Genomic DNA, 144,179 nt, shown 5'->3' on the forward strand with positions numbered 1-144,179 from the left:
ATAAGAAACTCATTCAATGAGTAAATGGTTTGATGGTGATAACTAATTGTGAGCCCCAATGCATCTAGGCGTGTGGGAAAAGAAACCCCCAAACACTTGTCTTCTCTTCTCCTTTCTACTTTTCAAAAATTCTCGCACTCTTCCTTTATCTTGTAATAGATATTCGTAGCATGGCACTTAGGTGATTCCAAGTATTCCATGTGTAGGACATATGAATTTAGGGATGGCTGGAAATAAGTGTTAGATTTAATGCTTATGTGCTGCTGTGTAATTTTAGCAGTTGTTGCTAATGTGTAATATGTTTGAGTGGACAACCTATAGATTGGTGAGATTGACGAGCTTTGTGCTTGTAAGTTGGTATGGTTGGGACATGATGGCAATGATTTGGCATGACCAATTACCAGGAAGGTTTTCCCTTCAGTATTTTGGCTTTGGCGGGAAAGCCAATGATTTTGGTATTTCGGTCGTGATATTTACTATAAGATATTTTATATTTTGTTAGCCACCCACTTTTGTTATACATGGGTGTGAACCTATTAATTTGGCTATACGTGAATTTTTCCTTAGTGATTTGGATAGGAAGGATTTATTTAAGCTTTTGGTAAAAGCAACTCCTATTTTATGTATTGCCGCCCATGTAAGAGCATGCAACTATTTTTGGCATGTGGGCTATTTTTGTGAATGAAGACATAAATACCCAAGAAGTGGGAGTATGTCGACATTTCTTGGGGGGAGATTGCACCCAATAGTGTGTGGAAGGTGATGTCTATTTTTGTGAATAAAGACATAAATACCCAAGAAGTGGGAGTATGCCGACATTTCGTGGGGGGGGGATTGCACCCAATACTGTGTTGAAGGTGATATCTCATGTTTAATATTTTATTTTATGATCAATCTTGTTAATTTAGTTCAATTTTATGGTTTGGTTCTTGATGTTTATGGGAGTCTTCAAAAAGTATTTGAGGTCGAGTGTCAATGGTATCAGAGCATAGGGATACTTGGAGGGGGAAGCTCACAAAAATCCAAAGGGTAAAGAAGACAAAAGCTTAGGGATACTTGGAGGGGGAAGCTCACAAAAATCCAAAGGGTAAAGAAGACAAAAGCTTAGGGACCCAACATGGACAAAAGCTTGGAAGGGTTATGGGAGATTTCTAAGCCATTGGATGAAAATATAGATGAAGGACTATGGTTTAATGTCAACTTTTGATCAATTATCATGTTCTCTTTATGTACATGTGAGTTCACATGGAACTCCACTAACACAAGTACATGATGACAACTATTTCTTTGAAAGATTGTAGAAACCCCAAGTCCTATTTAGTTTAGAGACCTTCTTTATGACCTTAAGCAATCACATATGAACTTTCCCTAGTAATGTCTTTTCGTTTATGACTTGAACCTTTTATTTTGATTCCTAAGAAAGAGTTATCATGAAATAGTTAAATTCATGTTTTTGTTTTATCAATCAAGGTTGATAGAATTGATACTAGTCATTCACTATATTCATGTTTATATTGTGCTTAGATTTTGGATGTATTGAAAAGTCAATTAGTCTATTGTTTACTTACAACCTAACATCCAATCAAAGACCTCCCAAATGAAACCAATAATAGTTATAAAACACTACGCCGACAAAAAATGTAGATCCCCATGGATTCTCTTTTCTAAAAATTAGGAAGTTCTGATTGCCAAAATTCAAAAATTTTATGTCTATAGCATTATGACTTGGGCATCTCCTCATGACCCTTATCCACCTTTGGAACTCCTATGACTCATATGGCAGAGTGTAGCCATATAGCCTATCTATCTGAACAAAATAGTGCTTTTTTTTCACGTGAGACCCTTGCCCCCTCCGCGCACCGGAATCCAAGGAACTAGCAGCGGAAGTAGCAACCTTACGTGCAGGGCAGAGTTTCCCACTCAGGGCCTTGCCCACCACGAATGTCCGGACAAGAGACTAATCCCTCGGTTCATCCAAAACCGAACCCGAAAAAAAACTTCCCTCGCCCAAAAAGTATAGGCGATTCCTCCACGAGAATTATTCTAATGTAGTCAAGGCTCTTAACTTCCCTTTTTTATTCCGACTAAACCCGCGGATCACATGGCCGGATCAAGGGAGGAACTTGCACTTGGATCATAGAGACCAACGCTTTTTTCCTCATCAAAGAGGCACAGTCGTTGATTCTTCTCCATAGAACAAGGATTATCCATGATTTACTTTAATTATCGTAACTTGAACAGAATTGAATTTTAATTATAGGGATCCATCAGTCTAGCCTAACCCTATTCAGTCCCATGGGTTAGCCAACAGCCCAACCATTGTATTGATAGGATCCATTATGAAAATTTGGTTATGTTTTGTCCCGGGTACCAGGGGAAAGAGTTCCCAGGCCCCCTAGCCAGCACTCATGCAAAATACAATTTAGACACACCACTTATGCACCCCCAATATGAAATTGCCTTTTACAGATTCAGGTGTCTTTAAAGCGTACTTGAAATGAAACCATAGTATTTCGAATCATAATCCTCCAAAATATCCAGATCCAATTTCCAACTTTTCCACTTTCCAACCATAAAATCCAATTTCAGTCATTCCGTCCTCAGCGTACCTATGGCATCATCGAGCAACCAGAACGCTCACCACTTGCTCACTCTCAGGGGCCTTTTTAATAGTTCCTAGCCCATAGTACCTAGGAGTTTAATCACATATACACCATATGGACTCTTAGTTGGAGATCAGCAAGATCAACCAACAAGATCCATGTAAAGAGCCATGAACTCATTCGTTGAAGACCAGCAAGGCCAATCAACCAGATCCCTGCCTGTGTTCAGAAAACAGCTCCAACTCATTTTCTTCCTAGATGCACGTGTGGGTATCCTGGGCAACCCAAAGCCCGAGCACCGTATGGTCAGCACCCTCTAGGTTCCTTAGCAGGTGACCTAGCACTTCACTCATAGGCCACTTCCTTGGTCCCTCATCCATCGTACCAGAAAAGCTCACCATTTTAATAGAACTGAGGCTGGTCTCAAGACCTTGGCCGACCTTGCCACACGAGACGTCCTTCACTGACTCTCCGTCAGTTGTGTTGTAACTTTTTCACTTAGGTCCGCATGATCTCATTCACAAGATGGTCAAAATGCTTCCCCAGCATTCTTGACATAAAACAATCTTTAAAAAAACAGGTTTTATCTACAAATACAATTCCAAACAAAATTTCCATCTTTTCTCATCATCCCACATCCTGTCACATTATTCCTTATCATATCTCGCCATTCCACATCATTTCTCATCGTCCCATTCCACGTCATTTCTCATTATTCCACATTTTCTACATTTACTCACATCTAATCACATCATTCATATATCAACTCACATCCATTCACACCGTTCCTACATCTACTCACATCCATTCTCATCCATTCACATCATTCCTACATCCACTCACATCCATTCTCATTCATTCTTACATTCATTCACATCCACTCATATCTATTCACATCATTCCTACATCTGTTCACATCATTCCTTTATCCATTCACATTCATTCATATCATTCCTATATCCATTCACATCCACTTTCATCATTCCTATATCCATTCACATCCATTCATATCCATTCATATCCATTCTCATTATTCCTACATTCATTCACATCCATTCTCATCATTCCTACATTCATTCACATCCATTCTCATCATTCCTACATTCATTCACATCCGTTCATATTATTCCTACATTCATTCACCTCCGTTCTCATCATTCCTACATTCATTCATATTTATTCTCATTATTCTTACATTCATAGCATTCCTCACCAGGGTATCCAAGGGTTCGTTCATTCCCCAAATGAACCTAGCCACCCATCACCTGTTCTTCATATCCAGTAGTGGGGCGAGTATTTGAGGAGGAGAGCGAACGCCTAGTCATATTCCTCCATGGTTCGGCTTCCGTGGGTTAGCTCCAAGAACTCATTCATCTTAGTTTCTAGGAAGCTGGGAGGACAGAATCTCTTCCTAAGGTAAGGTTTGAGATCATTCCATGTTTGGGTGTTCCGATCCAAACAGTTTGTCTCATAGTGGTTCCTCCACGCTACCCTGGCTATTTCTACGATCTTCAACCTGGCAAGAGCCACCTTACTTTTCTCATTGTAACCAGTGACATCAAAGTACTCGATCCACTTCTCTACTGTTTCTCCCAAGTGCTCCCCTTCACCTTTGAAAAGTCCAGGCTGAGATCTATGAAGAGCTTTACGAACATCCGGGTTGAGCTCTTCCTCATCGCGTTGGGGGCTAACATTTCTACCACAACGACCTTGATCCATGATCCTATGGATACGAAAATTCCATATTAAGTCCCTTTTTCCAGCTTAACCAAAAACGCTCAGGTGAAAAGATCACTTCAAATCTGAAAGGTGTTAAACTTTAGATCCAACTGATTCTGGGGTTCCTTAAAGTTTGGTCAACCCTCACAGAATCCTGGGATAAAGATTCCTTCTACAAGAAGAAACATACAAAACTCATCATCAGAAAATAGTTCAATTATATCCTTAACACAAAAATGGTCCATCAGACGAGTAATTTCATCTGAACACTTCCCACAGAAATTTCAGTTATTTAGGTTCTGAATTTGTCATTCATCAATTTGGGTCTATTGGATCAAAGGTCAAACTGCGAATAATATGTTAGCATAATCCACTAATCTCATATAGTGATCTGCTGAAAGTCATAATCGTCTTCCAAGTTACTAACATCATCACTGGGATTCTCTTCATTCATCCTCATTGTGGCTTTATTCAACTTATCTTCTTTCAACCAGAATTTAAAAATCATCATCTTTCAATCAGAATCCAAATCAATTCATGAAATCTCAACCAGAATTCTAAAATCATATGAGCCAACATTTGAATTCATTATCTGGGATAGCATTTTTGCATATAACTTCAAGGTCTTAGATTCACTCATATATATTGTCAGTAAAGAGCTGTAGTTATACCCACGGTATATACGGTAGTCATCACTGTCCTTGGAGCTCTAAGGTAAATACCATCATATCTAGGCCTCAAGCAGGTCAGGGACTCCACACAATTGCGGTACTTCTATCTAAAAACCCAATTCATCGATTAAAAGTCTTCATTAATGAAGCTTAAGGAATGAGAATACAATATGTAAATGCTCTTTCCGAGTTTTTATTGTAAATTTATGATAACATTCATTTTTCCTTCTTAAGCTCTCAACAAAGCTCTGATACCAGCTGTGAGACCCCTGCCCCCTCCGTACACCGAAATCCGGGGAACTGGCAGCGGAAGTAGCAACCTTACGTGCAGGGCAGAGTTTCCCACTCGGGGCCTCACCCACGAATGTCCGGACAAGAGACTAATCTCTCGGTTCATGAACCCGAAAAAAAACTTCCCTCACCCAGAAAGCATAGGCAATTCCTCCAGGAGAATTATTCTAATGTAGTCAAGGGCCTTAACTTCCCTTTTTTATTCCGACCGAAACCGCAAATCACATGGCCGGATCAAGGGAGGAACTTGCACTTGGATCATAGAGACCAAGGCTTTTTTCCTCGTCAATGAGGCATAGTCGTTGATTCTTCTCCATAGAACAAGGATTATCCGTGATGTACTTCAACTATCGTAACTTGAACAGAATTGAATTTTAGTTATAGGGATCCATCAGTCCAACCTAACCCCATCCAGTCCCATGGGTTAGCCAACCGCCCAACCACTGTATTGATTGGATCCATTATGAAAATTTGGTTATGTTTTGTCTCGGGTACCAGGGGAAAGAGTTCATAGGCCCCCTAGCTGACACTCATGCAAAATACAATTTAGACACACCACTTACGCACCCAATATGAAATTGTCTTTTACAGATTCAGGTGTCTTTAAAGCAGACTTGAAATGAAACCATAGTATTTCGAATCATAATCCTCCAAAATATCCAGATCCAATTTCCAACTTTTCCACTTTCCAACCATAAAATCCAATTTCAGTTATTTCGTCCCCTCAGTGTACCTATGGCATCATCGGCAACTAGAATGCTCACCACCTGCTCACTCAGGGGCCTTTTCAATAGTTCCTAGCCCATAGTACCTAGGAGTTTAATCACATAAAAACCATATGGACTCTCACTTGGAGATCAGCAAGATCAAAGATCCATGTAAAGAGCCATGAACTCATTCATTGAAGACCAGCAAGGCCAATCTTTGATCAGCAAGATCAAAGATCCATGTAAAGAGCCATGAACTCATTCATTGAAGACCAGCAAGGCCAATCAACCAGATCCATGCCTGTGTTCAGAAAATAACTCCAAATCATTTTCTTTCTAGACCCACGCGTGGGTATCCTGGATGACCTAAAGCCCGAGCACCGTATGGTCAGCACCCTCTAGGTTCCACCGAGGTTTTAAGACCTCGGTTGACCTTGCCATGGTGAGACATCCTTCATTGACTCTCCGTCACAGCTGTTGCAATTTTTTCACTTAGGTCCGTACGACCTCATTCACGAGATGGTCAAAATACTTCCCCAACATTCTTGACATAAAACAATCTTAAAAAAATAGGTTTTATTTACGATTATAGTTCCAAACAAAATTCCTATCTTTTCTCATCATCCCACATCCTTTCACATTATTCCTTATCATATCTCGCCATTCCACATCATTTCTCATTGTCCCATTCCACGTCATTTCTCATTATTCCAGATTTTCTACATTTACTCACATCTACTCACATCATTCATATATAACCTCACATCCATTCACACCGTTTCTACATTTACTCACATCCATTCTCATCCATTCACATCATTCCTACATCCACTCACGTCCATTCTCATTCATTCATATCATTCTTACATCCATTCACATCCACTCATATCTATTCACATCATTCCTACATCCGTTCACATCATTCCTATATCCATTCACATTTATTCCTATATCCATTCACATCCATTCTCATCATTCCTACATCCGTTCACATCATTCCTATATCCATTCACATCCATTCATATCCATTCTTATCATTCCTATATCCATTCATATCCATTCTCATCATTCCTTCATTTATTCACATCCATTATCATCATTCCTACATTTATTCACATCCATTCACATTATTTCTACATTCATTCACATCCATTCTCATCATTTCTAGTATCTACATTCATTCACATCTATTCCCATCATTTCTACATTCATTCACATCCATTCACATCATTCCTACATTCATTCACATCCGTTCTTATCATTCCTACATTCATTCACATCCATTCCCATCATTCCTACATTCATTCACATCCATTGAATGATTCTATAAAATTTGTGCATAACCTTCTTTATTTTTCTGACTATTGAATAATGCTCAAAACTCCACTTGTAGTATAAAAATATCTATACCTAGAATATGATAGGAATTCCTCTGTTTTCTTTATTGAAATTATGCATAAAAATAAGATTTTTCTTTTTTCTAGAAAATTATACCATCGCTTCACTGCAATTACTGAGAATGTTCAATTTTCTATTTAAAAATGAAAACTTGTAATAGAAATATGATAGGAACTCTTCTTTTAGACTAAAATTAAATTATGCATACATAACATAATTATGAATAAATCTCTTGATTATTATAAAATAACCATTCCTCATTTCTAAAAATGTTAGCATAACCCTCTTTCAATTTAGAATGAGTTAATATGCTTTTTCTTACTCATAATCAAGCTAAAAAGAATTAACCATCATTTTTACTATATTAAAAATCATGAAAATATCTAATCTCTTTCTCTAGCTTATCAAGCCTAGAGTTTTGATTAAAATAAAGATATTATCATTGAGAATCATCCTTCTAACAAGGATCTAATCATAAAGATGATTAATCTTTCCAAAAGAGAGATTTTCTTAAAGAAAACATTATAATTAAGCATAAAGACTAGCATTAATCTAATTAAACATTATGAGTCATTGGAAAACTTGATTTCAAGAGAAAACCATTCCATTGAAAGCTTCTCAAGCTTTAGAGGGGTTGAGAAGAAGAAAACCATTGAGAGGAATAGATAAAACCATTAAATTAGAGCTTACCCTTGATTTTGGCTTGATTGTTTGGATAGAAGTGAAGCCCACGAGCAAGTCCTTTGAATAGAAGTGAAGCCCACGAGCAAGTCTTTGGCCACCAAGAGGGGGAGGGTAATCTTCAAGAGAGGATGGAGAATAGAGAAGCTCCAAAGCTCTCAAAAGAAGGGGCAAAATAGAGGGATAATAGAAATTACACTAAAATGAAGATAATATTGGCATGTAATTACTCAAAGATGAAAATACAAAGGAAAGAGGGTCTATTTATAGGTGAGGGAGGCCACTAACCAAGGCCAATTGGGTTCTAGAGGCTTCCATCTTCAATTTGACTCAATTTGGACAAGATTTGGATTAGTTTGGCTCCCTTTTCGATCTAGTTTGCATCGGGAGAGAGGAGAGATAAAAATATCTCATTTTTTTGAATTAAAAAAGCCAAGTAATGATGATAAAAAAGGTGCCTACTTGATGGGGCTCTCCCTCTTTATTGAGGTGTCAAAAATTCATCATTTTACTAAAATATTTCTTTTTTTAAACTAATAAACCTTAATTTTTAACTAATGAACCCTGTACTCAGTCAACTCTTCATCTTATGTGAGCATTTACTCATTTTTGGGGGGATTTTCTTTTATTCTTTGTATTTTTCTCATCCCAACACTTGGATTAATCCAATTGGCCCTTTGGAACCTTATTTGGACCTTAATCAAAAAATTTCTGAAAATGTGGACCCTTAGGCTAAGGTCTCTAATACACATATTTAATTAATTCCTAATGCACATTGGAAAATTCATTTTGAACTTATGTTTTAGGGGAATTTATCTTAGATATTAGGGAAATTTTTGTATCCAAAGATATCTCAATTTTGAATTATCTCTCTCTAGATATTTTCTCTCTCAAGGACCAAAACAGGATAAAACAATATCTTTTTCCATTTCTGAGGGGGGGATGATTACAAGAGACTGAAGGGGCGGTTCTTACACCTTTACATCTCAAAAGCTGGAGGGAGGAATCTTACATCCTACCCCACTTAAAAAACAGGAGATGTCCTCATCTCTCACAGGCTGGAGGATGTCCTCATCTCTCATAGCTAGAGGATAATCTCTTTCATCTCTTTCTTCTTCGATTATTTCTAACGTTACTGCCTTGGAAGTGGATGGCCGATTTGGGAATATCTCTCTTTGACTTCCCCTATTCTGAGGCAGAGGTCTTGCATTACTTTGCATTGAGGCTGAGGGTTGGTTAGGGGGTTTACCTCTGGGGTTTCCTTGATTTTGACGGGAAGGACCTTGATTACTCTCTGGAAGGAAGGAGCTGGCATTTGGAATCTTGGTCCTTGACTTCCTTGTCCTGAAAACCTTGATCCAAAAGGAGTTGGACAATCCATACTACGATGATCGTATCCTTGGTAGTTAAAGCATTTAACTTCTTTGTTCAAGGGTGGAACTTCTGAAGTTGAATTCCAGGGGATTGTGTTCTGGAAAAAAGACCTTTCTTCCATTTTGGAGTTTCCCGTATCCTGAGTTTGACCTTGTTGTCTCTTAGGAGGTGAAAAGTTAGAATCACCTTCCGAAGTTAGGAATCTTTTGAAAGATAATTGTGTTGGCTTTGACGGGACCTTGACATCAAAGGCCTTGGCGAAGTCCTGTGCCATCCACACTACTTCAGCCATAGAAACTGACTTAGCATTCCTCACCAGGGTATCCAAGGGTTCGTTCATTCCCCAAATGAACCTAGCCATCAGCTGTTCTTCATATCCAACAGTGGGGCGAGTATTTGAGGAGGAGAGTGAACGCTTGGTCATATTCCTTCGTGGTTCGGCTTCTCTGGGTTAGCTCCGGGAACTCATTCATCTTAGTTTCTAGGAAGCTGGGAGGACAGAATCTCTTCCTGAGGTAAGGTTTGAGATCATTCCACGTTTGGGTGTTTCGATCCAAATGGTTTGTCTCAGAGTGGTTCCTCCATGCTACCTTGGCTATTTCTATGATCTTCAACCTGGCAAGAGCCACCTTACTTTTCTCATTGTAACCAGTGATATCGAAGTACTCTTCCATAGCTTCGATCCACTTCTCTAGTGTTTCTCCCAAGTGCTCCCCTTCACCTTTGAAAGGTCTAGGCTGAGATCTATGAAGAGCTTTACAAACATCCGGGTGGAGCTCTTCCTCATCATGTCGGGGGCTAATATTTCTACCATGAAGACCTTGATCCATGATCCTATCAATACGAAAATTCCCTGTTAAGTCCCTTTTTCCAGCTTAACCAAAAACACTGAGGTGAAAAGATCACTTCAAATCTGAAAGGCGTTAAACTTTAGATCCAATTGATTCTGGGGTTCCTTAAAGTTTGGTCAACCCTCACAGAATCCTGGGATAAAGATCCCTTCTACAAGAAGAAACATACAAAACTCATCCATTAGAAAATAGTTCATTGATATCCTTAACACAAAAATGGTCCACCAGACTGGTAATTTTATCTGAACACTTCCCACGGAAATTTCAGTTATATAGGTTTTCAAATTGTCCTTCCTTAATTTGGGTCTACTGGGTCAAAGGTCAATTTGCAAACAATATGTAAGCATAATCACTAATCTCAAGTGATCTGCTGAAAGTCATAATCGTCTTCCAAGTTACTAACATCATTCTCTTCATTCATCCTCATTGTGGCTTTATTCAACTTATCTTCTTTCAACCAGAATTTAGAAATCATCACCTTTCAATCAGAATCCAAATCAATTCATCAATTCTCAACCAAAATTCTAAAATCATATCAACCAGCATTCGAATTCATCATCTGGGATAGCATTTTTGCATATAACTTCAAGATCTTAGATTCACTCGCATATATTGTCAGTAAAGAGCTGCAGTTATACCCACGGTATATTCGGGTATTCACTGTCCTTAGAGCTATAAGGTAAATACCATCATATCTAGGCGTCAAGCAGGTCAGGGATTCCTTACAATTGCGATACTTCTATCTAAAAACCTAATTCATCGCTTAAAAGTCTTCATTAATGAAGCTTAAGGAATGAGAATACAATATGTAAATGCTCTTTCCAAGTTTTTATTATAAAATTTTGATAAATTTCATTTTTTCTTCTTAAGCTTTCAACAAAGCTCTGATACCAGCTCTGAGATCCCTGCCCCCTCCGCACACCTGGAATCCGGGGAACTAGCAGCGGAAGTAGCAACCTTACGTGCAGGGTAGAGTTTTCCACTCGGGGCCTCACCCACGAATGTCCGGACAAGAGACTAATCCCTCGGTTCATCTAAAATCGAACCCGAAAAAAAACTTCCCTCGCCCAGAAAGCATAGGCAATTCCTCCAGGAGAATTATTCTAACGTAGTCAAGGGCCTTAACTTCCCTTTTTTATTCCGACCGAACCCGCAGATCACATGGCCGGATCAAGGGAGGAACTTGCACTTGGATCATAGAGACCAAGGCTTTTTTCCTCGTCAAAGAGGCATAGCCGTTGATTCTTCTCCATAGAACAAGGATTATCTGTGATTTACTTCAACTATCGTAACTTGAACAGAATTGAATTTTAATTATAGGGATCCATCAGTCCAGCCTAACCCATCTAGTCCCATGGGTTAGCCAACCGCCCAACCACTGTATTGATAGGATCCATTATGAAAATTTGGTTATGTTTTGTCCCGGGTACCAGGGGAAAGAGTTCATAGGCCCCCTAGCCGACACTCATGCAAAATACAATTTAGACACACCACTTACGCACCCAATATGAAATTGTCTTTTACAGATTTAGGTGTCTTTAAAGCACGCTTGAAATGAAACCATAGTATTTCGAATCATAATCCTCCAAAATACCCAGATCCAATTTCCAACTTTTTCACTTTCCAACCATAAAATCCAATTTCAGTTATTCCGTCCTCCTCAGCGTACCTATGGCATCATCGGTAACTAGAACGCTCACTTGCTCACTCAGGGGCCTTTTCAATAGTTCCTAGCCCATAGTACTTAGGAGTTTAATCACATAAAAACCATATGGACTCTCAGTTGGAGATCAGCAAGATCAAAGATCCATGTAAAGAGCCATGAACTCATTCGTTGAAGACCAGCAAGGCCAATCAACCAGATCCATGCCCATGTTCAGAAAACAGCTCCAAATCATTTTCTTTCTAGACGCACGCGTGGGTATCTTGGGCGACCCGAGCACCGTTTGGTCAGCACCCTCTAGGTTCCTTGGCAGGTGACCTAGCGCTTCACTCCATAGGCCGCTTACTTGGTCGCTCATCCACCGTACCGGAAGCTCTCCATTTTAATCGAACAGAGGCTGGTTAAGAGACCTTGCCACGTGAGACATCCTTCATTGACTCTTTGTCAGCTGGCAAATTTTTCACTTAGGTCCGCACGACCTCAATCACGAGATGGTCAAAATGCTTCCCCAACATTGTTGACATAAAACAATCTTTAAAAAAACAGGTTTTAGCTATGATTACAGTTCCAAACAGAATTCCTATCTTTTCTCATCATCCCACATCCTTTCTTATTATTCCTTATCATATCTTGCCATTCCACATCATTTCTCATCATCCCATTCCACGTCATTTCTCATCATCCCATTCCACGTCATTTCTCATTATTCCAGATTTTCTACATCTACTCACATCTACTCACATCATTCATATATAACCTCACATCCATTCACACCGTTCCTACATTTACTCACATTCATTCTCATCCATTCACATCATTCCTATATCCACTTACGTCCATTCTCATTCATTCATATCATTCTTACATCCATTCACATCCACTCATATCTATTCCTATATCCATTCATATCCATTCTCATCATTCCTACATTCATTCACATCCATTCTCATCATTCCTACATTTATTCATATCCGTTCACGTTATTCCTACATTCATTTACATCCGTTCTTATCATTCCTACATTCATTCACATTTATTCCTATCATTCCTACATTCATTCACATCATTCCTACATTCATTCACATCCGTTCTCATCATTCCTACAGTCATTCACATCCATTCCCATCATTCCTACATTTATTCACATCCATTGAATGATTCTATAAAATTTATGCATAACCTTCCTTATTTTTCTGACCTCAAAACTCCACTTGTAGTATAAAAATATATATGCCTAGAATATGATAGGAATTCCTCTTTTTGCTTTATTAAAATTATGCATAAAAATAAGATTTATCTTTTTTTAAAGAAAATTTTACCATCGCTTCGCTGCAATTATTGAGAATGTTCAATTTTCTATTTTAAAATGAAAACTTGTAATAGAAATATGATAGGAACTCTTCTTTTAGACTAAAATTAAATTATGCATACATAACATAATTATGATGAATAAATCTCTTGATTATTATAAAATAACCATTCCTCATTTCTAAAAATGTTAGCATAACCCTCTTTCAATTTAGAATGAGTTAATATGCTTTTTCTTACTCATAATCAAGCTAAAAAGAATTAACCATCATTTTTACTCATATTCAAGCTTTTTCTTACTCATAATCAAGCTAAAAAGAATTAATCATCATTTTTACTAGATTAAAAATCATGAAAATATCTAATCTCTTTCTCTAGCTTATCAAGCCTAGAGTTTTGATTAAAATAAAGATATTATCATTGAGAATCATCCTTCTAACAAGGATCTAATCATAAAGATGATTAATATTTCTAAAAGAGAGATTTTCTTAAAGAAAACATTATAATTAAGCATAAAGACTAGCATTAATCTAATTAACTATTATGAATCATTGAAAAACTTGATTTCAAGAGAAAACCATTCCATTGAAAGCTTCTCAAGCTTTAGAGGGGTTGAGAGGAAGAAAATCATTGAGAGGAATAAAAAAAACCATTAAATTAGAGCTTACCCTTGATTTTGGCATGATTCTTTGGATAGAAGTGAAGCCCACGAGCAAGTCCTTGTTGGCCATCAAGAGGGGGAGGGTAATCTTCAAGAGAGGATGGAGAATAGAGAAGCTCCAAAGCTCTCAAAAGAAGAGGCAAAATAGAGGGATAATAGAAATTACACTAAAATGAAGATAATATTGGCATGTAATTACTCAAAGATGAAAATACAAAGGAATGAGGGTATATTTATAGGTGAGGGAGTCCACTAACCAAGGCCAATTGGGTTGTAGAGGCTTCTAGCTTCAGTTTGACTCAATTTGGACAAGATTGGAAGAGACTGAAGGGGCGATTCTTACACCTTTACATCTCAAAAGTTGGAGGGAGGAATCTTACATCCTAGCCCACTTAAAAAACACGAGATGTCCTCATCTCTCTTTCATCTCTTTCTTCTTCGATTATTTCCAGCATTACTGCCTTGGAAGTAGATGGCCGATTTAGGAATATCTCTCTTTTTGACTTCCCCTAGGAGGTCTTGCATTACTTTGCATTGAAGCTGGGTTGGTTAGGGGGTTTACCTCTCTGGGATTTCCTTGATTTTGACGGGAAGGACCTTGATTACTCTCTGGAAGGAAGGAGCTAGCATCTGGAATCTTGGTCCTTGACTTCCTTGTCCTGAAAACCTTGATCTGAAAGGAGTTGGGCAATCCATACTATGATGACCGTATCCTTGGTAGTTAGAGCATTTAACTTCTTTCTTCAAGGGTGGAACTTCTGAAGTTGAATTCCAGGGGATTGTGTTCTGAAAAAAAGACCTTTCTTCCATTCTGGAATTTCCCGTATCCTGAGTTTGACCTTGTTGTCTCTTAGGAGGTGGAAAGTTAGAATCACCTTTTCGAAGTAATAAATCTTTTGAAAGATGATGGTGTTGGCTTCGAGACGGGACCTTGATATCAAAGGCCTTGGCGAAATCCTTTGCCATCCACACTGTTTCAGCCATAGTAACTGGCTTAGCATTCTTCACCAGGGTATCCAAGGGTTCGTTCATTCCTGGAATGAACCTAGCCATCAGCTGTTCTTCATATCCAGCAGTGGGGCGAGTATTTGAGGAGGAGAGCAAACGCCTGGTCATATTCCTCCATGGTTCGGCTTCCTTGGGTTAGCTCCAGGAACTCATTCATCTTAGTTTCTAGGAAGCCGAGAGGACACAATCTCTTCCTGAGGTAAGGTTTGAGATCATTCCACGTTTGGGTGTTCCAATCCAAACGGTTTGTCTCACAGTGGTTCCTCCACGCTACCCTGGCTGTTTCTACGATCTTCAACCTGGCAAGAGCCACCTTACTTTTCTCATTGTAACCAGTGACATTGAAGTACTCTTCCATAGATTCGATCCACTTCTCTACTGTTTCTCCCAAGTGCTCCCCTTCACCTTTGAAAGGTCTAGGCTGAGATCTATGAAGAGCTTTACGAACATTCGGGTGTTGAGCTCTTTCTCATCGCGTCAGGGGCTAACATTTCTACCACGACGACCTTGATCCATGATCCTATCAATACGAAAATTCCCTATTAAGTCCCTTTTTCCAGCTTAACCAAAAATGCTCAAGTGAAAAGATCACTTCAAATCTGAAAAGGCGTTAAACTTTACATCAATATGATTCTGGGGTTCCTTAAAGTTTGGTCAACCCTCATAGAATCTTGGGATAAAGATCCCTTCTACAAGAAGAAACATACAAAACTCATCATCAAAAAATAGTTCATTCATATCCTTAACACAAAAATGGTCCATCAGACCAATAATTTCATCTGAACACTTCCCACGAAAATTTTAGTTATTTAGGTTCTCAATTTGTTATTCCTCAATTTGGGTCTACTGGGTTAAAGGTCAAACTGCGAACAATATGTCAGCATAATCCACTAATTTCATAGTGATTTGCTGAAAGTCATAATCGTCTTCCAAGTTACTAACATCATCATTGGGATTCTCTTCATTCATCCTCATTGTGGCTTTATTCAACTTATCTTCTTTCAACAAGAATTTAGAAATCATCATCTTTCAATCAGAATCCAAATCAATTCATCAATTCTCAACCAGAATTCTAAAATCATATCAACCAGCATTCGAATTCATTATATGGGATAGCATTTTTGCTTATAACTTCAAGGTCTTAGATTCACTCGTATATATTGTCAGTAAAGAGCTGCAGTTATACCCACGGTATATACGGGTAGTCACTGTGCTTGGAGCTTTAAGGTAAGTACCATCATATCTAGGCCTCAAGCAAGTTAGGGATTCCACACAATTGCGGTACTTCTATCTAAAAACCCAATTAATCGATTAAAAGTCTTCATTAATGAAGCTTAAGGAATGAGAATACAATATGTAAATGCTCTTTACGAGTTTTTTTTATAAATTTCTGATAAAATTCATTTTTCCTTTGTAAGCTTTCAACAAAGCTCTGATACCAGCTGTGAGACCCCTGCCCCCTCCGCACACCGGAATCCAGGGAACTAGCAGCGGAAGTAGCCACCTTACATGCAGGGTAGAGTTTCCCACTCGGGGCCTCACCCAACGAATGTCTGGACAAGAGACTTATCCCTCGGTTCATCTAAAACCGAATCCGAAAAAAAACTTCCCTCGCCCAGAAAGCATAGGCAACTCCTTCAGGAGAATTATTCTAACGTAGTCAAGGGCCTTAACTTCCCTTTTTTATTCCGACCGAACTCGCAGATCACATGGCCGAATCAAGGGAGGAACTTGCACTTGGATCATAGAGACCAAGGCTGTTTTCCTCGTCAAAGAGGCACAGTCATTGATTCTTCTCCATAGAATAAGGATTATCCGTGATTTACTTCATCTATCGTAACTTGAACAGAAATGAATTTTAATTATAGGGATCCATCAGTCCAGCCTAACGCCATCCAGTCCCATGGGTTAGCCAACCGCCCAACCACTGTATTGATAGGATCCATTATGAAAATTTGGTTATGTTTTGTCCGGGTCCTAGGGGAAAGAGTTCATAGTCTCCCTAGTCGACACTCATAAAAAATACAATTTAGACACACCACTTACGCACCCAATATGAAATTGTCTTTTACAGATTCAGGTGTCTTTAAAACAGACTTGAAATGAAACCATAGTATTTCGAATCATAATCCTCCAAAATATCCAGATCCAATTTCCAACTTTTCCACTTTTTCCAACCATAAAATCCAATTTCAGTTATTCTGCCCTCAGTATACCTATGGCATCATCGCGGCAACTAGAACGCTCACCACCTGCTCACTCAAGGGCCTTTTCAATAGTTCCTAGCCCATAGTACCTAGGAGTTTAATCACATAAAAACCATATGGACTCTCAGTTGGAGATCAGCAAGATCAAAGATCCATGTAAAGAGCCATGAACTCATTCGTTGAAGACCAGCAAGGCCAATCAACCAGATCAATGCCCGTGTTCAGAAAACAGCTCCAAATCATTTTCTTTCTAGATACACGTGTGGGTATCCTGGGCGATCTAAAGCCCGAGCACCGTATGGGCACCCTCTAGGTTCCTTATTAGCATGTGACCTAGCGCTTCACTCCATAGGCTGCTTTCTTGGTCGCTCATCCACCGTACCGGAAGCTCTCCATTTTAATCAAACCGAAGCTCTGGTTAAGACCTCGACCGACCTTGCCACGCGAGACATCCTTCATTGACTCTTCGTCAGCTGTTGTAATTTTTTCACTTAGGTCCGCACGACCTCATTCACGAGATGTTCAAAATGCTTCCGCAACATTCTTGACATAAAACAATCTTTTTAAAAAAATAGGGTTTATCTACGATTACAGTTCCAAACAGAATTCCTATCTTTTCTTATCATCCCACATCCTTTCACATTATTCCTTATCATATCTCTCCATTCCACATCATTTCTCATCTCTCCATTCCACATCATTTCTCATCGTCCCATTCCACGTCATTTCTCATTATTCCACATTTTCTACATTTACTCACATCTACTCACATCATTCATATATAACCTCACATCCATTCACACCGTTCCTACATTTACTCACATCCATTCTCATCCATTCACATCATTTCGACATCCACTCACGTCCATTCTCATTCATTCATATCATTCTTACATCCATTCACATCCACTCATATCTATTCACATCATTCCTACATCCATTCACATCATTCCTATATCCATTCACTTTCATCCTATATCTATTCGCATCCATTCATATCCATTCTCATCATTCCTATATCCATTTATATCCATTCTCATCATTCCTACATTCATTCACATCCATTCTCATCGTTCCTACATTTATTCACATCTGTTCACATTATTTCTACATTCATTCACATCCGTTCTCATCATTCTTACATTCATTCACATCTATTCCCATCATTCTTACATCCATTCACATCATTCCTACATCCATTCACATCATTCCTACATTCATTCACATCCATTCCCATCATTCCTACATTCATTCACATCCATTGAATGATTCTATAAAATTTATGCATAACCTTCTTTATTTTTCTAACTATTGAATAATGCTCAAAACTCCACTTGTAGCATAAAAATATATATGCCTAGAATATGATAGGAATTCCTCTTTTTGCTTTATTAAAATTATGCATAAAAATAAGATTTATCTTTTTTTTGGGAAAAATTTTACCATCGCTTCGTTGCAATTATTGAGATGTTCAATTTTCTATTTTAAAATGAAAACTTGTAATAGAAATATGATAGGAACTCTTCTTTTAGACTAAAATTAAATTATGCATACATAACATAATTATGAATAAATCTCTTGATTATTATAAAATAACCACTCCTCATTTCTAAAAATGTTAGCATAATCCTCTTTCAATTTAGAATGAGGTAATATGCTTTTTCTTACTCATAAATCAAGCTAAAAAGAAGTAACCATCATTTTTACTAGATTAAAAATCATGAAAATATCTAATCTCTTTCTCTAGCTTATCAAGCCTAGAGTTTTGATTAAAATAAAGATATTATCATTGAGAATCATCCTTCTAACAAGGATCTAATCATAAAGATGATTAATCTTTCCAAAAGAGAGATTTTCTTAAAGAAAACATTATAATTAAGCATAAAGACTAGCATTAATCTAATTAACCATTATGAATCATTGGAAAACTTGATTTCAAGAGAAAACCATTCCATTGAAAGCTTCTCAAGCTTTAGAGGGGTTGAAAAGAAGAAAATCATTGAGAGGAATAGAAAAAACCATTAAATTAGAGCTTACCCTTGATTTTGGCTTGATTCTTTGGATAGAAGTGAAGCCCACGAGCAAGTCCTTGGCCACCAAGAGGGGGAGGGTAATCTTCAAGAGAGGATGGAGAATAGAGAACCTCCAAAGCTCTCAAAAGAAGAGGCAAAATAGAGGGATAATAGAAATTACACTAAAATGAAGATAATATTGGCATGTAATTACTTAAAGATGAAAATACAAAGGAATGAGGGTCTATTTATAGGTGAGGGACGCCACTAACCAAGGCCAACTGGGTTCTAGAGGCTTCCAGCTTCAGTTTGACTCATTTTGGACAAGATTTGGATCAGTTGGCTCCCTTTTTGATCTAGTTTGCATCGGGAGAGAGGAGAGATAAAAATATCTCATTTTTTGAATTAAAAAAGCCAAGTAATGATGATAGAAAAGGCGCCTACTTTATGGGGCTCTCCCTCCTTATTGAGATGTCAAAAATTCATCATTTTACTAAAATATCCCTTAAAAAAAAAAAACCTAATAAACCTTAATTTTTAACTAATAAACCCTGTACTCAGTCAACTCTTCATCTTATGTGAGCATTTACTCATTTTTGGGGGATTTTCTTTTATTATTTGTATTTTTCTCATCCCAACACTTGGATTAATCCAATTGGCCCTTTGGAACCTTATTTGGACCTTAATCCAAAAATTTCTAAAAATGTGGACCCTAATACACATATTTAATTAATTCCTAATGCACATTGGAAAACTCATTTTGAACTTCTGTTTTAGGGAAATTTATCTTAGATATTAGGGAAATTTTTGTATCCAAAGATATCTCAATTTTGAATTCTCTCTCTCTAGACATTTTCTTTCTCAAGGCCAAAAATAGAGTAAAACAATATCTTTTTCCATTTCTGAGGGGGGGATGATTACAAGAGACTGAAGGGGCGGTTCTTAAACCTTTACATCTCAAAAGCTCGAGGGAGGAATCTTACATCCTACCCCACTTAAAAAACGCGAGATGTCCTCATCTCTCGTAGCTGGAGGATAATCTCTTTCTTCTATGATTATTTCCAGCGTTACTGCCTTCGAAGTAGATGGCCGATTTGAGAATATCTCTCTTTGACTTCCCCTATTCTGAGGTGGAGGTCTTGCATTACTTTGCATTGAAGGTGAGGGTTGGTTAGGGGGTTTACCTCTGGGGTTTCCTTGATTTTGATGGGAAGGACCTTGATTACTCTCTGGAAGGAAGGAGCTGGCATCTGGAATCTTGGTCCTTGACTTCCTTGTCGTGAAAACCTTGATCCAAAAGGAGTTGGAACAATCCATACTACGATGACCGTATCCTTGGTAGTTAGAGCATTTAACTTCTTTGTTCAAGGGTGGAACTTGTTGGAATTAGGGTTGCAGGAATGCACACACAACTTCAAGAAGATGAGGAAGCTTGAGCACAACACAGTAGTGTATTATGAGTGCCAAAAATGAAAGATAACAAGCCCTAGAAGATAATGGGCGTATATACAATGCACGGGGGAAAAAACCTCCTAGTGAGGGAAAAAGTGCCCCGGCGGTCCTAAGTGTGTTCACACACATCACTACTATAATATGGTAACAAATCCCCCCTGGAGTGATGCGGTGAACAAGAGCTAGCACTCATGTATAGGGAAGTGTCTAGCTATGTGGACGAATCCACAAAAGGGAGTAAGCCCAAAGCTTTGCGAAAAGCTTCGAACTTCTCACGAGGCAGAGCCTTTGTGAAAAGGTCTGCAAGGTTATCCTGTGTTGGCACATAAGCCAAACTGATCTCTCCTGCAGAGAGTCTCTCCCTGACATAATGGTAGTGCACCTCAATGTGCTTCGTACGAGCATGGAACACTGGGTTCCGCGCAACTGCCAATGCGCTCTGACTGTCAGTGAAGATGGTGGTGGCAGATGGCTGCCCAACACCCAAATCAGCCATAAGGCGTCTGAGCCACACACACTCAACCGTAGCTGTGAAAGCTGCCCTGTACTCAGCTTCACAACTAGAAGTGGCCACAGTAGGCTGCTTCTTGCTCAACCATGATATGCATGAGCTTCCAAGCATGAAGCAAAAACCACTCGTGGACACGCGTGTGTCATAACAACCAGCCCAGTCAGAATCTGAAAAAGCATGTAAATTTGGCGGCAATGATCCCCCCTTGGGATAAAACAACCCAAGATGCCGAGTACCACTCAAATAGCGAAAGATACGCTTCACTGCCTGCCAATGCTTAATGCCTGGGCTATGCATAAATCTGCTCACCTGTGAGACTGCAAACTGAATGTCTGGCCTCGTAATGCATACATAAATGAGGCAACCAACAGCTGTCTGATAGAGTGTGACATCAAAGTGATCTCCAGCATCATGAAGACTCAACTTCAAACCTGTCTCCATTGGAGTAGCAATAGGCTTGCAGTCTTCAAGGCCAAATCTCCGCAACAATGTTTCAATATACTTTGTCTAACACAAAGCAATACCTCCATCACACTGCTTAAATTGTATCCCCAAATAATGATGCAAATGCCCCAAATCTGACATCTCAAAAGAGGCATTCAAATCAGCCTTAAAATCAGCAATATGACTCTCATTTGGTCCTGTGAGCAGCATGTCATCGACATAGAGAGCAATGATTAGATGTACACCATCCACACGTTTAGCATACAAAGTGCTTTCTGTTGGACTATTCTGAAACCCATGTGCAGTCAAATATGCATGTATTTTTTCATACCAAGCTCGTGGAGCTTGCTTTAAACCATATAAAGCCTTTTTTAACCTGCACACTTTGTTTTCCTGCCCTCTTTGAACAAAACCACGAGGCTGCGATACATACACCTCCTCATGCAAATCTCCATTTAAGAACGCAGTCTTTATGTCCAGCTGATGTACATTCCAACCATTATGAGCTGCTAATGCACAGATGCTACGAACAGTGGTCATACGACATGTGGGAGCAAAAGTCTCATCAAAATCAATGCCCTTCTCTTGAGCATAACCTTTTGCAACAAGCCTAGCCTTATGGCGATCCACTGTGCCATCAGGCTTACGCTTCAATTTGTATACCCACTTAGTGCCAATGGCCTTCTTGCCAGGGGGCAAGTCACATAAAGACCATGTACCATTCTTCATAATAGCATCGTATTCTGCTTGCATAGCAGCCATCCAATTTTCTGAACTTTGTGCCTCATCAAATGAAACAGGCTCACTTTCATCGCACATACTAGAAACAGCCAATGCATAACAATCTGACGCATAAGAGGCACCATGAGAGCCAGAACGAGTGCGACTAGACAAAGGGGCATCCAACTTGCTGTCACGCAAAGTCTGCACCAGCCATCTAGGCATATTCCTAGAGCCCTCAATCTCTTGTCTCTCATCCTCAAGTGCATCATGCACATCTGCATCAGATATAGGCTGATCTGTGCCATCATTTAAAACCTGCATAGGCTGAAAAACTGCCTCATGAGGTATTGCACTTGACTGTGCACCACTGAAAAGAGGCAACAATGTATCATAGACATCACGTGAGCTGATATCTGTCTCCTTAGTACATGAAACCAAGGGCTGAACTGCATCTTCCACAAATACAACATCACGGCTAACCAAAATGCTCTTTGTCTGTGGATGATACAAACGATAGCCTTTGCTCTCAGCACTATATCCAACAAAAATACATTTGACAGCTTTGTCATCCAATTTTCTGCGATGTTGCACAGGCACTAATGCATATGCCAGGCAACCAAAAACACGTAAATGGCCAACAGATGGCTTGCGGCCATGCCAAGCCTCATATGGAGTGACAACCTGTAATGCTTTGGTGGGACACCTGTTTAGTACATAAGTGGCACACATGACAGCCTCAAGCCAAAAACCATGTGGTAGACTTTGACTCTTAACCATACATCTTGCCATTTCCATGAGAGACCTGTTTTTTCTCTCAGCCACACCATTTTGCTGTGGTGTATACGGCACTGTACATTGGTGTTTTATCCCACGCTCAGCCAGAAATGCATTAAATTCTGAAGACATATACTCCCCCCCTCGATCTGAACGGAGGGTGCCCATCTTGCTTTCTGACACATTTTCAGCCATAACCAAAAACTGTTTGAAGCACAAAAACACTTCGGACTTTGCCTTCAAAGGATATACCCATGCATGCCTGGTAAAATCATCAATGAAAGTCACGAAGTAAAGGTAGTTTCCAAATGATGGAGTTTGCATGGGACCACAAACATCACTGTGAACAAGCTGCAATCTGCGTTCAGCTCTCACTGATCCATCTTTGGGAAAGGAAGCACGCTGCATTTTACCCAATATGCAGCCCTCACAAACATGCTTGACAGGTGCCTCAAGCTTAGGCAAAGAAGACACCATTTCAGATTTCTGCAGGCGCAGCAAACTTGCAAAATTCAGATGACCAAAACGTGCATGCCACAGTTTTGCATTTGAAATAGCCTGCGTATCCATAATAGCACATGCTGAATCCTCTACACATTTGCCGTCCATATTGAGCTTATACAGCCCTCGACATAGTGAACCAGATGCTACAATGATGTCACCACAAGAGAGATCATGAACAGTACATCTGTCATCCACAAATTTTACAACCAAACCTGTTTTGGCAAATGCGGAGACTGACAGCAGATTCTTTTTGATCCCTGGCACATACAATGCATCAAAAAGTGTAAAGGTGTTGCCATTTGCAACATTCAGCACAATCTGTCCAACTCCTTTAACGGGATAAGAGGAGTTATTGGCACAAGTGACAGTATTCCCTGTGGGAGCAGACTCAAGGAAAGTGAATAAACTGCGCTGCGAGGTGATATGCTTAGTGGCACCACTGTCAAAGTACCATACATCTGAATCTACTGCAGACATACATGTGTCATGCAAAGATGGGTCATAACTGCACTGCGCATTGAATGCCCATTCTGTATCTAGCACAACATTAGCAGATTCATTGTTAGAAGGAGAGGCATCTGCAACAGCCATACCAGCCTCTTTCTTCTTAGCCTCTTTCGCAGCCAGCTTAGGACACGCTTTGATGACATGATCATTTCCCTTACAGTACTTGCAAAATGTTTTCTGTTTGTCACCCTTCTTCTCATCTTTGTCTTCCTTCTTTGGTTGCGCAGCATTTGCAGATTTCTGCTTACTAGAAGAAAAGCCAGCTTTACCTTTCCCGCTTCTCTGACCAGCAACGAAAGCTTGATCTGCGACACGCATAATATTCCTGTTTTGCCTTGACTGGTCTTCTTGCAGCAAAACAGAAACTAACTCCTGAAATGATAAGGCATTGGGATTGCCTTTCATCATCAAGCGAAGAGTGGAAGCAAAACCCTGATAAGAATCTGGTAGACCATTCAAAACAGTCTGCACAAGTGAACTGTCTGACAGGATTTCATCTGCAGAAATGAGCTGCTCTTTGAAATCCTTGATCTTTGTCAAAAAGCTATCCATAGAATCACCTTCGTTCATATGCTCACTCTCCAACTGTTTTCGGAGGTAAGCAACACGAGCCTCATTTCTTGCCTGATACAATGTGGCAAGTACATCCCAAGCATCCTTAGAAGTCCTGCAGGAGCGAATATGTGGGATAATGGTACGTTTGACAGACAGCGCAATCAAGGCATGAGCCTGCGCATCTCTACCATCCCAACGAATCTGCTCTGCTGAAAGTGGTGGTTCTCGAACAGCTGCTACAGCACTTGTGCCTGCACCATCATCAACAGTACCTGTTTCTGATGTGTTTGCAGCATTCCCAGCCACAATAGGACGTGCATCAATACCCTGCACAATGTTCCATAACCCCTTTGCTACCAATACATGTCGCATCATATATGCCCACAATGGATAGTTGGTGCCATCCAACTTATCCTCAGCAGCCAACATGCGGAATACATCATTGTTGTCAGCCATGGCCAATGACTGTACTACTAGATGTAAATGCTGTCTGTAAGAGGAAAACCTGTATAAAATCGACCTGTGCTATGTAGCACAGCCCAAAACAGACGAATGGGTACCTGTCCTGCAGATTTTAATCCTGACAGAAAATCTGCACAGTAGGACGATTTTGCCTGCGCAGTACTTGGAATGCAAAAACGGAGGGTGAAATGACCTCAGATCAAAATTCTGAAATGACCGAGCCCTACGGGCTCGCCCACGGCATATACTAACCTGCAGACGCTCGTGAAACCTCGTCCCAATCGGAGGAGATGAAGCGGCAGGTGCCGGTGATGCTGCCCGGGAGGAGGAAGCCTGCTCTGATACCAATTGTTGGAATTAGGGTTGCAGGAATGCACACACAACTTCAAGAAGATGAGGAAGCTTGAGCACAACACAGTAGTGTATTATGAGTGCCAAAAATGAAAGATAACAAGCCCTAGAAGATAATGGGCGTATATACAATGCACGGGGGAAAAAACCTCCTAGTGAGGGAAAAAGTGCCCCGGCGGTCCTAAGTGTGTTCACACACATCACTACTATAATATGGTAACAGAACTTCTGAAGTTGAATTCCAGGGGATTATGTTCCGGAAAAAAGACCTTTCTTCCATTCTGGAATTTCCCGTATCCTGAGTTTGACCTTGTTGTCTCTTAGGAGGTGGAAAATTAGAATCACATTCCGAAGTTAGGAATCTTTTGAAAGAAGATGATGGTGCTGGCTTCCACGGGACCTTGACATCAAAGGCCTTGGCGAAATCCTTTGCCATCCGCACTACTTCAGCCATAGAAACTGGCTTAGCATTCCTCATCACACCAGGGTATCCAAGGGTTTGATAATTCCCATAATGAACCTAGCCACCATCAGCTGTTCTTTATATCCAGTAGTGGGGTGAGTATTTGAGGAGGAGAATGAACGCCTGGTCATATTCCTTTGTGGTTCGACTTCCCTGGGTTAGGTCCGGGGACTCATTCATCTTAGTTTCTAGGAAGCCGGGAGGACAGAATCTCTTCCTAAGGTAAGGTTTGAGATCATTCCACGTTTGTGTTCCGATCCAAACGGTTTGTCTCACAGTGGTTCCTCCACGCTACCTTGGTTGTTTCTACGATCTTTAACCTGGCAAGAGCCACCTTACTTTTCTCATTGTAATAACCAGTGACATCAAAGTACTCTTCCATAGCTTCGATCCACTTCTCTACTGTTTCTCCCAAGTGCTCCACTTCACCTTTGAAAGGTCCAAGCTGAGATCTATGAAGAGCTTTACGAACATCCGGGTCAAGCTCTTCCTCATCGCGTCGTCGGGGCTAACATTTCTACCACAACGACCTTGATCCATGATCCTATCAATACGAAAATTCCCTGTTAAGTCCCTTTTTCCAGCTTAACCAAAAAATGCTCAGGTGCAAAGATCACTTCAAATCTGAAAGGAGTTAAACTTTAGATCCAACTGATTCTGGGGTTCCTTAAAGTTTGGTCAACCCTCCCAGAATCTTGGGATAAAGATCCCTTCTACAAGAAGAAACATACAAATCTCATCATCAGAAAATAGTTCATTCATATCCTTAACACAAAAATGGTCCATCAGACCAGTAATTTCATCTGAACACTTCCCACAAAAATTTTAGTTATTTAGGTTCTCAATTTGTCATTCCTCAATTTGGGTCTACTGGGTCAAAGGTCAAACTGTGAACAATATGTCAGCATAATCCACTAATTTCATAGTGATCTACTGAAAGTCATAATCGTCTTCCAAGTTACTAACATCATCACTGGGATTCTCTTCATTCATCCTCATTGTGGCTTTATTCAATTTATCTTCTTTCAACCAGAATCTAGAAATCATCATCTTTCAATCAGAATCCAAATCAATTCATCAATTCTCAACCAGAATTCTAAAATCAATTCAACAGCATTCGAATTCATCATCTGGGATAGCATTTTTGCATATAACTTCAAGGTCTTAGATTCACTTGTATATATTGTCAGTAAAGAGCTGTAGTTATACCCACGGTATATACAGCTAGTCACTGTGCTTGGAGCTATAAGGTAAATACCATCATATCTAGGCCTCAAGCAGGTCAAGGATTCCACACAATTGCGATACTTCTATCTAAAAACCTAATTCATCGATTAAAAGTCTTCATTAATGAAGCTTAAGGAATGAGAATACAATATGTAAATGCTCTTTTTGAGTTTTTATTATAAATTTCAGATAAAATTCATTTTTCCTTCTTAAGCTTTCAACAAAGCTCTGATACTAGCTACGAGACCCCTGCCCCCTTCACACACCGAAATCTGGGGAACTAGCAGCGGAAGTAGCAACCTTATGTGAGTGCAGGGCAGAGTTTCCCACTTGGGGCCTCACCCACCATGAATGTCCGGATAAGAGACTAATCCCTCGGTTCATCTAAAACCGAACCCGAAAAAAAACTTCGCTCACCCAGAAAGCATAGGCAATTCCTCCAGGAGAATTATTCAATTCCTCCAGGAGAATTATTCTAACGTAGTCAAGGGCCTTAACTTCCCTTTTTTATTCCGACCGAACCCGCAGATCACATGGCCGAATGAAGGGAGGAACTTGCACTTGGATCATAGAGACCAAGGCTTTTTTCCTCGTCAAAGAGGCACAACCGTTGATTCTTCTCCATAGAACAAGGATTATTCGTGATTTACTTCAACTATCGTAACTTGAACAACAGAATTGAATTTTAATTATAGGGATCAATCAGTCCAGCCTAACCCCATCGAGTCCCATGGGTTAGCCAACCGCCCAACCACTGTATTGATAGGATCCATTATGAAAATTTGGTTATATTTTGTCTCGGGTACCAAGGGAAAGAGTTCATAGGCCCCCTAGCTGACACTCATGCAAAAAATACAATTTAGACACACCACTTATGCACCCAATATGAAATTGTCTTTCACAGATTCAGGAGACTTGAAATGAAACCATAGTATTTCGAATCATAATCCTCCAAAATATCCAGATCCAATTTCCAACTTTTCCACTTTCCAACCATAAAATCCAATTCAGTTATTCCATCCTCAGCGTACCTATGGCATCATCGGCAACTAGAATGCTCACCACCTGCTCACTCAGGGGCCTTTTCAATAGTTCCTAGCCCATAAAAAGCCCATAAAACCTAGGAGTTTAATCACATAAAAACTATATGGACTCTTAGTTGGAGATCAGCAAGATCAAAGATCCATGTAAAGAGCCATGAACTCATTCATTGAAGACCAGCAAGGCCAATCAACCAGATCCATGCCCGTGTTCAGAAAACAGCTCCAAATCATTTTCTTTCTAGATGCACGCGTGAGTATCCTAGGCGACCTAAGCCCGAGCACCGTATGGTAAGTACCCTTTAGGTTCCTTATTAGGAGGTGACCTAGTGCTTCACTCCATAGGCCGCTTCCTTGGTTGCTCATCCACCGTACCGGAAGCTCACCATTTTAATCGAACCGAGGCTGGTTAAGACCTCGGCCAACCTTGCCACGCGAGACATCCTTCATTGACTCTCCGTCAGCTGTTGCAATTTTTTCACTTAGGTCCGCGTAGCATGACCTCATTCACGAGATGGTCAAAATGCTTCCCCAACATTCTTGACATAAAATAATCTTAAAATGAATAGGTTTTATCTACGATTACACTTCCAAACAGAATTCCTATCTTTTCTCATCATCCCACATCCTTTCACATTATTCCTTATCATATCTCGCCATTCCACATCATTTCTCATCGTCCCATTCCATGTCATTTCTCATTATTCCACATTTTCTACATTTACTCACATCATTCATATATAACCTCACATCCATTCACACCGTTCCTACATTTACTCACATCCATTCTCATCCATTCACATCACTCCTACATCCACTCACGTCCATTCTCATTCATTCATATCATTCTTATATCCATTCACATCCACTCATATCTATTCACATCATTCCTACATCCGTTCACATCATTCCTATATCCATTCACATTCATTCCTAAATCCATTCACATCCATTCATATCCATTCTTATCATTCCTATATCCATTCATATCCATTCTCATCATTCCTACATTTATTCACATCCATTCTCATCATTCCTACATTTATTCTCACATCCGTTCACATTATTCCTACATTCATTCACATCCGTTCTCATCATTCCTACATTCATTCACATCTATTCCCATTATTCCTACATTCGTTCACATCCATTCACATCATTCCTACATTCTTTCACATCTGTTCTCATCATTCCTACATTCATTCACATCCATTCCCATCATTCCTACATTCATTCACATCCATTGAATGATTCTATAAAATTTATGCATAACTTTCTTTATTTTTTTGACTATTGAATAATGCTCAAAACTCCACTTGTAGCATAAAAATATCTATGCATAGAATATGATAGGAATTTCTCTTTTTGCTTTATTAAAATTATGCATAAAAATAAGATTTATCTTTTTTTTGGAAAATCATACCATCGCTTCACTGTAATTCCTGAGAATGTTCAATTTTCTATTTTAAAATGAAAACTTGTAATAGAAATATGATAGGAACTCTTCTTTTAGACTAAAATTAAATTATGCATACATAACATAATTATGAATAAATCTCTTGATTATTATAGAATAATCATTCCTCATTTCTAAAAATGTTAGCATAACCCTCTTTCAATTTAGAATGAGGTAATATGCTTTTTCTTACTCATAATCAAGCTAAAAAGAATTAACCATCAATTTTACTAGATTAAAAATCATGAAAATATCTAATCTCTTTCTCTAGCTTATCAAGCCTAGAGTTTTGATTAAAATAAAGATATTATCATTGAGAATCATCCTTCTAACAAGGATCTAATCATAAAGATGATTAATCTTTCCAAAAGAGAGATTTTCTTAAAGAAAACATTATAATTAAGCATAAAGACTAGCATTAATCTAATTAAACATTATGAATCATTGGAAAACTTGATTTCAAGAGAAAACCATTCCATTGAAAGCTTCTCAAGCTTTAGAGGGGTTGAGAAGAAGAAAATCATTGAGAGGAATAGAAAAAACCATTAAATTAGAGCTTACCCTTGATTTTGGCTTGATTCTTTGGATAGAAATGAAGCCCACGAGCAAGTCCTTGGCCACCAAGAGGGGGAGGGTAATCTTCAAGAGAGGATGGAGAAAAGAGAAGCTCCAAAGCTCTCAAAAGAAGAGGCAAAATAGAGGGATAATAGAAATTACACTAAAATGACGAAGGCCAACTGGGTTGTAGAGGGTTCCAGTTTCAGTTTGACTCAATTTGGACAAGATTGGATCAGTTTGGCTCCCTTTTTGATCTAGTTTGCATCGGGAGAGAGGAGAGATAAAAATATCTAATTTTTTTGAATTAGAAAAGCTAAGTAATGATGATAAAAAAGGCGCCTACTTGATGGGGCTCTCCCTCCTTATTGAGGTGTCAAAAATTCATCATTTTACTAAAATATCCCTTTTAAAAAAACTAATAAACCTTAATTTTTAACTAATAAACCCTGTACTGAGTCAACTCTTCATCTTATGTGAGCATTTACTCATTTTTGGGGGATTTTATTTTATTCTTTGTATTTTTTTCATCCCAACACTTGGATTAATCCAATTGGCCCTTTGAAACCTTATTTGGACCTTAATCCAAAAACTTTTGAAAATGTGGACCCTTAGGTTAAGGTCTCTAATACACATATTTAATTAATTCCTAATGCACATTGGAAAATTCATTTTGAACTTCTGTTTTAGGAAAATTTATCTTAGATATTAGGGGAATTTTTGTATCCAAAGATATCTCAATTTTGAATTATCTCTCTCTAGACATTTTCTCTCTCAAGGCCAAAAACAGGGTAAAACAATATCTTTTTCTATTTTTGAGGGGGGGATGATTACAAGAGATTGAAGGGGCGGTTCTTACACCTTTAGATCTCAAAAGCTGGAGGGAGGAATCTTACATCCTACCCCACTTAAAAAATGTGAGATGTCCTCATCTCTTGCAGTTGGAGGATAATCTCTTTCATCTCTTTCTTCTTCAAATACAGCGTTACTGCCTTGGAAGTAGATGGCCGATTTGGGAATATCTCTCTTTGACTTCCCCTATTCTGAGGCGGAGGTCTTACATTACTTTGCATTGAAGCTGAGGGTTGGTTAGGGGGTTTACCTCTGGGGTTTCCTTGATTTTGACGGGAAGGACCTTGATTACTCTCTTGAAGGAAGGAGCTGGCATCTGGAATCTTGGTCCTTGACTTCCTTGTCCTGAAAACCTTGATCTAAAAGGAGTTGGGCAATCCATACTATAATGACCGTATCCTTGGTAGTTAGAGCATTTAACTTCTTTGTTCAAGGGTGGAACATCTGAAGTTGAATTCCAGGGGATTGTGTTCCGAAAAAAAGACCTCTCTTCCATTCTGGAATTTCCCGTATCTAGAGTTTGACCTTGTTGTCTCTTAGGAGGTGGAAAGTTAGAATCACCTTTCGAGGTTAGGAATCGGCTAAAGCATCTAGGCATCTAGGCATCTTGATTATGATAGCATGTGTTGCATGCATAGTAATTTTAAACAAAAGTTGCGTTTTCATGGATCAAGAGTCTTTAATTGCCATGTCCTCCTAGTGTCCAACTGAGTCAAGTCTTGCCTGATAAGTCTGGTAATCTCTGCCCGTGTGAGAGAGAGGGAGGGTGCATCCATGTCCTCCTAGTGTCCGGTTGAGTCAAGTATTGCCTGATAAGTCTGGTAATCTCTGCGCGTGTGAGAGAGAGGGAGGGTGCATCCAGGGAGTACTGAAATGGAGGTAGCCTATCCATACTAAAGCCATGCAGCTAGAACCAAGCTGTCATCTATGCATACCAACATGATCCGTCTCCCTGTGATGCCAACTGTCGTGAAGACTCCAAGGCTAAGCGAGCATATGTGTCTCTAGGGAGAGCCCAAGTGCTATGTATAAAGGAGACTGATTGAGTGAGTGCCTCTACTACCAATGGGGGGCAGCCATCTCTGCACGGATAATATCATGTGGTATGGAGGCCTTGGCCCTAATCATCTGGGAAATGATAGAAACCAAGGGCCTCTCCATACATCTCCATCCATCAGTGCTACCAGCTCTCGGTTGTGGTGATCCACTGAGGGTCCCCATATCTCCACTCCATACAGCATGGCTGAAGTGACCAAAGTGTCAAAGTCCTTGGCAAAATCCTTTGCCATCTACTCTGCCATAGCTTCGATCCACTTCTCTACTGTTTCTCCCAAGTGCTCCCCTAACCTTCACCTTTGAAAGGTCCAGGCTGAGATCTATGAAGAGCTTTAGGAACATCCGGGTCGAGGTCTTCCTCATCACGTCGGGGGCTAACATTTCTACCACGACGACCTTGATCCATGATCCTATCAATACGCAAATTCCCTATAAGTCCCTTTTTCCAGCTTAACCAAAAACGCTCAGGTGAAAAGATCACTTCAAATCTGAAAGGAGTTAAACTTTAGATCCAACTGATTGTGGGGTTCCTTAAAGTTTGGTCAACCCTCAGAGAATCCTGGTATAAAGATCCCTTCTACAAGAAGAAACATACAAAACTCATCATCAAAAAATAGTTCATTCATATCCTTAACACAAAAATGGTCCATTAGACCAGTAATTTCATCTGAACACTTCCCACGAAAATTTTAGTTATTTAGGTTCTCAATTTGTCATTCCTCAATTTGGGTCTACTGGGTCAAAGGTTAAACTGCGAACAATATGTCAGCATCCACTAATCTCATAGTGATCTGAAGAAAGTCATAATCGTCTTCCAAGTTACTAACATCATCACTGGGATTCTCTTCATTCATCCTCATTGTTGCTTTATTAAACTTATCTTCTTTCAAAACCAGAATTTAGAAATCATCATCTTTCAATCAGAATCCAAATCAATTCATCAATTCTCAACCAGAATTCTAAAATCATATCAACCAGCATTCGAATTCATCATCTGGGATAGCATTCTTGCTTATAACTTCAAGGTCTTAGATTCACTCATATATGTTGTCAGTAATTTTAAAGAGCTGCAGTTATACACCCATGGTATATACGGGTAGTCACTGTGCTTGGAGCTATAAGGTAAATACCATCAAGGTCAGGGATTCCACACAATTGCGGTACTTCTATCTAAAAACCTAATTCATTGATTAAAAGTCTTCATTAATAAAGCTTAAGGAATGAGAATACAATATGTAAATGCTCTTTCCGAGTTTTTATTATAAATTTTTGATAAAATTCATTTTTCCTTCTTAAGCTTTCAACAAAGCTTTGATACTAGCTGTGAGACCCCTGCCCCCTCCACACACCAGAATCCGGGGAACTAGCAGTGGAAGTAGCAACCTTACGTGCAGGGCAGAGTTTCCCACTCGGGGCCTCACCCACGAACAAGAGACTAATCCCTTGGTTCATCTAAAACCGAACCCAAAAAAAAACTTCCCTTGCCCAGAAAGCATAGACAATTCCTCCATTCTAACATAGTCAAGGGCCTTAACTTCCCTTTTTTATTCCGACCGAACCCGCACATCACATGGCTGGATCAAGGGAGGAACTTGCACTTGGATCATAGAGACCAAGGCTTTTTTCCTCGTCAAAGAGGCACAACCGTTGATTCTTCTCCATAGAACAAGGATTATTCGTGATTTACTTCAACTATCCTAACTTGAAGAGAATTGAATTTTATTTATAGGGATCAATCAGTCCAGCCTAACCCCATCCAGCCCCATGGGTTAGCCAACCGCCCAACCACTGTATTGATAGGATCCATTATGAAAATTTGGTTTTGTTTTGTCCCTACATTCCTGCATTCATTCAGATCTATTCCCATCATTCCTACATTCATTCACAATTATTCACATCATTCCTATATTCATTCACATCTGTTCTCATCATTCCTACATTCATTCACACCCATTCCCATCATTCCTACATTCATTCACATCCATTTCATTCATTCCTACATTCATTCACATCCATTTCCATCATTCCTACATTCATTCATATCCATTCCCATCATTCCTACATTCATTCACATCCATTGAATGATTCTATAAAATTTGTGCATAACCTTCTTTAATTTTTTGACTATTGAATAATGGTCAAAACTCCACTTGTAGCATAAAAATATCTATGCCTAGAATATGATAGGAATTTCTCTTTTTGCTTTATTAAAATTATGCATAAAAATAAGATTTATCTTTTTTCTAAAAATTTTTACCATCGCTTTGTTGTAATTACTGAGAATGTTCAATTTTCTATTTTAAAATGAAAACTTGTAAAAGAAATATGATAGGAACTCTTCTTTTAGACTAAAATAAAATTATGCATACATAACATAATTATGAATAAATCTCTTGATTATTCTATAATAACCATTCCTCATTTCTAAAAATGTTAGCATAACCCTCTTTCAATTTAGAATGAGGTAATATGCTTTTTCTTACTCATAATCAAGCTAAAAAGAATTAACCATCATTTTTACTAGATTAAAAATCATGAAACTATCTAATCTCTTTCTCTAGCTTATCAAGCCTAGAGTTTTGATTAAAATAAAGAGATTATCATTGAGAATCATCATTCTAACAAGGATCTAATCATAAAGATGATTAATCTTTCCAAAAGAGAGATTTTCTTAAAGAAAATATTATAATTAAGCATAAAGACTAGCATTAATCTAATTAAAAATTATGAATCATTGGAAAACTTGATTTCAAGAGAAAACCATTCCATTGAAAGCTTCTCAAGCTTTAGAGGGGTTGAGAAGAAGAAAATCATTGAGAGGTATAGAAAAAACAATTAAATTAGAGCTTACCCTTGATTTTGGCTTGATTCTTTGGATAGAAGTGAAGCCCATAAGCAAGTCCTTGGCCACCAATAGGGGGAGGGTAATCTTCAAGAGAGGATGGAGAATAGAGAAGCTCAGAAACTCTCAAAAGAAGAGGCAAAATAGAGGGATAATAGAAATTACACTTAAATGAAGATAATAATATTGGCATGTAATTACTTAAAGATGAAAATACAAGGGAATGAGGGTCTATTTATAGGTGAGGGAGGCCACTAACCAAGTCCAACTAGGTTCTAGAGGCTTCCAGCTTCAGTTTGACTCAATTTGGAGGACAAGATTTGGATCGGTTTGGCTCCCTTTTTGATCTAGTTTGCATCAAGAGAGAGGAGAGATAAAAATAGCTCATTTTTTTGAATTAAAAAAGCCAAGTAATGATGATAAAAAAGGTGCCTACTTGATGGGGCTCTCCCTCCTTATTGAGGTGTCAAAAATTCATCATTTTACTAAAATATCCCTTTTTTAAACTAATAAACCTTAATTTTTAACTAATAAACCGTGTACTCAATCAACTCTTCATCCTATTTGAGCATTTACTCATTTTTGGGGGATTTTCTTTTATTCTTTGTATTTTTCTCATCCCAACACTTGGATTATTCCAATTGGCCCTTTGGAACCTTATTTGGACCTTAATCCAAAAATTTCTCAAAATGTGGACCCTTAGGCTTAGGTCTCTAATACACATAGTTAATTAATTCCTAATGCACATTTGAAAATCCATTTTGAACTTCTGTTTTAGGGGAATTTATCTTAGATATTAGGGAAATTTTTCGATCCAAAGATATCTCAATTTTGAATTATCTCTCTCTAGACATTTTCTCTCTCAAGGCCAAAAACAGGGTAAAACAATATCTTTTTCCATTTTTGAGGGGGGATGATTACAAGAGACTGAAGGGGCAGTTCTTACACCTTTACATCTCAAAAGTTGGAGGGAGGAATCTCACATCCTACCCCACTTAAAAAACACGAGATGTCCTCATCTCTCGCAGCTAGAGGATAATCTCTTTCATCTGTTTCTTCTTCGATTATTTCCAGTGTTACTGCCTTGGAAGTAGATGGCCGATTTGGGAATATCTCTCTTTGACTTCCCCTATTCTGAGGAAGAGGTTTTGCATTACTTTGCATTAAAGGTGAGGGTTGGTTAGGGGGTTTACCTCTGGGGTTTCCTTGATTTGGACGGGAAGGACCTTGATTACGCTCTGGAAGGAAGGAGCTGGCATCTGGAATCTTGGTCCTTGACTTCCTTGTCGTCCCGACTTCCTTGTCCTGAAAACCTTGATCCAAAAGGAGTTGGGCAATCCATATTATGACGACCGTATCCTTGGTAGTTAGAGCATTTAACTTCTTTGTTCAAGGGTGGAACTTCTGAAGTTTAATTCCAGGGGATTGTGTTCCAGAAAAAAGACCTTTCTTCCATTCTACAATTTCCCGTATCCTGAGTTTGACCTTGTTGTCTCTTAGGAGGTGGAAAGTTAGAATCGCCTTTCAAAGTTAGGAATCTTTTGAAAGATGATGGTGTTGGATTCGACGGGACCTTGACATCAAAGGCCTTGGCGAAATCCTTTGCCATCAGCACTGCTTCAACCATAGAAACTGGCTTAGCATTCCTCACCAGGGTATCCAAGGGTTCGTTCATTCCCCGAATGAACCTAGCCATCAGCTGCTCTTCATATCCAGCAGTGGGGCGAGTATTTGAGGAGGAGAGCAAATGCCTGGTCATATTCCTCCGTGGTTTGGCTTCCCTGGGTTAGCTCCAGGAACTCATTCATCTTAGTTTCTAGTAGGAAGCCAGGAGGACAAAATCTCTTCCTGAGGTAAGGTTTGAGATCATTCCATGTTTGTGTGTTCCAATCCAAACGATTTGTCTCAGGCTCCTCCATGCTACCCTGGCTCTTTCTACAATCTTCAACCTGGCAAGAGCCACCTTACTTTTCTCATTGTAAACCAGTGACATCGAAGTACTCTTCCATAGCTTCGATCCACTTCTCTACTGTTTCTCCCAAGTGCTCCCCTTCACCTTTGAAAGGTCCATGCTGATCTCTATGAAGAGCTTTATGAACATCCGGGTCGAGCTCTTCCTCATCACGTCGGGGGCTAAAGTTTCTACCACGACGACCTTGATCCATGATCCTATCAATACGAAAATTCCCTGTTAAGTCCCTTTTTCCAGCTTAACCAAAAATGCTCAGGTGAAAAGATCACTTCAAATCTGAAAGGAGTTAAACTTTATATCCTGGGGTTCCTTAAAGTTTGGTCAACCCTCACAGAATCCTGGGATAAAGATCCCTTCTACAAGAAGAAACATACAAAACTCATCATCAAAAAATAGTTCATTCATATCCTCAACACAAAAATGGTCCATCAGACCAGTAACTTCATCTGAATACTTCCCACAAAAATTTTAGTTATTTAGGTTCTCAATTTGTCATTCCTCAATTTGGGTCTACTGGGTCAAAGGTCACAATCTGTCAACATAATCCACTAATCTCATAGTGATCTGTTGAAAGTCATAATCGTCTTCCAAGTTACTAACATCATCACTGGGATTCTCTTCATTCATCCTAATTGTGGCTTTATTCAACTTATCTTCTTTCAACCAGAATTTAGAAATCATCATCTTTCAATCAGAATCCAAATCAATTCAAGGTCTCAGATTCACTTGTATATATTGTCAGTAAAGAGCTGCAGTTATACCATCTAAAAACCTAATTATTGATTAAAAGTCTTCTCATGAATAAAACTTAAGTAATGAGAATACAATATGTAAATGCTCTTTCTGAGTTTTTTTTTGATAAATTTTTGATATTATTCATTTTTCCGTCTTAAGCTTTCAACAAAGCTCTGATACCAGTTGTGAGACCCCTGCCCCCTCCGCACACCGGAATCCAGAGAACTAGGAGCGGAAGTAGCAACCTTACGTGCAGGGCAGAGTTTCCCACTCGGGGCCTCACCCACGAATGTTCGGACAAGAGACTAATCCCTCGGTTCATCTAAAACCGAACCCAAAAAAAAACTTCCCTCGCCCAGAAAGCATAGGCAATTCCTCCAAGAGATTTATTCTAACGTAGTCAAGGGCCTTAACTTCCCTTTTTTATTCTGACCAAACCCAGAGATCACATGGCCGGATCAAGGGTCCTAGGAACTTGCACTTGGATCATAGAGACCAAGGCTTTTTTCCTCGTCAAAGAGGCATAGCCGTTGATTCTTCTCCATAGAACAAGGATTATCCTTGATTTACTTCAACTATCGTAACTTGAACAACAGAATTGAATTTTAATTATAGGGATCCATTAGTCCAGCCTTAACCCCATCCAGTCCCATGGGTTAGCCAACCGCCCAACCACTGTATTGATAGGATCCATTATGAAAATTTGGTTATGTTTTGTCCCGGGTACCAGGGAAAAGAGTTCATAGGCCCCCTAGCCGACACTCATGCAAAATACAATTTAGACACACCACTTACACACCCAATATAAAATTGTCTTTTACACATTCAGGTGTCTTTAAAGCAGACTTGAAATGAAACCATAGTATTTTGAATCATAATCCTCCAAAATATCCAGATCCAATTTCCAACTTTTCCACTTTCCAACCATAAAATCCAATTTCAATTATTCCGTCCTCAGCGTACCTATGGCATCATCGGCAACTAGAACGCTCACAGCAAGGCCAATTAAATAGATCCATGCCCGTGTTCACAAAACAGCTCCAAATCATTTTCTTTCTAGATGCACGCGTGGGTATCCTGGGCGACCTAAAGCCCGAGCATCGTATGGTCAGCACCCTCTAGGTTCTAGCGCTTCACTCCATAGGCCGCTTCCTTGGTCGCTCATCCACCGTACCGGAAGCTCACCATTTTAATCGAACTAAGGCTGGTTAAGACCTCGGCCAACCTTGCCACGCGAGACATCATCGACTCTCCGTTAGCTGTTGCAATTTTTTCACTTAGGTCCGCGCAACACGACCTCATTCATAAGATGGTCAAAATGCTTCCCCAATATTCTTGACATAAAACAATCTTTAAAAAAATAGGTTTTATCTACGATTACAGTTCCAAACAGAATTCCTATCTTTTCTCATCATCCCACATCCTTTCACATTATTCCTTATCATATCTCGCCATTCCACATCATTTCTCATCGTCCCATTCCACGTCATTTCTCATTATTCCACATTTTCTACATTTACTCTCATCTACTCACATTATTCATATATAACCTCACATCGTTCCTACATCTACTCACATCCATTCTCATCCATTCACATCATTCCTACATCCACTCACGTCCATTCTCATTCATTTATATCATTCTTGAAAGATCCATGTCCCCATTGCGCAACGAATTCTGGGGTGCTAGTAGTGGAAGTAGCACTTCTTGTGCGGGGCAGGGTCCTTCACTTGGGGCCTCGCCCACATATATCCGGACAAGAGACTAATCCCTCGGTTCTTCCGGAAAAAACTTCCCTCGCCCGGAAAACACGGCTGATTCCTCCATGGATATTTTTACCTTAACGTAGTCAAGAGCCTTAACTAACTGAACTGATCTGACCGAACCCGTAAGTCCCATAGTCAGATCAAGGAAAAGATTACTCTTGGATCATAGAGACCAACACTTTTTTCATCATTGAGAGACACAGCCGTTGATTCTTTTCCATATCCATATTCATCACATATACATCCACATCCATTTTCACATACACATTCACATCCATTTTCACATACACATTCACATCCATATTCATCACATACACATCCACATCCATTCTTCACATACACAGTCACATCCATATTCATCACATACACATCCACATCCATTCTTCACATACACAGTCACATCCATATTCATCACATACACATCCACATCCATTTTCACATACACACTCATCCATATTCATCACATACACATCCACATCCATCTTCTATGCAAGTTTTCGGTTTGATTTTCTTTTGAATACAAGGAGTATTTCTTGAATAAATATCCCCAAAACTTCTTGATCGGAATTATGAATTTCATACCAGAATTCCTCGAATTCTATAACCTTGATCCATAGATCAATTCGAAGGGTCTTAAGCTTAGTTTCAAATTTGGCGAGAGTTTTGGGTCACACCTTCTTTCCTTGAAACTGACGAAAGAGTTTGGTCTTGGTCATAGTCTAATTCAAGGTTCGAGTCGGATAAGATTTTTCTTGAACTATCTTTCTCGAAAAGGTTTGGTAATTCAGTTACTATTTTATTGAATTTCTTTCTTTGAATATTCACTTAACTGATTTCTAAAATAGTTACGAATTCCAATGAGGAATAATTAATCATTTATCTGAATATTTCGATCTCGATAGATTTCTTGAATTTTCTTTTTACAATTCATGTGAATATAAAACAATAGAAATTTCTCTCTTAGAGTATTTAATTATTTATTTATCAAATATTCATAGAATTAGAATTTAAGAGAGTTCTAATCTTGATATAAAATTTCTTTATGCATCTATTTATTCATAAAAATCAACTTAAATGGGAATAACACTTTTATAAAAGAAATCCTTTTATGCATCTATTTATGCATAAAATCAAATTTGATAGGAATAACACTTCTAAAATAAAAAGAATTTCTTTATGCATCTATTTATGCATAAAAATCAATTTTTATAAGAATAACACTTTTATAATAAAAAATTTCTTTATGCATCTTTCTATGCATAAAAATCAAATTTAATAAGAATAACACTTTTGTAAGAAAAAAAATTCCTTTATGTATCTTTCTATGCATAAAAATCAAATTTAATAAGAATAACACTTTTGTAATAAAAAAATTCCTTTATGCATCTTTCTATGCATAAAAATCAAATTTAATAAGAATAACACTTTTGTAATAAAAATTCCATTATGCATCTTTCTATGCATAAAAATCAAATTTAATAAGAATAACACTTTTATAATAAAAAAAATCCTTTATGCATCTTTCTATGCATAAAAATCAAATTTAATAAGAATAACACTTTTATAATAAAAAAAATCCTTTATGTATCTTTCTATGCATAAAAATCAATTTTAATAAGAATAACACTTTTGTAATAAAAAATTCCATTATGCTTCTTTCTATGCATAGAAATCAAATTTAATAAGAATAACACTTTTATAATAAAAAAAATCCTTTATGCATCTTTCTATGCATAAAAATGAAATTTAATAAGAATAACACTTTTGTAAAAAAAATTCCTTTATGCATCTTTCTATGCATAAAAATTAAATTTAATAAGAATAACACTTTTGTAAAATAAAAAATTCCTTTATGCATCTTTCTATGCATAAAAATCAAATTTAATAAGAATAACACTTTTGTAATAAAAAATTCCATTATGCATCTTTCTATGCATAGAAATTAAATTTAATAAGAATAACACTTTTGTAATAAAAAATATTCCATTATGCATCTTTCTATGCATAGAAATCAAATTTAATAAGAATAACACTTTTATAATAAAAAAATTTCTTTATGCATCTTTCTATGCATAAAAATCAATTTTAATAATTAATATCAGTGATATCCATGCATATTCATAGATGAATATGTACATGGAGTAATCAGAATATTTCTTTTAGATGCAAAAATTCTTTTATGCATCTTTCTATGCATAAAAATCAATTTTAATAATTAATATCAGTGATATCCATGCATATTCATAGATGAATATGTACATGGAGTAATCAGAATATTTCTTTTAGATGCAAAAATGGTGGGAATTACTCTTTTGGAATAACATAAAAACAAACTTTCTTTTTCACAAAATTTTGGAAAATTTTGCCATAACCTCCTTTGTATGGCTGACCATTTCTCATTTTTATCTTCTTCATTTAACTTAAATTAATCCAAATTAGATTTATAGAACTCTAATCTATATAATTTTCTAAATTCAAGAGAGTAAACAATAAGAAGAGTTTAATTAATCTCTTAATTAATCTTTCTAGGATTAAGAAAGGTTGGAATGTAAAGAAGAGAAGGGGGTGGCCTTTTTATCAAGGCATAGCATTTGAATTTAATTCAAACATTTGCAAAACATAAAAATCAAGAAAAAATTACCTCCCTCTAGATATTTTCTCTCTCCAGGCCAAAACAGGGTAAAATAGGATCTTTCTTTTATTTCAGAGAGGGGAATAATTATAAGATCAGAAGGGAAGGTTCTTACACCTGCACACCTCAGAAGCTGGAGGGAGGAATCTTACAATTCTTACATCCATTCACATCCATTCATATCTATTCACATCATTCCTACATCCGTTCACATCATTCCTACATCCATTCACATTCATTCCTATATCCATTCTCATCATTCCTATATCCATTCATATCCATTCTCATCATTCCTACATTCATTCACATCCATTCTCATCATTCCTACATTTATTCACATCTGTTCACATCATTCCTACATTCATTCACCTCTGTTCACATCCGTTCTCATCATTCCTACATTCATTCACATCTATTCCCATCATTTCTACATTCATTCACATCATTCCTACATTCATTCACATCCGTTCTCATTATTCCTACATTCATTCACATCTATTCCCATCATTTCCATCATTCCTACATTCATTCATATCCATTGAATGGTTCTATAAAATTTGTGCATAACTTTCTTTATTTTTCTGACTATTGAATAATGCTCAAAACTCCACTTGTAGCATAAAAATATCTATGCCTAGAATATGATAGGAATTCCTCTTTTTGCTTTATTAAAATTATGCATAAAAATAAGATTTATCTTTTTTCTAAAAATTTTACCATCGCTTCACTGTAATTACTGAGAATGTTCAATTTTCTATTTTAAAATGAAAACTTGTAAAAGAAATATGATAGGAACTCTTCTTTTAGACTAAAATTAAATTATGCATACATAACATAATTATGAATAAATCTCTTGATTATTATAAAATAACCATTCCTCATTTTTAAAAATGTTAGCATAACCCTCTTTCAATTTAGAATGAGTTAATATGATTTTTCTTACTCATAATCAAGCTAAAAAGAATTAACCATCAATTTTACTAGATTAAAAATCATGAAAATATCTAATCTCTTTCTCTAGCTTTTCAAGCCTAGAGTTTTGATTAAAATAAAGAGATTATCATTGAGAATCATCCTTCTAACAAGGATCTAATCATAAAGATGATTAATCTTTCCAAAAGAGAGATTTTCTTAAAGAAAATATAATAATTAAGCATAAAGACTAGCATTAATCTAATTAAACATTATGAATCATTGGAAAACTTGATTTCAAGAGAAAACCATTCCATTGCTAGTGAGGCGGTGGACACAGATGATCTGCCTGGGGGATAGGCCCCACACTTACACCACTGGCATGGTTGGTGAGATCATGGGTGATATGCGGCCGTGATATGCGGCCAGTGGGATGACAGGCTGTGTGATAGCCATTCTAGAGACTGGCATAGTTATAGCGCCTGCTCATTTAGTTGGGTTCACACTATAGAGAACCCTAGTATGTATTTGGTTGAGTACCTTTTCATATTGTGTGTACTCTTATCTTTGTATATGGTGTGTTGAGTGTTGTGTGAAGAAGAAGAAGATTTTCAGCCTCTCACCTTGTGTGTTCTCTTTTAGGGTTTTGTGAGTGTGTGTGTGCTTGCAAGAGCTCAAGATCTCTTCTCCCCTGCATCTTTTCATGGTATTAGAGCTTGGTTCATGCTAAGGGCTGAGCTGCAAGCAAGAGAAGCACAGGAAGCGGTACGAGGGTAAGAGCTTCATCTACTCTTCCCTATTTGTGTTGGCGACGACTACACCCTTGTTGGGAGCTCTACGGGAGGCACCGGCAAACGATCTCTGATTGAGGAGCTTTCTTCGTGGGAGTAAAGCTATAGGCCAACTATATTGTCCTATTGGACGACATTTTTCAGGCTGAAAATGCATTTCGGGCGCGGTAGGACCTCCGTTGTTCAGAAAGCAGGCGATTTCGAGCACTGCGGGTAAGTCATCGATTCTCTGCAGAACTTTGTTTTAAGATCTGCAGAAAGACAGATTGGTTGTGCAGACATTGTGTGTGTTGCAAGGAGGTCAACAGTTGTTTGCCATTGGGTGTATGTATGCACATTGAGGTCACTGGTTTGTGACATTTGAGTGTAGTACAGTATCGCTGCAGAAAATACAACAGTTTATGCAAGACAAAACCAAAGTGCTATTTTTGGTAAATTTGTGTCTGGCAAGATGTCAAATGATGGCATAAACCAGATTGTTGCTGAGAAGCTTGATAAGAACAACTTCCATGCTTGGATGTTCAAGTTGACAAATTTCCTGATGGGAAAGGGTTACTGGGATTACATAGAAGGCGAGCATGAAGAGGCACGGGAGATACCAGAGATCAATCCGACTGCTGCAAATGTGAAAGACGATTGGAACCAAGGAGCCAGAAAAGTTATGTATTGGCTCTCTATCAGTATACAGGACACCATGATTGGGCACATACAGGATGCCAAGTCCCCCAAGGAGACGTGGGACACCTTGATAAAACTCTATGAAACGAATACCAAGGCACGAAAGACACACTTGAAGAATGAACATACTGTGGAGAAAAAGAGTGTCTGTGAATGACTATGCATTGAAGATCAAGGGTATCGTGGAATCCCTTGCATCTATTGGTGTTTCAGTAGATGATGATGATAAGGTGGAAGTCTGTCTACGTGGTCTCGGGCCACAATACAAGGCATTCAAGACGTCTATTCAGACTCGGGAAAACATTTTCAATTTCACAGATTTGGTGTCTATGTTGGTTATAGAAGAGGAGCTTGGGTGAAGATCAACCATCTTCACAAAACAAAAACAGTTCAGAGCAACAGGCCTTCACACAAGTTCAGGAAGAGGACGAGGTAGAGTGGATGCGGCCAAGGAGGTGGCCGAATAGGTAATCAGAATTATGGCCAGCAGTAGTAGCAGCAATAACAACAGTCCCAGAATTCACAACAACAACAACATGCAGGTGGAAGAGGCCAATTCAGAGACAGGGGGAGTCAGAGAGGTCGTGGAAATTGGCATAGTATAATGATACACGTGGATGCTTTTATTGTGGTAAGCCTGGACATGTGCAGGCAGATTGTTATAAGAAGCAGGCTGACATGCAAAATGGGAAATTGCAGCAGCAAAACAACTATGCATCCTTGAGCAAAAACAATGAGGATAATGAAAGGTTGTTTGTTATGCAGCATGTCATTAATGCCATGTCTGAAAATGTTGAAGCGGCACATAAAGATGATGTATGGTACGTTGACTCAGGTGCTTCGAACCACATGACAAGTCATGGGGAGTGGTTCAAGGAGATGAAAAACCTTGAAAGACCAGGTTTTGTGGAAACAAGGGATGACACTGCTCATCCAATTGCCCATGTTGGAGATGTGCCATTGTCTATGCAGGATGGCAAAGTGAAGTACTTTGCAGATGTACTTCATGTTCCGAACATAACAAAGAATCTAGTTTCAGTTCGCCAGATGATTGAGCAGGGTTTGCAGGTTCGATTTAACCCTGATGGTTGTTATGTTGAAGATTTTAAAGACAAGTGCAGGTTGGTTGCAAAAGGCAACAGGGTGAGAAGAATGTTTACATTGAATGTAAACATGCATGAAGTGAGTGCTGCGATGTTTGAAAATGGTTCAAGAATTGTTGCAAACACAGACATTTTGCATAAAAGAATTGGACATGTGAATGTGCAGAGAATGAAGTCTATGCAGACTAAAGGAATTGTGACAGGGCTGTCAAAGTTTAAAGTTGAAGGTATGCAAAAAATATGTGAAGCATGCCAATTTTGGAAAGCAAACAAAGCATGTATTTCCATGTGACAGAAATGTGAGCAGAAATGCACTAGATGTTGTGCATTCAAATGTATGGGATCCTACAAAGACCATGTCTATGGGAGGCTGCTATGTGACATTTATTGATGACCACACAAGGAAAGTGTGGGTATACTTCATGAAGGAGAAGGGTGAGGTGTTCACTCATTTTCAAAATTTCAGAGTTATGGTTGAAAAGCAAACAAGGAAATATGTAAAGTGCCTAAGGTCAGATGGAGGGGGAGGAGAGTACTTCTCTAATGAGTTCTCTGAATTTTTGAAGAAGAATTGTATTCGGAGATAGTTTACATGCAGATACACTCCGTAGCAAAATGGAGTTGCTGAGCGGAAAAACAGGCACATTGCTGAGATTGTGCGAGCATTGATGGGAGAGAAGAGTATGCCGCATAGCTATTGGGCTAAGGCTGTTTCTACAGCAGTTTACATCATGAATAGGACTCCAACTATAGCCATACATGATGTAACTCTAGAGGAGAGGTTTACTGGGGCAGAAAACCTGATTTGTCTCATCTGAAAGTCTTTGGATGCATTGCATATGTGCATGTGCCAGATGAGTTGAGAATTAAGTTAGATCCAAAAGCTGAAAAATGTGTGTTTATTGGGTATTCCCTTAAGCAAAAGGGATACAGGTGTTATAACCCTGCTACATGTGAGTTGAGGGTAAGCAAGGATGTTGTTTTTGATGAGATGAGCAGCTGGTATGCTGCTGAAAAAGAAGCTGTTGGGGCTGATGTGAATGGAAATGTGGTTGCACAGAATGCAAGCCAGCAATCACAGTCTTTGAGTGGACCAAGAGAGTCCTCATCTAGTGGTTCAGTTGATAGACCATGGAGTGGCAGGCTGCATCATAATACTAGTCTTGCAAATGTGATTAGTACATCACATAAAGGCAAAGAGAAAGTGGTTGAGCCCCTTAGTATGCCTGACATTTCTGCAAGGCATTCTCATGTTGATGGAGAGTCTAGTGGCTCAGAGATGAGCCTTGATGAGGATCTTGGGATACCAGCTAATGAGAACACCTGGTGTAAAGAAGGCTATGGAAGCCATGAATGCAAAGCTGCGAAGATCTGGGAGAGTGAAGAATCCTGTGCAGAGGTTTACCTATGATGGTTATGTGGCACATCACTATGCATACATGGCAAAAGTTGTACAGGTTGTAGAGCCCACATGCATTGATGAGGCTATTGGAAATGTGTGTCGGGAGAAAGCTATGGATGAGGAGATGGATGCACTATATGGCAATGAGACTTGGGATTTAGTGCAATTACCTGAAGGGCAAGAAAGCCATTGGATGCAAGTGGGTGTACAAAGTAAAACATAGCAGTGATGGAAGCATAAGCAGGTACAAGGCTAGATTTGTAGCCAAAGGATATGCGCAGACATATGGCATTGATTATGAGGAAACTTTCAGCCCAGTTGCCAAGATGGCAACAATGAGAGTTGTGATAGCAGTGGCTGCGTCAAAGAAATGGTCTTTACATTAGATGGATGTAAAGAATGCATTCTTGCATGGGGATTTGTAGGAAGAGGTGTATATGTTGCATCCACCTGGTTATGAGGATGTGAGTCACCCCGAGCATGTTTGCAGGAGGAAGAGGTGTATATGTTGCATCCACCTGGTTATGAGGATGTGAGTCACCCCGAGCATGTTTGCAGGTTGAAGGTTGCAGGTTGAAGAAAGCCTTGTATGGCTTAAAACAAGCACCAAGAGCATGGTCTAATAAGATTTTTGAATATCTTGTCACTTGGCTTTCATGTAGCCAATGTAGATTTCTTGCTGTATGATGTGAGACACAGTGATAGAGGGGTTGTGCTTGTTGTCATCTATGTAGATGACCTGATAATTACGGGGGACCATGATGCAGAGATCTTTGATGTAAAGATCTTACTTAGACAGAAGTTTGAGATGAAGGATATGGGGGAGCTCACATATTTCTTGGGCATTGAGGTGATTAGGTCACCACATTGTATTGGATTACTGCAGAGACAGTATGGCTTGGACATGTTGTCCAAGTATGGTATTACAGGCTGTAAGCCTATCTCAGTGCCATTGGATCAGAATGGCAAGTTGAGTGCAGATTCAGGAGAGATTTTGGAGGATCCTACTATGTATAGGCGCATAGTAGGAAGCTTGATTTACATGACGATCACCAGGCCAGATTTGAGCTATGCTGTTGGGTTGGTGAGTCAGTTTATGCAGGTTCCTTGGAAGCCGCATTTGGATGGATTGAGACGCATACTGAGGTATGTGAGGTCTACTTTGCATTGTGGACTATTTTATGAAACTGGGACGACAGAGATATGTGTACATGGGTACACAGATGCTAATTGGGCTGGTAGTATCTCATATAGAAGATCTACTAGTGGCTTCATGTTTTCTTTAGGGAGTGCTGCTGTGACTTGGAGCAGCAAGAAGCAGCCTACGGTTGCTCTATCGAGTACAAAGGCCGAGTACAGAGGTGCTGCTATGGCAGCATGTGAGGTAGCTTGGTTGAGAAAGCTACTTGCAGATTTGGATCTATCAGTGGTGGATAGACAAGTTGTCATTTTCTGTGACAACATTAGTAGTATACAAATGGCCACAAACCTAGTTTTTCATGCTCACACGAAGCATATAGAGGTCCACTACCATTTTCTCAGAGAGAGGTTTTGGCAGTAGTAGGAGACGTTGACCTTGTTTATGTCAGCACCACACAAGATCAGGTCGCTGACATCTTCACCAAAGCATTGGGTACAGAGAAGCTCCACAAATTCAGGGCTTCGCTTGGTGTACATGAGATGGAGTTAAGCTTGAGGGGGAGTGTTGAGATATCGAGCTCATCTAGTGAGGCGGTGGACACTGATGACCTGCATGGGGGATAGGCCCCACACTTACACCACTGGCATGGTTGGTGATATGCGGCCAGTGGGATGACAGGCTGTGTGACAGCCATTCTAGAGACTTAGAGAACCCTAGTATGTATTTGGTTGAGTACCTTTTCATATTGTGTGTACTCTTATCTTTGTATATAGTGTGTTGAGTGTTGTGTGAAGAAGAAGAAGATTTTCAGCCTCTCACCTTTGTATATAGTGTGTTGAGTGTTGTGTGAAGAAGAAGAAGATTTTCAGCCTCTCACCTTGTGTGTTCTCTTTTAGGGTTTTGTAAGTGTTCTCTTTTAGGGTTTTGTAAGTGTGTGTGTGCTTGCAAGAGCTCAAGCTCTCTTCTCCCCTGCATCTTTTCAGAGAAGAAGAAAATCATTGAGAGGAATAGAAAAAACCATTAAATTAGAGATTACCCTTGATTTTGGCTTGATTCTTTGGATATAGAAGTGAAGCCCACAAGCAAGTCCTTGGCCACCAAGTGGGGGAGGGTAATCTTCAAGAGAGGATGGAGAATAGAGAAGCTCCAAAGCTCTCAAAAGAAGAGGCAAAATAGAGGGATAATAGAAATTACACTAAAATGAAGATAATATTGGCATGTAATTATTCAAAGATGAAAATACAAAGGAAATGAGGGTCTATTTATAGGTGAGGGAGGCCACTAACCAAGTCCAACTGGGTTCAAGAGGCTTCCAGCTTCAGTTTGACTCAATTTGGACAAGATTTGGATCAGTTTGGCTCCCTTTTTGATCTAGTTTGCATCAGGAGAGAGGAGAGATAAAAATATCTCCTTTTTTTGAATAAAAAAAGCTAAGTAATGATGATAAAAAAGGTGCCTACTTGATGGGGCTCTCCCTCCTTGTTGAGGTGTCAAAAATCCATCATTTTACTAAAATATTGCTTTTTTAAAAACTAATAAACCTTAATTTTTAACTAATAAACCCTGTACTCATTTTGAACTTCTGTTTCAGGGGAATTTATCTTAGATATTAGGGAAATTTTTGTATCCAAAGATATCTCAATTTTGAATTATCTCTCTCTAGACATTTTCTCTCTCAAGGCAAAAATAGGGTAAAACAATATCTTCTTCCATTTCTGAGGGGGGGATGATTACAAGAGACTAAAGGGGCGGTTCTTACACCTTTACATCTCAAAAGCTGGAGGGAGGAATCTTACATCCTACCCCACTTAAAAAACGCGAGATGTCCTGATCTCTCGCAGCAGCTAGAGGATAATCTCTTTCATCTGTTTCTTCTCCGATTATTTCCAGCGTTACTACCTTGGAAGTAGATGGCCGATTTGGGAATATCTCTCTTTGACTTCCCCTATTCTGAGGAAGAGGTTTTGCATTACTTTGCATTAAAGGTGAGGGTTGGTTAGGGGGTTTACCTCTGGGGTTTCCTTGATTTGGACGGGAAGGACCTTGATTACTCTCTGGAAGGAAGGAGCTGGCATCTGGAATCTTGGTCCTTGACTTCCTTGTCCTAAAAACCTTGATCCAAAAGGAGTTGGGTAATCCCTACTACGATGACCGTATCCTTGGTAGTTAGAGCATTTAGCTTCTTTGTTCAAGGGTGGAACTTCTGAAGTTGAATTCCAGGGGATTGTGTTCCGAAAAAAGACCTTTCTTCCATTCTGGAATTTCCTGTATCCTGAGTTTGACCTTGTTGTCTCTTAGGAGGTGGAAAGTTAGAATCACCTTCCGAAGTTAGGAATCTTTTGAAAGATGAGGGTGTTGGCTTCGATGGGACCTTGACATCAAATGCCTTGGCGAAATCCTTTGCCATCCGCACTGCTTCAGCCATAGAAACTCGCTTAGAATTCCTCACCAGGGTATCCAAGGGTTCGTTCATTCCCCGAATGAACCTAGCCATCGACTGTTCTTCATATCCAGCAGTGGGGCGAAGTATTTGAGGAGGAGAGCGAACGCTTGGTGATATTCCTCCATGGTTCCGCTTCACTGGGTTAGCTCTAGGAACTCATTCATCTTAGTTTCTAGGAAGCCAGGAGGACATAATCTCTTCCTGAGGTAAGGTTTGAGATCATTCCATGTTTGGGTGTTCCGATCCAAATGGTTTGTCTCACAGTGGTTCCTCCACGCTACCCTGGCTGTTTCTATGATCTTCAACCTAGCTAGAGCCACCTTACTTTTCTCATTGTAACCAGTGACATTGGAGTACTCTTCCATAGCTTCAATCCACTTCTCTACTGTTGCTCCCAAGTGCTCCCCTTCACCTTTGAAAGGTCCAGGCTGAGATCTATGAAGAGCTTTATGAACATCCGGGTCGCGCTCTTCCTCATCATCGCATCGGCCGGGGGCTAACATTTCTACCACGACAACCTTGATCCATGATCCTATCAATATGAAAATTCCATGTTAAGTCCCTTTTTCCAGCTTAACCAAAAACGCTCAGGTGAAAAGATCACTTCAAATCTGAAAGGAGTTAATTTTAGATCCAACTAATTCTGGGGTTCCTCAAAGTTTGGTCAACCCTCACAGAATCCTGGGATAAAGATCCCTTCTACAAGAAGAAACATACAAATCTCATCATCAGAAAATAGTTCATTCATATCCTTAACACAAAAATGGTCCATTAGACTAGTAATTTCATATGAACACTTCACACAAAAAATTCAGTTATTTAGGTCCTCAATTTGTCATTCCTCAATTTGGGTCTATTGGGTCAAAGGTCAAACTGCGGACAATCTGTCAACATTATCAACTAATCTCATAGTCATCTGCTGAAAGTCATAATCGTCTTCCAAGTTACTAACATCATCACTAGGATTCTCTTCATTCATCCTCATTATGGCTTTATTCAACTTATCTTCTTTCAACTAGAAATTAGAAATCATCATCTTTCAATCAGAATCCAAATCAATTCATCAATTCTCAACCAGAATTCTAAAATCATATCAACCAACATTCGAATTCATAATCTAGGATAGCATTTTTGCTTATAATTTCAAGGTCTTAGATTCACTCGTATATATTGTCAGTAAAGAGCTGCATTTATACCCACGGTATATACGGGAGTCACTATCCTTGGAGCTATAAGGTAAATACCATCATATCTAGGCCTCAAGCAGGTCAGGGATGCCACACAATTACAGTACTTCTATCTAAAAACCCGATTCATCGATTAAAAGTCTTCATTAATGAAGCTTAAGGAATGAGAATACAATATGTAAATACTCTTTTTGAGTTTTTATTATAAATTTATGATGAAATTTATTTTTTCTTCTTAAGCTTTCAACGAAGCTCTGATACTAGCTATGAGACCCCTGCCCCCTCCGCACACCGGAATATGGGGAAGTAGCAACCTTACGTGCAGGGCAGAGTTTCCCACTCGGGGCCTCACCCATGAATGTCCAGACAAGAGACTAATCCCTTGATTCATCCAAAACCGAACCCGGAAAAAAACTTTCCTCGCCTAGAAAGCATAGGCAATTCCTCCAGGAGAATTATTCTAATGTAGTCAAGGGCCTTAACTTTCCTTTTTTATTCTGACCAAACCTGCAGATCACATGGCCGGATCAAGGGAGGAACTTGCACTTGGATCATAGAGACCAAGGTTTTTTTCTCGTCAAAGAGGCATAGCCATTGATTCTTCTCCATAGAACAAGGATGATCCGTGATTTACTTCAACTGTCATAACTTGAACAGAATTGAATTTCAATTATAGGGATCCATCAGTCCAGTCTACAGTCCCATAAGTTAACCAACCGCAACCACTGTATTAATAGGATCCATTATGAAAATTTAGTTATGTTTTGTCATGCGGGTACCAGGGGAAAGAGTTCATAGGCCCCCTAGCCGACACTCATGCAAAATACAATTTAGACACACCACTTACGCACCCAATATGAAATTGCCTTTTACAGATTCAGGTGTCTTTAAAGCAGACTTGAAATGAAACCATAGTACTTCGAATCGTAATCCTCCAAAATATCCAGATCCAATTTCCAACTTTTCCATTTTCCAACCATAAAGTCCAATTTCAGTTATTCCGCCTCAGCGTACCTATGGCATCATCGACAACTAGAACGCTCACCACTTGCTCACTCAGGGGCCTTTTCAATAGTTTCTAGCCCATAGTACCTAGGAGTTTAATCACATAAAAACCATATGGACTCTCAGTTAGAGATGAGCAAGATCAAAGATCCATGTAAAGAGCCATGAACTCATTTGTTGAAGACCAGCAAGGCCAATCAACCAGATCCATGCTCGTGTTCAGAAAATAGCTCGCAATCATTTTCTTTCTAGATCCACGTGTGGGTATCCTGGGCGACCTAAAGGCTGGTTAGCACCCTCTAGGTTCGTTAGTAGGCGACCTAGCGCTTCACTCCATACGCCGCTCCTTGGTCACTCATCCACCGTACCGGCTCACCATTTAAATCGAACCTAGGCTAGTCAAGACCTCGGCCGACCTTGCCACATGAGACGTCCTTCATTGACTCTCTGTCAGCTGTTGCAATTTTTTCACTTAGGTCCGCACGACCTCATTCACACGATGGTCAAAATGCTTCCCCAACATTCTTGACATAAAACAATCTTAAAAAAAATAGGTTTTATCTACGATTACAGTTCCAAACAAAATTTCAATCTTTTCTCATCATCATCCAACATCCTTTCACATTATTCCTTATCATATCTCGCCATTCCACATCATTTCTTATCGTCCCATTCCATGTCATTTCTTATTATTCCACATTTTCTACATTTACTTACATTTACTCACATCATTCATATATAACCTCACATCCATTCACGCCATTCCTACATCTACTCACATCCATTCTCATCCATTCACATCATTCCTACATCCACTCACGTTCATTCTCATTCATTCATATCATTCTTACATCCATTCACATCCACTCATATCTATTCACATCATTCCTACATCCATTCACATCATTCCTATATCCATTCACATTCATTCCTATATCCATTCACATCCATTCTCATCATTTCGATATCCATTCATATCCATTCTCATCATTCCTACATTCATTCACATCCATTCTCATCATTCCTACATTTATTCACATCCGTTCACATCATTCCTACATTCACTCACCTCTATTCACATCCGTTCTCATCATTCCTACATTCATTCACATCTATTCCCATCATTCCTACATTCATTCACATCCATTCCCATCATTCCTACATTCATTCACATTCGTTCTCATCATTCCTACATTAATTCACATCCATTCCCATCATTGCTACATTCATTCACATCCATTGAATGATTCTATAAAATTTGTGCATAATCTTCTTTGTTTTTCTAACTATTGAATAATGCTCAAAACTCCACTTGTAGCATAAAAATATCTATGCCTAGAATATGATAGGAATTCCTCTTTTTGCTTTATTAAAATTATGCATAAAAATAAGATTTATCTTTTTTCTAGAAAATTTTACCATCGCTTTGCTGTAATTATTGAGAATGTTCAATTTTCTATTTTAAAATGAAAACTTATAATAGAAATATGATAGGAACTCTTCTTTTAGACTAAAATTAAATTATGCATACATAACATAATTATGAATAAATCTCTTGATTATTCTAAAATAACCATTCCTCATTTCTAAAAATGTTAGCATAACCCTCTTTCAATTTAGAATGAGTTGATATGCTTTTTCTTACTCATAATCAAGCTAAAAAGAATTAACCATCATTTTTACTAGATTAAAAATCATGAAAATATCTAATCTCTTTCTCTAGCTTATCAAGCCTAGAGTTTTGATTAAAATAAAGAGATTATCATTGAGAATCATCCTTCTAACAAGGATCTAATCATAAAGATGATTAATCTTTCCAAAAGAGAGATTTTCTTAAAGAAAACATAATAATTAAGCATAAAGACTAGCATTAATCTAATTAGACATTATGAATCATTGGAAAACTTGATTTCAAGAGAAAACCATTCCATTGAAAGCTTCTCAAGCTTTAGAGAGGTTGAGAAGAAGAAAATCATTGAGAGGTATAGAAAAAACCATTAAATTAGAGCTTACCCTTGACTTTGGCTTGATTCTTTGGATAGAAGTGAAGCCCACAAGCACGTCCTTGGCCACCAAGAGGGGGAGGGTAATCTTCAAGAGAGGATGGAGAATAAGAGGCAAAATAGAGGGATAATAGAAATTACACTAAAATGAAGATAATATTGGCATGTAATTACTTAAAGATGAAAAGACAAAGGAATGAGGGTCTATTCATAGGTGAGGGAGGCCACTAATCAAGTCCAACTAGGTTCTAGAGGCTTCCAGCTTTGGACAAGATTTGGATCAGTTTGGCTCCCTTTTTGATCTAGTTTGCATCAGGAGAGAGGAGAGATAAAAATATCTCATTTTTTTGAATTAAAAAAGCCAAGTAATGATGATAAAAAAGGTGTCTACTTGATGGGGCTCTCCCTCCTTATTGAGGTGTCAAAAATTCATCATTTTACTAAAATATCTCCTTTTTAAACTACTAAATCTTAATTTTTAACTAATAAACCGTGTACTCAGTCAACTCTTCATCTTATGTGAGCATTTACTCATTTTTGGGGGATTTGCTTTTATTCTTTGTATTTTTCTCATCCCAACACTTTGATTATTCCAATTGGCCCTTTGGAACCTTATGTGGACCTTAATCCAAAAATTTCTGAAAATGTGGACCCTTAGGCTAAGGTCTCTAATACACATATTTAATTAATTTCTAATGCACATTGGAAAATTCATTTTGAACTTCTGTTTCAGGGGAATTTATCTTAGGTATTAGGAAAATTTTTGTATCCAAAGATATCTCAATTTTGAATTATCTCTCTCTAGACATTTTCTCTCTCAAGGCCAAAACGGGGTAAAACAATATCCTTTTCCATTTATGAGGGGGGGATTATTACAAGAGACTGAAGGGGCAGTTCTTATACCTTTACATCTCAAAAGTTGGAGAGAGGAATCTTACATCCTACCCCACTTAAAAAACGCGAGATGTCCTCATCTCTTGCAGCAGCAGCTCTGCACGTAAGGTTGCTACTTCCTCGGATTCCGGTGTGCGGAGGGGGCAGGGGTCTCACAGCTGGTATCAGAGCTTTGTTGAATGCTTAAGAAGGAAAAATGAATTTTATCAAAAATTTATAATAAAAACTCGGAAAGAGCATTTACATATCGTATTCTCATTCCTTAAGCTTCATTAATGAATTCTTTTAATCGATGAATCGGGTTTTCAGATAGAAGTATCGCAATTGTGTGGAATCCCTGACCTGCTTGAGGCCTAGATATGATGGTATTTACCTTATAGCTCCAAGGAGAGTGACTACCCATATATACCATGGGTATAACTGCAGCTCTTTATTGACAATATATACGAGTGAATCTAAGACCTTGAAGTTATAAGCAAAAATGCTATCCCAGATGATTAATTCGAATGCTGGTTGATATGATTTTAGAATTCTGGTTGAGAATTGATGAATTAATTTGGATTCTAATTGAAAGATGATGATTTCTAAATTCTGGTTGAAAGAAGATAAGTTGAATAAAGCCACAATGAGGATGAATGAAGAGAATCCCAGTGATGATGCTAGTAACTTGGAAGACGATTATGACTTTCAGCAGATCACTATGAGATTAGTGGATTATGCTGACAGATTGTTCGCAGTTTGACCTTTGACCCAGTAGACCCAAATTGAGGAATGAAATATTGAGAACCTAAATGACTGAAATTTTCGTGGGAAGTGTTCAGATGAAATTACTGGTCTGATGGACCATTTTTGTGTTAAGGATATGAATGAACTATTTTCTGATGATGAGCTTTGTATGTTTCTTCTTGTAGAAGGAATCTTTATCCCAAGATTCTAGGAACCCCAGAATCAGTTGAATTTAAAGTTAAACTCCTTTCAAATTTGAAGTGATCTTTTCACCTGAGCGTTTTTGGTTAAGCTGGAAAAAGGGACTTAACAGGGAATTTTCGTATTGAGATAGGATCATGGATCAAGGTCGTCGTGGTAGAAATGTTAGCCCTAACCAACGCGATGAGGAAGAGCTCGACCCGGATGTTCGTAAAGCCCTTCGTAGATCTCAACCTGGACCTTTCAAAGGTGAAGGGGGGCACTTGGGAGAAACACTAGAGAAGTGGATCGAAGCTATGGAAGAGTACTTCAATGTCACTGGTTTACAATGAGAAAAGTAAGGTGGCTCTTGCCAGGTTGAAGATCGTAGAAACAGCCAGAAACTAAGATGAATGAGTTCCTGGAGCTAACCGAGGGAAGCCGAACCACGGAGGAATATGACCAGGCGTTCGCTCTCCTCCTCAAATACTCGTCCCACTGCTGGATATGAAGAACAGCTGACGGCTAGGTTCATTCGGGGAATGAACGAAGGACCCTTGGATACCATGGTGAGGAATGCTAAGCCAGTTTCTATGGGCTGAAGCAGTGTGGATGGCAAAGGATTTTGCCAAGGCCTTTGATGTCAAGGTCCCGTCGAAGCCAACACCATCAACTTTCAAAAGATTCCTAACTTCGGAAGTTGATTCTAACTTTCCACCTCCTAAGAGACAACAAGGTCAAACTTAGGATACGGGAAATTCCAGAATGGAAGAAAGGTCTTTTTTCCAGTTTCCCACTTGGGGCCTCACCCACACGAATGTATGGACAAGAGACTAATCCCTTGGTTCATCCAAAACCGAACTTGGAAAAAATTTCCCTCGCCCAGAAAGCATAGGCAAATCCTCCAGGAGAATTATTCTAACGTAGTCAAGGGCCATAACTTCCCTTTTTTATTCTGACTGAACCCGCAGATCACATGGCCGGATCAAGGGAGGAACTTGCACTTGGATCATAGAGACGAAGCTTTTTTCCTCGTCAAAGAGGCACAGCCGTTGATTCTTCTCCATAGAACAAGAATTATCTATGATTTACTTCAACTCTCGTAACTTGAATAGAATTGAATTTTAATTATAGGGATCCATCATTCCAGCCTAACCCCATCCAGTCCCATGGGTTAGCCAACCGCCCAACCACTGTATTGATAGGATCCATTATGAAAATGTGGTTATGTTTTGTCCCGAGTACCAGGGGAAAGAGTTCATAGGCCCCCTAGCCGACACTCATGCAAAATACAATTCAGACACACCACTTACGCACCCAATATGAAATTACCTTTTACAGATTCAGGTGTCTTTAAAGCAGACTTGAAATGAAACCATAGTATTTTGAATCATAATCCTCCAAAATATCTAGACCCAATTTCTAACTTTTCCACTTTCTAACCATAAAATCCAATTTCAGTTATTCCGTCCCCTCAGCGTACCTATGGCATCATTGGCAACTAGAACGCTCACCACCTACTCACTCAGGGGCCTTTTCAATAGTTCCTAGCCCATAGTTCCTAGGAGTTTAATCACATAAAAACCATATGGACTCTCAGTTGGAGATGAGCAAGATCAAAGATCCATGTAAAGAGCCATGAACTCATTCGTTGAAGACCAGCAAGGCCAATCAACCAGATCCATGCCCGTGTTCAGAAAATAGCTCCAAATCAATTTCTTTCTAGACGCACGCGTGGGTATCCTGGGTGACCTAAAGTTAGAGCACCGTATGGTCAGCACCCTCTAGGTTCCTTAGCAGCACGCGACCTAGCGCTTCACTCCATAGGCCACTCCTTGGTCGCTCATCCACCGTACCGGAAGCTCACCATTTTAATCGAATCGAGGCTGGTCAAGACCTCGGCCGACCTTGCCACGCAAGACGTCCTTCATTGACTCTTCGTCAGCTGTTGCATCTTTTTCACTTAGGTCCGCACGACCTCATTCACAAGATGGTCAAAATGCTTCTCCAACATTCTTGACATAAAATAATCTAAAAAAAAACAGGTTTTATCTACGATTACAGTTCCAAACAGAATTCCTATCTTTTCTCATCATCCCACATCCTTTCACATTATTCCTTATCATATCTCGCCATTCCACATCATTTCTCATCGTCCCATTCCACGTCATTTTCCATTATTCCATATTTTCTACATTTACTCACATCTACTCACATCATTCATATATAACCTCACATCCATTCACACCATTCCTACATCTACTCACATCCATTCTCATCCATTCACATCATTCCTACATCCACTCACCATTCTCATCCATTCACATCATTCCTACATCCACTCACGTCCATTCTCATTCATTCATATCATTCTTACATCCATTCACATCCACTCATATCTATTCACATCATTCCTACATCCATTCACATCATTCCTATATCCATTCACATTCATTCCTATATCTATTCACATCTATTTCATATCTATTCTCATCATTCCTATATCCATTCATATCCATTCTCATCATTCCTACATTCATTCACATCCATTTTCATCATTCGTACATTTTTTCACATCCGTTCACATTATTCCTACATTTATTCACATCCATTCACATCATTCCTACATTCTTTCACCTCTGTTCACATCCGTTCTCATCATTCCTACATTCATTCATATCTATTCCCATCATTCCTACATTCATTCACATCCATTCACATTATTCCTACATTCATTAATATCTGTTCTCATCATTCCTACATTCATTCACATCCATTCCCATCATTCCTACATTCATTCACATCCATTGAATGATTCTATAAAATTTATGCATAACCTTCTTTATTTTTCTGACTATTGAATAATGCTCAAAACTCCACTTGTAGCATAAAAATATCTATGCCTAGAATATGATAGGAACTCCTCTTTTTGATTTATTAAAATTATGCATAAAAATAAGATTTATCTTTTTTCTAGAAAATTTAACCACATCGCTTCGTTGCAATTATTGAGAATGTTCAATTTTCTATTTTAAAATGAAAACTTGTAATAGAAATACGATAGGAACTCTTCTTTTAGACTAAAATGAAATTATGCATACATAACATAATTATGAATAAATCTCTTGATTATTCTAAAATAACCATTCCTCATTTCTAAAAATGTTAGCATAACCCTCTTTCAATTTAGAATGAGTTGATATGCTTTTTCTTACTCATAATCAAGCTAAAAAGAATTAACCATCATTTTTACTAGATTAAAAATCATGAAAATATCTAATCTCTTTCTCTAGCTTATCAAGCCTAGAGTTTTGATTAAAATAAAGAGATTATCATTGAGAATCATCCTTCTAACAAGGATCTAATCATAAAGATGATTAATCTTTCCAAAAGAGAGATTTTCTTAAAGAAAACATTATAATTAAGCATAAAGACTAGCATTAATCTAATTAGACATTATGAATCATTGGAAAACTTGATTTCAAGAGAAAACCATTCCATTGAAAGCTTCTCAAGCTTTAGAGGGGTTGAGAAGAAGAAAATCATTGAGAGGTATAGAAAAAACCATTAAATTAGAGCGTACCCTTGACTTTGGCTTGATTCTTTGGATAGAAGTGAAGCCCACAAGCAATCCTTGGCCACCAAGAGGGGGAGGGTAATCGTCAAGAGAGGATGGAGAATAAAGAAGCTCCAAATCTCTCAAAAGAAGAGGCAAAATAGAGGGATAATAGAAATTACACTAAAATGAAGATAATATTGGCATGTAATTACTCAAAGATGAAAAGACAAAGGAATGAGGGTCTATTCATAGGTGAGGGAGGCCACTAACCAAGTCCAATTGGGTTCTAGAGGCTTCCAGCTTCAGTTTGACTCAATTTGGACAAGATTTGGATTAGTTTGGCTCCCTTTTTTATCTAGTTTGCATCAGGAGAGAGGAGAGATAAAAATATCTCATTTTTTTGAATTAAAAAAGCCAAGTAATGATGATAAAAAAAGTGCCTACTTGATGGGTCTCTCCCTCCTTATTGAGGTGTCAAAAATTCATCATTTTACTAAAATATCTCTTTTTTTAAACTAATAAACCTTAATTTTTAACTAATAAACCGTGTACTCAATCAACTCTTTATTTTATGTAAGCATTTACTCATTTTTGGGGGATTTTCTTTTATTCTTTGTATTTTTCTCATCCCAACACTTGGATTAATCCAATTGGCCCTTTGGAACCTTATTTGGACCTTAATCCAAAAATTTCTGAAAATGTGGACCCTAGGCTAAGGTCTCTAATAGGGGAATTTTTGTATCCAAAGATATCTCAATTTTGAATTATCTCTCTCTAGACAATATCCTTTTCCATTTCTGAGGGGGGGATGATTACAAGAGACTGAAGGGGTGGTTCTTACACCATTACATCTCAAAAGCTAGAGGGAGGAATCTTGCATCCTACCCACTTAAAAAACGCGAGATGTCCTCATCTCTCGTAGCTAGAGGATAATCTCTTTCATCTCTTTCTTCTTCGATTATTTCTAGCGTTACTGCCTTGGAAGTAGATGGTCGATTGGGAATATCTCTCTTTGACTTCCCCTATTCTGAGGCGGACGTCTTGCATTACTTTGCATTGAAGATGAGGGTTGGTTAGGGGGTTTACCTCTGGGGTTTCCTTGATTTTGACGGGAAGGACCTTGATTACTCTCTGGAAGGAAGGAGCTGGCTCCTTGACTTTCTTGTCCTGAAAACCTTGATCCAAAAGGAGTTGGGCAATCCCTACTCCGATGACCGTATCCTTGGTAGTTAGAGCATTTAACTTCTTTGTTCAAGGGTGGAACTTCTGAAGTTAAATTCCAGGGGATTGTGCTCTAGAAAAAAGACCTTTCTTCCATTCTGGAATTTCCCGTATCCTGAGTTTGACCTTGTTGTCTCTTAGGAGGTGGAAAGTTAGAATCACCTTCCGAAGTTAGGAATCTTTTGAAAGATGATGGTGTTGGCTTCAACGGGACCAAGACATCAAAGGCCTTGGCGAAATCCTTTGCCATCTGCACTGCTTCAGCCATAGAAATTGGCTTAGAATTCCTCACCAGGGTATCCAAGGGTTCGTTCATTCCCCGAATGAACCTAGCCATCAGTTGTTCTTCATATCTAGCAATGGGGTGAGTATTTGAGGAGGAGAGTGAACGCTTGGTGATATTCCTCCGTGGTTCGGCTTCCCTCGGTTAGCTTCAGGAACTCATTCATCTTAGTTTCTAGGAAGTCGGGAGGACATAATCTCTTCCTGAGGTAAGGTTTGAGATCATTCCATGCTTGGGTGTTCCGGCTTGTCTCACAGTAGTTCCTCCACGCTACCCTGGCTGTTTCTACGATCTTCAACCTGGCAAGAGCCACCTTACTTTTCTCATTGTAACCAGTGACATCAAAGTACTCTTCCATAGCTTCGATCCACTTCTCTACTGTTTCTCCCAAGTGCTCCCCTTCACCTTTGAAAGGTCTAGGCTGAGATCTATGAAGAGCTTTATGAACATCTGGGTCGAGCTCTTCCTCATTCCGTTGGGGGCTAACATTTCTACCATGATGACCTTGATCCATGATCCTATGAATACGAAAATTCTCTGTTAAGTCCCTTTTTCCAGCTTAACCAAAAACGCTCAGGTGAAAAGATCACTTCAAATCTGAAAGGAGTTAAACTTTAGATTCAACTAATTCTGGGGTTCCTTAAAGTTTGGTCAACCCTCATAGAATCCTGGGATAAAGATCCCTTCTACAAGAAGAAACATACAAAACTCATCATCAGAAAATAGTTCATTCATATCCTTAACACAAAAATGGTTCATCAGACCAATAATTTCATCTGAACACTTCCCACCGAAATTTCAGTTATTTAGGTTCTCAATTTGTCATTCCTCAATTTGGGTCTACTGGGTCAAAGGTCAAACTGCGAACAATCTGTTAGCATAATCCACTAATCTCATAGTGATCTGTTGAAAGTCATAATTGTCCTCCAAGTTACTAACATCATCATTGGGATTCTCTTCATTCATCCTCATTGTGGCTTTATTCAACTTATCTTCTTTCAACCAGAATTTAGAAATCATCATCTTTCAATCAGAATCCAAATCAATTCGTCAATTCTCAACCAGAATTCTAAAATCATATCAACCAGCATTCGAATTCATCATCTGGGATAGCATTTTTGCTTATAACTTCAAGGTCTTAGATTCACTCGTATACATTGTCAGTAAAGAGCTGCAGTTATACCCACGGTATATACGGGTAGTCACTGTCCTTAGAGCTATAAGGTAAATACCATCATATCTAGGCCTCAAGCAGGTCAGGGATTCCACACAATTGCGGTACTTCTATCTAAAAACCCAATTCATCGATTAAGAGTCTTCATTAATGAAGCTTAAGAAATGAGAATATAATATGTAAATGCTCTTTTCGAGTTTTTATTATAAATTTATGATAAAATTCATTTTTCCTTCTTAAGCTTTCAACGAAGCTCTGATACCAGCTGTGAGACCCCTGCCCCCTCCGCACACCGGAATCCGGGGAAGTAGCAACCTTACGTGCAGGGGGCAGAGTTTCCCACTTGGAGCCTCACCCACGAATGTCCGGACAAGCGACTAATCCCTCGGTTCATCCAAAACTGAACCCGGAAAGAAACTTTCCTTGCCCAGAAAGCATAGGCAATTCCTCCAGGAGAATTATTCTAACGTAGTCAAGGGCCATTACTTCCCTTTTTTATTATGACCAAACCTGCAGATCACATGGCGGGATCAAGGGAGGAACTTGCACTTGGATCATAGAGATCAAGGCTTTTTTCCTCGTCAAAGAGGCACAGCCATTGATTCTTCTCCATAGAACAAGGATTATCCGTGATTTACTTCAACTGTCATAACTTGAGCAGAATTGAATTTTAATTATAGGGATCCATCAGTCCAGCCTAAGCCCATCCAGTCCCATGGATTAGCCAACCGCCCAACCATTGTATTGATAGGATCCATTATGAAAATTTGGTTATGTTTTCTCCCGGGTACCAGGGGAAAGAGTTCATAGGCCCCCTAGCCGACACTCATGCAAAATACAATTTAGACACACCACTTACGCACCCAATATGAAATTGCCTTTTACAGATTCAGGTGTCTTTAAAGCAGACTTAAAATGAAACCATAGTATTTCGAATCATAATCCTCCAAAATATCCAGATCCAATTTCTAACTTTTTCACTCTCCAACCATAAAATCCAATTTCAGTTATTCCGTCCTCAGCGTACCTATGGCATCATCGGTAACTAGAACGCTCGCCACCTGCTCACTCAGGGGCCTTTTCAATATTTCCTAGCCCATAGTACCTAAAAGGTGATGCCTAAATCAAGGGAAAGTATTTATTAGACTTACACCTAGTAAATGAACCTTCTAACCTTAGAACAAGGCATTCTAAGGTACCACTTAGGATCTCACGCTCAGGATGGATGCTAGATCACATATTTTATAACACATGTCAACCTCCCACAACGGTGATATCAGAGCCAAGAGTTGTTGCAATTGATTGAAGTGGTGAAGAGCTAGTGGATAAAGAAGTGAAAATGTTTAACCAAAGGTAAAATTTTCAGTACAAATGCTTCCCTTCTTTTTAAAATACTCCCGATCTCAAAATTAGAAATACCTAAGCTTATAAATAAATTTTTAGATGATAAGGTGGTAAAATACATTTTTGTGGGATACAACTCTAAAAGGGTATAGACTCTACCATCCAGCCATAAAGCAGATTTTGGTGAGTAGAGATGTCTTTGTTAGTCTAGCCCATGCTTTTATGTAAAAAATATTAAAATGAATGCTCACATGATATCTTTGATATACTCCTACCTCTATCATATGTGGAGAAAATGAATGCTCAAAAAGGTATTTAGCAAATTTGCCCTACAGCAAAAGGCCATTAGTATGAAGTGGGTGTATAAGCTAAAGCATAAAGCTGATGGTAATGTTGATTGGTACAAGGCAAGGCTTGTTGCAAAGGGTTATGCTCAAGGGCATAGATTATGACCTTTTTACCCACGTCTCGAATGACTATGATCAGGTGTATTATTGCATTGGCTATGCATCAGAGTTGAAATGTACATCAATTGGATATCAAATCTGCCTTCTTAAATGGTGACTTGCATGAAGAGGTTTATGTATCTCAGCCCACATGGTTTTTGTTGAGAGGGGGTAGGAATCTAAAGTATGTAGGTTAAGAAAAGCTTTATATGGTCATAAACAGATCCCTAGAGTATGGTATGAGAGGATAAATGCATACTTGAAACAGTCCACCTGAGAGTACCATCTATGTAAAGAGGAGTAAAGATTATTTTTTGGTCATCATTTTTTACATTGATGACATGCTCCTCATAGGTCCTAATGAGTAGAAGATTTCACCCTTCAAGGCTAAATTACATGTGTCATTTGAGATGACAAATTTGGGCTATTATTTGGGCATATAGTTTATTATTGTTCGGGCATACAAATTTGGGCTCATATATAGTTTATGCAGCATGATGATGGTATTGTGATGTTATAGACAAAGTATATACAGAGACTGCATAAGCAATCTCTATATACTTTGATTGTAACATCACAATATTATCATCAGTTTGGGCATTATTATTTGGGCATATAGTTTATGCAGTGTGATGATAGTATTGTGATGTTACAGTCAAAGTATCTACAAAGACTGCTTACACAGTTTGATCTTGAAGATTGTAAGCATGTTGCCACACCTATAAAGACAAGTGCTAGGCTTAGTCTCGAGAATACAGGTGAACCATTTGATGCATCACATTTTAGCAGGCTATTGGGTGCCTCATCTATCTATGTAATACAAGGCCAAACATTTAGTTTGGGTTTACACACAGTTCCAGAAGTAAGCATTTGTAGGCTGCCAACAAGAAAGTATTCAGATACTTACAAGGCACTCAGTCCCTTGGCTTATTCTATGATAAGGGGGGTGATGTTTAGTTACATGTTTTCAATGATTCTCATTGGGCTAAATGTTATGACACGTGAGTGTCCACTAGTGGCTTTTACTTTCACCTTGGTGATTCATGTATATCATGGCTCAACAAGAAGCAATCGACGGTGCCCACTTTGAGCTGTGAAGCCAAGTACAAGGTACCTTTTATAGTGACTGTGGAGTGTGTATAACTCAGATGCCTTTTGGTAGATCTTGGTGTTAGTCCCTCATCTCCATCTTCATTGACAGCTAGAGTGCATTAATTGTTTGCGAGAAACCTAGTGTTTCATGCTCGCACAAAGCACATTGAGGTGCATTATTAGTATGTCAAGGAGAGGCTCATTGCGAGAGATTAGCCTAGCTAATGTCTCTACACACGCCAATGTGACATATATATACAGGAAGGCTCTCTAATGAGAGAAGTTTGAAGCTTTTTGAGCATAGCTTTGGACTTATTTCCATTTGGGGATTGATCAACCACATGATTCCTGTACATGTTCAGCATTTATATGGTAGTGATGTGTGGATGTAGGCTAATAATGGACCGGGGCACTTTTTCCCTCTTTAAGAGGTTTCTTTCCCCGAGCACATATACGCTCTCTTATGAGTGTGTACATGTAATTGACTTATGAGTGTGTCACTTACGCACTCTTATGAGTGTGTAAGTGACCTTATCATGTCACTTGACTTGTACTTTACTCTTTCTCATCAATCTACTTTGAGTGTTGTGCTTTCATCTATCTCTCCTTACTTACTGCATCTATGTCTGTGTTGCTACATTGATCTCTACCCCAACAATATATATACATATATACATATATATGTATGTATGTATGTATGTTTGCATGCATGCATGCATGTATGTGTGTGTGTATATATATATATATATGTATATATGTACATACATATATATGTATGCATTCATGCATGCATGCACGTATGTATATATGTATGTACATATGCACACGCTTTCACATACAACAATTGTATTTTTCTTACAATCTTATTACAAAGTTCCTTTTAAAAGTTGTTAAAAAATATATGTAATATTATTTTATTCATGAATAAAAATATTATTGAGATTGTTATATGTATATAATTACATATAAAATTTTATATGTTGACTATACAAGTGATTTATTATATAGTTGAAATCATATACTATATAAATTATGTTTATTTTAATATATAAATTTAAAAATTATAATGATAAATAAAATTATACCTACGAATAAAGCCTATTATAGCTAATTTATCCTACTAATATTTCCTATATTCTGTGCTTCACACTATCCTATCCTTCACACTATTTACCTAACTAATATTTCATATATCCTATCCTTCACACTATTTACCCTATTAATATTTCCTATATCCTTCACACTATTTACCCTATTAATATTTCCTATATCCTTCACACTATTTACCCTACTAATATTTCATGTATCCTTCACACTATTTACCCTACTAATATTTCATGTATCCTTCACACTATTTACCCTACTAATATTTCCTATATCCTATCCTTCACACTATTTACCCTATTACTATTTCCTATATCCTATCCTTCACACTATTTACCCTATTACTATTTCCTATATCCTATCCTTCACACTATTTACCCTATTACTATTTCCTATATCCTATCCTTCACACTATTTACCCTATTATAATTCCCTATGTCCTATCCTTCACACTATTTACCCTATTATAATTCCCTATATCCTATTCTTCACACGATTTATCCTACTAATATTCCCTATGTCCTACCCTTCACCCTTACCATTTTAAATATACTTCTTCTAATTAAAGTCTCACTAAAGTATTCCACATGCAAATGTGTAACCTTGGATAATCTTGTTAAACAGCATGCAAATCTGCAACCTTGCTTAATGTTTTTAAACATTTACTTCCTTTATCTCTTAGCCTTTTACTCCTCCAAACTCTTCTAAATTAGCTTCAAACTTATTCAAATGCACCAAACATGCAAATCTGATTGATTGCTACTACACCCAAGAATCAACCACACATGTCTTGACACTTCATCATGTTTTTAATCATGGACCAATAGATTGGAACATGCCACACAATATTATGTGGTAGTGCTCGCTTCCTTATGAGTAGTATAGAGGCCTCTTTGTCTTATCATTGGTGAAAATAGATAATCTCTCTAGATTTAAACCAATGCAATGAAAGTGTCCAAAAAAACTATTTAACATTTTTGAAACTCCTTCTAGGTTACTTATTCCAAACAAAAATCTAGGTAATAACTTTACTTCTTCCACAAAAGCATAGAAATAGTACCAAATTTTTAAGCATGTATTACTCTATTAATTTATTAGCGCATGAATTATATGCAAAGTATATTGGGCAAAAGGGAGATTGAAGTAATGCTATCCATATAGCATTTTGAAACTATTGAATAATTTCCCTAAATTAATGAAATCTAACTCTTATGGACATTATGCAAAGTATATTGGGCAAAAGGGAGATTGAAGTAATGCTATCCATATAGCATTTTGAAACTATTGAATAATTTCCCTAAATTAATGAAATCTAACTCTTATGGACATGCTTTCAATGAAGATCTTAATTTGATTTGTGTGATTACTATTTTGATGGATCTAAATATATTTTAATTTCATGATATAGGTGTAACTTAGGCTCCTTGTACCCAAATCTCTCTTGCTTGGTCAGTTCAAGAATATCTTAAGTGTGGCTTCTTTGGGGGTCATTCACTAGTCCATTAGTTGCAAATTTGATATTTTTGTAACCACTACACTATATCCCTACCTATGTTTTTGTTTACATAATTTGTGGTGAGGAAAAGGAGCCTCCATTCACACCCATTTACTATGTTAACTATCAATAGTTGTAAGAAAGTAAATTGTTACATTTTATTAATGGATGTAAACTTCATATGTATTATAAAGATTTAAACAAAATTTTTAATACCATATATGAGGAAAAGGAGCCTCCATTCACACCCATTTACTATGTTAACTATCAATAGTTGTAAGAAAGTAAATTGTTACATTTTATTAATGGATGTAAACTTCATCTGTATTATAAAAATTTAAACAAAATTTTTAATACCATATGTGAAATAGAACTTTTTTTTCTATGGGATGTCATTGTGATATTTAATATTTATCAACACTCTATGGAACGTTCTTACATTCAGCATGGCAAAAAAAAGAAAGATAAAATTGTTAATCACAACTCTTTAATTAGCATGTATGAACTAGTTAAATATGTTTAATAAGGGTTTGATGTATGTACGATTGCTCCAAATGTTGGTGGGAAGCTACATGGCTATCTTGTACCCTCATAGCAAGAGTAGATAGATTCACTTTTCATGATTGAAAAGTAAACATCATGAGTGTGGTTCACAAACTTCACTTCCAATGAACACCTTTCTAACTTTAGCACTCCCTTGATCTAAGGAAATTTTAAGAATAAGGAAAACTTTGCTTATGATGCTAGCTCATGTGTAGTACCTTCTAAGTTTTTCCATGTCTACACGTATTTATAATATAGACTTAACCGGCATTAACCTCCCTTGTTCCTTTGCTTATAATCTAAAATGTTTCTAACTTTTTGAAATTATCCTTTTGGTATTGTAACAAGCAAATGGTCAAACCACAAGCTTCTTATCAAAAATATCTTTCTTATCCAAAAATTAATGCCTAATAGCCATTAGGGGAGATTAAAGGAACGTGATAAAGTAAAAAGCGTTATAACTTCATGTATTGCTCAGCCTTGGCCTTTCCTCTTTAGCTCGATCTTTGGCTTATTTGATGTTTTCTTTGTTTTCGTTTTCTCAACCTCAACCTTGGCTTATTTTCTTAGCCTTTGAATTTTTTACCACTTTGCCTTCCCTCACTTCCTGCTTGCGCGAGAGTAAGTATGCTTCGACCTTCTTCTTTACCATTACAGCTACCTTCTTGGATTTTGTCTCTCTCATCTATTTCTTAATGAGTTGCTCTTCTCTCTTCTGATTTCCTCTGGATTCACTTTCTTCCAAGCTACCTTGCCCTCAGCTTTCTTCCTTAACTATGCCTCGATCTTAGTGGTGGCTTTTGTATCTATCCAATTCACGTAGTGGGAAAACCTCAATGAGAAGAATGTAAAATATAAGTGAAGAGCTGAAAAAAGGACGTATTTCATAATTTATTTAGTACTATTTACTAATAACAAGTTCAAAGTTAGGAAATCTGTTATCTCTCTCTCTCTCACGCGTGCACGTGCACAAGCGCGAGAGCGCGCGCACACACACACACATGCATATTGCACATGCGTGCGCATACATAGAACAACATAAGTTAAGGATTTTAACTTGGTGGGTGAGTCTTCCAATAAGGAGACCAATAACTATATATATCCTCTTTCTGTAGAAAATGGGGCATTGATAATGGGGTGTGAAGTCCGTTGATGAAATGAGAATGGCCTATTTACATCATCTTAATGTCCACATCCTCTTCTTAATACCGCCGTTATCTAGTCAATAATAATAACAAACTCATCAAATTCTATTGTGGAAGCGTGCAGAACAAGCTTACGTCTGGTGTGAATGGGACTTTTACAAGAGGTTAATTAGTCAAGTTTAAGCACCCAAGCTCGTCGCCTTCCTGCTAATCCATCTGTTTGGAATTTTCTCGCCTCCAATTTGCAGCTTCTTCTTCTTGCAAATTAGGGTGTGCAGGCGCTTGAAGCTGTTCCCAGGTGCTTTGGGCTTCTCTGAATTTGCTGCTTCTTTTTTTCTCTTTTTTGAGAATCAACGGAGGTAATCTTTAGTTGATAACTTTTGTCTGTGTATGAAGGTTTTTAGAATTTATTTTTTCAAATTGGGTTGGCGTTGAAATGCTACAGTTGCTTGGCAGGTGTTAGGCTATGGCCTTTTTTTTTTCCCTTTTCCTATTTTCCATCGAAATATCAAATGGAGCCTCGAGTCTATGTGACATGAAAATGGGTACGATGAAGGCCCTCAGAGAACTGAAACTCCTTAGAATTTGAGCTTTTTTTTAACTGCAAATTTTTGAAAAATGGCTATGCCCTTTTACTTAAGATCATCAGGAGTTTTTTTTGGCAAAAAAATTATAATTTCAGGGACAGTCCTTGTATTTTCATAAAAAAGAGAAAATATCAGTTTCCCTTCATGGCATTCACACTCAAAGCAGGTATTTTTGGAAAACCGGACACAAAAATTAGTTCAAGGGAGAGTTTTCTTCAAGATAATTTTTTTAAATTATATGGATTTTCTCATTTAGGGGCTTTTTCATCCATATTGTTACTCAGATAGGCTTTTTTTATTGTTGTTTTAAGAAAACAGTGCCATGGATTTAATCTGTCTTAAGGACAGTTTTTGTTTTGCAAGAAAAAGAAATTCATCCTTTTCTTGATTCATAAATTTTCTCATTCAGGCGTTGTTTCGCCAATATTGCCAATCAGAGAGGGCTTTTTTAATTGTATTTTTTCCAATAAGAAAAATTTGGCCTTTTCAATTCACGGATTATCATATTTAGGGGCCTTTTTTTCAGCACAGAAGCTTCTAGGGTGACCATGTTGAAGATGTGCAACATACTGCTTTGTCAAAAGAAGCATCTGTAGATGAGCATGTTGAAGGTCTAAAGAGGCTATGGATCCAGAGATTAATCTTCATTTACCCAATACACAATACTCTGAGTTGCCCAAGCCCATGCGGATCCACCACATATCCGATGGCGGCTCATGCGTTCCCTTGCCACATCCAGAAGAGGTTTCAGGAGAGCTCAGGCCTTTAAGGTTTCGTATCACTGGGAGCAGCTGTGGCGGTATCAGTGGGCTTCCCTCAAAGGAGCAAGAGAGACCGGACAATGAATCAGTCGTGCTGTATGGCGAGTGCCAGAAGAATCATGCTGCAAGCAAAGGAGGGTATGCCCTAGATGGCTGTGGAGAGTTCATAGCCAGTGGTGAGGATGGCACCATGGATGCCTTCATATGTGCTGCATGCTCCTGTCATCGCAATTTCCATCATCGCAATGTCATATGCGCACGCTGCAAAGCTGAAACTCATACACAGGCCCTATCTGGGCCTCCAACTCCAGCTCTACTGACTCTCCCATCTTCAGGAGATATCTTCTCACATGCTGGTCACATGGTGATGCCAATCAATACTCGTCTTGCATACCCCCACGATCACTATGTTGGCCGGGGATGGCCGCCCAGGAGGAAGCGTGTCCGCACAATTTTCACATTGCAGCAGAAGCAGAAAATGTTTTCCTTTGCTGAAACCCTGGGATGGAAAGTTTTGAAGCAGGATGAGGCCGTAAAGGTGTTTTGCCAGGAGATTGGTATCGAGTGGCAATCGTTCAAGGCATGGGTGCATAATAACAGGCACAATGCAACCAAAAAAATGTAATGTTCCACCTCACCTTACAGTGCCCTATCAAAGGATTGCTGTCATACTGCATCTAATAGGGTGCTGATTGTGTTTTGTCTTGCATTTGTGCTGTTGAAACGTAACTGTGCATGTGTTTTCTGCTGAGTTTATCTCTCTGCTAGTGTCCTTGTTTTATTAAAATAAAGTGTTGCGGAGGAGCAGTGATATGGTGGGGGGGGCTAAGCAGTTGGGCTTCTCCATGCTATGATCTTGATTTTGTTTCCCATGATTGATGTGTCTTTGCTTTGTGTGCACAACTTTTTGCTTTGTTAGCAGCTTTTAGCCCTAGTCTATGTCGGTATTGTTTTGTTTGGGGGTGCTCACGTCTGGCACATTTTGTTTTCTTACAGGGGGGACAATGGACTTGGACCTGAGAAAAACTGTTCAAGTGCACCCAACTACTAACCCATATTATTAATGGAAGAGGCATCTCCTGTCAGTTTTTGAATGGCCTGTACAGGTGACTAAGTAAGCTTTCTTCAAGCATTCCTTGGGCTGCACATTTTTCCTATATCCCGAAACAAGATTGGCTACTTTCTCCGTAACAGAGTCGAGTGATGTTATGTTTTGGGGGAAAACGTGTTGCTCTTTGCAAAGAGCTAAAAGGTCTCTTGTTGGTTTCAAAAGGATGGGTCTAACAATTTTCTCATTTGGCAACTTGCAAGTCAACCGTTGTTGAGATCCCGGTGACTCCCTACCTCCGCAGAATCAAGGTGACATTCGCAAATTTGACGTTGCTTTTTTGACAAGAAAACTCACAGTTGTCTAAAGACAAGCCAACTTTCTTGTCTACCATCTGTGTTTTGAGGAGTGATGTGATCATTCACTTCTCACACTCCATGCAGATGATCATTTACTGTGATGAAAGGAAAGACTGTTTTGTAACAATACTTGCAAGGCTTTTGTATATAGTAGAAGTTGTTAGCTTAAAGGAGGGCCATGCCTAAGGCAGGGCTGGCATTTGTGAATGTTTGAATGTTTTAAGTAAAAGGTGCAGTCTTTCACTTACTACTATCAAAAATAGGGGGTAATGTATGCTTTCATCATCGACTATGTTTCTGCTTAGATCGATCGACTATTTTTCTGCTTAGATCTTTGACTAATTTGACCTTCTAAGAGGTGGGAACACCATACAGGACATGGTGCATTGCCAGAGACATCAATGCAACACAGCATGGTTGTTGCTCCTTGTATGGAATCCTAATTCAATAGAATACTGCAAGGTGATTTTAGCTGCATAAAAGTATATACTTTTGTCCCTTGAAAATGCAGTTTGTATGCAAAGCAAATCGGAAGGATTGCAAGAAGAGATGATGTGTGTGTAAAAGAGATCTCTTAATATAGGACACTTCTGGTACGATGTTGAAGCACCCATTTATGTCCAGATATCCATTGGAGAGTGTATCTCATCAAAATCCCAAGTAAAATGTCCCTACACCCCTATGTGGTTAGCTTGCTTTTTTCCACCCTAGCCAGGTGAAGTCGCGAGATCGAACCAAGCGGCCTACCGTGACAAAGCAAGGTCGCGAGATCAATACTGCGACTCCACTTCAGAAAGAGGAAAAAAACACTGATAAATTCAAGCACTTAGTGAGGAGCTTAATTTTATGTGATGGTCTCATGAATTTTGATTCATCCCTAGCAATATCATGATGTGGAGATATTTCATGCCCACAAAACATAGTCATACCACAGAAAAATCACACTGCCAATTTGCCACTAATATTCACTTGGTTGCACTGCACGTGTCCCAATGGTTTGATTAGCAGGCAATTATATGCTTAATTAGTGAAGACGGTTATACTAGATTAGTGAAGGGTCTCGTGCCAGAAGACACACAGATGTGGCAGACTAAGGAAAAAGCAAACCTTGCAGATGCTGGTAGTTCACTGCAGGGACTCCACCGAGGATCTTGTGAGCCTGCTTTAAGGGTGCGGGGCCAAGGCCAGGGGCGGGTTTCACAATCAAGAACGAACGTGACCTAGCTTTGGCTGAACACGGTGCACACGTGCCGCGGGTCGTTGATTTTTAGGTTGTGCACTCACACGTGTGAAGCGCGCCCCTCTCTTTCTTTCTCTCTCTCTCTCTCTTTTTCCCGTGTAAGAAACCCTCAGAAATTGATTCGTAAGATACCCTCCTTATGCTCTAATATGATGTACAAGTGTCTAATACAAACACACTTCATCTCGAAAAAGAAAAAAAGTGAGTTTATATTTAAAGAAGGTAAAAAGGAATTGTACATGCACTACATGTTAGCGTTGAGCAAGAGAGTTCCGCGTATAGAGTTATGCCTACTAGATGTAGATTCTCAAAATATTTTTCAATCTTTTTTTTTCAAGACTTGTTTTTTTTTTTGGTTTTTGAAGACGTCCTTTTTCTACCCTCTCCAAAGGATAAACCTCCCATGGAAAGGGTACAACAGCCTGAGTTACTGTCGTCAAGTAACCTCGGGTTGATTTCCTTGATCTCTAGATCTATTGGAGTCACCACTATTCAATTTATTGATGATATGTATGTATGGGAAAAGGTTAAAATATGAGGAAAGTTGAACTATGAGCTTTAAGTTGTGCAAGCGTTGCCATGCTAAATTGGGGCACGAAGCTCAAGCAACACATTTTTTACTTCTAGGATTTGGCCAACACTTCTCTGTAACTTGGACGTTGAGAATTTATTGATGCACATGGACCAACAATCATCGTTTTAGATCATCAATGGTTGCACATTAATCAAAATCATTTCTTTGAACAGTTTCAAGGAAATGACACATTCGTGGATTTTATATTGTTGTGTGTTAGGTTATGGGTTAGAGGGCTCACGGTGGATAGTAATGAGGATTATACATTTTGATTAAGCATGGTGTACACACTAAGCAAAAAAAATGATTAAGCTAATGAGCAAATAACTAACACTAATGACACGTCATGGGACATAAGAGAGTAACTCATTGACCCATGGCCATTAAATAGCCTCCAAATACATGCATTTGAGCTAATAAACCCACCAGCTTAAGAGATTCCTTTGCCTTCATTCTCTCCACTATTCTTTCCCAAATCATCTCATAGAATGTAGGGTCAAAAGTGGCTACCCTTTACATCTACTTTGTGGTGAATGTGATCATGGGTTAATTACCAAGATTCTTTTCCAAAAGACCTGTGATATTTTGAACCTTTGCTCACTCTTCAGTTGGTGGATGATTATTTCCTGCTTCCAATACTCCCCCTCAAATGATTGCCCATACTCATAGACATGTGATTTACTAAGTTCTACGACTTTAGTTTCACCACCTTAGCCTTTGACATGTTTGGATTTACCTAGCTCTTTTTGGCTTAGGTTTCACTAGGTGAGGTTTACAAATGAGTAGAGATAATTTTTGTGGAGTGGACAAGTTTGGCCTCTTCTTTGGAAGCCTTGCTTGGAATAGGTGCCGAGGATGCTCTCTTTTTTAAGATATAACCTTTTTCTTCATGGTTCAATTTTCGACAAAAGTTACATTTCTTTTTGAAGTAGCAATCTTTTTCTTCATGGTTAGGTTTACCACAAAAGTTACACTTTTTACCTTTACCTTTGAGTGGCCCTTTGTGAGGACCTTTCTTGGAGAAGAATCTTTTCCATTGATGTTCTTTTCTTCTTCTTGTTGGTGGGAAGTGATGATCCCTTCAAGTGAGGTTCTTTAGAGTTGTGGCGATGTGTCAATACTGCTCATCGGGAATGCTCTTTAAGAGCACTGCTACTACAGCATCATCATCCACTGGTGCTCCTATGGATGTTGATGCACTGCTACTGCATCATCATTATCCATTGGTGCTCCAATGGTTAAGAGTTGAGTCATGAGACTCTTCGTGTGGTTCACGTGGGCATCAAATGACTCTTGAGAGTTTAGCTTGAGCTTAAAGCACTAAATCTTCCATGCAATTTTAGAGTTCCTTCCCTTTGCCTCAAACAATTCCTCTAGTTTGTCCGATGCTTCTAGAGATGTCTGTAGATTAGAGATGTGATGTATGTAGTTATCATTAAGTGCTAATGCATTAATAGCCAATGCTTTATTGTCCTTAATGACCCATGCAAGCTCTCCATATCTAGTGGTAGGTTTCTTTTCCTTCCCGTTGACAACACTCCAAATACTCTCTTTCATTAAATGATACTTCACCTTCATTTGCTGCCAAGTGTGGAACCCATTGGCATCAAACCTATCAAAATGCATAGTGTGAGATGCCATTATTTTGATGTGGAAAGGTCTTATCAACTAAGATTTACTTCAATGTAAGTGTGTAGTCCCTTACAACCAAGGTTTAATGCTTAGCGACACTCCTTAATTATCATTAGAGCAATTATGTCCCTTAATGAGATAGGCTGAAAAACATAGAAACTTGGAGGATGTAATTGGATGCCCAAATGAGAGGGGATGATGCAACTCCCTAATAATGCCTGGCTTGAACCCTCGTAGATCCAAAAACCCAAGATGATTAGCACTAATCCTTTGTTAGTGACTGTTAACATAAAATTGAGAAAAAGCTTTGATTTTACCAACCAGTGGATATAACACTTTAAGATTTGATGTGAGGGCTTATCTTGGAATTGGGTCATGATCCCTAAAGGGGTTTTTCTTCTCTCCTTCAGTAGACAAGGATGTCATGTTCTTCTCCTAGTCGGTTGCATGTGTTGATGTGCATGTTTCTTCATTGATTTGGGCTAAGCCCCTTGATATGAGTAATGCCTATGTCTTGGCAAGAGGGTTGTATGATTTGTTTGAAGTATGAAGACTCCACACTCAAGATTTGAGAGATGATTCGTGAAGAGGGGTAAAAGGGGGAAAAACCTTATTTTTGCTAATGATATTAATAATCCTATGACTTATTAATCCTAATGGGGATGAACTAGGCTCTAATACCAATGTTAGGTTATGGTTTAAAGGGCTTAGGGTGGATAGTAATGAGGGTTAAACATTATGATTACACATGGTATACACACAAGGTAAAAATAATTAAGCTAATTAGTAAGGATTAACATTAATGACACAAGTGATGGGGCATAAGCAAGAGTACTTCTGCATTGATCCATGGTTTAAAGGGCTTAGGGTGGATAGTCATGAGGGTTAAACATTATGATTACACATGGTATACACACAAGGTAAAAATAATTAAGCTAATTAGTAAGGATTAACATTAATGACACAAGTGATGGGGCATAAGCAAGAGTACTTCTGCATTGATCCATGTCTATTAGGTATGCTCCAAATACATACATATGAGCCGATAAGCCCATAAGTTCAAGAGATTCCTTTGCCTTCATCATTCTAACCACTATTCTTTCCCAAATCATCTCTTAAATGTAGGGTTAAACGTGGCTACTCTTGGCATCTACTTTGTGGTGAATGTGATCATGGTTATTACCAAGATTCTTTTAAATGACCTTTGATATTTTGAACCTTTGCTCACTCTTTAATTTATGGATGATTATTTGATTCTTCCAATAGAGGAAATATTTTCAGGCTTTTCTCTACTTATATTTTAAGATTTTTCTTTGCACATTTCATCTCTTCAATATTTTAATTTTTTTAAAATATGATTAAATATTTTTAAATTCTCTAGAAAAAATAATGATTAGAAAATGCATATAACTTTCTAAAAACTTCAAACAATACACAAAGATTTGAACCTTTGAGTCAACACATTGAGTATACTAAAGAGTTCAGAAGAGAAGTAAGAAAGAAGGAAGGCGAGTAAAGAAGAAGAAAAGAGAAAGCAAAGGACAATGAAATAAGGAAAAAAGAAGAGAAAAAGGGAGAGGTTGAGTCGAGTAGAAAGATAAACAAAGAGAGGTAGAAAGAAGAAAAAAGGGGGAGAAAGGTAAAGGAAAAGGGAGAGGTTGAGGTGAGTAGAGAGAGAAACAAAGAGAAGTAGGTGAGTAGAGAGAGAAACAAAGAGAAGTAGGTGAGCAGAAAGAGGAGGAAGAAAGAGAAAGAGGAAGAAACAAAAAAGGAAAAAGATAAGTAAGAAGGAAAAAGGAAAAGGAAGACGAGGAAGATGTCATTAGAAAGAGGAAGAAGGAGAAGATGAGGAGGAGGAAGAAGAAGAAGAAAGATGAGAATGAGGAAGAAGAAGAAAGAAAAAAGAAGGGGAAAACACCAGGCGGGTAAGATATAGAGAAACTGGAAGGAGGACATTATTGTACTTGGTTACAACATTAAAGCAGGGGAAAAAAGGGTGTATGTGTAACAAAAGGAGAGCCAAAATCATAAATTTGGGAAATTTTGGGTGAAATTGAAGTGGAACCAAGGTAAAAGAGAAATCAAGCAAGAATTTATAGTAATTGCAACAGACAACCCCTCCCAAAACAAGTTTCACCGAGAGCTTTTTTTTTTTTAGTTTCAAAATGTTTCAATCTAAACACATTTTGGTGTGAAGCCCCCCACTAAAACAAGTTTCATAGAGGGGTTTAGAAAAAATATATCAAATTTCAAACATGTCAATCTATACACACTTTGAAGCCTTCATGCCCTACAATCATATTTTTTGTTCTTTGGTTGAAAGTCACAACTTCCTTGGGTTCACCTTTCTATTTCTAAAAAAAAAACAAAAACTAAGCCTTTAGTATATCCTAGAGTTGTGCATCTCCTAGTCATGGGTCTCTTTTCAATTTATCACTTTTAAAGATCTCCTAATTCTAATTAAAGTAATTCATGAATATATTGCATTTCCAAATTTAATTATGCAAAAATATATTTTTAATGTATTATTTATCTGGTTACATTTAAGAAGCCTACTAAAAGTGGTTCTCTACACCCATGGATGTCTAGTATCTGAGCTCTATGCCATGTCCAAGTGCTCTTATCAATACCCTATGCCACAAGGACCCAATTTCCAAAAGTGTGCAACCCATATGGGTTTTTGTTATTATGAGCTTTGACATTTCAATTGATATGGTAAGATATTTTATCCCTCTTAATCCTACCATTAAAGATAATGACTTTTATCCCTCCTAGTCTTTTATCCCTAGGAGGACTAGGAGTAGTCCTAGTCCTAGTCTTTTATCCCTCCTAGTGCTACCATCTTTTATCCATCTTAGTCCTACCATCTTTTATCCATCTTAGTGCTACCATCTTTTATCCATCTTAGTCCTACCATCAAAAAACCACCTCACATTTGGGATTTTGCATTTCATGTGTGAAATAAGATTGGTACGGTAATATTCAATTTTAACATAGATATTATGTGTCGAAAATATTCACAAATTGAAAAATGCAATCATAAAAGGTTTTGAAAAATATTTACATTTTCATGTGTGGGACTTTTATATTTCATGTTTGGGATAACATAAGGTTTATATGTAGGATTTAAACCCCTCTTAAGATTTCACATATGAGACTTTTTACATTTCATGTATGAATAAGATATGTATATATGTAATATTTAAACTTAGTATAAGTATTTTCATAAAGTGAAAAATGCACTTATAAAAGTTTTGAACTCCTATATCATCATAGAAGAGAAAGAGGTATGCATTTATCACAGAAGAGAAAGAGGTATGCATTTATATAACTTTTACATGTATATTGGTGCTTAAAATTTTTAAGGATTAAAATTACTACAAAGAAATTTGATGTAAACGTAGATACAAAGTAATCATCTTATCATTTGGGAGATATTGTCAAAATCCAAATGCAACCCTTTTGTGAAAAGTTTTATAAAAGTACACGCAAGAAATATACATTTACATTACCATATAACGAATATGCTGGTTGTACAACTTATAAATTCCACATTTATAATTATTAACGAATATGCTAGGTGCACAACTTATAAATCCCACATTTAAAATTATTTAAGATGCAAGGTATTCATCTTTCCATGTGGGAATTTGACAAAATCTAAAGGCGACCCTTAAGATGCAAATTATTCACCTTTCCATGTGGGAATTTGAAAAAATCTCGAGGTAACCCACCCTTAAGATGCAAAGTATTCACCTTTCCATGTGGGAATTTGACAAAATCTAGAGGTGTCCCTCAAGTGAAATGTTTTGAAAAGGACACGCAAATGATATGCATTTACATTACCATATTATAGATTGCTAGTTGCATAGGTTATAATTCCCACGTTCTAACTTACTACTACTACACTTATGATCAAGTTGATGGAGTTCAAATTCAACAAGGCATTCTCTATAAAGTTAACTTCACATGTGATGAAAAATTAGTAAAAAATCATGAGTCACATTTGGGAGAAGTATAATTGATCACGATGTTAAAGTTAATATAAGGCTAAAAGAGAACATGCATTCATAATTACATTATTTGGAATTTATGATGAGAATTGTGAGGTCGAAAATCCATACTTCACACGGGAAAAAATAAAACATCATGTGGGTACACCTTGAGAAGAAAAATACATCTTGAACCAAGAGCTCCTCAAACACTTATGTGCTCTTCCCATAAGAGCACCACACTTTGTGTACATATTTACTAAATCATTGCCAACAAAAGAAGTGCTTTGATAGTATGGCAAAAGAAAAGAACCAAGTTAAAAGAGAAATCAAGCAAACATTTTGAGCACAATTGACCCCCCCACCCACACACACACACTAAAAATAGTTTTCTTTATCTTTTAAAGTTTCAAATCATTTTAGGCTATGAAGAATGTTTGTTCTTTGGTCCCATGAGATTGAAATTTACATCCTCCTTGGCTTCACCTTACTAATATTTATTTTTAACGAAGCCTTGAGTATATATTGGAGTTGTGCATTTCTTCTCCTTGGGTCCCTTTTCAATTTTATCATTTTTAAGATCTCCAAATCATAGTCAAAGTAAATCATGAATATATATTGTCACATATATTGGATTTCCAAAATGAATTACATGGAAGCCCATGCTAAAAGACGTTATGATTTGTGTAGTTATGTTTAATAGGCATATGCTTATTAATGTAACCAAGAACTTGTATCCCCACATGTTTGTAAAGCATAAGAGTTCAATTCTAGTTCTTCTTTATTCTCCATGGATTTCACTATGGAGATCATGTTATACCACTTCTACACTTTTCCACTTGACATCATATGCCTTACCACTTGACATCTCAACCTTGGTTGAGGATAGTGCATCAACTACCTAGTGAATAGGCTCATTGAATGGGTGGATGCCATCATTTTCCTTCCAAAATTTTGGTGAAAGTCCTTAGAGAAGAAATTGAGTCTTGCAAAATTTGAAATCTCTTCCCTTAGCCATGTATTTAGACATTTAAAATAGGCAGGAGGTGGTCCAAGAGGAGCTTAAAGCTAGAATGGGTGGTGAGATCAACATAGGAGCATCAGCTTGTTGTTTGTGAGTGGAAAAACCACACATTTGGTGGAAAGGCAAAGGCTTGGTAATAATCACCATCTTCAACAAATTAATCACCATTTTCAACATGAGTGCAATTGGCAAACAAGCCGCCTATTCATGTAACACACATTGGTAGGCTGACAAGCTACCTCTTCATGCATGTATATTACATTTTGTAAGGGTGCCTACATTGCTCAAAAAACCTATTTTGTACTATAATTTTCTCGGTTCAAATGATAAATTCTTGGCTACAAATTGCTTTTTGCAAGGGTGGCTTCAGTTTGAAAACCTTGGTTTGTAGTATATTTTCTCGGTCTATAATTTTAAAATAGTTTTAAGGGTTAAAAATTCTACATTTTAGTTACAATCCTAGCATTTATCTAATTTTTAGTTACCGTCCTAGCATTTGTTTAAATTTTTAATGCTAAATCTTAATTTATTTATCTTACTTTTTAGTTACAATCCTAGCATTTATCTAATTTTTAATGCTAAATCTTAATTAAATTTGCACAACATCACCTTTATTTTGACTGGTAGAAAACAAATTGATAGATGTACCCTATTTTTAAAAGTGTGCAAGACACCACTTGCCTTTTTGTTTTTTCCCATGTGAACTATGAGCTCCCATTTGATATTTCAATCAATATGATAACATTTTTTTATTTCACCTAGCTTTACAATTAGAAGACCACCTCACGTGTGGGATTTCTCCATTTTATGTGTGAGATAAGATAGGTACATATGTAATATGCCAAGTTAAAATTATGTGTGAATTTTAGTTTTTTCATAAAAGGTTTTGAACTTCTGTCACATTTTCACGCATGAGATTTCTCAATTTCATGATTGAAATAATTAGGTATACTTCTAACTTTTGAACTCCTCTTAAGTTTTCACCCACATGTGGAACTTTCACATGTTTGAAGTAATTAGCTATACTTGAAAGTTTTGAACTCCTCTCAAGTTTTCACGTGGAACTTTCACATTTTATGTTTGAGTGTACGGAAGGTGTATTTTTAATATTCAAACTTAGTTTCACTATTCAATTTTTTCAAAAAAGTGGAAAATGGACTTATAAAAAGTTTTAAACTCCTATATCACAAGGAAGACAAAAAGTCATCAATTAAGCAAAGATAGTTCTTGGCCACCGTAAAGGCATGCATTAAGATCAAGGATTTGAAGTAATAACAAGTTTAAGAATGGTTAAACAATTGCAACTAACTACATATAACTTTGTTATAAAAGTGTGCCTATTGATGTAAGGCTTTTACTACCCTAATATCACAACTTCTACAAAGAGTTTTTGATATTTTAACTCCAGAGCTTCTACACAAAGTTTTTGGCTATTTTGAACTATGTTGTTTTTAAAATGGTTTGCTTTAGTCTACTCTTGGGAGTATTCTTTGCTTATCAAAGCACTATAATGATTGTACCACCACTAATGGAAGAAGTCAACTTAAAAATTGAAACATAAATAAAAATGATTTTTTATTTTATGATTTTTTAAAGAGCCATGTGGCCCAACCATGGGCCAGCATTTAAATTTTTACCTCATTGTTGGCTACGTAAAGACGAAAATGCACTTATAAAAAGTATTTAACTCCTATATCAACATATCACTAGAAGAGAAAGAGGTATTCATTTGTGTTACTACATAGCAAACTTGCAAATTTTGTAATCTACACTTTGGAAATTTTTATTACTTCTTAAAATTAATAAATGGAATAAATCTATCACAAGGAAATTTGATGTAAACTTTTAGAGCAATTACCTTTTCATGCGGGAGATTAATTGCCAAAATCCACATCTAACCCTCATGTGGGAGATTGCTTACCAAAATCCACACGTAACCCTCATGTAAAATGTTTTATATCCATATAACAAATTGCTAGTTGCACAACTTATAAATCCTACATTCAAAATAATTACAACTTTAAGATACAAAGTAATTACCTTTCCATGTGGAAAATTGACAATACCTAGACATAACCCTCATGTGAAAAGTTTTTAAAAGGACATGCATTTATATAACCATATAAGAGATTGCTAATTACAAAGCTTATATAAAGCCCACTTTTAAAATCTCTCATGGATTCCAAGGAATTACTCCATCATCAAATCCATTAGTGTGACAAGGATTGAGTAAGGGGTTCACCCGAGAAAAACTAGGTGAGATAGTTATGCCATGATTATCTTAAAGTAGTCACGTGCACAAGAATTGGTCAAAGTGGTAAGATGGTCATGAAAAATCCTTCTTAACAAAGCATTGAACCTTTACATAAGCTTTGAGTACTAAAAAACATAACATTTTTACACATGAAAAACTAGGTAGAATTCTAGACATGACTAATTTATTGAGTTTTCACGTGCAAAAAAGTGGAGCAAATGAAGAAACCAAGGTAAGAAGAAATTCATGGAAGGAATAAGCCTTAGTTCCATCAGGTCAAAAGGTAATTTAAGTAAGGTGTGGGGGATACTCAAGTCATAACTATCTAAAATTAGTTAGCCACCAGTAGCATGTTGCTAGGTGTTGCCACCCTTCTTTATTAATGAATCGATAGCATCACCCCTTGCATGAAAACGATTGTCTCTTATAAAAACCAATCCTTTGTTCATTCTTGCTATTTTTGCCTTATCTCATGTCATGTGCCTTGAAGTTTTTCTGCTAGTACCTATTGCTCGCATGCCTACATTCATCGTCATTGTCATCACCTTTAGTTCCAACCCCTCCATACCACAACACTATTTACCACATAGGGGTCGAATCCCTCTCTGTGCTTTCTTTGTTATAGCTTGTGGAAGATTGAAGGTGTAGGCTTGCATACTCTTTTCCCTCTGCTTTTTTTGTTATAGCTCGTTGAAAGATTGAAGGTGTAAGTTTACATGCTCTTTCCCCCATGTTTGCATGCTTGCACACACTTGTATGCTTCCCATCCATAAAACTACAGCAAAGCCAAAGTAAAATATTTTTCCCGTTCACAAGTTAATGTGAGGAAAAAATCCACATCAAAGTGTGATTAAAGGTCAAGCCTATTTATGGGCATATTTCCCCCATCACGAGTTAACATGAGAGAAATTAGAGTATGCCTAGTTTTTTATGCATGAAAACAATCATCCAAAAATACATTTACATCATGATGTGTGCTTCCTCAACCCCCTCTCACGTGCTCATGTGCCAATGGTACTAGAACCCCCTCTCATGTGTCCCAATGGTACTAAAACAACAAAACTCCAAATTTTCCTATACATGACTAATTTCCTAATGCGCATGACTAAGTCTGCATAATCGCATTTACAATTCAAAGTCTTAGTCATAGTTGTGGCACTTATAGTACATCATGCCCCATAAATCTAACATCTTGCACTCCTGTTGCATTACCCTTACTTTTTTGCATGTTATTAAATCAAGTCATTATTTTTCATTATTGGATTTTTTGTATCTAGCTAGAACACTTAGAACATCACACATACAATGTACCCATGTCTATCAACACTCCTTGAGTACACCTTTGCCATGCATGAGATAATCTCAATAATTAGTGCTCTAACACTGTTTTTTCGCATGCACATTGCACTCATATGTATGCTCTCTTTATCAGCTCAAAAACAATGATATACTGAAAACTCCAAAATTAGCTAGGGAGTACATTGCACTTATATGTGTGCTCTCTTTATTAGCTCAAAAACCATGATATACACGTCCTATTGAGCCCATACATGACACTAAAAAAACTCCAAAATTAGCTAGGGAGATAGATACACGACTACTAATGCACACGACTACTAATGCACAATAAAATTCAATTGTATAGTTACACTGGCACTACACACAACACCATCATTGAGCACTCAAAACAAAAAGAAGCATGTGACTAACACACTACACTTCATCCAATACCCTTCTCCTCAACAAAATTTGGAGAACATGGCAACACCCCTACCTATGGTGTTGGGCTCCCACCATAATTGGGATTTCTATTTATAGGATATCTTCCAAGAAGATAAGAGAAGGTCTCGGAGTTCAAGTAACCTTAGCAGAAGAGCTTAGGTCCACACCCAACAAAAGTAGATGGAAAAGAAAAAAGAATAAGCGGACAAAGCTACTAAATTTTACACATTTGGGGCCAAACCTATAGGATGTATCATTATCCACAATAAGGTCAGAACATTAAGGGGGAAAGTGGATTTCCAGTACCACTCCCCCGAATGCATCTTGTCACAGAATTCAAGGCCGAGTTTCAAGTAATCGGTGTATGAACAAGTGTGCCAAGCAATCGACATGAACAAGTGCGCTAAGTAATCGGCATGAACAAGTGTGTTAGCAATCAGCATGAACAAGTGCACTGAGGAGCTTCCAAATATCATTAACCAAAAACTATGTGCAGAGTTTTTAAATTCATGTGATAGGCATACCAATATTGGAGAAGTAACTCTACCAAATGGGAGCAAGCAAAGAATCACGATTCATGAGTGAAGAAGACATTAGGCAAGCCCTCCAGTTACCCTCGACTACTACCAGGACTCACAAGGTTGAAAAGAAGCACCTCCATTTTAAAGAAATGATAACAAAAATCAACTACAACAACAATGGGGTGGAGTATGAAAAAATCAACGCTCAAGCAGATGAAAAGACACACAAGGCCCATTTAATGATCATGCAGAAAAGCTCATATTGACCTCCACAAACTACAAAATGTATCTGATAGATGATTAGGCACACTACGTCTACAAGGAGATGAATACATACCTCCAAGCCCACGGAGTACCATAGTAAAAACTCCTACCTATTCACAAACTTCTTACACCATATTACAAAAGACACCTCTACCATAGTAAAAACTCCTACCTATTCACACAAGTCTTAAGCCATATTACACCTCTACCATAGTAAAAACTCCTACCTGTTTACAAAAGTCCTAAGCAATAGTACAAAGAAACCTCTCCCAATGCAAGAAGATGAGCCTATTAGCCCTAGAAAAATTGATGAGAAAGTATAAGGGCTACCATGGAGGAGACTATTGTGATGATTGCAGAAAAAAGGATCTTTTAGCATAGATAGCACATGAAAATGCAAAAAAAGCACATGAAGAAAACCAAAAGGAGGCAACCCACTTTGCTCCAATGTTACACCACTAAAATTATTTGAAGTAGAGGAAGAAGAAAAAGAATGGGAGGATCTATTGTCCTCCCTATTATTACGACCAACCCAAATGGTAAGCACAAGTGTTGATCCCACAATATGCATTGAAGTGATGATCTTCCATGCAAAAAAAGCTAGAAAGTCCGAAAGCCAAAGTAAAAGATCCAGAGAGGGAGGTAACAACACAAGCTTTTAGACCCATGCACTGAAGAGCCAAAAATGCCATAAATTAAAGCCAACTTGAGGAGGAAGCAAGGGCATAAGAAAGGGAATGCATCACAACTAATAAACAGCTTCAAAAGAGCAACCACTAACCAAAGGAGAAGGAAAAGTGGAAGAAGACAGAGCAAAAGAAGGCAATACAGATCAAGTCAAGGGCATAGCAAGAAAGGAGACAACTACCCTTCAAGTGCCTTCCCTCATAATGTCATCCACCTCATAAGACAAACCTGTAGACATTTATATAGTAGTGATGTGTGGATGTAGGCTAATAATGGGCCGGTGTACTTTTTCCCTCTTTAGGAGGTCTTTTTTCCCAAGCGTATGTACACACTCTTATGAGTGTGTAAGTAACCTTTCATGTCACGTCACTTGTACTTTACTCATTCTCATCAATCTTGAGTGTTGTGCTTCTCTCTTTCTCTCCTTGCTTGATAGATTTGTGTGTATGCTTCTACCTTCATCTCCACTCTAACAATTGGTATCAAAGCACATTCTCTTAGCCCTCACTCCCTTGGCATCTTATCCTTGAGCTACTCTTTTAATTATCTTATATTGAGCTATCCTCTTAGGTGGAGAAGATATACACTATAGTGTTTTGTTAACTACGTTAACTTGTTAACATAATTTTACATGCTTCGGGGCGTTTGGAGCATTTTTCAAGGCTCGTTTGCATGCTGTAATGTTTTCACAAACATCCAATGGGAGTGTCAATTTGAAATATCTTGTTTGATTTTTAATTTTCTACACTATAGCAGCATTTGATGTTATGATAATTAATTTATTATTGGGTGATCCAATAATAAGTGAAAAGAAAATCTTGGGTGGCCCAAGTGTGATTAATTTGGTTGTGAGTGAATCCAACCAACTATGACATGTGTGACGCATGTAAGAAATGTGTAAGTTTGATTGTGAGTGAATCCAATCAACTCTTTTGAATTAATTCTTGATGAGGGTGACCCTAGCTTGTTGTGAGTGAGTCCAACCAGTTGTGACACGTGTGAGACGTGTGGTATACTTTGTGAATACGTGTGACGCGTATGAAAACATTGGAATCCAATGTAGGAGTTTAATTGTGAGTGAGTCCGATTAACTCTAAGACACGTGTGACATGTGTAAAGGTTATGTGAGTTTGATCGTCGTGTGAGTGAATCCGATCAACTCTAAGACACATGTGATGCGTGTGAGGACATGTGGGAGTGAATCCACTTAAATACATAATGACATTGTGAGTGAATCCAATGTGGGAACAATTAATGTGTTTGATCACCTGTGCATGCTAATAGTTACAACCGAGGACGGTTGTCTTCTCAAATGGGAGGACTATCACGGGAGTGAGATTTTTTAGAATATTTTATCATGGGAGTGAATCGAATTAATTATGTGTGATGCATGGTTCATGTGTGAAGCATGGTAGTGAATGATTTTCATTTGTTAGAATTAATTTTTGTGAGTGATTCCAAAAAAGTAATTGTGATGTAACATTGTGGACTATGTTAAGTATAGATCATGAATTAAGGACAATCAAGGTGGGCATTGGACGAGATTATCTAGCCAAGCACATGTGTGCTAAATATTTAATTTTGTATGATTTGGCCCTTTGCACATATGTTGGGCAAGGTTTATTTTTTATGAGATGTTTTAAAAGCATTGGACTAAGGTTTAATTTTGTAAAAGCCCAATTTTAGAAAAGCTATGTTATTTATAGTTCCAAGGGCTAAATTTATGAATATGATTTAAATACTGCGTGTGGGAGTGGAGCCACACACGTCGGGGGGGGGGGGGGGGGGGAGGGGGGGGGGGAGGGGGGGGGGAGATTGCACCCAATCTTGTATTCTTTGATTTTCATGCTCTTGATTTATGCTATGATGTTATGGTTTATTTTTTATTATTATTTAATTTATGAAATAATCTAATCTCCATGTACCATGGTCCTGTAACAGTGGTATCAGAGCACGGCAAATTCAAGAGTTGAATTTGGGTCATGGAGATTTGAAGAAAATCAAGAAATTGATTTTTACTCAAAGGTTATTGGCTTGGAGCAAATTTGAAGGCCTTTCAACAAATTCAACAAATACTTGCACGGGAAGAGTAGAATCTGCAGCAACGGCACAAAGGCTTTGGACAAGGGCAAAGTTCATTCAAAAATCTATGAGATAAAGAAGAGAAGGTCTGGAAGACCCTTGGGCAAAGTAGACATGGTTTGGACAAGGGGAGTTCATTCAAAAATCTATGAGATAAAGAAGAGAAGGTTGGAAGACCCTTGGACAAAGTAGACATGGTTATGTGAATTATGTGCACCCTTGAATGAAGGTTTTGATCAAGGGATGGGAATAAATCATCACCTTCTTCAGGGAACCACAAGTAGAAAAAACCACCCCTACAAGCTTGAAGGTGGTTTTACTCTATGCTTTATCTTCCTCAGATCCAACCAACCGTACGGATGGATTCACGATAGCCCAAAACGTTTAGTCCCACTCTCTGATTTAGAGAAGATTGAAGCAACAAGAAATCGGCTCTACCCACTTGAGTGGGCCCCGGTGTGTACGAAAAAAAAAAAGAAATCTATAATGGACGGACACAACTACGCTTTTTTTTTTAAAAAAAACAGCCTAGGAATTTCTTATATTTTTTTAAAACAAAATATGGCTGGAAATTTTTCTTTCTTTCTAATTCTTCTCCACGGCGGTGGTAGCGCAGGCCAGCAGTTCTCCCTCTTTGGCGCAGAATTACAACCGTTAGTTGCTTATAACAAAGCTTGAAGCACCTGGCCGGTCTTTATGTTGTGCGCCATCTCCTGGAACTTTCTCCATTGTGCGCCGTTTTCAACCATGAGCGTTGCAGCTTTTTACAAAGCTTATAGCTTTAGGCTTAATATTAAAAAAGTTTCACAAGCTTATAAAAACTTCACTTCCAAGGATTTCAAGCATCCCAAATCAAGGACACAACTCAAGTGAAATTTCAGGATTGCATAAAATTACACGAACTTCTTTATATTTTTGAATCCTCTTGCAATCAGTATTTTCGGCGTTATTTGTCAACACAAGCATTATTGGATTATTATTTTAATTCTTCATGGGATGCCATCAACTTCAAGCACTTTGACAACCCTTCTTTTAAATACACAGGAGTCAGATAAGTTTGCTATCTTTTCTATTTTATTTCTACATTTCCATAATATTTTACTTGTTTCTTTTGCAATGGCAATCTATCCACAACCACCCACTATCCAAGATCAACTAAATGCACTGCATGAGTGAGAAGAGGCAAAGGGAAGATTTTGAGCAAAAATTTGCTCGCAAGAAGCGAAGGCGTGCGTATTCCAAATCTATTTCTTTGGATTCTGACAACGATCCTATTCAAAGGACTGTGCGAGCTACTCTCAAAGTTCAAGAGTCTCGAAAGGGATACAAGATCATGAGAAAGGATAAATGTGCTACTGATCATTTGGTAGATAGTGCAGCACTTTGGTGGAATGTTATTAGACAGGGGAAACGCAAACCAAAGTCATGGAAAGAATTCCAAAAGCTGATCAAAAAAGATTTCTTACCTCCATCATACAAGAGTAAAGCCAGATAGCAATGGGATATTTTTAGACAACTTGAAAAGGAGAACATATCAGCCTATATTGATAGATACCAACAAGGCTCGTGCAGAGAAGATCGGAGCTCTTAATGAAACAATAAGTGCAAGCCAGGTAGAAACACACAAAAATGAGTTGGCACACCAAGAGACAGTGACACAGCTTACAAAACAACTTCAAGATGCTCAGAGGTTGGCGGCCCAAAGACTCCAACAGATTACCAAAGCTCAAGCAAGGGAAGCAACCGCCCAGCGAGCCCAAGAAGATGCAACACGAAGATTTGAAGAATTGGATGCTGCAAAGGATGGTTAGAGAAACGTCCATTTCAAACCTCCTTAGCAACACAGACTCCTGCCCCTACAAGAATTAGAGTGTCAACTCACAATCCAAGAAAGAAGTCAACGGCCGAAACCCAGTGATGATCTTCGTCTCCTCCTTGAGCATGGCTCCAAGTTGGGACAGCTGCCAGCAACTCCTCGGGCCCCTCCTCGAACTCTTTCTTTGTTTTTGTCTACACTAACCCTCTCTCTACTTCAATATGATATAAATCTATCTGAAGATATAGGCCTAGGAGAACTAACATTACTCAAACAAAATACAGAAAGAGATGTTGATTCTACCATAATCATGGGAATTTTGAGGGGTGACTTAGTATTCACTAATCCCCAGGATATTTTTTTAATTCTCTGCATTCTATCATGCTAAACCTTCGTAGTTGGTGTTGTGTTCTCCAAAACTCAAAAATTCTGGACAACAATGTCAAAAAATTAGACCTGTTTGTCCTAGATGACATTCTAAAGACGCCCGCCAACTAACGAAGTAGTCATACATAGTTACCAATGGGTCATAAGTCACAGCGGCGGCTGGCTAGAGGTATATAACACTCACCAACATCTAAACCTATGTGAGTAGACTCTCTATCATCCTTTTGTCATTCTAAAACTCTACACTAATATCTACAAACATTTAGAAGCCATGCTGACAAATGTACAATACAATTTTGATGCTACCCATATAGAGTATCCCACTATAAACGAAGAAGAAATTCCCGGCTTACAAGAGTTTATTAAGTCTCAAAAGCCTAGCCACCCATCCCCTAGCACCACAAGTCAGGATCAAGAAGAATCTTCTTCTTCATTTTCAAAATCAACGTACCCTGTCTATTCTAATGTCACTAGTAAGCTACTTAACCCATATCCTAACATGCAACCTACTAACACATCTCAAGCTGAATGCATTTTCTCATCTTTTTATCCTCCCGAGATAGATTTCCCCACTAACACTCTCGCCCCCGAGGAGGTACTTGCACCTCACCGATCTCCAACAAGGCACTCTTAAGAGGTAAGACATACCATCCCACAAGATAATCTTGAACCATTTATTGATGATACCATCTTGGATTATTTGTCAGCTGCAAAGTACGAGGGGCTCATACGTGCAGGCAATCCTCTTTGAAGCCAAAGTTAATGTTTAAGGTACTCATGCAGATTATTCCATTTGAGGCCACATGTCGAATCATACCAGAAGCATATTCAAAAGTCACCTCAACAAAACAGCATAATGTACCATACCCTCGACGTGCCCCACGACCTGACTTAGAAGAACTACTTCCACATTGGTTGGAGAGAGCACATTATGGGCAAATGTGGCAAAGCACACAAAGCTGGCCAATCCTCAGTTAGATGATTTGCTAGAGATAAGGATAGTTACATTTATGATCAGCTACTATTTTCGCAAGTGGAGAAAAGCAAACCCTGTGCACACAAGAGGTGGCTTGAAAGATCCATGTCCCCTCCCGCGCAACGAATCCTGGGGTGGTAGCAGCGGAAGTAGGACTTCTTACGCGGGGTAGGGTCCTTCACTCGGGGCCTCGCCCAACGAATATCCGGACAAGAGACTAATCCCTTGGTTCTTCCAAAACCAAACCCGGAAAAACTTCCCTCACCCGGAAAGCCCAGGCGATTCCTCGAGGATATTTTTACTCTAACGTAGTCAAGAGCCTTAACTGACTGAACTGATTTGACCGAACTCATAAGTATCACAGTCAGATCAAGGAAAAGACTTACACTTGGATCATAGAGACCAACGCTTTTTTCCTCATTGAGAGGCACAGCCCTTGATTCTTTTCTATAGAATAATTTTTATCCAGGATTTACTTCATCTATCGTACCATAACAGATTTGAGTCTCATTTTAGGGATCCATCAGTTGAGCCTAACCCCATCCAGTCTCGTGGGTTAGCCAACCGTTAGCCAACCACTGTAGTGATAGGATCCATTTAAGAATTTGGTTAGGTTTTGTCTTGGGTACCAAGGAAAAGAGTTCCCAGGCCCCCTAGCCGGATATTCATGCAAACTTAAAACTAGTCACACCACTTACACACCCAATATCAAATTACCTCTTTCACAGATTCAACTGTCTTTAAAACAATCTTTTAATGAAACTATAGTATCATTGATCATAAACCTCCAAAATATCCAGTTGAATCCTAATTTTTTCTTCCTCGGTGTACTTATGGCATCATTGGCAACCAGAACGCTCACCACTTGTCCACTCAGGGGCCTTTTCGATAGTTCCTAGCTCATAGTACCCGGCAATCTATTCACTTATAAAAATCAAAATGAAATCTCCGTTTGAAGATGAGCAAGATCAACCAACAGATCCATATAAAAGAGCCATGGACTCATCCGTTGAGGACCAGCAAGGTCAATCAACTAGATCCATGCCCGAATTCAGAAAACAACTCTTGCTCCTTGATTCAAATATCTTCCACGACACACGTGTGGGTATCTTTGGCGACCCAGAGCCTGAGCACCGTATGGTTAGCACCCTCTAGAATCCTTCGCTGGTCACCTAGCGCTTCACTCATAGGCCGCTTCCTTGGTCCCTCATCCACCATACCGGAAGCTCACCATTTAAATCGAACCAAGGCTGGTCAAGACCTTGGCCGACCTTGCTACGCGAGACGTTCTCCACATTGACTCTCCGTGCTGCTGTTGCAACTTTATTAGCTAGGTCTCCACGACCTCATTCACAAGACGGTCAAAATGCTTCCCTAGCATTCTTGACATAAAATAGTCATTTAAAAATAGGTCATAAATACTGTTTTTATAACGAACTCTCGTCTTTCCACATTGTTCCACATCAATCCTCATTTATTTCATATGTATTCCTATTCTCATCACATCATTTTCCATCCCATCACATCTTTTCTCATTTATCCGCATCAGATCTCATCCACTCGCATCTACCCATATCCACATCTCATCATATCATATTCATTCACATCACTTATCACATCTATCCCAATTTACATCACATCTCATTCACTCACATCCCGATTCACATCACATCACATTCATTCACATCCCGATTCATTCACTCACATCCCAATTCACATCACATCTCATTCATTCACATCCCGATTCACATCACATCACATCTATTCATGTCCATCACATTCATTTACATCACATCCATTTACATCCATCACATCACATTCATTCATATCCATCACATTCATTCATTCATATCCACCACATTCATTCTCATAACCATCCCATCCCATACATTCTATCCACATTATATCACATCACTTCTATCCACATCATATCTCATTCATACACATCTCATCTCATTCATCCACATCCATCCAATCGTTCACATGTACGACTACTCACATCTATCCATACATTCATATATATCACTTTACATCCACATATATTCATGTCACATCACATCTCTTTACATCACATCACATTCTTTCTCACATACACATCCATATCCATTCTTTCACATACTTTCACATACTCATCCACATCCATTCTTCACATACACATCCACATCCGTTCTTCACATACACATCCACATCCATTCTTCACATACACATCCACATCCATCCATTCATTCACATCTATCTGATTCACATCACATCTCATCACATCTATTCACATCACATTACATCCATCCATTCATTCACATCTATTTGATTCACATCGCATCTCATCACATCTATTCACATCACATCTCATTTCTATGCAAGTTTTCAGTTTGATTTTTTTTTTAATACAAGGAGTATTTCTTGAATCAGTATTCCCAAAACTTCTTGATCGAAATTTTGAATTTCATACCAGAATTCCTCAAATTCTATAGCCTTGATCCACAGATCAATTCGAAGGGTCTCAACTTAGTTTCAGATTTGGCGAGAGTTTTTAGTGTATTTTTCTAAACTAGTCACATCTTCTTTACTCAAAACTGACGAAAGAGTTTGGTCTTGGTTTGATTCAAGGTTCGAGTCGGATAAGATTTTTCCTGATCTATCTTTCAGTTACTATTTTACTGAATTTCTTTCTTTGAATATTCACTTAACTGATTTCTAAATTAGTTACAAATTCCAATGAGGAATAGATTAATCATTTATCTGAATATTTCGATCTTGATAGATTTTCTGAATTCCCTTTTTACAATACGTGTGAATATAAAACGATAGAAATTTCTCTCTTAGAGTATTTAATTATTCATTTCTCAAATACTCATAGAATTTAAGAGAATTCCAATTTTGATATAAAAATTCTTTATGCATCTATTTATGCTTAAAAATCAACTTCAATGGGAATAACTCTTTTAAAAAAAAATCTTTTATGCACCTATTTATGCATAAAATCAAATGTAATAGGATTAATACTTTTAAAATAAAAAGAATTTCTTTATGCATCTATTTATGCATAAAAATCATTTTTTATAAGAATAACACTTTTATAATAATAAAAATTTCTTTATGCATCTTTTTATGCATAAAAATCAAATTTAATAAGAATAACACTTTTGTAATTAAAAAATTCCTTTATGCATCTTTCTATGCATAAAAATCAAATTTAATGAGAATAACACTTTTGTAATTAAAAAAATTCTTTATGCATCTTTCTATGCATAAAAATCAAATTTAATGAGAATAACACTTTTGTAATTAAAAAATCCCTTTATGCATCTTTCTATGCATAAAAATCAAATTCAATGAGAATAACACTTTTGTAATTAAAAAAAATCCTTTATGCATCTTTCTATGCATAAAAATCAAATTTAATGAGAATAACATTTTTGTAATAAAAAATTTTCTTTATGCATCTTTCTATGCATAAAAATCAAATTTAATGAGAATAACACTTTTGTAATAAAAACATTTTCCTTTATGCATCTTTCTATGCATAAAAATCAAATTTAATGAGAATAACACTTTTGTAATAAAAAAACTTCCTTTATGCATCTTTCTATGCATAAAAATCAAATTTAATGAGAATAACACTTTTGTAATTAAAAAAATTCCTTTATGCATGTGCATAAAAATCAAATTTAATGAGAATAACACTTTTGTAATTTAAAAATTTCCTTTATGCATCTTTCTATGCATAAAATTCAAATTTAATGAGAATAACACTTTTGTAATAAAAAAAATTTAATGCATCTTTTTATGCATAAAAATCAAATTTAATGAGAATAACACTTTTGTAATAAAAAAATTTCCTTTATGCATCTTTCTATGCATAAAAATCAAATTTAATAGTTAATATCAGTGATATCCATGCATATTCATAGGTGAATATGTACATGGAGTAATTAGAATATTTCTTTTAGATGCAAAAATGGTGGGAATTACTCTTTTGGAATAACATAAAAATAAACTTTCTTTTCCACAAAATTTTGGAAAATTTTGCCATAACCTCCTTTGTATGGCTGACCATTTCTCATTTTTATCATTCTTTATTTAACTTAAATTAACCCAAATCAGATTTATAGAACTCTAATCTACACATTTTTCTAAATTCAAGAGAGTAAATAGTAAGAAGAGCTTAATTAATCCTTAAGTTAATCTTTCTAGGATTGAGAAAGGTTGGAATGTAAAGAGGAGAAGGGGGTGGCCTTTTTACCAAAGGCATAGCATTTGAATTTAATTCAACATCTGCAAAACATAAAAATTAAGAAAACCATAGATTCTTCATTAAACAAGTAAGAAAATTAGTTTACATGGAGCTTGTAAGCTCTCCTTTGGCTTGAGGGATTGAGGGTTCTACTCTTGTTTGAAGCAAGAGTGGCCACCAATTCACCTTAGAGAGGATTAGGCCAAAAACAATTGAATTATTAAAAAATTTAATGTAGATGGCTCAGGACACAAGAGCAGAGTAACAGTGCATAAACACCATTAAGCTTTTACAAAGGGGGAGGCTTCTATTTATAGGAAAAAGTGAGCCTCTAACCAAGCAAACTGATTCTAGAATTTTTCAGATCAATTTGGTCAATTTTTGACCATTTTTGGGTTAGTTCAGCTTACTTTTTGGATCTAGTTTTGAAATAGGAGAGAGCAGAGATGAAAATATCTCATTTTATTGATTAAATATTGGGGATAATGAGTGATGAGAAAAAGGTGCCTACTTCATGAGGGGAGATCCCCGCACTGAGGTGTCAAAATTCAGTTTTTTAATTGTTTTCTTTGGTCCTTAGTCTACTCTTCATCTTATGTGAGCAATTACTCATTTTTGGGGAGTTTTTCTTTTATTCTTCAATTTATCTCCCCCTACATTTGGATTAATCTTATTGGTCCATAGGAACCTTAATTGGACCATAATCCAAAAATTTCTGAAAATCTGGACCCTTAGGCTAAGGTTCTTTATACCTATTTTTAATTAATTCCAATTGCACATTGGAAAGTTCTTTTTGAATTTTTGTTTTAGGGGAAACCATTTTAGACACTAGGAGGATTTTTATATCCAAAAATATCTCAATTTTGAATTACCTCCCTCTAGACATTTTCTCTCTCCAGGCCAAAACAGGGTAAAACAGGATCTTTCTTTTATTTTAGAGAGAGGAATGATTATAAGATCAGAAGGGGAGGTTCTTACACCTGCACACCTCAAAAGTTGGAGGGAGGAATCTTACATTCTACCCCACTAAAAAAACGCGAGATGTCCTCATCTCGTAAACTAGAGGACAAGTCGTTCCCTTAAGATCCAACTGATTTTGGGGTTCTTTATAGTCTGGTCAACCCAACAGAATCCTGGGATAAAGATCCCTTATATAGAACTCATCATCAGATAACAATTCATTCAGATCATATCATTCATATCTTTAACACAATAATGGTCCATTAGACCAAAATTTCCATCTGAACAGTGTCAAAATCACTTTTTTAACTATTTTCCTTGGTCCTTAGTCCACTCTTCATCTTATGTTTTCAATTTATCTCCTCCCTATATTTGGATTAATCTTATTGGTCCATAGGAACCTTAATCTAAAATTTTCAAAAAATCTGGACCCTTAGGATAAGCAGATTATAATTTATTTCTAATGCACCTTAGGTAATTCTTTTTGAACTTCTGTTTCAGGGGAATTTATTTTAATAAGAAAGGATATTTTTCCATCCAAAGATATCTAAAAACTGAGTTATCTCTCTCTAGAACATTTTTCTCTCTCTAGGCCAAAACAGTTAGAAACAGGATCTTTTATTATTCTGAAAAGGGGATTGATTACAAGGGAAGATACTGGACATCTTGAGGGCTGGGGAGGAATCTTACATTCTCTCCCACTTGAAAAACGTGAGATGTCCTCATCTCACAAACTGAGGGTAATCCCACAACAGTTCGGCTTCTTTCTCCCAGGTGGCATCTTCAAAAGGATAGAACTTCCATTTGACCAATAATTCTCTCAGAATTCTGTTCCTGAGAACCTTCTCTCGAACATCAAGGATTTCTTCAGGTTGGAGCTCCATCTGCCCTTGGGTTGAAGAAGTTAAGATTTCATCACATCAAGCACATGATTCGGGCTTGGTACATACTTTTTAAGTAGGCTGACATGAAATACATTATGTACTTTGAGATAGGAGGCAGAAGAAGCTCGTAGGCTAAGTCACCTACTTTCTTTGTAATCAAATATGGCCCACAATACCTGGGGGATAACTTCTTGTACTTCCCAAGAGATAGAGAACTTCTTTTGGGGCGTACTCAAATGAAGACCATATCTGCTTCTTTGAATTTTCTGTCTATCCTCTTCTTATCTGCATACTGCTTCTGTCTATCCTGGGCAGCTTTTATATCTTTACGAATCGACTGCATCTGCTGCTCCATGTTGTCAAGCATCTGTCTGGACATCTCGACCCTAATCAATGGGTCGGACCAAGTTAATGGAGTTAAGCAATCTTGTCCATACAGAGCTTTGAAAGGGCTCATCCCGATACTTCGGTGATAAGAAGCATTGTAAGCGAACTCGACTAGGTGCAGATAGCTCAGCCACTTCTTGGGTTCCCTGCCAACATGACCAAAGTAGCTTTGAAAGGGCTCATCCCGATACTTCGGTGATAAGAAGCATTGTAAGCGAACTCGACTAGGTGCAGATAGCTCAGCCACTTCTTGGGTTCCCTGCCAACATGACCAAAGTATATCTTTGATTACTTGGTTTACCCTTTCTGTTTGACCATCGGGGTCTCGGGGTGGTAAGCTCTGCTGAGATCCAAGAAAGTTCCTACTGCTTCAAAAAATGCAGTCCAGAATCTTGACGTGAACTTGGGATCTCGATCACTTACTATTCTCCTGAAGATTTCCTTGAGGAACAATCTGGCCACATCCACTGCAGTGTAGGTTTCTTTTACTAGAATCAGATGGGCAACTTTGGTTAGTCTATCAACTACCACGAAGATGGAGTTGTAACCTAATTGCACTGAAGGTAATCCAGTAATAAAATCCATACTGATACATTCCCACTTCATCTGGGGGATGTCTAATGGATGTAATTTCCCAGGCATTTTCACTCTCTCGGCTTTGACTTTCTGACATGTCAGACATTGACGTACATGATTAAGTACATCCTTTTTTAGACCAGGCCAAAAAAAGCTTTTCTTTATATACATGTAGGTCTTGATGAAACCTGGATGTCCTGTAATAAGGCTGTCATGGGCTTCATTCAAAATTTGACCCTTAGTCCCCTCATCATTGGGAATGCATAGCCTGCAATTATAATACATAATTCCATCATCCAGGCTGTACCCTTGAACTCGGTTCAACTCCTGAGGAGTTTTGCTTTCCTGCATAAGTAGGGTAGCAATAGGGCCAAAGAATCTATCCTGCATGATCTTCTCTCTTGCTTCATTAATCAAAGGATTTGACACTACAGTAATTGCAAGCAAGGAGGCTTTTCTGCTGAGGGCATCTGCTACCACATTTTCTTTGCCTAGGCGGTACTTGATTTCAAAATCAAATTCCTGCAGGGTCTGCATCCACCTTCTTTGGCGCATGTTGAGATCCTTCTGAGTGAAGATCCACTTTAAGCTCTGATGATCTGTCATCAAAGTGAATCTTTGACCCAGTAGGTAATGTCTCCACAACTTCAGGGCATAGACTACTGAAAGTAGTTCCAGGTCATGGACAGCATAATTCCTCTCATACGTTCTGAGTTTTTGGGATTCATAGGCCTCTACATGACCTTCTTGCATGAGTGCATCTCCTACGGCAAAACCACTGGCATCAATTTTACTACCTCAAAGGGTAGAGAGAAATTTGGCAACTTCAGAAGAACGAGATTGGTTACCAAGGCGGTCTTCAGCTTATCAAAAGCACTCTGGCACTTGGCAGACCATTGAAACAGGGTATTCTTCTTGAGAAGATTAGTCAGGGGGGGGGAAGCTCTGAGAGCATACTTTGGTATAAAAATTCTATACCAACCAGTCAATTCTATACCAACCAGTCAATCCCAAGAATCCCCTGACTTCTTTCACTGTCTTTGGTTCAGGCCAAATGGCCACTATGAGTTTACTGTAATGTCATTCGAGTTAACCAATGCTCCTGCAACCTTCAACCGCCTAATGCAAGATATATTGTTCTTGTTTTCTTTAATGACATCTTAATCTACTCCAAATCAGTGGAAGAGCATGAGGAGCATGTGCGTAGAGTTCTGCAATTGTTGCGCAGACACAAACTCTATGCCAAGAAGAGCAAATGTACCTTCTTTACTCATCAAATTGAGTATCTTGGGTTCATCGTCTCCAAAGATGGCATTTCAATAGACCCCGCCAAGGTCAAAGATATTCTGGAGTGGCCATCCCCTAAATCAGTTCGTGAAGTTCGTGGGTTTTTGGGAATCACGGGATGGTATATGATTTTTATCAAAGATTATGCCTTGGTAGCTGCACCTTTGACGGATCTCTTAAGAAGGATTGCAAAATAGTGTGGCTGCCAATCCATCAAAACAATTTTGATCAGCTCAAGGTCATTATTACTTCTACCCCAGTCCTGAAACTTCTTGATTTCACCAAGGAATTTGAAGTGGTTACTGATGCCAGTAGTCTAGCACTTGGTGGTGTCTTAGGCCAAGAAGGAATACCAGTCGCTTATACTTCCCGCAAGCTGAAGCAATATGAAGCAAATTATGCCACCCATGATTTGGAGCTCTTAGCAGTTGTTCATTGCCTCAAATTATGGAGACATTATCTCTTGGGGGGCAAATTCCAGCTTGTAAATGACCACAAAAGTCTGAAGTGGATCTTCACCCAGCCTAACCTCAACATGCGGCAAAGGAGATGGATTGAAATTCTACAAGAATATGACTTCGACATCAAATTCCGCCCTGAGAAAGATAATGTGGTAGCAGATGCACTTAGTCACAATGCCAAATAATCCCATACCGGTCAAGGTGGAAGAAGTCTCATCTCATGATCCAGATTATCAGAGGATGATGAAGTTAGTAGAAGAAGGGGGAAATTCAGAGAAAGAGAAGAATCTAATCAAGGGATACTCCACTCATGAAGGAAGCCTCTACTTCAATGTATCCCTAAGGATCCTGCTTTAAAGAAACTAATCCTCCATGAAGCTCATGATAGTTCTGTTGCAAGACACCCAGGCTATGCAAAAGCATTAAATGCTGTAAGAAGGAGCTTTCATTGGGTAGGTTTGAAAAATGATGTCCTTAGGTACTTGAAGCAATGTCTCTCATGCCAAAGGATCAAAGCTGAAAGGGTCAAGATGCCTGGGAAACTTCAACCCTTGGATATTCCCTAAATGAAGTGGGAGTGCATTAGTATGGATTTTGTCACAAGTCTCCCCACTGTGTTCAAGGAGGATATGACTCCATTCTGGTAGTAGTGGGCTTACTTACCAAAGTAGCTCACCTTATATCAGCAAAGAAGACCTTCAAAGCTTCTAATGTTGCTCGAATATTCATCAAGGAAGTCCTCAAACTTCATGGTCTCCCAAAAAGGATAGTAAGTGACCGGGATTCTGACTTATCTTCAAAGTTCTAGCAGTCCTTATTTCAAGCCCTGGGAACTCAACTTTGCTTTAGCACAGCTTATCATCTAGAGACCGATGGTGGCCAGACTGAGAGAGTCAATCAAGTAATTGAAGACATTCTCAGAGCATACTGTGGACGGGAACCAAGAAGGTGGATTCAATACCTTCCTCTGGTAGAATTTGCCTACAATGCATCTTATCATCAGAGCATAGGAATGTCACCATTCAAAGCACTCTATGGGCAAGATTGCTTATCTCCTCTAAATTTCTCTGATCCGACCATAAGAGTTGAGGCATCCAGGAAAATGCTCAAAGAGATGGAGGAACAAACCAAAGCAATCCAAAAGGATATTAAAGCTGCCCAAGATCGACAAAAACATTATGCTGACACCAAGAGGTTGAGAGGATCTTCAAGGAAGGAGACAAAGTTCTTCTACGAGTGCGACCCAAATGAGTTTCTCTATCACTTGGGAAATATAAGAAGCTTAGCCCTAGGTATTGTGGCCCCTATACAGTTATCAAGTTTCTAGGTAAAAGTGCCTATAAACTCCAACTCCAAAGTCCACAATGTATTTCATGTAAGTTTGTTAAAACCTTATGTACCCAGTCTCGATCATATTCTTGATGATGAACAAGTTGTAATCCCTACTCAAGGAGTCCTTGAATTACAGCCCAGTAGCATCATAGATTCTAGGGAAAGGCAACTCCGAAATAGAACTCTTGTAGAACATCTAGTGGAAAGATTACCCTGAAGAGGATGCAACAAGTTGTAATCCCTACTCAAGGAGTCCTTGAATTACAGCCCAGTAGCATCATAGATTCTAGGGAAAGGCAACTCCGAAATAGAACTCTTGTAGAACATCTAGTACAGTGGAAAGATTACCCTGAAGAGGATGCAACTTGGGAAGATGAAGCTACACTCTTAAAGGATTATCCCCAATTCATGAACGAGATGAGGACATCTCGATTTCTTTAAGGGGGGAAGGATGTAACATACCCATCTTCACTAATAAAGAAATGTCCATGTAATAGATAAATTTGTGAGTTTTTATGGTATAAAAATCAATTATTTTATTAAATGAGTCATTTCTACTTAGAATCTTCAAATTCTGAGCCCAAATTTGGAGTTTGGGCGTGATTTTACCCTAATATAGGACTTTATAACATCCAAAACGGACACCAGATCAAGCTTATATGTAAATTTCAGTCATTTTTAGTTAAAAAGTGATGACCTTTAAACCTTAATAAATACACGACCAGGCGTCCGATTGACGAACGGTCTACACCCCGACCAGGAGAACCTCTCGAAAAAAAAAATTTGCCCCTCGGGGCGGTCCGGCACACGCAAATCGAGGTCAGTGCTCCAAATTTGGGGACCCCGCCCCAAAATTTGGACCGTACACACTTACCAGGGTGCCCGTATGATGGCCGCACAAGAACCAAAGGACGGCCGTCCACTGTGTGGTCCACACGTACCGCTACGTGGACACCATGCTGCCCCTGACCAAATAAGGTACATGCGTACCACTCCTTTCCCTGTTAACCGACACCTTACCTTTTCCCTAGACCCATGCAGGCCACTGATCTACAGCCTTTGTTGGTACACCACCGTCCTTTCGTCCTTGCTTTGCGCAGCGTCCGTACCCGTACCCCACAGTTATATAACCCCCCGGGGTGTTCCATGGGCAACACGCATTTCTACGTAGCCTATGCTCTGTTGTGCTGTCCGTCCGTCCCTGTGCAGTGTACTTACTGTAGTGCAGCCACCCCTCTCACACCCCCTCATTTGCCCCTTTTCAGATAAGGTAATTTTTCTCTATCCCCCTCTTGCTATAGGAGGCAGTGTCCTTAACTCTCCTCCCCCCCGTGTGAAGAGACTTACAGCAACCCTCAGCCCTTCTCCCCTTTAGCAAAACGTTTTTGTCTTAGGACATCTCACAATCCCCCCCATTTGCGTGGACTTTAGTAAGAGATTTTAGCCTTAAGAGAGGATTCATGCGCTGTGGTCTTTTGCTCATACGGTGAGCAAACGATCTCAGAATTGAGATCTGCTGACTGGAGCGTTTCGACCACGACAGCGAGCCCTACAAGATGACATCCAAGATGGCCCCTTCCCGAAAACGTCAAAATATTTCCTCGAGAGGAACGCGCAACAACGAGATTAGAGAAGATGCTCCCAATGCTGCTCCAACCCTCCCTTTACAAGCTCCTCAAGGAAATGGTGGCCAGGTTAGCTTGGTTATCTTTTAAAGAAGAGTTTTTTTTATATTAGTGTTAATAAATGTGTATCTTTTCCTTTTAAAATAATGACATAAAATTGTATAAAGTTACGAATCGTGTGATGCTGTATATTCAATAAATTGCATTGAAATTGTTATCTTTAAAGAGTGCAAGTTTTTCCTGGCTTCGACGCTAACTCCGTTCCGTGCTTGTGTAGCTGGGCGGCTTCGTTAGCAAAGCCCGGGAATGGCCCAAGGTATCCCTCATACCATTGGGAGAATAAGGTTCGCCGATTGAGGCGAGAGATTATGATGTTGCCAATTTCGAGGGCCCAGGCTAGTGCGGTGAATAAGCCCACCCTAGTGTGCTGGCATCCCTCTGACGGACGGGAGGATTGAGCGATGGAGCCTGAGAGGGCGACAAGCCGGCTTGAGTCCTCGCCATAATGTGACATTATGAATTGGTTGTTGAATTTTACATGAAGCACAGTTACGAACAAATTTTTCAGCATCCGCATGCATGGTAGGCCACCATTGCCCATCCTGAGTTATACGTCGCACACAAGTAGTAGCTGATGCATGGATTCCACCAATACCCTCATGTGCCCATTCCAAGATCTCCTCATATTGGTCAGGGTTAGGTATATGCCGCAACACTCCATCATTACCATGACGATATAATCTCCCTGAGATTAACTTCTACAAGGAAAAGTGTTGAATCTAACATATCATCATCCACACCTACAGGAGCTTCTCCAGAGGTGATTCGAGACAAATGATCTGCCCTAAGATGAGTTGTTCCTTTTTGGACTGCCACTTCAAAATCAAACTCAAGAAGGATGACAAACCACCTCACAATCCTTCCAGTTGCATGAGGCTTATTCACCAAATATAGCAGTGCTTGATGGTCCACAAAAAATATATATTTGTTTGCCAAAAGGTAATGGCGAAACTTTTTCACTGCATATATCATGGACAAACCTTCTCTTTCTGTTGTGGTATAATTCTTCTCAGCATTGTTTAACTGTCGAATAGCATATGAGATTGGGAAATCCTTATTATGTTCTCCCGATTGAGCCAAAATACATCCAATTGCAAAGTTTGAAGCATCAATATGGACATGAAAGATTTGGTTCCAATCTGGTGCCCGTAAGATGGGTGCAGACACTAATGCTTGCTTCAACTTTTCAAAGGATTCCTCACACTCATCAGTCCAATTAAACTTTACAAGAAGAGCATATAATGGTCTGGCTAGGACAGCGTACATGTAGATGAATTGACGATAATAGCCACAATGTCCCATGAATATTTGTACCCCTTTAGGGTTGATAGGCCGAGGTAATGAGACAATGACATCAATTTTATCCATATCTGTTGAAATACCTTTGCGAGAAACAATATGGCCCAAAATCTTCCCTTGTCTTACCATGAATTTGCACTTGTCAGGATTCAAGCATATACGATAAACTTGACACTTTTGAAACACAAGTCTGAGGTGTTCTATATGATCATCACGTTCTTGTGAGTGAACACATAAATCATCCATGAAGATCTCAAGAAAAAGCCTAAGGTACTCCTTGAATACATGACTTATTAACCGCTGAAAGGTTGCTGGTGCATTTGTTAGACCAAATGGCATAACACGATAGGCAAAGATGCCATCTTCAGTAGCAAAGGCTGTCTTGTGTTGATCCTTTGGATCAATTGACACTTGATTGTAACCGGAGAATCTATCCAAGAAACTATATGCCTTTTTCCCTTCCAGGCATGTCCGGCTCAATGAGCCAATCATCTCTAGACTCCCTTGCTCTGGAAGGCTTTGATAAGTCTAAGAACTCACTTTTAGAGAGCTCCCCTAATTTGTCTACATTCTCTGGATGATAGGTGACTTCGTAGCAAACACCATCTCCACCCATGTACATGTTACCCTGGTCATTGACTAGAGGTGCTCTATCAAGCTCTGAGAAAAAGTCTGCGATCTTAACGAGATACCATTGTTGTGGATCCCTAAAGATCTCAGCTCCTTGAGCATTCGTGTAGACATATTGAAGTCTCACATTGAGTGGTAACCCCATGATGTCGGCTTCAAATGGATTAAAAGATCTTGTGGGTGTTCTATTTGGGGCTAAGGGATGACTATTTGACGGCCCTAGATTGTCCATAGACAATGAGCTAGTTGTCCTGGACAGGGTATCAGATTGGGATTCGAAAAAGGTTTCAACAATATCTACCAAATTTCCTACCGATTGGGTCCCACTTTCCTGCATAGGTACTCTAGAAGGTGCCCTAGGCCCTATGGCAGTGTCTATATGACGTCCTGACCGCAAGTGCATAAGGTCAAATTTTAAGGTTTTTTTTTCAAAAAAATCCAAAAATTTTCAAGTTGGCTCAAACTTTGCTAGAACCCATTTTGAACCCCCTCGAACACATTAGGCCAAAAAAATAGCGTATTTTTTTCGGATCAAAAATCGCCTAAAATTTACCAGTTTCCCATACTGACTCACTATGGGAAAATGGTTCCAGGACCGAAATTTCGACGATGGGTGTTTTCTAACTCCTCTCGAAGAGTTAGATAACCTCCCAAATTTTTGCGACAGAAAATGAAAAATTTTCCAGACTTTTTTTTGGCACCCCCTTATCCGGTGGGGTGCCGGTCTTTATGGTGTGGTGCGTGGGTCTCTCCGCGCGGTGCGCTGTTCACGCACAACCGCCTTCTTTTATTATTATTATTTTTCTCTTTTTTTCCTTTTTTTAAGTGTGTGCAGTGAACTAAATGCGTGTGCAGCGAATTCAATGTGTGTGCAGCTGTGAGATTTGTAGCAAATTCGAAATGTTCAGTCTTCATGTGTGTGTACAGATCTCAGTTTCTCTACAAGTGCAGGTTTAACAGAGAACTAAAATGCACAAAATTAAAGATGCAGAAAACTAAACTAAGCTAAGAACAGAAAATAAAACGAACATGTAGAAAATTGAAACTGTAAAAATTATCCTCAAACAGAATGACAGGAATGCAAAAACATGCCTCACTCTTTCGCACACAAATTAAAATTTGCAGGTTTAGCGCCTACCTCCAATCCTTCCCGTGTGTTGAATCCTTGTCTTGACCTCAAGGGAGAAGCATAGCTAGCCAATCGCACTCGAATCGCAAGACAATTAAAGAGAATTTAACAACAGATTAGTCTTAAATAAGTACCAAAATTAGTCCCAAATCTTGCTCTCCTATCCAACAGTTTTACAACCGATTGGAGCTTAACAAGGAGTGGTAGTGTGTGTATGGTGCTCAACTAATGTAGGCACTCTTTCCCCGGCAGCGGCACCATTGTAGAGCGGTTCTCTCTACCGTGCAATATAGTGCTCATAGAGTACTACCGATCAACAAATGTGTTAAGAAACACAATGTCAATCCGAGGACTCGACCCGATTAGTGCATGAAGGCTTATCCCATGAGGGAGAGCTCACATACATGAACCACCACTTGACGATTCAACCACTCAACACCTCAATCAATCTCTCAATCCCTTAAATCCACTACACTAATCAAGAGAACCAGCAATGCATAGCAATCTCTTAATCCCATTCAAACATTGATTAAATCTTAGCTTCCCCTAATGCCTGCAAACCCATAAGCGTGCATCTACTAACCCACAAGCTTAAGCAAGCATAGAATGTAACATTCACAAACCCACAAGCTCATAGAGAGAGTCTATCCATGAATAACTCATTGCCAATGAAGTGGGCAAGAGCTTGCATCAATGGAGACTATACACACACACACACACTACAAGCATGCAGCATACACAAGAGAAAGAAAGAAGCATTCAACTAATCATAGATTAATCTACTTCAATGATGCTAAACAGATTAAGAGAATGAAGTGGAGCTATACTCATTGGAGCTTAATGCTCATTAGAGTACAATAGAGAGAGAGTTAGAGAGTTGCCATAGCTTGAGAGCTCAAGAGCTTCACTCAATAGCTTATGAGAATGGCCAAAAACGTCCACTTTATTTAGCTAACATCTCTTTTGTAGAGATGCCACTAACCCTAACCCTAGGCCTCTTTCACACATGGGCGGACAACCCCATAAGTGAGCCTTGCTTAATACACTTAGAACTCTCATTTAGAACCCATATTGGCCTAAAACGATTTACATTGCACTTCGGCACAAAAATATGAAAAAATTATGTGCGTCTTCATGTTCCCACGGCTACAATCTCGCTCTCTCACATTAATTGCTTCCGGCCTCCTTCCATAATCCGTGTTCCCGTGAGTGTTCCCGTGGAACAGGCACATTTTCAACCATAGAAACAAAGTGTCTAAAGTATGTAAAAGCCTCTGACTTTTCCTTCAACAACGGATACATCCAAGTGTGCCTAGAGTAGTCAGTAATAAAATTCACAAAGTAGAGATATCCCTCAATCAATGGTGTCCTCATGGGATAGCACACATCATTGTGTATAAGATATAATTTTTAGACAACCCTAACTTATCCATCTTTTGAGAATGATGCCTATTGTATCTTGCCCAAAATGCACCCTTTACATACATGTTTGATGGGGGCCTCAAGCTTTGACAACTCTAACACCATCTCTTGCCTTTTAAGAAATAACAAACTATCAAAATTAAAGTGACCAAAGTGGACATGCCATAGCTACACATTACTCATAGCATGTGTGGTAGTAATTGTACAAGCATTATGTGCCAATCTCTCATACTTGTCCAACATGTAAAGCCCATGGCTTAGAGTATCAGATACCATAGTGATGTCTCTATCAGTTCAGTCATGAACTGTACACCTGTATCAACAAATCTGACCACTAGGCCTACCCTATCAATGGCAGAGAGACTGTCAACAAGTTCTTTTTAATGCTTGGCATAAAAAAGACTTCTGAGTGAGTGATTATCCCACCATTTGTAGTAGTGAGAATAACATTACCAACTCCTTTTACTAGATACAAAGAGCTATTTGCACATGTGATTATGATTCCTTGAGGAGCATACTCAAGTGAGCAAAATAAATCACGCTAAGAAGTAATGTGCTTACTAGTATCACTATAAAAGTACCAGACATGATAGGCTATCACTAACATGCATACATCATGGATAGAAGGATCATAACTATAGTGCAAAATCATCCAAGTGCTGTTGCATGCCATTGCCATGCCTAAATCAATAGTAATTTGGCATATTCTTTCATTAAGCATGGCTCATACTATCTCACCAATGAATCTATTCTTTCTCTTTTTTAGTAACTCCATTTTGCTAAGGTGTGTACCTACATGTAAGTTGCCTTATGATTCTATATTCTCTCAAGAAATCATCAAATGTAGATGAGGTGAACTCATTTGCACCATCTTTCCTCAAGCATTTGATCCACTATCCATATTTCTTCTCAACATATGCTTGAACTCTCTGAAATTCCCAAATGCTTCACCTTTATCCTTCAAGAAGTAGATCCATGTCATTCTACTATAGTCATCAATGAAGGTGGCATAATACCTGCAACCATTTATTGATGGGATTTGTGTTGGAACCCAAATTTCACCTATGAATGATTTCCAAAGGCCTCCTTCTCATTTGACCATCTATTGGAAATGGAAGCACACTACCAACATGAGTGATGAGGTGCTAGGTATCATCTGAAATAACCACATATCCATGTGCTTGTGTGGGAAACTTGTTATCAAACATGTCATATGGTTTGATGCATTAGAATCCATGTACCTTGCAAGTATCATCTACTTCACTACGTGAAGTCATCGTGCCCATCACATGCTTTATTTCAAATAAATGATCTTCATTCCCATGGCATGCAATAGATGCTCTTACCCATGTACTGCTTCCTTCCTGGCTTGAGTGTGAGGATCTTCACACATCTTCCCCTTGTAGGTCGGGTCTTGTTGCTTCCTCCTTAGTTGGCCATCTAGTTTCTTGTGCGCATACTAGTTTGGTTTTGTAAATTTTGATCTTCTTTGTAAGAGAAGTGTAACCAAATCCTCAACAGTAAGGGCATTGTGGTTACCCTTCATTATGAGCCAAAGTGTAGATGCAAAACCTTGGTATAAATTCAATAGAGTTGGAACAATAGACACCAAAGAACTATCGGGATAGGCCTCATCAATATAGTTGTTCCTTGAGATCTTTGATCCTTGTGAGAAATCATCCATTAAATCTCCCTCATTCATATGCTTGGACTCATATTACCTATGCAAGTAGGCCACTCATGCCACTCACTCTAAGTAGTTAGTGCATCCCAAGCATGCTTCATAGTTTTACATGAGTAAATATGAGGAATAATGCTCATTTTCATTGAAAGTGCCACTAATGCATGTGACTTTACATCCTTGCCATCCCACTTGGTTTGTTCTATTGTGGGGGGTGCAGTGATGGATGACATAGTTACATCAAAACTCATATCACCATCCAAAGTACCTATACTATGCTATTGTGCTGGTGTGACAGGGCATGCCTCACAACATTTCAAAGCCCTTTGGCAACCAATACATGGTGCATCATATAGGAGCACAACATAGTTGGTCCTGTGAAGATTATCCTTAATGAAAAGCATGCCAAACGACGCAACACATGTTGTTATCAATACCATGTGGAGTTTCAACTTTACTATGATGTGTTTTGTTCCCACTAGGAGGTTTCTTGTTAAATGGACACTAATGAATGGACATTAAAAAGCGTAGTGGCCAAGTCTATGACATTTAAAACATGCCCATCTATGAGCCTTAGGAAGGGATCATAACAAAAGCTAGTTAAGGTCTCTTTCCTTGGTGGCTCAACTTTGGTTGCTCTCATTAGGAACAAAGTCCTAATGTTCCCACTAGGTCTTTGTAATGTTGATGTAGCAGGTCTATGGTTCTTCTTCCCTTTTCTCTTCTTTTTAATCCCACTTTGCTTATCAGAATGACCCGTAGTCCAAGCAGCCATCTCCACCATACCATCATAGACACATGTGAAATGTAACGTATCCTCAAACAGCGTTACTGTATTCCACAACACTTCATATTGATAGTCGTGGGGGAAGTGCTTGCAAAAAGAACAAGCGGATGTAATGACCAGGGACATCAAAGAATTTAGTAATAAGCTCTTTGAACTCCTGAGTGAATGCATCAAAAGTCCTTCCTCCTAGATATGAATAATTTGCACTGGATGGAAGTTTATAGTCTCATCAAGCTCTCTGATAAAAGCCTCCAAAAACATGGTTTTAAAGGATTCCTAGGTTCTTGAAACAATAGGTTTAGTTTTTAAGGTCTTGCCACCACGTGAATGCATGACCTCTCAGAAACATTTTTGTTGCCATTATCTTGTGCTCCTCTAGACAGTCCACAATGGTGAAATGAGTCTCCCACCTACTCAGCCAAGCTCTAATATTAAAGTTTGGATGCCTCTTCTTCTTCTCCCTAAAAAATAATTTAGGGTAGGCAGCCACCAGTAAACTAAGTGGCCCTATTTTTGGGTGGAGGGGGGTTTATTTTCTTATTTGAGGTTCCCTATTTAAGGGGGGGTATGGGGGCTTATTACCCCTCAAGATCAACTCTAGCTTGTATATCTTGGACATGCTAACACAAAAGCTCTTAGTCTAGTAGGGTCTATGAGAAACATCTCTGGTACAGTTACGGTATACCCCTTGCACCCACGGTAGCCTGAGAGTCTTGTCCCCCCATGATAGTGGGTCTGACGAGACTGGCGTCCAAATGTAGCTTCCATTTTCTATCAATAACATAAAGTTTTCTTGAAAGGATAATCATATTATAGTCGAATTCAGGTTGCATCATATTATGGTTTGCAAACTAGTCACAAGGCAATTACATAAAGTTTAATATTGGTTTATTCAAAACCATCTTGTTAAACCTAAGGTTATAAAAGAAGTTAGCTTTAACTATTCCTTTAATTTCCAAAATTATTCATGGACTTTTGAGAAAAAATTGCAAGAACCTCCCCACTCTACCATGCCCCAAAAATCTAAAATGTTAACTAAAGTCCATGTGTTACTTCCATAGCACAAAACCATTTTAACTCAATTCCATGTGTTAATTCCACAGCATAAAACCTATTTACATTACATTTGTGCACATATTACGCATACACAAAAATCATCCCACATGATCCAAAAAATTAAATTTATGTGTATATAAATATGATGGTATTTAATCATGCAACTCTATCATAAAATTTATTAATTAAAACATTCAATTATGAAGGAAAATAACATACTTTCACCCCATCACAAGAGCAAATTGTGTATTTTCATTAAGTTCATGTGTAAAAATCAAATGATCTATATGTGAAATTTAACTAATATTCAAGATTTAAATTTTAGGAAATATTTAAGATTTTAATTTAATTAATATTAATATTCAAGATTTTAATATTAATTAATATTAATATTCAAGATTTCAATTTCAAGAAATTCAAAGAAGTAAAATCCAAAAAAAAGTATTGATTTTATCATTGGACAAAACGAGGGTATCTTTTGAACCACTGGACACTAAAAAAGCTACTATGCATCATATTCATGCATTTCCCTTGATTGTGACTGCTAGTTGTCATTTCCAATGTGATCTAGGCATGTAGAAGTCTACACTTCTCCTCTCTATATACTCATATGAACCATACCACACAATACTCTAAAGAGTAAGGTCCATGTTACATTGTTACACTAGACCTTTGATTCTCAAACTTAATACACAACATTTTTTATAATCAGTTAAACCAAATTTTCTCTCAAAAGCCTCCCAAAATTGAAGAAATTTTTATTTGCTTGGAGACTATGCATATAGAACCATATACCTACGTTTAACCCCTATTTTCTTGGAGATTGTGCATAGAACCATATACCTACATTTAACCCCTATTTACACTAAAGTTGGCAACCACATTAAATCACCTAAGAAATTATTTAATTTTTACCATTCAAATGTCTATTAAATGGTTATTTCAAATGGTTTTCTAAAGCTCATAATACATAAATTATTCATTTAAAACTATACACCAAAGTGATCTCCAATTAATTAAACTAACACTTAGGCATAATGGAAAGCACTAATCAAATATGATTTATTGATACCAAATGAAACACAATCCACTTACATGTGTGTCTACCCAAGATTGATTATGCACAACTGTATGCTTGAGAAACGTGCATCCCATATTGTACACCCCCAATCCTCATGATGTCACTGGATGAAACAACTAGTCGGTTGGCTAACCATAAGCTGAGTCCTTGGGAGGCCCATCTCCCAAGGTGGAGTTCCACACATGAACTCCCATAAACCTAATTATATAGCCCAGTGACTAGTTCACACTCCTATATAAACTATGGCTAGTCGGTCTCTAAACATCAGTCTCATTATGGCCGAGCACGAGATATAATAAGGCATGTGTGGCCCATACCATACACCCCCATTCCTCATGACTATACTTGCACAACTAACTAGAAGACTAACCATAAGCTGGGTCCCTTGGAAGGCCCCTCTACCAAGGTAGAGTTCCACACATGAACTCCTCTATAAATGAGCTCTAGAAATGAGCCATAAAGTCAATTATATAGCCTAATGACCGGTTCACACTGCTATATAGACTATGTTTGGTCAGTATTTGAACACCAGCCGCATTGTGTCCAAGCAAGGGACATTACAAACGAGCTTTTTGGGATTTGTCATGATGATGAGGTATGGTGTGGAGTTTGTTGAGTGGTTTTTGGGATTTGTCATGTGATGATGAGGTATCCCTCTAAGGGTTGGACTTGGTGTGGAGTTTGTTGAGAGAAGTACGTAAAAACCCTTAGATTTTGGCTTAATTCAGCCAAAATCTGGAGTAAAAACCTAAAGTTGGCTTAATTTTTGTTGTCTTCTTTTCTTATAGTGTCTATGGTTCTTACAAGAGGGTGAGGTAGAAGAGAGAGCTGAGAGAGAGAGAGAGAGAGAGAGAGAGAGAGAGAGAGAGAGAGAGAGCACACCTCAAGCAAACACCCAATCGGATATCCACTCACATGCATCAACAAGAAAAGTTAGCACACAGGCTATTAAAGCATCTCCACCTTCCTTACGAGAGTATTTTAATAATGTATTAGCAAAAATAGCCCAAGGAGCCATTAATAGCGTACCTTCTCCAAAAATGGGCTTGTTTATAAAAATAGATGGACTAACCACAAACCTTAAGTGCAACTGGTAAAATAATGTGTAAACCCAAAAATAATGGCTAGCTTATACATATAATGCTAGCACGTGTATACAAAACATCGAGCACGTGGCCATAGTCTGAAATAATCAAAATTATGGTATGAACCACTCAAAATAGATTCTCAATAAATAGAGCCATGTGACACATGCATATACCAAAAATGTCAGGAGACTAACTTGATCGTGCAGCATAGATCATCATCCACGAGAGTCATACTTCGACCGTGCACTAGCATCAATGGGAGACACACTACAACCATGTGAATACTCGTTGCTCATACACCTACTCAAAATAAATAATAATGTTAGTTACAACACATGTAAATAATCGTGCAACATAAATGTAAATAATCCTACATATATGCAAATAGTTAGGCCCAAAAATACAACAAGTATGTACCAATCATACATATATTATCCATGTAGAATATATGGAAATCACCCACATGTGGAGTTACCCACGTTTCATAGGTAGTGCAATGGTGTTACAAGCATCCCCGCAATCGACCATAGAGGTGTATAGCTAACATCCCTCTTGCTTGGATTGGCAACTGTCCTCAGTTGCATATTTGGTTGTATAAATGGATGAGATGTGGGTAATTACAAAAGAATCACTCATGTATCCATATGGAATCTTCTCTTGTATGGTTCTTAAAGGTCAAAAGGTATTTGGTGTAAGTGTTGCCAATGTGTGTAGTAGTGGTGTGTTGGTGATCCACTATCACTAAATGTACTAGTTGTTCTTCATTATCAACAAGTTGGGGTACCTCTTCATAGACAAGTTGGGGTACCTCTTCATAGACAAGATGAGGAAGGATTGGTCCTCAAAATGGTCATAAACAAGCTAATATAAAAAGAATTGTGTGTCCTTCAATGATAAGGTAAGTTAGCATATATACAAGATCATTAATCTTTTCAATAATATTAAATGGTCAGAAAAACTATGAGCTAATTTCACAATAGGGCTCCTTTCAACACTTTTTAAATTCGTTTCTCAATTCTTAACAAAACAAAATCACCAACAAGAAAGGTCACCTTTTACACTTTTTGTTCGCTTGTTTTGTGTATTTTTCTTGTGCCTTTTGTATAGCTCGCCTAACTTGTTCATGGATGCTTTGGAAATCTCTAGTAAGAGATTCTTTTAAAACTTGAAAAGATTTTTCTTGTTTTTTAGTCCATTGAAAGTTTTTAACTTTCATTTAGGAGTTCTGTGAGGAGGTAATGTGCTTTATAAGCAAAATTCCTTTTACAAATCTCCTACAGTAGCTACATAATCCTAAGAACGACCGTAATTCATGAATGTCTTTAGGTCTTGGCCAATGGAATATTCTTTCTACCTTCTTTGGGTCAATGTGGATTCCTTCAACTGAATCTATGTGGTTGAGGTACTCAATCTCTTATTGGAAAAAACTACTCTCTTCTTAGCATTAAGATAGAGTTCATTTTTCTTTAAAAGATTGAATAATGTCTTGAGATGTTTCTTATGTTCTTCTATGTCTTTGCTGAAAACTAAAATGTAATCAAATAAAACAACCACAAAGTTTTGATGTTTAAGGAAAATATGATTCATCATATGACTAAATGTCACTAGAGTATTAGTGAGTCCAAAGGGCATCACTGAAAACTCATAATGTCTTGTCTGTGTGCGGAAAGAAGTTTTGTATATATCCTCTTCCACTATTTTCACTTTGGTGGTAGCTAGATTTGAGGTCAATCTTACTAAAAACTTTAGCACCACTTAACCTATCTAACAAGTCTAACTCAAGAAATTGGATATCCATTTTTCATAGTGATCTTGTTAAGGGCTCAATAGTCTACACACATATGATAGGTGCCATATTTCTTTTTGACTAAAAGTACATGTGTTCTGTATGGTGAGCTACTAGGTCTAATGAGTTTTCTAGCTAAAAGAACCTCTACCTGAGCTTGAATCTCTTTTTGCTCAATATGATTTACACTCTCCAAGGGGGCATAGTACATTGAATAAGATCAGTTTTTTGATCCTTAAGTTTAGAAGTAGGTAGATCATTCAAGAAACAATCTGATAATTGTGAAAGAAAAGATTGATGACAAGGTTCATTGGGATTAGGTTTTGAAGCTATAAGCTTATTAATACTAAATAAGTCTTTTCCCTCTTCCTTAGAGCCTGCTTAGCTTGTCTATGGCTACGTAGTGGAGTATTCTCTCCTTTGATCAATCCCTAAAGACATTGGTTGTTTTCCTTCATGATTAATATGCAATGAGTGAGAATCATAGTCAATTTGAGGATTAAACTGATGTCTCCATGGCATGCCCAAGATGACATAAACTCCTTGTAATGGTGATACCAAAAAGTTTCTCTTTTCTTCATAAGATACAATAGACAAGCAAAGATCTTGTACTTCCTTAGTGCATTTATACTTTGTGTTAGTGAAAGTAGCTTTAACTTTATATTGTGATGGTGTGACATTCAAATTAAGCGCTCTTACTAACTTTTTAGAAATGAAATCATGTGTGTTGCCATCGTCATGAAGTACAAGAACTTCCTTTCCTTTTCCTAACTTTTTAGAAATGAAATCATTTATGTTGCCATCATCATGAAGTACAAGCGTTTCCTTTCCTTTTACTTTATCATGTATCTTCAAAAGAGTATGAAATTTCAATTTACCTTCTTTTAAGTTAGAAAGATTATCTTCAAAGTTACCCTCTTGCTTGGGAAGATAGTCGTCGTTATCATCAAATTCTTCATCTTCAATCATGTTCGCCTTTGTGAGACACAAGGCTTGTTCTTCTTTGAGCAATTGGGAGCAACAACATAGAAGTCCACCCCCTCAACATTATCCTCCTCTGCATTCATTGCTAAATTATCCCTGATGCATAGTGCATCACTAAGTGTGTCATAGTTTCCTTCAAATGCTGGATAATTTTGCATTCATTTTGCAAAATTATCCCCGATGCACAGTGCATCACTAAGTGTGTCGTAATGTCCTTCAAATGCTGGATCTAACACATATCATCATCACCATCAACATACACCACACATTGTGATGGCAAAATAGTAAAGTATTCCCAATTTCCATTGTATTTTCTATTTTTACACCTTCTCCATTGTCCCTACATACAAGCACTGCAATAACATGACAAGTTTCTTGCTCTAAGGTCTGTGTTTCCTGAGAACCCACAGACGCAATGCATAGCACGTGACCTTTCAATCTTCTCACAATCCCACATGTATGTTCTATCTACATCCCCTACCTCAATCTCCCAAAACACTTTTTCAATGTTCCTTATTTTCTTGTACTCGTCGTCATAGCTAGTGATGTACCATTCATCAAGTTGAGCTATAGAAAATGCACCACATGTGATGCACATTTCAATTTCTCTCCATTTGGCTTTAATTGTTCTTGTGTCAAAGCTAAAAAGAGCTACTATAGTTAATTAAACATACATAGCTATGTTCCTGAAGTGCCTATCTCATGAAATAGTTGTGAGCTAGTAGCTCATATAGTGGCTATTTCATGAACTAAATGTGAACTAGTATAGTTAGTATACCTATCTCCTATAATAGTTGTGAGATAGTAGCTAATACCTCTAAGGTTTTGAACTATAATCTATTCCACTAAACTATTGTTTGTGAACTATCTATAAAACCAGTGGTGAAGTAGTAGATAATAGTAGAGCTAGAAGGCTATAGTAGCTATCTTTTGAAAGTATTAGATAATAAGAGAGCTATTGAGAAATGTGGTGCCAAAGAGTACAAGAAAGAGGAAGGGAGTGAGTTGAGTAAGCCAAGAAAGTGCAAAGCCTAGCATGAAGCCACAAGCAAAGGGATTTATCCCACATTGATGTGAAAGCCCAAGGGTGTACCTCCTCATATAAAAGGGGGCCATTTCAAGCAATGAAATAGCCATTTCATTGCTTGAAAGTGCAAAGCCTAGCATGAAGCCACATGAGCAAAGGGATTTATCCCACATTGATGTGAAAGCCCAAGGGTGTACCTCCTCATATAAAAGGGGGCCATTTCAAGCAATGAAATCATATCACTGGCACACATCTCAAGCCTCTTTATGAGTACAAGTCTTAATCTTATAACCTAATTGTGCTCAAGTCTATTGCACATACTTATCTTCATGAGTTAACTTAGATTACATCATGAGTTAACTTAGATTACATCCACCTTAGATTAATCATATTAATCATGTTTAATTAGTATAGGATTAGGCTTGATTAGGTAGATGTTTTGCTAGTAGTAGGAGAGTTGATCCATAATTTTAACAAGAGCCAGTAGGCTATAGTAGCTATCTTTTGAGCTAGATGTGAGATAGTAGCTATGTTTCTGTGTCAAAGCTCTTTTCAACTACTATCTCACATCTAGCTCAAAATATAGCTACTATAGCCTATTGGCTCTAATATTATCCTACTTTCAAAAGATAGCTACAATAGCCTACTAGCTCTACTATTATCTACTACTTCACCACTACTTTTATAGATAGTTTGCAACTAGTTTAGTGGACTAGCTTTTAGTGCGCAAGCTCAGAGGTATTAGTTACTAGCTCACAAGTATTATAGGAGATAGGTACTAGTTCATGAGCTAGCTACCACCAGGTACTGGCTCACAACTATTTTGGGAGATAGCTAGTAGTTCACAGCTAGTTCCTAAGATAGCTACTAGTTCACAACTAGTTCCTAAGATAGCTACTATTAGGTATTGGCTCACAACTATTTTGGGAGATAGCTACTAGTTCATAGCTAGTTCTTGAGATAGCTACTATTAGGTGCTAGCTCACAACTATTTTGAGAGATAGGTACTAGTTCACAACTAGTTCCTAAGATGGCTACAACAATTAGGTACTAGCTCACAAGTACTTTGGAGATAGGTACTAGTTCACACAGCTAGTTCATGAGATAGCTACTATAATGTACTAGCTTGCAACTACATTCGGAGATCAATACTAGTTCATAGCTAGTCCAAGAGATAGGTGCTATGAAGTACTATCTCACAACTACTTTAGGAGATAGGTACTAGTCCATGAGATAGGTATTATAAAGTACTAGCTCACACAATTTGAGATAGGTACTAGTCCACAACTTAGTTTTCATGAGGTAGCTACTATAAAGTGCGAGCTCACACTATTTCAAGAAATCGATACTAGTTCCAATGTATAGATAGCTACTTGTTCAAAACTATTTTCACATATAAAAGGCAAGCGAAGAAAATTGAGCAAGATCAAAAAGCGAGTGGGAAAAACTGAGCGAACTACAATAATTTTCACTATTGTGGTGAAATCTATCTATCATAGTGAAAGTGTAGTTCCAATATATTTCTCTCTCACATACATGATTTGGATAACAAATTGGGAGCCATATTCCAAGGTAGAACCATATGCGGACGTGACAACCACATGTTATCATTGATCGACGTCATGATTAGTTCATTTACATTCCCAAGCTCCTCTCCCAACACACAATACACTACCCTTTGTTGCACTCATCGATAAACACTGTAATATTGACAATGCCAACAAAACACCACATGAGGTCAGGCCTTCTAGAATTCATCATCCACATAGAAGGACATCATGTTTACAAAGTGACAATAGGTAACACAGCTCACAACAAAACATAACCTCAACATCAGGCCTGTGAGCATTCATCGTCCACGTAGAAGTAAGGCACAAGTTTATTTTTTCTTGCAACACCATTAAATCTCTTGCTTTGAGCCATCTCTTGTGCCATGTCCTCAGCATAGCATGGCAAAATGCTATAAAAAACATGATAATGAGAAGAATGCAACCTTGAATCAATCCCATCAATATAATAGCATCACTCAATGAAGCTATAACTATTTCAACAAGCCTAACCTTGCACAATAGCACAATTTCTGTAATAACTGCCTAAAAAAGAAAGATATTAGACACAAAATTAATCCATGCCAAAAAAAAAATCAAAAAAGCAAGAAATGAAAACATGGCACTATATGTTCAGAGAAGAGTAGTGTTGAGTGTGGATCCTCACAAATCATCAAATGGATTATCTATGACCTTGTAGGCATCACCCACATCCTCCTCCTGTGGATCCTCACAAATCATCAAATGGATTATCTATGACCTTGTAGGCATCACCCACATCCTCCTCCTGAAACTCCAAGCATGCCTTCTTAGCACTAGCACTCTAGAGGTTGTACCACACCTTTAATTATGCCATCATCCTCATTGAAAGAGAAGCATGGTCGTGTAGAGGCTTGACAAGCACGCATCCTGGGAGCTGTGCCACACCCCATCTCCAACACAAGACCACTCTGGGGAGATAGAAGGTGTAGAATGCAAGAAACAAAACTTGTGGATCACAGCACCATGCCTAACCATCTTACGTGCCTCTAGGAGCTGCAACCTCCTAAAGAAAGACATGCTCTCCCCTAGATACACTAGAGGCCGGCAACCAACTTGACATGCAAACACTAACAAGGATGACCTCATCTGCATAAAAGAGGTCTATAAATCACGTGACAACGATCAAATTTACTTCACTGGAGCAATGCAAAGAATCTTACCACCAGTTGGATGCCTGCTTGGAAATCATATCCATGTGGAAATTTATCGTGGTGGATGAAGATGCGACACACAACCTCAAGTCACTAGACATGTAGGTAGTGCTTCAACCAAGTTACTGCTTATCCTAAGCAATAGAAAAAATAGTTTAGTAGATTATTCGAACAATTTTTAATAAGGGAAACAAAATAAGAAGCTCATTATCTACTGTTATAACCACTCCGGTTAACATGACCTTTCACATGGCTGCACCCCTTGTACTTTATCTTTTTGTAACCGTGCTAAATGTTGATTGTATATGAGACATGGGATGATCGAGCTTACGACTTATGGAACGTCGGTCATGAGGAATAAATGTACATAGAGCTAGTAAAACTAGGAAGAGTAGTTTTGGGCCCCCACTTGTAAATGGGCAGCCAGACATTGTAAATATGAGCTCATGTATATAAGACATTTTATGAAATATGAAAAGGGACAATCCCATTTGTCTCACTTGATTTTTCCTTCTCTCTATCTCTCTCTCTCTCTCTCATTGTGAGCTTGTGGTTGCATGATTGCTTGTGTTCTTTCTTTCTTTCATGTTTGATTGTCAAGTGTATGTGAGTAGGAATGGTGATGCTTTCCTTCTCTACCTTCTCTTTGCATACTAGTGGCGTGAGGTAGAGGTTGAGCTCTCCATAGCTCCTTCCCTCTTGCTCTCTACCTAGCATTGGATCTCTTCTTTGGGTGACACAAGGAGAGTGTGAAGTGAGCCCCTAGTGGCTTCACATCGAGGAGTTAACCCTCATAGGGTTGGCCAAGTGCTATTCTCTGGATTTGACTCTTGCATGCATCCTTCTCTTCTTCTTTCTCTCTTGTGTGCAAGGTAGCATGTTATCCTTAACATCTTTGGTGCCACTGTCGAGTAAGGCATTTGGCTTAGGGCCCTCCACACTACTCATTTGCTAGAGTCTTTGATTTGGCCTGGTTGGAGTGCAAATCCACCGGTTGGTTAATTAATCTTATTTTGTTTTGTTTTTTTATGGAGATTACCCAGAGCTTTGGTTGTTAATCGAGCATTGGAGCATTCGAGCCTCCACCAAGAGCGGGAGAAGCAAGATGAATACCTTTACCTTGCCCTTAATATTCAAGCAAAATCTCAATTTTTTGTGTTTTTCCTTCAAGTTTGCATTCTAGCTTAATATTCAAATTAATCTTAATTTGTTAGTCTAAATCATGCATTATAGGCACTGTAGCTAGAGACTAGCTCTAGCTCCCTATTGAAACAAAAACACACAAAAAAAAACACTAGGGAAACACCTGAATCAGTAGGTATTTGAGGAAAATTCCAGGCAAAACTACTCTCTGTCTGGCTGCTCTGGGAAGCGAATGCATGTTCACTTATCAGACCACGGCCGTGGCACATCTACCACGTCTGTTCCTTCCCACCACAACATACTAAATCCAGTCACATCCTCTGCCTAGATGTGGCAGAGGCATTGAAAATAGAATAAATGCATTTAATTGAGCATGAATTGTATTGAAGTAGTGCATTCATCTTGGGGGTGTAACTGTATTTAGGAAGGCTGTCAGACCTACAGCCATAAAGCCTCAATCGATTTTAAAAATTCCTAGTTCTGGAAGTGCCACATTCGTTCCATTCTCATCTGAAGAGCGAACGATTGTTCTCGATCTCAATTGCAACTGACACACCACACCCGCATCTTTTTCTCTGATTTGTGATTTTGCAAGCGAATGCCCATTCCTTCTTCATCCAGAAGCAAACATAAGTTCCGTTCAATTTTTTGAAGCAAATGTCCATGGCTTCTTTGCCATGCCCGTTCCACTCTGGACCCAAATTTGAATGCCTGTTCCTTTCTACTCCGAAGCAAACGCCATTCCATCCTTCAAATCTAAAGCGCACGCTCGTGCCAACCCAAAAGCAAATGTCCATTTCTTCTCTACCTAAGAAGCGTACCCCCGTTTGTTCCACATTTTGAAGCGTACGCCCGTTCGCTCCAAAGTATACAATTGTTCCATTTCTCTTTTAAAAAAGAGGGGATTTGCACAATAGTTCCATATGCCCATGCACCTGTGATCGGGTAGATTGGTACGAAATAACCCTCTCTTCGATGAAGCAAACTCTCAGGATGCTCCTTTGCTTGTAAGATCAGACCCATCGGCGGTGAATTCCGAGTGGAGGCAAACGGTGCTTGTCTTTGACAATACCAGTGAAAGCGAAGACCACCCAAGCACGGGACGAGGAATCCCAGACCTCGAAATAGGAGAGCCAAAACTTCAGTATATGGACAAGCCATCTATCCAAGAGCAAGCTCCTGCCTCTCCCACACATTCATAGAGAAGCCTTGCTTCGAGGTTCTATTATTTTATTTTGGGAAATACGCAATCATAAGAACCTCAACCTAGAGTGAGGCATGGACCAACCCCACCAAGAGAGCGAGCCTACTCCATTTCTAGATCCTAGAGTGGAAGTAGGACAAAGTGAGAGCCAACAGAACCAGACTGAACAATCAGTCAGGTATAGCCAATCAATTCAGGGCCCAAGGACCGGCACAAAGTCTAGGGCCAGGATTATCATCTTAGGGACTAGGAACGTCACATCAAGACAAAAGGGTCTACCCAAGCCCTTCACATTAGCCCAGTCCACCTGTATATCATCAGTATCCACAGCACGGAGTCTACCCTGGGTACCACATGGGACCACAAAGGGATACGTCTAAACCCACCAATCAGACAAGGGCCTCCAATGGTATATTATCCTCCTGGCCCCGTTCCTCCACCGACCCTTCCTCAAACCGCTCATATACCAGCTATGGAAGGACTGACGCTAGAAATGCTCAGATTGGCCATGGAAATAGGGAGGGGGTGGCTACTAGTATCACACCTCCAGCACTAGTGCAACCTGCACCTGCACCAAGTATAGAGAGGAATAAACTTGCAAACATCTTGAAACTTATTACAAAATTTAATGGGACTGTAGATCCGATCCCACATTTAGAGATGTTTAATCAAATTTTCGATGCCTTCGGCCATGTGGAAGATCAAGTCAAGGTGAGTGCCTTCAGCCTCACCCTTGATGGCAAAGCAAGCCAATGGTTTAGGTCCTTGAAGACTAAGGACAAGGCCATCATTGAAGCTTTGAAAGAGGCTTTCAAGGTTGGGTATTCTCACCAAGGTACCAGGTGGAGCCTTGTTGAGCAGCTACATAATGTAAGGCAAAAGGAAGGAGAAACCATCAGAGACTACATCAAGGTGAGTGCAACCTGCACCTGCACCAAGTATAGAGAGGAATAAACTTGCAAACATCTTGAAACTTATTACAAAATTTAATGGGAATGTAGATCCGATCCCACATTTAGAGATGTTTAATCAAATTTGCGATGCCTTCGGCCATGTGGAAGATCAAGTCAAGGTGAGTGCCTTCAGCCTCACCCTTGATGGCAAAGCAGGCCAATGGTTTAGGTCCTTGAAGACTAAGGACAAGGCCATCGTTGAAGCTTTGAAAGAGGCTTTCAAGGTTGGGTATTCTACCAAGGTACCAGGTGGAGCCTTGTTGAAGCAGCTACATAATGTAAGGCAAAAGGAAGGAGAAACCATCAGAGACTACATCAATAGAGTTAGATATCTCCACTCGCGCTGCAGTGCCAGAGACAAGTTCTCTAACAAAAGGTTAATAGGGATATTTCTAAAGGGTCTTGATGATGTGCCCTTACACAACTCATTTTATGCCTTGGGCCATACCTCCTTTAAGCAATGCTGCAGGAGTGTTATGTATTTTGAGGACAATTTCAAGGGAACACATTCATGAGAACTCCACAAAGGCACATCAGAAGCTTCCTTCAAGACTAGCAGCACAAAGACTGATGGCAAACACAAGGAGTCCACGTCAGAAAAAACATTGAGCAATTGACCGATGCTTTAATGTAGCAATTGACCGATGCTTTAATGTAGCAAATGACCCAGTAATGGAGAACTGGCCAAGGTCGAAACCAGGGAGGCCAACCTCATCTTTATCCTAGGAGAGAACTTGTACGGTGCCCAATCTGTTGAGCCAACCATACCGGAATAGAGTGTCCACACCTGAGACCCCATCCAAGCCTCTACTATATATATTGTGTCAAATGGGACAATCATGAGGTCTCCAACTGCTACCATGAGAAATCTTCCATAGCTAAAGCTCTACCTCAGGCATGCTAACCCCAAGGAACCACTGGCCTTGCCAGCACCTGCGCATCATAATGCACCTCAACTTGGCCAAGGAGTGGCCCATAGAGGAGTTCTAAGGGTACCTGAGATGCCCTTACCACCCCCGGTTCTTCCACCTCAGCCCCCACTGCCAAGAGTTGCACCAATTTGTCAGCTAACCCTAACAAAAATCTTTAAAGATGGCTATGAGGGGGAGAAATTTCGAAGGTTCCTATTTATGAAACCCAAGAGCCTACAAGCCCACCCTCACAAACCTTCAGTCATCATTACGTTATGGAGGGATATCAAATGTACCCTATGTACTTAGCAACCCCAGCACCGCGGGCCAGAAACATGAATCAGTTTTGACAAAACTACCACCCATAGAGTGTTATGATTGTGAGGGACCTCACCGAGTGGCTAAGTGTCCCAACAAGAAGGGAATGGCAAGTACCTCTCTGCTGGTGCTCCTGCCATGACCCCATGGTGATAAGGTGTGGTATTGATCATATGTATAAGGATTGTCCACTAAGACTGAAAATGACAGGGAAGGTTCACGAAGTTAATCCCAGCACCAGCCTTAAGCTGCTGAGTGTTAGAGATGGATTCATCGAAGAGGAGTCCCGCTCAACGCTGTCAAGACTGCAAAACTGACAGAGGGCCACAGCACATGCTGTTGTAGAGGCTTTCACATCGTAAAAACAGGGCGACCCTCAAGAAAGAAAGAAAGCCACAAAGATTGGAAAGGGTGAAAGCCGAGTAGTTATCAAAAGAGTGGTTTGGAAGACGGCACAACAACTCACCCTTCTACTTCTTTATCTGCTGCAGAAGAAGATTTGCTACGTGCTGTAACCCAAGCCAAAGAGCCCATTGACACCCACCAATTTCCTAAAAAGCTCACAGAGTATCCTAACCCCATTGAGGAAAAGGTGAGACTCCTGGCAACGCAAGAGTTGGTCATGGAATGCCAAGCACAACTGGAAGATGACCCTCCTATCGCATACCTTGAGCCATGCCCATCAATCTCAAACCTGAGATCCACTAAAGAAGCTCAAGTATATCTTGGAGAACTTCCAAACCAACCATCCCCACAAAGGTTAACGAAAGCAGCAGCTTCCACTGGAGCAACTAAGCCCAAATAGGGTAGCCGAATATCTTACAAACCTGGCAGATGACCATCTTAGGGGAATGAGCACTGAAATCCCCATTCATATCCCTTACACACAAAAGAGCTTATGACTAAGCCAAACCGACCTTCTTCATGAAACAACACCCATTCCAAGAGACATTGTAGGTCTCTCTTCCTTCCTCTCTTCTCACGTCCAAATCCCTATCGGCAATTTGCTCCAAAGTAGCCCAAGCCTATGGAATGATCTGAAGGATTGGTTAAAAGGACGCCTCAGGGTAGGCACGTAAGAAACTATGGAGCAGCTTGACAGTTCTAATGAATTTGACAAAGAAGAATTTTGCATACCCCATAAGGTAACTGGAACCCCACCAGTTCGAGTGAATAAGCTCGGACAGTACTTCGAAGGTGATGAACTCGATGCAGCCTTACCAATAACCTTCAATGGCCACCACCAAGTTATAGCATTCTTGGATGGCGGAGCAGGATTGAGCATTGTTACAAAACAATGCTGGGAAAAATGGGGAGCCCTCACCTTGGATAACACCACTTTACTAGTTAAACTCACTCATGGAGCCACAACTAGACCCATTGGTCTACTGAGGGATCTTAAGATTAAGATCCTGGGAACCACTTACCGACATGTTGGTGGTGATGAATTTTAGACATCAGCCAGTCTCATACGACTGCATCCTTGACATAGCATTCATGAGAGTCAAAAATGATTCATGATCGGGATACCAACCACATATACATCTGGCAAAAAGATCTAACATTCAAGATCAATCTACGCGCGTGGAAGGTCCACGATGACAGACCATTTGTAGAGGACTCTATTTTACAACAACACAATCCACTGCAGTCCATTTGTGCCAAACATGCCATAAGACACTTGAAGATGAAAGGGAGAGTGAGGGGTGTCCACTGCTTCTAGAGCCTCAGAACTCTGAGAATTGGATTCATATCCTTGCTACCCTAGACATCTTACCTAGACACACTGGTACAAGGTTTGCTATGGAAGACGAGCAAGAGATTACATCATTATACATGCTCAATTCAGCATACTTGCCTAATGTTGCCACCCAAGAACTTGAACGGGTTATTAGAGCAAAGCCATAAGGGAGTACACACTCCCATAGAACACACTGGTCTGATTCCCTGGGCCAGATCGATACGTCTACCTAGACAATTCAGATACTCATTGGCTTAAATATGTGGGAGCTATGGAAGAGCATGACCACTTCAATGAAATGTGGCAAAAGGAGTTTGCCAATAGCTCTCTTTCAATCCACTCCACCACCATCCCACAACCAGGGCAGACCCAAAAAAGCTTTGCCACTCCGCACGCAAAGCACATAACAAGAAGCTAGCACTTGCAGCCAAAAGGCTAGTTGACAAAGAAAGTGCTAACGCGCGAAAGAAACTAGATAGGTGCCTAAGAATTTCAAGACCTTCTAGATGGCCGACCTATTTAACCAATATGATTCGGCTCAAAGGTCCGACAGTGGGAAACCTAGGACCTCATCCCCCAATTGGGACATCATCTTTCATGTCCACATTAATGCCTCAGCTTTTGCTATCGGATGCAGGCCAACCAAGAGAACACAAGATGGATTTCCCCATCAGTTTTGCCAGCCACCACCAACTCAATGAAGCTGAGAGGAACTACACTACTACCAAGAGAGAGGGATTAGCCACAGTCTACACTGTCAAGAAGTTCCGCCATTATCTTTTGGAAACTAAGTTTGTTTTCTTCGTGGACCATCAAGCCCTTTTGTACCTGGTAAATAAGCCATGCATGATAGGCAGAATCACCTGGTGGTGGCTGCTTATTTTGTTTAAGTTTGATTTCACCATTACGGTGAGGAAAGGCTCTCAGCATGTTCTTGTAGATCACATGTCAAGGATCCCCAATAGTGAACAGCCGATGGGAGTAGATGATGATTTACCAGATGCTGCCCTATTCCAACTATGCTTGATTCCTGAATGGGGCAAGGAAGTGGCTCACTTTTTAGCCAATGAACAAAGATCGTGCCCCCGTCAATTAATCAAAAAATCATCCCCTTACCCACTCATTGCAGGCCAACTTTATAAGCAAGGCAAAGCTAGAATTCTTCGACGTTGTGTCCGGGAAAATGAGTATGTCTTCCTCCTTGAATAGGCTCATTGCATTGGGGGGCACTTTGCAAACAAATATCACTACTCATAAGGTTTCTGCGGCAGGTGGTTTATGGTGGCCCACTCCAATGGTTCACATTGCAGAATATGTCAAACGATGTGATGAGTGCTAGTGTATAGCCATTCCCCGTTTCAAAGACCATATGCCCTTGAACCCTATAGTGTCCTTTTATAGCCGTTCACGGAATGGGGCGTAGATTTCATCGAACCTATGAGTCCGGCAGCCAAATACACTCAAGCACGTCATATAATTACTACTATGGACTATTGCACCAAGTGGGTAGAAGCTCCCGTAAACCGACAAGGCCGACGCAAGGTCAACTGCTAAATTTCTCTATGAATCAGCCATCACCCGCTTCAATTGCCCCCTTGAGCTCCTCAGCAAACAATGGGACACACTTCATTAATGAGGTAATCAAATTCCTCTTACAAGAGTTCCTTGTCACCCATAGAAAGTCCTCCCCATATTACCCACAAGCTAATGGCCAAGCAGAAAGCATGAACAAAATCACATGTGCCATTCTTACCAAAACTATGGAGGCCAGCCACGCAATGATCGAGAACAAAAGTTGTCGGCTGCACTTTGGGCTTATAGAACTTCATACAAGGTAGCAAAAATGAATGCTACCCCTTTCAGTTTAACCTATGGTACTGAAGCAGTCATGCCCATGGAGTTCTATGGTACTGAAGCAATCATGCCCATGGAGTTCTTGCATTCGTAGTACAAGAAAAGCTCACTGGAAACGTCTTAGGCTATCTCCTTTTTTATCTCAAGAAGCTCAACGAAACATGCCTTTTAGCTGTATACAACATGATTGTTGAAAAGTTAAGGCATAAACAATGGTTTGACGATCAGCTTAAGGATAAACATATGAATGAGGGTGACCAAGTCCTCTTATTTAGTACCAAGACACGAAAGGAAACTCAAGCTCAGAGGCTTAGGACCTTTCCTAGTCACTGAGATAACACCACAAGGCGTAGTGCGCATCAAAACACTTGATGGTGTTGAGATGTTTGGTTACTTCAATGGTAGCAAACTAAAATGCTACTACGGCCCTCTCACTGAGGCCACCTTAAAATCCATCCATGATTTTAAAAAACAGCAAAAGAAAGACCATGAGGATATGAAACGTGCTGCACAAGAAGAGGCCAAAGCAAGGCAAGCCAAGCTTAGGCCTCTGACATATCATGGTCAATATGGCCCAAGTGGTTGACCTAGAAGAAGAAGACTGGGAGGTGAAGCCAACTCGATTGTGGTTAGGCAACATGACCACTCCAACAAGTTTTATCCAAAAACTATTTCTTGTTGATACAGGGGCTAGTTAAAATTTGATGTCTTATGAAACTTGGTGTTCCCTTGGGGAACCCACACTCAAAGAGAACCCTGCCATTATTACTACTGTTGCATCTTCTCAACACAAGTGCCACGCCCGTTCAAAGTGTGCCACGCCCGTTCCAAATGTTCATTAAAGCCCAGGCCGTTCCTTCCCAATTTCCTAAGCGAACACCCATTCTCTTCTCATCCCGAAGAGGCGAACGCCTGTTCCCTTCTCCAAAAATCGGAATCCGCACCCATTTGTTGGGTTTTCCATGCCCGTTCATTCTTGTATATGATGTTACCCGCAGTCGTTCGCTTGTCTATCACACCTGTTCACACTAGAGTTGTCGCGATCGTTCGCTAAGCTCGCCACGCATGTTCACTTCCCCAGTTCAACTTCCACGTCCATTCCACGCAAGTGCCATTGGCTGTTCCCTAGATTTGCCACGTCGTACCAAGCCTATAAATAGGGGCCCCACCCCCTCATTTCCTCACTTTCAGCTCTTCCCCTAGCCAAACTATTGCAAATTTTTCTCTTAAGCTTTCACACTCACCCACCAGCCAGCACAATGCCAAACACATCCAACTCCTCCTAAGAGGTTCTCTGTCACACCTCTATCTGGAGGAAGCAACCTGCAGAGCAGCAGCTGGCTGCTTTGAGGAGTATGCTAAGCACCGGACCCAATTCTCTCATCTTGGAGAAGCTCTCATGAAGCAGGTCAACAAGGCGAGCATACAGTACATTCCCTTATGAAAAACAACCATAAGGTGGAGCACAAGCTCCTTTATTACATAGGGCCATGGTTGCAAACCCCGTTGTGGTGCAAAAGCTGGAATAGCTTGGTTTGGGTAGATTGCCAGCCTTAGAGCCATGGGGGCCAGACCTATACAACGATTTATACTTCATAGAGACCTACGATGCTAATCACCATACTGGGCGAGGTCATGGATAACGAGGGCCAAAGGCATCAGGTGCAGCTCAGTGTTGTGCAATTGATCAAAGATGCTTTATCACTCCCCCATCTGGACCAACCATACATCAGACTTACCAATTCATCAAAGCTGACCCGAGATTTATTCAGGGGAAGCCCCAAGGATGGTGTTGAATGGGCAAATATTATGCAAGAAGATCTTGTCATGCTAGCCCTGAGCATTGCAATCCTTACTCATCACCACAAGGTGGACATACCGCTTCAGTCACTGCAACATAACTACCTTAGCTCGGGTGCACAAAGGTCAGATGGTGAACTTGGCTAATTATCTTTTTAGAGAGCTGCACGTAGTCTGCTCTAATCTCCCAGGGAAGTTGGTGGCCGCTACACTACTTAGGTTAGGGTCAGGCAACCAAGGGTCACACATGGAAATGGAAGGTTAAGAGTCACTTGAGAGCTCTCCTATAAATAGGAGCATGGGGCACTCTCAAGGGGGGTCCTCTTGTGTAGAGCATGGTATCCACTCTCTTGCCATTTCACAGTAGAGCTATGTGTTGCTGGAATGAAGTCATATCTCTCGGTGGTATGGGACACCAAGGTAAGGTCTGTGGTACTTCATTGTATTTATATGTGTACCCTTGGGCTCGAGGGTGGTCGGGTGGATGAGCATATGCCTAGTTTATGCATTTTTATGCATAGATATTAACTAGACAGATCTTTAGGGTTTTAACAGTGGTATCATAGCGGTCTCTAGTTAATTTTTGATGTTTTTTCTCTCATTATACCAAAATTTTAGCATTTTTAAAGAAAATTTTAACATTTACTAAGCAAAAGAATGTTATTTTTTGGTTTATTTTTGTGTCTGACGTGTTGGGAAAGTGCTTCTTGATTTGGATGGACGTATCAACGATGTGGGGAAATTTCATGAGTGTAAATGCTATTTTTCTCTTTTTTTCATGGGTAAAATAAGCATTTTGCAAAAAAAAATTTATCAGGGTTCCACACATGATATTGAGGATAATTTCAAAATCCCGCATGTGTGTTGACTGGCATCGTGCTTGTATGTTGTGTTGACGTTGGGTTGAAGCTGGAGCTTATGCTTTCCCCCCCCTCTCTTTGGCTTTAGCTCTCTCTACAGGCGCTTTTTGGGGTGCCGGGGGGAGTTTGGTTCCTTTAAAGATAAGGAAATCGTTTTCTTTTTGTCTTTTCTTTTCTGGAAAGGCCGATGAGCCTCGTCTCTAAATCACACGATGCATTTAAGAGGGGGTTCAAGTGGGATCGACGACTGAGGGGGCCCGATTTTGGGCGGGGCCGATCCGGGCCGTCGGATCCCCGAAAGTAAACTAGGGCCGAAAAAAAACTCGGCCTGCGAAGTAAACTAGGGATCCCTAGTTTACTTCACAGGCCGAGTTTTTTTTGTCGGGGGCTTGCCAAATTGCCTAGTTTACTCCAGTTCCCGAGTTTGGACTTATAATTTTTTTGCCTAAGTCTCAAATTGCAAAAGAATGGATTTGAACCCACGACGTGCCGCTAGAGAGGCCATAGTCTTGCCATTAGGCTATAATTTCTGCTAGCTAGTGTGTTCGGCCTTTATTAATATATGTGCGCGACAGCCCTAGTTTACTTTCGGACCCTAGTTTACTTTCGGGGATCCGACGGCCCGGATCGACCCCGCCCAAAATCGGGCCCCCTCAGCCAGCGATCCCACTTGAACCCCCTCTTAAATGCACCGTGCCTTTTAGACACAAGGGCCGATGAGAATGAGGTCCATTTTGGTTGGTGGGCTTCGCGAGGACTGCTGTTGTGCCTCTGACGCCACTGCCCCGCAGGCGATGGCGTTAAAATTATGGTGGCCATTGGAGGCGGTGGTGGAAGATCATCATCATTGACACTTATGGTGGCTGGGGTGGCACCAAGACAAAGGAGCTCACCGGTTGAGATCACGATCATTTGAACTAAGAACCCAAACAAATCATGGATCGTTAAAACTATCATATCATTGGATCGTTGGGAACGTCATCTTCAATCGCGGATCATTGGGAATGTCATCTGCGATCTTGAATCAAGAGCTTTAACTTTTAAAGAAAAATACATTTCTATCACCTTTGTTTTTATGAGTCATAGCTATTAGAATATTGCTTAAGCTAGCGATTGGAGCTATGTAGTTGTGCCACTCATGCTAATCATATGAGCACAAGAGTCTAAGCCTACTACATTAAGAGTCTAAGCCTCCCTTCTCTGCCTAATAATGCCACCTTGATCGCCCTTGTGCACTGACGGCCTCTCCCTCTCCATTTCGCTTGCCATGATTGCGTGCCTTGCCAGTGAGCTACTTCTCTCCCTCTCCCTCATACAATCAGCTACAATCGCGGGGGGGAGGGGGGGTTATCTATTAAAAAAACCATCTTAATAAAAAGGGTTATCTATTAAAAAACCATCTTACTTTGTTAAAAGGCCTAAGGTTTTTTTTAAATTTACTTTGCTTATTTTTCGCCAAAAGAGGCCACCTTTATTTTTCTTAAAGCCATCGCCTTCTTTGGTGGACTTTTTTTATGGTGGCATTATTTATTATAAGAAAGGATTTATTATTTGATTTTTCGAGCATTGTGTTAGTGCAAGTGGTTTTAAGGCTCCTTGGTAGCAAAGTTAAATTGTTTTGGTGCCACATATGTGTGTCTTTGTACACAAATTTTATTTTCGCACACGCATTCACAATTGGTGAATGGGATGGTGTTATGGTTGAACCTTTGTTTGATTCCATTCATCATGTGAGTTAATTTTTCCATGATTTTTTTTCGAGTTTATCTTGTGTGGAATTCTTTCTTATTGGACATGTTTCTTGCTTTCTTCAATGATGGCTAGAATCTGCCTTTGACACTTGTCCATGATAATTTATTTTGCACTTGTTTAAGTGTCGTCTATGCTTAATTTCCTAAGCTTAAGACAAATTTTATCATGGGTTAGTTGATCTAGTTATTTTGGTGGATTTTATTGGAAGGTTTCTTAGTTTTATATGGACTCATCAGGTTCTGCCTAGATCACTTGTGTCTAGGGGTTTTTAATGAGTGCTACACACATATGTTTCACTTGCTTACTTTGGAGTTTTGCTTGAACAACACCACGTTCATATACTCCAGATTGATGATTTGACCACCAATTTTAATGCTTCTTTTGGTATGATTAATGACCATTAGATGGCATGCATTGATTTTATGATCAACTATGGTTTTATGAGGATCTTTTGATCTTTTGGATAATATCATGTGCTTTGAAGGTAGTGTTTGCCTTCATTTTTTCACGTAATTTTGGAGTATGTTCCTTGTACTCTTGTACATATTCCAACTTAGATGCCTAGTTTCTTATGTATCTAGGTGAATTGTTATTTTTCTACCCTAGCTTTATTGTGTTTATTGGGTAGTTATCATTAGAAAGGCACCAATAATTCAAATTATTTTCTAATGATGCACTCGAAAAGAGTTATTCTTTAATGTGGTCTCAAGTATATAGAGACAAGTTTTAGTATGTGAAAGTCTAGGATAAGTCCATCTCATTCCTTTTATGCAAGATTTTATTCATATTTTTTAGATGGCATACTAGGGAGTTCCAAATTGATAAGGTATGTATGGGACGCTAGAGATCCCTCATATATATTATCTTGTCGGATAATTTAGGCTCAAGATTGTTGCCTTGCTTACATCACTTGGCATGTTCACCCCAACATTCAAAGACAATCTCATTTTCTGAATTCACTTGAAGTTGTAGTGTAGGCATTCTCTAGATAAACTTCTTTTATCTATAGCCTGCATGTTTTGCTGGGTGTAATCTCGTCGGCATTTTCACTTGTTGAAATCTCTTTCCTTTGTTGGAATTTATTTCTCTAGTTCTGTCCTTTAGGTGATTTATACAGTCTACCTAATGGTTTACGGATGTACATATGTGACTCATCGAGATGTTGATGACTCCCTATGTGGATATAGGTAACTCGGGACGTCGATAATTCCCTATGCAGATGTGGATACGTCGGGCTGCCAATGTATCCCTGGTTCTTGCTATTATAATGTCATATCTTCCTACTTTATTCCGAATGGTTTACAACAAGTTTTCAATAAATTAGAAACTACTTTGAGTATGAGTTTCTCTGATCACTCGCAATTTGATGGGAAAACAAACCGTGTGAATCAGATTGTAGAGGATATGCTCCATGCATATGTCTCTAGAAAGCCATCGAGTTGGGAAAAATATCTTCTAATGATGGAATTTGCCGATAACAGTTCTAAGCATACGGCTACTGGTTATAGTCCGTTCATGCTTATGTATGGGTATCAACCTAGGGCACCTGTTGATGTCAGTCTTAATGACATTGAGCTTGATGTATCAAGGGATTTTTGCATGATATGCAGGCAATGCTAACCAAAGCTTAGTATTCTATGAGGAGTGCTCAGGATAGAGCATGGTTTTATGCTGATAGGGGATGCTCACCTCAGTATTTTGATCCAAGAGCATTGGTCTAAAGATTCTCAAACTTTGTCAACGAGAAAGTACTCAAAATTATCTCCAAGATATTGTGGTCCATTCCGAGTTATACATCAGATTAGCATGGTTGCATATGAATTAAACTACCTCCACATGTCAGAGTTCATCCAGTCTTTCATGTTAATAGACTGAAAGAGAACCTGGGAGGTGAGGACAACACAGTTACTCCTCAAGAACTTGTTGAAGTCAAAGATTTGTCTTATGTTCCACATGAACCTGAAAAGGTACTTGAATTTAGGGAAAGGAAACTTCGTAGTCACCTAATCCTTGAGGTCAAAATTAAGTGGAAAGACAGGGAAATTGAGGATTCGACTTGGGAGTCAATTGAGAATGTTCAGCGCAGTTTTCCTTCTTTTCATTTGCAAGAGTGCAATGTTTTGAGAGAGGGGAAGTATGCTATGTGCACATTATATGTGCATATACTAGGAGGCTAACCCACCCTAGGCATGTGAGCATGGGAGCATGGGAGCATGCTCTAGTGGGCCTAGGGTGGCCTAACCTTGGGTTAAGGTTAGGGTCATGCAGTCAAGGGTCACACATGGAAATGGAAGGTCAAGAGTCACTCTGGAAATGGAAGGTTATGCTATGTGCACATTATATGTGCATATACTAGGAGGCTAACCCACCCTAGTATATGCACATATAATGTGCACATAATAGTCGCAGTCACTTCTTTGCCCTCTCCATCTACTTCTCCTAACCCCCCACTAGCAAAGAGGCCCCAACAGGCTCCTCCGCCACCCATCCCACGACCAACACAAGAAGAGCTAGAAACTGCTAAAGAAGCTACCAGGAAGGCTACCGAGGAGGAAGAGCAACAGAAACGGGACTTCTTTAACAAGAATCTCTTTAAGACATCCCCTCCAGAATGATTCGCAGACATGCCATCATATGCAAAGGCAAACCCTTCCTGCCCTAGAGCAACATAGAACACAGTTAACACTCTCCATTGGGTGCGCTCCGACGGAAGCTTCCATTTCCAGCCAAGCCTATGCATAAAGCGTACATGTGGCCTACGAAGATGTACCAAACTTCGCTCTTGGATTCTCCCACATGGCAAGAGAGCTCATCACATAGATGACTGACTACCTTTACTGTCAACAAGAGGTGGCCCAGGTTTCCCAATGAGAGATGCCTAAGAAAGTGTTGTTTCTAAAGGATCTATTCCAGACCAACTTCTAGTATATGCAACTGTAAACAGAGTTTGATGAGCAAACGCAGTAGTTAGGGTATGCCCTTGCTCACAGAGCTCTAGTAGCAGCCAACTCAGGCCCACAAAGCAAGCAGCACAAAGGGCACACCATGAGCTATCTATTATCAAGGGCCTGCACCAAGACGCCCAGAGTCGGGGGCCCAAACACAGCTGAAGGCCTCCTTGCTTGCACTCAAAAAGATTTCATGCGCCACCGGGAGATCTCAAAGGCAACAGTCTGCACACTTGAAGAGCACCTTGGAGAGACTAATGCTAGGGCAACCCAATCCCCTTCCACTGAATCTGCTCCCTCTTCCAGTACTTTAGACTGCAATGTGGATGCCCTGATGGACACCGCCCATGAAGCTCCCACTCTTATCCCTCCCCCCACAGACACCCTATCAGCTCATCGACCTCCATTTTTGGAGTGTTCGCTTAAACCTCTTATAGCATAATCTTTATCTCGATGAGACCCTCTCCCGCCATAACTTTACCTGCCTCCTCACGAAGCTCCCCATCCAAAGCATAACCCCTCATTCCCCATTTCTTCTTCCACGGCCTTCTTTCCTTCAAACACCCTCACAATTTTTATGAGCTCCCCCAACATTCTCTCTAGACTACCCTTACTAGGGTGGCTGGTGCCAGCTTCTACGTTTTGGATTCCCTTCTGACCTAGCAGAATACATTGACATGTCTGTCCCCAAAGGCTTATGACCCCACCACTACCCCTCTCATATGTTGGCTGGTGGTTCGACTAGCAGTGCTTATCTTTTGCTTCTCCGGCAAACGCTCTCCCCCCTTATACCCTAGACGGCCTGTTGATTCTGTACCAAAGATGTTTTGAGCAACTTGAATTAATGGCAACAACTGGCATCTGCCAGTTTAATGATGCACATGTGGCCTTCCCACTCGAATTCACCACCGACGAAGCTATTGCTGCAGTCACCTTCTTTCATGCCCATAGCCCTGCAAATGCTGCTAAGCTGGTCTTGTCCCAGATGACAACAACGTAGGTGATGATGGGCATGGCATCTTGCCACCTCCACCCCCACAAACCTCTTCTCCCCCACCTCCCCCACCTTCCCCACCACCACCCTGCTCATCCTCCGCACTCCCAACAACCAACCCTCGCCATCACCACCCCCCTCTGGCACCTCTACCCTTCCCCTTTTTCATGCACAATCTTCATCTCCCCCCATCCATTTTCTCACACCACCCCCCTCACCACCTTTCTTATCCCTCTTGCTTCTCAAAATGCACACAGCATTCAGAGACATACCCTCCACATCCACTAAACCCCCACCAACAATCCTTGACGCCAGGCTCACCACGGGACCCTCAACATCAACAACCCCTCCACCCCCATCGCCGATCAGCAACCCCCTGCACAAAACCTCAAAGATGGGGAGATCCCACTGCCACCACCTTCAAAGTGTGAGGAGGTCGATCCTCCGCTCAATCCTCTAAATTGGTGTGATCCCTGGTTGACCACACAGAGTTCGATTAAGCCATAGCCATCCTACTCAATCGACAACTCTAGGATGAGCCCCTCACTCGCATCATCGATTGCATCTCCATCATCTACTTCTTGCACCCATACCTCGAGGCAAAGCATCACCAATGGCGACGCGACCACCCACCCCAAACCCACGGTGGCTACCACCGGCCACCTGCCACTGCTCGCCCCATAACGTTTGATCTCATGGGCAAGCAACCGGCCTAGAGGCAACCATTCCTTACCAAACGCTTCATCTAGGAGACCTACTTTAACGTGCCACACGCACAGAGGATTAGCCCTAACAACCCTCCAATTTGACGGTGGTGGGCCTGGAACATCTTTCATGAAGAGCAGCAAAAGAACCAAAAACTCAAATTCAACTACTCGTGGTTCACACCCCCATCTGCACAGAATCCATGTACGAAAGAGAGTATGGTTCGGCACTTCCATGAGTTCATCCACCCCGCCTACAACCATGTCCCCGACCCAGCTATGATTGCCACCATTCACTTCTTCAATCTTATCATTACGCTATTGGAGTCCTTTCTAGATTGGGACCATCACTTTGAAGGTGTGCAAGGTCTTGCTTTCAATATCAACAAAGGGCCCACTCTCAAGCAGATCTTCGGCTATTACGAGCGTGTCATGTGGATGCCCTCTTGGCGCCTTTAGACTTTCGAAGACATGATGGAGACCAATTTTTGGACTAGTTATAAGGTCTTCCATCGAGCCCCTCTTGCTCCTACCTCGCGTTGCAATTTTGTCAAAACCTGTTCGATCTATTACCACGCTGATTGTATATGAGATGACCGAGCTTACGGCTTGTGTAACACTGATCATGAAATGTACATATAGCTAGTAAAACTAGGAAGACTAGTTTTGGGCCCCCACTTGTAAATGGGTGGCTGGACATTGTAAATATGAGCTCATATATATAAGACATTTTATGGAATATGAAAAGGGACAATCCCATTTTTCTCACTTGAGTTTGCCTTCTCTCTCTCTCTCTCTCTCTCTCTCTCTCTCTCTCTCTCTCACATTGTGAGCTTGTGGTTGTATGCTTGCTTGTATTCTTGCTTGTGTGCATGTTTGATTGTCGATGTATGTGAGTAGGAATGGTGATGCTCTCCTTTCTGTCCTTCTCTACCTTCTCTTTGCTATCTACCTGTCCTTTTTGCATACTAGTGGCATGAGGTAGAGGTTGAGCTCTCCATAGCTCCTTCCCTCTTGCTCTCTACCTAGCATTAGATCTCTTCTTGGGTGACAAGGAGAGTGTGAAGTGAGCCTCTAGCGGCTTCACATCATGAAGGAGTTAACCCTCATAGGGTTGGCCAAGTGCTATTCTCCATATTTATACTTGCATGCATCCTTCTCTTCTTCTTTCTCTCTTATGTACAAGGTAGCATGTTATCCTTAACATTTGCTAAGGATGCTCCTTCCACTGTGATGTCATGCTGAATGTGCCCCTCGCTTAGCATGTTCCAAGGTTGCATACCACCTCCCACCTCCAACTCATACCCTATAGGAAAGTCATGAAGACCAAATTTGTAGCCCACTTGACTACCTTTCCCATCCTCATATATGTGTGGTCCTCCCTTGCTACTTTGGTGAAGAAATTATGTACGAGTTTGTACGATAAATTCTTCTTTCTAGCCACAATGCCAGCCACAAAATTAAGCCCCATGGACACATAATCACCTACCATGCATCCATTGGGGCACCACATGGCTAGAGAGATGCAACAAATCAAGAGGGGATGGTGGAACAAAAACGAATGTCACCATCTCTTTTGCAGTAACTTTGTCCTCTACATGTTGTGCCAAGCATGAATATTAGGTTAAATAAAACCCTATCAACATAACCAAGAGAGTGATGGGATGATGTTGCTCACCTTCAATGTCCTAGCTCACATTCACACGGCTACGCGGGGGGGGAGGGGGGTTTCTTCCACAACCTCTTAAACTACAACACAAATTCTTGTTTGAAAAACATGCCAAATGACACAACTAGAATTAGTGTTTAATCCAATGACATTGTGACACTTACCTTTTTGGGCCTGTGAAGACTTAGTGGAACGTGAAGAACAACCACCATGCACGTCCACATTTGACCCACCACCCTTCTTTGAATGGATCTTCTTGTACATCTCCCTCTCTCTTGCAAGTACATGCCCACCACCAAAGTCAATCCACCATGGGCAATGGGCTATCTCCCACTCTGAAAGTGTATACATGCACTTTGGATACATGCATGCATCCTCATTACCAAGATCCAACCAGCCTTTACATTGATTAGGAAACCTTGCCAATCTCTTCTTCTCAACCAAATGTGAAAGGTGCCTTACATTCCCAATATCCCATAATTTCACTCAACAATATTCAAACAAAAAGTTGATCACCAAAGACACAAACACCAGTAAGAGAATCACGAACCTGAAAACTACACGGCATGCAGCCAATGCCAACTCATTTTTCTTCCATTGCTTGGGCCCTTCTCCTTTCTTAGGACCCTTTGACTCCAAGGCTTGTTCTCATGTTCGCAATGCAGCAAACACATGCTTCCTACCCTCTAGTTTCACTCCCTCCAAAAGTAGTTTTGCAAAGTATAGTCTCTAGGGAGTTCAAGCAGAGTACCCAAAATACATAGACCTTGTAGCTCTTCCAATGTGCTAATTTCCTCCAATTCTACTTTCTCACACTCTCGGGCCAACCACCTATTTTATCAAAGAAAAACACCTTCATAGGATTGAATCATGTGTAAACAACTTACATTGTAGTTTGAAACATAGCATGGAATGATAGGAGAGTCACACTCGATAATCATTGTCACTTTATAGCATTCCATACATATCCTTGAGTCTCTTGTTTGAGTCCAAGAGAGAAAGCAACATCATTTTCTTTGGCTCTCATAGATCTGCGTTAGCTAGCATCTTCAATTTTTGCAAAGTGATCACAAAGTCAAGACTATCATACTTCAAGGCTAGCACCTTGGACACCCATTGACCTCCCAGCAGCTGAGGGTCAAGAACATTAAGAACATAAGATAAAGTTTAGGGTCATATCTAATGACATGCCTAGCAACAAGAAAGAAGTAAAGGAGGAGAGCATTCGTACCATGCCCATACGATCTGAAAGTCTCTTGTGAATCTTGGTCTTTTCCTTCTGTAAGTCCTCCTCCGAAGCCTCTAAGTGTTGCAATGTCATGCACTGACTCTTCAGCTTTCTTCAATTCTGTTGTGTACTCAACCTAAGGAGGCAACCACATAAAATCTCAAACACCAACATGAAAAGTCACAGACAACAATTTCAACCAACAAAAGAGAATTAAATTCCAATACTTTATGAACTAATGCAAACTACGCTTGAAATATAAGCCATGCAAGAAACCCCTTGTCAAAGGGTACCATTGTTTGTTTCCTTTAGTGGCATCCTTGGCTTTAATGGATTGTATAACCTTGACTTGTTCAAGAGGCAAGGTGCTCATAAATTTGGCACAGTCACACTTGCAATTATTATTGGAGTTCCATAGAATATCCCGTAGGTAAGGCTTCACAATTGCATGTTCATTCATAATACTAAAGTGAAAGATCCGTGTCTCCACTGCACAACGAATTCAGGGGTGCTAGCAGTGGAAGTAGCACTTCTTGCGTGGGGCAAGGTCCCTCACTCGAGGTCTCACCCACGGACATCCGGACAAGAGACTAATCCCTCGGTTCTTCCAAAACCGAACAAGGAAAACTTTCTTCGCCCGGAAAGCATGGGTGATTCCTCCAGGATAATTTTACTCTAACATAGTCAAAAGCCTTAACTAACTAAACTGATCTGACTGAACCCGTAAGTCCCATAGTCAGATCAAGGAAAAGATTGCACTTGGATCATAGAGACTAATGTTTTTTTCCTCATTGAGAGGCACAGCCGTTGATTCTTTTCCAAAGAACAATTTTTATCCGAGATTTACTTCATCTATCGTACCATAACAGAATTGAGTCTCATTTTAGGGACCCATCAATCCAGCCTAACCCCATCCAGTCTCGTGGGTTAGCCAACCACCCAACCACTGTAGTGATGAGATCCACTTAAGAATTTGGTTAGGTTTTGTCTCGGGTACCAGGGAAAAGAGTTCCCAGGCCCCCCCTAGCCGGATATTCATGCAAACTTAAAACTAGTCACACCACTTACACACCCAATATGAAATTGCCTTTTTCACAGAATCAGTTGTCTTTAAAATAATCATTTAATGAAACAATAGTGTCACTGATCATAATCCTCCAAAATATCTGGTTGAATCCTAATTTTTAATTTTTCCTTCATTGGTGTACATATGGCATCATTGGCAACTAGAACGCTCACCACCTATCCACTCAGGGACCTTTTCGTCGTCGATAGTTCCTAGCTCATAGTAGTAATCGGTAATATTTTCACTTATAAATATCAAAATGGAATCTCCGTTGAAGATCAACAAGATCAACCAACAAATCCATATAAAAGAGCCATGGACTCATCCGTTGAGGACCAACAAGGTCAATCAACCAGATCTATGCCCGAATTCAGAAAACAACTCTTACTCCTTGTTCCAATAGCTCCCCGACGCACGTGTGGGTATCTTCGGTGACTTAGAGCCCGAGCACCGTATGGTCAGCATCCTCTACGATCCTTTGCAGGTCACCTAGCGTTTCACTCATAGGCCGCTTCCTTGGTCCCTCATCCACCGTACCGGAAGCTCACCATTTAAATCGAACCGAGGCTGGTCAAGACCTCGGTCGACCTTGCTATGCAAGACATCCTCCATTGACTCTCCGTCAACTGCAACTTTATCAGATTAGGTCTCCACAACCTCATTCACAAGACGTTCAAAATGCTTCCCCAACATTCTTGACATAAAACAATCATTTAAAAACATGTCATAAATAAATACAGTCTCTATAACGAACTCTCGTCTTTCCATATTGTTCCACATCAATTTTCATCTATTTCATATATATTCCCATTCTCATCACATCATTTTCCATCTCATCACATCTTTTCTCATTTATCGGCATCAGATCTCATCCACTCGCATCTACCCATATCCACATCTCATCACATCATATTCGTTCACATCACACATCACATCTATCTCCATTTACATCACATCACATTCATTCATATCCATCACATTCATTCGTTCATATCCACCACATACATTCTCATAACCATCCCATCACATACATTCTATCCACATTATACTGATTCACATCACATCTCATCACCTCTATTCACCTCACATCTCATCACCTCTATTCATATCACATCCATTCATCCATTTATTCACATCTATCTGATTCACATCACATCTCATCACATCTATTCACCTCACATCTCATCACCTCTATTCACATCAGATCCATCCATCCATTCATTCACATCCATCTGATTCACATCACATCTCATCACTCACATCTATTCACCTCACATCTCATTACCTCTATTCACATCACATCTGATTCACATCACATCTCATCACTCACATCTATTCACCTCACATCTCATTACCTCTATTCACATCACATTCATCCATCCATTCATTCACATCTATCTAATTCACATCACATCTCATCACATCTATTCACCTCACATCTCATCACCTCTATTCACATCACATCCATCCATCCATTCATTCACATCTATCTGATTCACATCACATCTCATCACATCTATTCACCTCACGTCTCATCACCTCTATTCACATCACATCCATCCATCCATTCATTCACATCTATCTGATTCAAATCACATCTCATCACATCTATTCATAGAATTTAAGAGAATTCTAATTTTGATATAAAAATTAGAATTTAAACATAGAATTTAAGAGAATTCTAATTTTGATATAAAAATTCTTTATGTATCTATTTATGCATAAAAATCAATTTTAATAGAAATAACACTTTTGAAATAAAAATAATTCCTTTATGCGTCTTTCTACGCATAAAAATCAATTTTAATGAGAATAACACTTTTGAAATAAAAATAATTCCTTTATGCGTCTTTTTACGCATAAAAATCAATTTTAATGAGAATAAAACTTTTGAAATAAAAATAAATCCTTTATGCGTCTTTCTACGCATAAAAAATAATTTTAATGAGAATAAAACTTTTGAAATAAAAATAAATCCTTATGCGTATTTCTACGCATAAAAATCAATTTTAATGAGAATAACACTTTTGAAATAAAAATAAATCCTTTATGCGTATTTCTACGCATAAAAATCAATTTTAATGAGAATAACACTTTTGAAATAAAAATAAATCCTTTATGCATCTTTCTATGCATAAAAATCAATTTTAATAATTTATATCAGTGATATCCATGCATATTCATAGGTGAATATGTACATGGAGTAATTAGAATATTTCTTTTAGATGCAAAAAATGGTGGAAATTACTCTTTTGGAATAACATAAAAACAACTTTCTTTTCCACAAAATTCTCAAAAATTTTGCCATAACCTCCTTTGTATGGCTGACCATTTCTCATTTTTATCATTCTTTAATTGACTTAAATTAACCCAATTTAGATTCATAGAACTCTAATCTACACAATTTTCTAAATTCAAGAGAGTAAACAATAAAAAGAGTTTAATTAATCCTTTAGTTAATCTTTCTAGGATTAAGAAAGGTTAGAATGTAAAGAAGAGAAGGGGGTGACCTTTTCATCAAGGCATAGCATTTGAATTTAATTCAATTTACTACAAAACATAAAAATAAAAAAAACCATAGATTTAAAATTAAACAAGTAAAAAAATTAACTTACATAGAGTTTGTAAGCTCTCCTTTGGCTTGAGGGATTGAGGGTTCTACTCTTGTTTGAAGCAAGAGTGGCCAC

General features: G+C 38.9%; 1 protein-coding gene across 7 annotated transcripts; it reads left to right on the top strand.

Annotated features, from left to right (window-relative positions):
- The first annotated feature begins 69,997 nt into the window (after positions 1-69,997).
- LOC147626203 (zinc-finger homeodomain protein 2-like) lies at positions 69,998-72,931 on the top strand. 7 transcript variants are annotated; one of them, XM_086816339.1, is made up of 5 exons: positions 69,998-70,264; positions 70,362-70,450; positions 70,588-70,658; positions 71,019-71,874; positions 72,250-72,931. In XM_086816339.1, the coding sequence occupies exons 4-5, from the start codon at positions 71,117-71,119 to the stop codon at positions 72,302-72,304; spliced, it is 813 nt and encodes a 270-aa protein (XP_086672465.1). In that variant the 5' UTR covers positions 69,998-70,264; positions 70,362-70,450; positions 70,588-70,658; positions 71,019-71,116; the 3' UTR covers positions 72,305-72,931. The 7 variants fall into 7 exon arrangements, 6 of the variants coding, with proteins under 6 accessions (XP_086672465.1, XP_086672463.1, XP_086672467.1 ...); XR_015268559.1 differs by having other exon boundaries at positions 70,362-71,874; positions 72,250-72,359; positions 72,448-72,931; XM_086816337.1 differs by lacking the exon at positions 70,588-70,658.
- Positions 72,932-144,179: the final 71,248 nt, after the last annotated feature.

The sequence above is a fragment of the Cibotium barometz genome, chromosome 22, assembly GCF_041138505.1.
Source record: "Cibotium barometz isolate CiBa-2024 chromosome 22, ASM4113850v1, whole genome shotgun sequence".
NCBI lineage: Eukaryota > Viridiplantae > Streptophyta > Polypodiopsida > Cyatheales > Cibotiaceae > Cibotium > Cibotium barometz.

What these genes read in the sequence shown, in the direction of transcription:
- LOC147626203 (XM_086816339.1), top strand. Translation starts at nt 71,117, where the DNA reads ATGGATCCAGAGATTAATCTTCATTTACCCAATACACAATACTCTGAG. An exon ending in CACAATGCAACCAAAAAAAT is followed by an intron (nt 71,875 to 72,249) that starts GTAATGTTCCAC and finishes GTTTTCTTACAG; the next exon opens with GGGGGACAATGGACTTGGAC.